Source organism: Tachypleus tridentatus, chromosome 2 (assembly GCF_004210375.1).
Source record: "Tachypleus tridentatus isolate NWPU-2018 chromosome 2, ASM421037v1, whole genome shotgun sequence".
NCBI lineage: Eukaryota > Metazoa > Arthropoda > Merostomata > Xiphosura > Limulidae > Tachypleus > Tachypleus tridentatus.
In genome coordinates, this window is record NC_134826.1 from 12,356,857 (window position 1) to 12,497,558 (window position 140,702).

General features: G+C 32.1%; 1 protein-coding gene, 1 long non-coding RNA gene and 1 pseudogene across 2 annotated transcripts; 1 reads left to right on the forward strand and 2 right to left on the reverse strand.

Annotated features, from left to right (window-relative positions):
• Window positions 1-21,943: 21,943 nt before the first annotated feature.
• Window positions 21,944-26,550, reverse strand: LOC143238302 (uncharacterized). Its single transcript, XR_013020510.1, has 2 exons — window positions 25,983-26,550; window positions 21,944-23,661 (listed from the first exon to the last, which is right to left on the reverse strand). It is a non-coding gene; the product is annotated as an uncharacterized LOC143238302 (long non-coding RNA).
• LOC143238299 (uncharacterized) lies at window positions 23,137-97,778 on the forward strand. The gene is made up of 3 exons (XM_076478390.1): window positions 23,137-23,641; window positions 38,929-39,090; window positions 97,294-97,778. The coding sequence occupies exons 1-3, from the start codon at window positions 23,218-23,220 to the stop codon at window positions 97,674-97,676; spliced, it is 969 nt and encodes a 322-aa protein (XP_076334505.1). The 5' UTR covers window positions 23,137-23,217; the 3' UTR covers window positions 97,677-97,778.
• Window positions 97,779-120,441: 22,663 nt separating this feature from the next.
• LOC143242418 (uncharacterized) lies at window positions 120,442-121,326 on the reverse strand (annotated as a pseudogene).
• Window positions 121,327-140,702: the final 19,376 nt, after the last annotated feature.

The following is a 140,702-nucleotide window of genomic DNA, read 5'->3' on the forward strand; positions in this document are numbered from 1 at the left end:
AAACTAAATCTCACTTAAACATACGTAGAGAGAGTATTATAACACTGAAAACTAAATCTCACTTAAACATACGTAGAGAGAGTATTATAACACTGAAAACTAAATCTCACTTAAACATACATAGAGAGAGAGTATTATAACACTGAAAACTAAATCTCACTTAAACATACGTAGAGAGAGTATTATAACACTGAAAACTAAATCTCACTTAAACATACATAGACAGAGTATTATAACACTGAAAACTAAATGTCACTTAAACATACATAGAGAGAGTATTATAACACTGAAAACTAAATCTCACTTAAACATACGTAGAGAGAGTATTATAACACTGAAAACTAAATCTCACTTAAACATACGTAGAGAGAGTATTATAACACTGAAAACTAAATCTCACTTAAACATACATAGAGAGAGTATTATAACACTGAAAACTAAATCTCACTTAAACATACGTAGAGAGAGTATTATAACACTGAAAACTAAATCTCACTTAAACATACGTAGAGAGAGTATTATAACACTGAAAACTAAATCTCACTTAAACATACATAGAGAGAGTATTATAACACTGAAAACTAAATCTCACTTAAACATACGTAGAGAGAGTATTATAACACTGAAAACTAAATCTCACTTAAACATACGTAGAGAGAGTATTATAACACTGAAAACTAAATCTCACTTAAACATACGTAGAGAGAGTATTATAACACTGAAAACTAAATCTCACTTAAACATACGTAGAGAGAGTATTATAACACTGAAAACTAAATCTCACTTAAACATACGTAGAGAGAGTATTATAACACTGAAAACTAAATCTCACTTAAACATACGTAGAGAGAGTATTATAACACTGAAAACTAAATCTCACTTAAACATACGTAGAGAGAGTATTATAACACTGAAAACTAAATCTCACTTAAACATACATAGAGAGAGTATTATAACACTGAAAACTAAATCTCACTTAAACATACATAGAGAGAGTATTATAACACTGAAAACTAAATCTCACTTAAACATACGTAGAGAGAGTATTATAACACTGAAAACTAAATCTCACTTAAACATACGTAGAGAGAGTATTATAACACTGAAAACTAAATCTCACTTAAACATACGTAGAGAGAGTATTATAACACTGAAAACTAAATCTCACTTAAACATACGTAGAGAGAGTATTATAACACTGAAAACTAAATCTCACTTAAAACATATCTCACTTAGAGAGAGTATTATAACACTGAAAACTAAATGTCACTTAAACATACGTAGAGAGAGTATTATAACACTGAAAACTAAATCTCACTTAAACATACACTTAAACACTGAAAACTAAATGTCACTTAAACATACATAGAGAGAGTATTATAACACTGAAAACTAAATCTCACTTAAACATACGTAGAGAGAGTATTATAACACTGAAAACTAAATCTCACTTAAACATACGTAGAGAGAGTATTATAACACTGAAAACTAAATCTCACTTAAACATACATAGAGAGAGTATTATAACACTGAAAACTAAATCTCACTTAAACATACGTAGAGAGAGTATTATAACACTGAAAACTAAATCTCACTTAAACATACGTAGAGAGAGTATTATAACACTGAAAACTAAATCTCACTTAAACATACGTAGAGAGAGTATTATAACACTGAAAACTAAATCTCACTTAAACATACATAGAGAGAGTATTATAACACTGAAAACTAAATCTCACTTAAACATACGTAGAGAGAGTATTATAACACTGAAAACTAAATCTCACTTAAACATACGTAGAGAGAGTATTATAACACTGAAAACTAAATCTCACTTAAACATACATAGAGAGAGTATTATAACACTGAAAACTAAATCTCACTTAAACATACGTAGAGAGAGTATTATAACACTGAAAACTAAATCTCACTTAAACATACATAGAGAGAGTATTATAACACTGAAAACTAAATCTCACTTAAACATACATAGAGAGAGTATTATAACACTGAAAACTAAATCTCACTTAAACATACGTAGAGAGAGTATTATAACACTGAAAACTAAATCTCACTTAAACATACGTAGAGAGAGTATTATAACACTGAAAACTAAATCTCACTTAAACATACATAGACAGAGTATTATAACACTGAAAACTAAATCTCACTTAAACATACATAGAGAGAGTATTATAACACTGAAAACTAAATCTCACTTAAACATACGTAGAGAGAGTATTATAACACTGAAAACTAAATCTCACTTAAACATACATAGAGAGAGTATTATAACACTGAAAACTAAATCTCACTTAAACATACGTAGAGAGAGTATTATAACACTGAAAACTAAATCTCACTTAAACATACGTAGAGAGAGTATTATAACACTGAAAACTAAATCTCACTTAAACATACGTAGAGAGAGTATTATAACACTGAAAACTAAATCTCACTTAAACATACGTAGAGAGAGTATTATAACACTGAAAACTAAATGTCACTTAAACATACGTAGAGAGAGTATTATAACACTGAAAACTAAATCTCACTTAAACATACGTAGAGAGAGTATTATAACACTGAAAACTAAATCTCACTTAAACATACGTAGAGAGAGTATTATAACACTGAAAACTAAATCTCACTTAAACATACGTAGAGAGAGTATTATAACACTGAAAACTAAATCTCACTTAAACATACGTAGAGAGAGTATTATAACACTGAAAACTAAATCTCACTTAAACATACGTAGAGAGAGTATTATAACACTGAAAACTAAATCTCACTTAAACATACGTAGAGAGAGTATTATAACACTGAAAACTAAATCTCACTTAAACATACGTAGAGAGAGTATTATAACACTGAAAACTAAATCTCACTTAAACATACATAGAGAGAGTATTATAACACTGAAAACTAAATCTCACTTAAACATACGTAGAGAGAGTATTATAACACTGAAAACTAAATCTCACTTAAACATACGTAGAGAGAGTATTATAACACTGAAAACTAAATCTCACTTAAACATACGTAGAGAGAGTATTATAACACTGAAAACTAAATCTCACTTAAACATACGTAGAGAGAGTATTATAACACTGAAAACTAAATCTCACTTAAACATACGTAGAGAGAGTATTATAACACTGAAAACTAAATCTCACTTAAACATACGTAGAGAGAGTATTATAACACTGAAAACTAAATCTCACTTAAACATACGTAGAGAGAGTATTATAACACTGAAAACTAAATGTCACTTAAACATACGTAGAGAGAGTATTATAACACTGAAAACTAAATCTCACTTAAACATACATAGAGAGAGTATTATAACACTGAAAACTAAATCTCACTTAAACATATATAGACAGAGTATTATAACACTGAAAACTAAATGTCACTTAAACATACGTAGAGAGAGTATTATAACACTGAAAACTAAATCTCACTTAAACATACGTAGAGAGAGTATTATAACACTGAAAACTAAATCTCACTTAAACATACGTAGAGAGAGTATTATAACACTGAAAACTAAATCTCACTTAAACATACATAGACAGAGTATTATAACACTGAAAACTAAATCTCACTTAAACATACGTAGAGAGAGTATTATAACACTGAAAACTAAATGTCACTTAAAGATACGTAGAGAGAGTATTATAACACTGAAAACTAAATCTCACTTAAACATACATAGAACAGAGTATTATAACACTGAAAACTAAATCTCACTTAAACATACGTAGAGAGAGTATTATAACACTGAAAACTAAATCTCACTTAAACATACACTGAGAGTATTATAACACTGAAAACTAAATCTCACTTAAACATACGTAGAGAGAGTATTATAACACTGAAAACTAAATGTCACTTAAACATACATAGAGAGAGTATTATAACACTGAAAACTAAATCTCACTTAAACATACGTAGAGAGAGTATTATAACACTGAAAACTAAATCTCACTTAAACATACGTAGAGAGAGTATTATAACACTGAAAACTAAATCTCACTTAAACATACGTAGAGAGAGTATTATAACACTGAAAACTAAATCTCACTTAAACATACGTAGAGAGAGTATTATAACACTGAAAACTAAATCTCACTTAAACATACATAGAGAGAGTATTATAACACTGAAAACTAAATCTCACTTAAACATACATAGAGAGAGTATTATAACACTGAAAACTAAATCTCACTTAAACATACGTAGAGAGAGTATTATAACACTGAAAACTAAATCTCACTTAAACATACATAGAGAGAGTATTATAACACTGAAAACTAAATCTCACTTAAACATACGTAGAGAGAGTATTATAACACTGAAAACTAAATCTCACTTAAACATACGTAGAGAGAGTATTATAACACTGAAAACTAAATCTCACTTAAACATACGTAGAGAGAGTATTATAACACTGAAAACTAAATCTCACTTAAACATACGTAGAGAGAGTATTATAACACTGAAAACTAAATCTCACTTAAACATACGTAGAGAGAGTATTATAACACTGAAAACTAAATCTCACTTAAACATACGTAGAGAGAGTATTATAACACTGAAAACTAAATCTCACTTAAACATACGTAGAGAGAGTATTATAACACTGAAAACTAAATCTCACTTAAACATACGTAGAGAGAGTATTATAACACTGAAAACTAAATCTCACTTAAACATACGTAGAGAGAGTATTATAACACTGAAAACTAAATCTCACTTAAACATACAGAGTATTATAACACTGAAAACTAAATCTCACTTAAACATACGAGAGAGTATTATAACACTGAAAACTAAATCTCACTTAAACATACGTAGAGAGAGTATTATAACACTGAAAACTAAATCTCACTGAAACATACGTAGAGAGAGTATTATAACACTGAAAACTAAATCTCACTTAAACATACGTAGAGAGAGTATTATAACACTGAAAACTAAATCTCACTTAAACATACGTAGAGAGAGTATTATAACACTGAAAACTAAATCTCACTTAAACATACGTAGAGAGAGTATTATAACACTGAAAACTAAATCTCACTTAAACATACATAGAGAGAGTATTATAACACTGAAAACTAAATGTCACTTAAACATACGTAGAGAGAGTATTATAACACTGAAAACTAAATCTCACTTAAACATACGTAGAGAGAGTATTATAACACTGAAAACTAAATCTCACTTAAACATACGTAGAGAGAGTATTATAACACTGAAAACTAAATCTCACTTAAACATACATAGAGAGAGTATTATAACACTGAAAACTAAATCTCACTTAAACATACATAGAGAGAGTATTATAACACTGAAAACTAAATCTCACTTAAATATACGTAGAGAGAGTATTATGACACTGAAAACTAAATCTCACTTAAACATACATAGAGAGAGTATTATAACACTGAAAACTAAATCTCACTTAAACATACGTAGAGAGAGTATTATAACACTGAAAACTAAATCTCACTTAAACATACGTAGAGAGAGTATTATAACACTGAAAACTAAATCTCACTTAAACATACGTAGAGAGAGTATTATAACACTGAAAACTAAATCTCACTTAAACATACATAGAGAGAGTATTATAACACTGAAAACTAAATCTCACTTAAACATACGTAGAGAGAGTATTATAACACTGAAAACTAAATCTCACTTAAACATACGTAGAGAGAGTATTATAACACTGAAAACTAAATGTCACTTAAACATACATAGAGAGAGTATTATAACACTGAAAACTAAATCTCACTTAAACATACGTAGAGAGAGTATTATAACACTGAAAACTAAATCTCACTTAAACATACGTAGAGAGAGTATTATAACACTGAAAACTAAATCTCACTTAAACATACATAGACAGAGTATTATAACACTGAAAACTAAATCTCACTTAAACATACGTAGAGAGAGTATTATAACACTGAAAACTAAATCTCACTTAAACATACGTAGAGAGAGTATTATAACACTGAAAACTAAATGTCACTTAAACATACATAGAGAGAGTATTATAACACTGAAAACTAAATGTCACTTAAACATACGTAGAGAGAGTATTATAACACTGAAAACTAAATCTCACTTAAACATACGTAGAGAGAGTATTATAACACTGAAAACTAAATCTCACTTAAACATACGTAGAGAGAGTATTATAACACTGAAAACTAAATCTCACTTAAACATACGTAGAGAGAGTATTATAACACTGAAAACTAAATCTCACTTAAACATACGTAGAGAGAGTATTATAACACTGAAAACTAAATCTCACTTAAACATACGTAGAGAGAGTATTATAACACTGAAAACTAAATCTCACTTAAACATACGTAGAGAGAGTATTATAACACTGAAAACTAAATCTCACTTAAACATACGTAGAGAGAGTATTATAACACTGAAAACTAAATCTCACTTAAACATACGTAGAGAGAGTATTATAACACTGAAAACTAAATCTCACTTAAACATACGTAGAGAGAGTATTATAACACTGAAAACTAAATCTCACTTAAACATACGTAGAGAGAGTATTATAACACTGAAAACTAAATCTCACTTAAACATACGTAGAGAGAGTATTATAACACTGAAAACTAAATCTCACTTAAACATACGTAGAGAGAGTATTATAACACTGAAAACTAAATCTCACTTAAACATACATAGAGAGAGTATTATAACACTGAAAATTAAATCTCACTTAAACATACATAGAGAGAGTATTATAACACTGAAAACTAAATATCACTTAAACATACGTAGAGAGAGTATTATAACACTGAAAACTAAATGTCACTTAAACATACGTAGAGAGAGTATTATAACACTGAAAACTAAATCTCACTTAAACATACATAGAGAGAGTATTATAACACTGAAAACTAAATCTCACTTAAACATACGTAGAGAGAGTATTATAACACTGAAAACTAAATGTCACTTAAACATACATAGAGAGACTATTATAACACTGAAAACTAAATCTCACTTAAACACACGTAGAGAGAGTATTATAACACTGAAAACTAAATCTCATTTAAACATAGGTAGAGAGTATTATAACACTGAAAACTAAATCTCACTTAAACATACGTAGAGAGAGTATTATAACACTGAAAACTAAATCTCACTTAAACATACGTAGAGAGAGTATTATAACACTGAAAACTAAATCTCACTTAAACATACATAGAGAGAGTATTATAACACTGAAAACTAAATCTCACTTAAACATACGTAGAGAGAGTATTATAACACTGAAAACTAAATCTCACTTAAACATACGTAGAGAGAGTATTATAACACTGAAAACTAAATCTCACTTAAACATACGTAGAGAGAGTATTATAACACTGAAAACTAAATCTCACTTAAACATACGTAGAGAGAGTATTATAACACTGAAAACTAAATCTCACTTAAACATACGTAGAGAGAGTATTATAACACTGAAAACTAAATCTCACTTAAACATACGTAGAGAGAGTATTATAACACTGAAAACTAAATCTCACTTAAACATACGTAGAGAGAGTATTATAACACTGAAAACTAAATCTCACTTAAACATACGTAGAGAGAGTATTATAACACTGAAAACTAAATCTCACTTAAACATACGTAGAGAGAGTATTATAACACTGAAAACTAAATGTCACTTAAACATACGTAGAGAGAGTATTATAACACTGAAAACTAAATCTCACTTAAACATACGTAGAGAGAGTATTATAACACTGAAAACTAAATCTCACTTAAACATACGTAGAGAGAGTATTATAACACTGAAAACTAAATCTCACTTAAACATACGTAGAGAGAGTATTATAACACTGAAAACTAAATCTCACTTAAACATACATAGAGAGAGTATTATGACACTGAAAACTAAATCTCACTTAAACATACGTAGAGAGAGTATTATAACACTGAAAACTAAATGTCACTTAAACATACGTAGAGAGAGTATTATAACACTGAAAACTAAATCTCACTTAAACATACGTAGAGAGAGTATTATAACACTGAAAACTAAATGTCACTTAAACACTCGTAGAGAGTATTATAACACTGAAGACTAAATGTCACGTAAACATACGTAGAGAGAGTATTATAACACTGAAAACTAAATCTCACTTAAACATACGTAGAGAAAGTATTATAACACTTAAAAGTAAATCTCACTTGAACATACGTAGAGAGAGTATTATAACACTGAAAACTAAATCTCACTTAAACATACGTAGAGAGAGTATTATAACACTGAAAACTAAATCTCACTTAAACATACATAGAGAGAGTATTATAACACTGAAAACTAAATCTCACTTAAACATACGTAGAGAGAGTATTATAACACTGAAAACTAAATCTCACTTAAACATACGTAGAGAGAGTATTATAACACTGAAAACTAAATCTCACTTAAACATACGTAGAGAGAGTATTATAACACTGAAAACTAAATCTCACTTAAACATACGTAGAGAGAGTATTATAACACTGAAAACTAAATCTCACTTAAACATACGTAGAGAGAGTATTATAACACTGAAAACTAAATCTCACTTAAACATACATAGAAAGAGTATTATAACACTGAAAACTAAATCTCACTTAAACATACGTAGAGAGAGTATTATAACACTGAAAACTAAATCTCACTTAAACATACGTAGAGAGAGTATTATAACACTGAAAACTAAATCTCACTTAAACATACATAGAGAGAGTATTATAACACTGAAAACTAAATCTCACTTAAACATACGTAGAGAGAGTATTATAACACTGAAAACTAAATCTCACTTAAACATACGTAGAGAGAGTATTATAACACTGAAAACTAAATCTCACTTAAACATACGTAGAGAGAGTATTATAACACTGAAAACTAAATGTCACTTAAACATACGTAGAGAGAGTATTATAACACTGAAAACTAAATCTCACTTAAACATACGTAGAGAGAGTATTATAACACTGAAAACTAAATCTCACTTAAACATACGTAGAGAGAGTATTATAACACTGAAAACTAAATCTCACTTAAACATACGTAGAGAGAGTATTATAACACTGAAAACTAAATGTCACTTAAACATACGTAGAGAGAGTATTATAACACTGAAAACTAAATCACTTAAACATACGTAGAGAGAGTATTATAACACTGAAAACTAAATCTCACTTAAACATACGTAGAGAGAGTATTATAACACTGAAAACTAAATGTCACTTAAACATACGTAGAGAGAGTATTATAACACTGAAAACTAAATGTCACTTAAACATACGTAGAGAGAGTATTATAACACTGAAAACTAAATCTCACTTAAACATACGTAGAGAGAGTATTATAACACTGAAAACTAAATCTCACTTAAACATACGTAGAGAGAGTATTATAACACTGAAAACTAAATGTCACTTAAACATACGTAGAGAGAGTATTATAACACTGAAAACTAAATCTCACTTAAACATACGTAGAGAGAGTATTATAACACTGAAAACTAAATCTCACTTAAACATACGTAGAGAGAGTATTATAACACTGAAAACTAAATGTCACTTAAACATACGTAGAGAGAGTATTATAACACTGAAAACTAAATCTCACTTAAACATACGTAGAGAGAGTATTATAACACTGAAAACTAAATCTCACTTAAACATACGTAGAGAGAGTATTATAACACTGAAAACTAAATGTCACTTAAACATACGTAGAGAGAGTATTATAACACTGAAAACTAAATCTCACTTAAACATACGTAGAGAGAGTATTATAACACTGAAAACTAAATGTCACTTAAACATACGTAGAGAGAGTATTATAACACTGAAAACTAAATGTCACTTAAACATACGTAGAGAGAGTATTATAACACTGAAAACTAAATCTCACTTAAACATACGTAGAGAGAGTATTATAACACTGAAAACTAAATCTCACTTAAACATACGTAGAGAGAGTATTATAACACTGAAAACTAAATCTCACTTAAACATACGTAGAGAGAGTATTATAACACTGAAAACTAAATGTCACTTAAACATACGTAGAGAGAGTATTATAACACTGAAAACTAAATCTCACTTAAACATACGTAGAGAGAGTATTATAACACTGAAAACTAAATCTCACTTAAACATACATAGAGAGAGTATTATAACACTGAAAACTAAATCTCACTTAAACATACGTAGAGAGATTATAACACTGAAAACTAAATCTCACTTAAACATACATAGAGAGAGTATTATAACACTGAAAACTAAATCTCACTTAAACATACGTAGAGAGAGTATTATAACACTGAAAACTAAATCTCACTTAAACATACGTAGAGAGAGTATTATAACACTGAAAACTAAATCTCACTTAAACATACGTAGAGAGAGTATTATAACACTGAAAACTAAATCTCACTTAAACATACGTAGAGAGAGTATTATAACACTGAAAACTAAATCTCACTTAAACACCCGAAGAGAGAGTATTATAACACTGAAAACTAAATGTCACTAAATCTCACTTAAACACTCGTAGAGAGTATTATAACACTGAAAACTAAATCTCACTTAAACATACATAGACAGAGTATTATAACACTGAAAACTAAATGTCACTTAAACATACGTAGAGAGAGTATTATAACACTGAAAACTAAATGTCACTTAAACATACATAGAGAGAGTATTATAACACTGAAAACTAAATGTCACTTAAACATACGTAGAGAGAGTATTATAACACTGAAAACTAAATCTCACTTAAAAATACATAGAGAGAGTATTATAACACTGAAAACTAAATCTCACTTAAACATACGTAGAGAGAGTATTATAACACTGAAAACTAAATCTCACTTAAATATACATAGAGAGAGTATTATAACACTGAAAACTAAATCTCACTTAAACATACGTAGAGAGAGTATTATAACACTGAAAACTAAATCTCACTTAAACATACGTAGAGAGTATTATAACACTGAAAACTAAATGTCACTTAAACATACGTAGAGAGAGTATTATAACACTGAAAACTAAATCTCACTTAAACATACGTAGAGAGAGTATTATAACACTGAAAACTAAATCTCACTTAAACATACGTAGAGAGAGTATTATAACACTGAAAACTAAATCTCACTTAAACATACGTAGAGAGAGTATTATAACACTGAAAACTAAATCTCACTTAAACATACGTAGAGAGAGTATTATAACACTGAAAACTAAATCTCACTTAAACATACGTAGAGAGAGTATTATAACACTGAAAACTAAATCTCACTTAAACATACGTAGAGAGAGTATTATAACACTGAAAACTAAATCTCACTTAAACATACGTAGAGAGAGTATTATAACACTGAAAACTAAATCTCACTTAAACATACGTAGAGAGAGTATTATAACACTGAAAACTAAATGTCACTTAAACATACGTAGAGAGAGTATTATAACACTGAAAACTAAATCTCACTTAAACATACGTAGAGAGAGTATTATAACACTGAAAACTAAATCTCACTTAAACATACGTAGAGAGAGTATTATAACACTGAAAACTAAATCTCACTTAAACATACGTAGAGAGAGTATTATAACACTGAAAACTAAATCTCACTTAAACATACGTAGAGAGAGTATTATAACACTGAAAACTAAATCTCACTTAAACATACGTAGAGAGAGTATTATAACACTGAAAACTAAATCTCACTTAAACATACGTAGAGAGAGTATTATAACACTGAAAACTAAATGTCACTTAAACATACATAGAGAGAGTATTATAACACTGAAAACTAAATGTCACTTAAACATACGTAGAGAGAGTATTATAACACTGAAAACTAAATCTCACTTAAACATACGTAGAGAGAGTATTATAACACTGAAAACTAAATGTCACTTAAACATACGTAGAGAGAGTATTATAACACTGAAAACTAAATGTCACTTAAACATACGTAGAGAGAGTATTATAACACTGAAAACTAAATGTCACTTAAACATACGTAGAGAGAGTATTATAACACTGAAAACTAAATCTCACTTAAACATACGTAGAGAGAGTATTATAACACTGAAAACTAAATCTCACTTAAACATACGTAGAGAGAGTATTATAACACTGAAAACTAAATGTCACTTAAACATACGTAGAGAGAGTATTATAACACTGAAAACTAAATCTCACTTAAACATACATAGAGAGAGTATTATAACACTGAAAACTAAATCTCACTTAAACATACGTAGAGAGAGTATTATAACACTGAAAACTAAATCTCACTTAAACATACGTAGAGAGAGTATTATAACACTGAAAACTAAATGTCACTTAAACATACATAGAGAGAGTATTATAACACTGAAAACTAAATGTCACTTAAACATACGTAGAGAGAGTATTATAACACTGAAAACTAAATCTCACTTAAACATACGTAGAGAGAGTATTATAACACTGAAAACTAAATCTCACTTAAACATACGTAGAGAGAGTATTATAACACTGAAAACTAAATCTCACTTAAACATACGTAGAGAGAGTATTATAACACTGAAAACTAAATCTCACTTAAACATACATAGAGAGAGTATTATAACACTGAAAACTAAATCTCACTTAAACATACGTAGAGAGAGTATTATAACACTGAAAACTAAATCTCACTTAAACATACGTAGAGAGAGTATTATAACACTGAAAACTAAATCTCACTTAAACATACGTAGAGAGAGTATTATAACACTGAAAACTAAATCTCACTTAAACATACGTAGAGAGAGTATTATAACACTGAAAACTAAATCTCACTTAAACATACATAGACAGAGTATTATAACACTGAAAACTAAATGTCACTTAAACATACATAGAGAGAGTATTATAACACTGAAAACTAAATCTCACTTAAACATACGTAGAGAGAGTATTATAACACTGAAAACTAAATCTCACTTAAACATACGTAGAGAGAGTATTATAACACTGAAAACTAAATCTCACTTAAACATACGTAGAGAGAGTATTATAACACTGAAAACTAAATCTCACTTAAACATACGTAGAGAGAGTATTATAACACTGAAAACTAAATCTCACTTAAACATACGTAGAGAGAGTATTATAACACTGAAAACTAAATCTCACTTAAACATACGTAGAGAGAGTATTATAACACTGAAAACTAAATCTCACTTAAACATACGTAGAGAGAGTATTATAACACTGAAAACTAAATGTCACTTAAACATACGTAGAGAGAGTATTATAACACTGAAAACTAAATGTCACTTAAACATACGTAGAGAGAGTATTATAACACTGAAAACTAAATCTCACTTAAACATACGTAGAGAGAGTATTATAACACTGAAAACTAAATCTCACTTAAACATACGTAGAGAGAGTATTATAACACTGAAAACTAAATCTCACTTAAACATACGTAGAGAGAGTATTATAACACTGAAAACTAAATGTCACTTAAACATACGTAGAGAGAGTATTATAACACTGAAAACTAAATCTCACTTAAACATACATAGAGAGAGTATTATAACACTGAAAACTAAATCTCACTTAAACATACGTAGAGAGAGTATTATAACACTGAAAACTAAATCTCACTTAAACATACGTAGAGAGAGTATTATAACACTGAAAACTAAATCTCACTTAAACATACGTAGAGAGAGTATTATAACACTGAAAACTAAATCTCACTTAAACATACATAGAGAGAGTATTATAACACTGAAAACTAAATCTCACTTAAACATACGTAGAGAGAGTATTATAACACTGAAAACTAAATCTCACTTAAACATACGTAGAGAGAGTATTATAACACTGAAAACTAAATCTCACTTAAACATACGTAGAGAGAGTATTATAACACTGAAAACTAAATCTCACTTAAACATACGTAGAGAGAGTATTATAACACTGAAAACTAAATCTCACTTAAACATACGTAGAGAGAGTATTATAACACTGAAAACTAAATCTCACTTAAACATACATAGAGAGAGTATTATAACACTGAAAACTAAATCTCACTTAAACATACATAGAGAGAGTATTATAACACTGAAAACTAAATCTCACTTAAACATACGTAGAGAGAGTATTATAACACTGAAAACTAAATCTCACTTAAACATACGTAGAGAGAGTATTATAACACTGAAAACTAAATCTCACTTAAACATACATAGAGAGAGTATTATAACACTGAAAACTAAATCTCACTTAAACATACGTAGAGAGAGTATTATAACACTGAAAACTAAATCTCACTTAAACATACGTAGAGAGAGTATTATAACACTGAAAACTAAATCTCACTTAAACATACGTAGAGAGAGTATTATAACACTGAAAACTAAATCTCACTTAAACATACGTAGAGAGAGTATTATAACACTGAAAACTAAATGTCACTTAAACATACATAGAGAGAGTATTATAACACTGAAAACTAAATCTCACTTAAACATACGTAGAGAGAGTATTATAACACTGAAAACTAAATCTCACTTAAACATACGTAGAGAGAGTATTATAACACTGAAAACTAAATCTCACTTAAACATACGTAGAGAGAGTATTATAACACTGAAAACTAAATCTCACTTAAACATACATAGAGAGAGTATTATAACACTGAAAACTAAATCTCACTTAAACATACGTAGAGAGAGTATTATAACACTGAAAACTAAATCTCACTTAAACATACGTAGAGAGAGTATTATAACACTGAAAACTAAATCTCACTTAAACATACGTAGAGAGAGTATTATAACACTGAAAACTAAATCTCACTTAAACATACGTAGAGAGAGTATTATAACACTGAAAACTAAATCTCACTTAAACATACGTAGAGAGAGTATTATAACACTGAAAACTAAATGTCACTTAAACATACGTAGAGAGAGTATTATAACACTGAAAACTAAATCTCACTTAAACATACATAGAGAGAGTATTATAACACTGAAAACTAAATCTCACTTAAACATACGTAGAGAGAGTATTATAACACTGAAAACTAAATCTCACTTAAACATACGTAGAGAGAGTATTATAACACTGAAAACTAAATCTCACTTAAACATACATAGACAGAGTATTATAACACTGAAAACTAAATCTCACTTAAACATACGTAGAGAGAGTATTATAACACTGAAAACTAAATCTCACTTAAACATACGTAGAGAGAGTATTATAACACTGAAAACTAAATCTCACTTAAACATACGTAGAGAGAGTATTATAACACTGAAAACTAAATCTCACTTAAACATACGTAGAGAGAGTATTATAACACTGAAAACTAAATCTCACTTAAACATACGTAGAGAGAGTATTATAACACTGAAAACTAAATCTCACTTAAACATACGTAGAGAGAGTATTATAACACTGAAAACTAAATGTCACTTAAACATACGTAGAGAGAGTATTATAACACTGAAAATTAAATCTCACTTAAACATACATAGAGAGAGTATTATAACACTGAAAACTAAATCTCACTTAAACATACGTAGAGAGAGTATTATAACACTGAAAACTAAATCTCACTTAAACATACGTAGAGAGAGTATTATAACACTGAAAACTAAATCTCACTTAAACATACGTAGAGAGAGTATTATAACACTGAAAACTAAATGTCACTTAAACATACGTAGAGAGAGTATTATAACACTGAAAACTAAATCTCACTTAAACATACGTAGAGAGAGTATTATAACACTGAAAACTAAATCTCACTTAAACATACGTAGAGAGAGTATTATAACACTGAAAACTAAATCTCACTTAAACATACATAGAGAGAGTATTATAACACTGAAAACTAAATCTCACTTAAACATACATAGAGAGAGTATTATAACACTGAAAACTAAATGTCACTTAAACATACGTAGAGAGAGTATTATAACACTGAAAACTAAATGTCACTTAAACATACATAGAGAGAGTATTATAACACTGAAAACTAAATCTCACTTAAACATACGTAGAGAGAGTATTATAACACTGAAAACTAAATCTCACTTAAACATACGTAGAGAGAGTATTATAACACTGAAAACTAAATCTCACTTAAACATACATAGACAGAGTATTATAACACTGAAAACTAAATCTCACTTAAACATACGTAGAGAGAGTATTATAACACTGAAAACTAAATCTCACTTAAACATACATAGACAGAGTATTATAACACTGAAAACTAAATGTCACTTAAACATACATAGAGAGACTATTATAACACTGAAAACTAAATGTCACTTAAACATACATAGAGAGAGTATTATAACACTGAAAACTAAATCTCACTTAAACATACGTAGAGAGAGTATTATAACACTGAAAACTAAATCTCATTTAAACATACATAGAGAGAGTATTATAACACTGAAAACTAAATCTCACTTAAACATACGAAGAGAGAGTATTATAACACTGAAAATTAAATATCACTTAAATATACATAGACAGAGTATTATAACACTGAAAACTAAATCTCACTTAAACATACATAGAGAGAGTATTATAACACTGAAAACTAAATCTCACTTAAACATACGTAGAAAGAGTATTATAACACTGAAAACTAAATCTGACTTAAACACTCGTAGAGATAGTATTATAGCACTGAAAATTAAATCTCACTTAAACATACATAGACAGAGTATTATAACACTGAAAACTAAATCTCACTTAAACATACGTAGAGAGAGTATTATAACACTGAAAACTAAATCTCACTTAACATACGTAGAGTATTATAACACTGAAAACTAAATCTCACTTAAACATACGTAGAGAGAGTATTATAACACTGAAAACTAAATCTCACTTAAACATACGTAGAGAGAGTATTATAACACTGAAAACTAAATCTCACTTAAACACACATTGAGAGAGTATTATAACACTGAACACTAAATCTTACTTAAACATACATGGAGAGAGTATTATAACACTGAACACTAAATCTTACTTAAACATACATGGAGAGAGTATTATAACACTGAAAACTAAATGTCACTTAAACATAAATGGAAAGAGTATTATAATAGTGAAATCTAAATCTTACCTATATATATATATATATGTACTTAATTAATACAGAAATATAAATTTTATATAAACATGTATACACTACATTAATAATATGATTGTTTTTTTAGCATACCTCCATTTTATAGACGCTGAAATGTAAATATTACCGAAAGATATATACATTACATTATTGTGAAATATAAAATTTACTTAAAGATTTATAGGTTGCATTAACACTGAAGTTGAAATGTTACCCAAACATATATACAATACATTGATACTTAAATGCAAATCGTGTGTAAACATATATACACAGCATTAACACTGAAAATTATATCTTATCAAAAGATATACGTATATCCTGGATTAGCACTGAAATCTAAACTCATACACAGTGTGCTAATACATAAATATAATTCATACCCAAAGATATACACACTGTATTAGTAGTGAAATTTAAATCTTACCCAAGCATATATACATACACTGTTTGAAAATAAATTATATTAAGCCTACTATATATCAAATGAATATATACAATTATTATAACAACACTTATACTTTTTGAAAAGCCAACTCATCTGGAAAGAATCAACTACAAGTGCTTCAGTGCACCAGCTGCACACTGTCGGTGTACGACAGCGACACATGATAATACAGTAGCCTTTCCAATGTACCACAGCGACACATGATAATACAGTAGCCTTTCCAGTGTACCACAGCGACACACGATAATACAGTAGCCTTTCAAGTTTGTGTCAGTACCTTTTGGTCTTTACGCATCTATTCTCCAATGTCGACTTTAGCAATACCTTTTGGTTCTCCAGTGTCGACTTTAGCAGATGGTAAAAAACGGAGGTCTTCATCTTGTTGGCCGTTTGAACTTTGCAATGATGCTTTTACAACATTATTTGTTGAAGTGTGACGAACTTTTTTTTATCTTGGTTAGAGGATTTAAGTTTATTGGCAGTTTTTTTAATAAATCAATTTTTGCAACAAGGTAGGCTACTAACGTAATTGTGAATTTGCTCTTACCAATATTCTCAGAGAAGTGTTTCTACTCTAACTAACTCTACGGACGTGGTGATAGTAAAGTCAGTATATGTGACAGAAGGAAATCTCTTTTCGCCTGACTGGTTTTTAGCTCCTACTCAGATACATCATCTTAAAACAGGGCGTTTTATCAGTTTCTTTGAACTTTTTTTCGCTTTTTCGACTCTTTTGTCCACTGTCTGCTTCTTTACATCTGCAGAAGCAATCTCTGTGAAGGCTGTAGGCAGCTAGCACTCTTGATGTCGTGGGCTTGTTTGAAATTGGGAGTTTAAACATACGTAAATAGGGAGAGTAAACAAGGTAAGACAGCATGAAGTCAAAATAGAGAGTTGTAGCTTCAGTGAATAATGCATACAGTTTAAACGTATTCTTCAGTTTACATGAAGATGACCTAAGAAGTTCGAAACGTTGTTCTCTACTTTATTTTAATTAAAGTTTTAATACCCACACCAGTCATTTTGAGAATACACTTTGACTTCAAGCGGGTTTCTCGTCATCACGAATGTCTGCAGTATGTCCACGTATCTCTGCTTACGTTATGCGCTATCCCTTACTGACCGTTCTCAAGTTCTTAATTATTTACCGTATGTCTCAAAACGTAAGCTTGATTTTACCGGCTATATTTTCACTCTAACTTAGCTGTCTTGTTTCTCTATTTTCTACTGTTTTAAATTAAGAGTTTTAATAATCTTGTTTATATCCATCTGTTTAATTGTTGTACTGTCATATTTTAAAGTGTTTAGCTCAATGAGTATTTCGTTGGAGTATGTGGTTCTCTCGAGAAACTTACAACTTATTGATTGACTTTAGACTGATTCAATGGTTTATACTTCTAATAACATTGATACATGGTTGTCATTCATAATACTACTGTGTGTCTGATCACTACGATGTATGGTGTTCAACACACTGTATGTTAAGTATACGTTTGTAAAATATATATAGCCACTGTATTTAAACACTGTAGTTATATAGGGAGTGTGTAAACACTGGATTGGAAGAACTACTGAACAATACTGAAATGTTGGATGGACTAGACTTTGTTATATGCATCCATGCATTGCATGTTGGCTAGTATTTACATCTATCTATGTTTATACATATAACCTTTATAATTTAAATAAAGCTGTGTATGTAGATATCCATATAAATGTTTCAAGTTAGAGATGCATGCATATATACATATATCTGGATTGAATATGTGTATATGGATGCTAATACTTTGTTATAGTTGTTATATTTTTCCCTTCCCTACATTGGCCATATAAATGCTGCTCATGGTTTTGGTGTAACTGACCACATTTCCTATTAGAAAAGCATTCTGCCCATTATAAACAGTTGAAACATGTTAACTAACAATTATGAGTTAATTATATTAATATACCTTTCAACCCCCTTCCTGATGGAGTTTGAGTCATGACACACGACTCTCTTACAGTGTGATGACCCAAGTCTCTAGTAGGTCATCGCTGTTGCATACTTTATCTGAAACGAATTGTTTTCTAGGTAAAACACGTAGCTTCAAAATGTCTCCCTCAATTTCATCTAAAATTACCATATCCAGCTTGTACTATTTTTAACACTTTATATAGTCAGTTTTGATTATGGCTACCCTATCTGCAGTACCTATAAAATTCACAAAGAGGCAGCCTGGTTTATAATCCGACACATAGGATCGGTAATCACTGTCTTCACAATCAGGCAGCCTGGTTTATAATCCGACACACAGGATCGGTAATCACTGTCTTCACAATCAGGCAGCCTGGTTTATAATCCGACACATAGGATCGGTAATCACTGTCTTCACAATCAGGCAGCCTGGTTTATAATCCGACACACAGGATCGGTAATCACTGTCTTCACAATCAGGCAGCCTGGTTTATAATCCGACACACAGGATCGGTAATCACTGTCATTGCCGATTCATGCTCAAAACAGTGTGATGCTGTATTTTAAACTACGGCTTAAATATATCTGTTGTGTGAGACTAGCTTATATGATTCATGGAGATCTAGTGTAGCTATTGACTGTTTAATCGCATTAGTTCAAGATTCAGATATTTAAGCTACAGCTGCAGATAATCATGGAGATTTGTTTAAGAATATAAAGAACATTTATAGTTTGGTTTAACTAATATATATATATATATATTTAAAGCATGAGGAAATATGCGTTTAGAATAAAACACATCCCCCATTAACCACAAAATAAACCATAGGAAAAGACTTGCCTGATAAACCATAAATGTCTAAAACATCGTTTGAAATACATATGTAGAAAACACTGATTATACAAAACATTGAGTATTCTACCTATTTCATTCACCTATTACTGGCTCATAATTTCTATTTTAATCTATATTTACGCTTCTTAAAGAAACATCCCATGTTTGTAAGAAAAATGACTTCAAAGATGAATATAAACATTTGTAACAGAATTATTATTTCTTTAGGTTTTGAAAAATACAAAAAGAACTTATAAAGTACCCTACGCAGTGCGCAATGATCCGTTTAGTATTATTGTCCAGGTTTGCCTGTTAATATTCACGCCCGTTTTTTGCTGTAAGCTGACGTAATAATAATAACAATAGATGAACGATCCCTCTTCTGTTCACAAAGAAAAACACCTTCTACGGATTTTCTCTTATTTTAGAAAGTAGGTTGGAAACGTCATCATTGGATGTTTAAATGTTTCCAAGTTTAAAGACTTACAACTTTTTGTTTGTTTTGGAATTTCGCACAAAGCAACGCGAGGGCTATCTGTGGTAGCCGTCTCTAATTTAACAGTGTAAGACTAGAGGGAAGGCAGCTAGTCATCACCACCCACCGCCAACTCTTGAGCTACTCTTTTACCAACGAATAGTGGGATTAACCGTAACATTATAACGCCCCCACGGCTGGGAGGGCGAGCATGTTTGGCGCGACTCGGGCGCGAACCCGTGACCCTCAGATTACGAAGCGCACGCCTTAACGCGCTAGGCCATGCCGGGCCATTACAACTTTAAAAACCTATAGTTTGTTTACCCGTGCAAGACAGAGCACGGATACCCTTTTGTATAACTTTGTGCTAACAACAGCAAACAAAATTAAAAACATGACTGAAATAGATTTAAGCTTCAGCGAAATAAAGCATGGGAAAATTTTGTTGGTGAATCTGAAAAATACGTCAATTGCCTTTATGGATTATATGAATTGGTAAATTCCTTGTTGTTAATAACGAATAGGAGAAAAGCTTTTTAAATCTCTAAAATAGTGACTCATAAGTTATTCACAGTTCTTTTTTTAAACTTTACAATTCATTGAGTAATATTATAATGAATCAAGTACTTTACAGATAACGTTTTATCAAACAGCTCTGTTTCGAAATTTATTAAAGAAACTTATAAAATAATGACGTAGTGAAAATGCATCAAACTAGGAAAGTTACTGTCAGGAAAATTAGGAGAATTTTAAACCAGAACTTTCACTTTACTTCCTAAAACTCTGTAGATTAGCTTATCCTTGAAGTGGCAGCAGTTTGTGATTGCAAACTTCCACGTGAATTTAATTTTGGCGCTCAGGTAAGTTCAAGGAGCCCCCCGCTAGTATAGCGGTATGTGTACGGATTTACAACGTTAAAATCAGCGATTCGATTCACCTCGGTGGGCTTAGCAGATAGCTCGATGTGGTTTTGCTATAATAAGTTACACAAGTTGAAGGATTATTTCAAAACTTTTATTAAAAATTAAAATTTCATCATAGTTTCATTGAAGCATTATAGAGGGCATTAGTTACAATACATATACAGCGCTAACTACTGTAATATTTCTAGACAGAATACAGATACATACTATAAAAAAGGCTTAAAAAGACCGTTAACAATGCCACTATACAGTAGTTATTTATCTCAAATGAAATATTTTATATCTTGTTATTACGTTGTTCAAGTTATTAAATTTCATTTTCCTTGGTAATTAAAGAGAAACCTAATATTTACTCTACGCATTTGAATAATACTTGTAAATATTGTTCCTCGAAATGTTTAAAACTTAACTTTTTTTTTCAAAATATAAATTGTACCTAATCAAAAATCATTAATATACATAAATTAGTAAATATATTTTACAGACGTTATATATTACAAACACTAAGAAACATTTTACTGACCGTATATACAATAATAATTATTAATATAGTTTAATCCACATTTTGAAAATGCTGTATTTCTTATGCAATATCATATAAGATAAAAAATAACATTAGATAAAAAATTAGCAATTTATGCAACATAACTTACAATTAACACTGAATGTTTAAGTTACTATACACATTCACATCTACATGTACGTAAACTGATACATAGCCACACACCGAACGATGTGATTTACGATATTTCTACACCTGTGCAAACCTGTTTTTATGTAATAAATAATAACAATTCAAAGATTCAGTTTGAAAAATTGTATAAACGTATATGTCTTAATGAGACAGTGAATAAAAGGTAGAACTCGAAGACTGTTAAAGATGAAACGGTAATGTTAACGTATATATGTTATATCGTTAGTTTATGAGAAGTATAGATACTAAAGGTTTGGAAAAAGAAATAAGTTAGTTTCCATGATTTTCTAATTTCTTGTTAAATACTTTATACATTTAACTTTATTAATAGATACATTTGAAACAAGGTAGAAAAACATTACTGTAATATTTCAAATAACGAAATGAAATATTCGAGTTAGAATGTGTACTTATTCAATCAAAAAGTAATGTGCTGCCATCTAATGGGAGTAAATGACAAATCATGTAACATGTTGAATACTTTTCATTTTCTCACTCACGTTAAAAACGTACAATGTTGTCATGTGACTATCCACGCAAAGTTAAAGGATGAAGGCGGGAGTCTCGGTACAGTATCTCGAGCCGATCACGTTCTTGTAGACATTAAGTGAAAACTGGAAGGGTTTCGAGGTGTAAAGTCTTCAGCGAGTCCTTCAAATGGACAGTTCATTAACAACTGATAAAGAAAATGACGGGTTTCTCCCAGATACTTGCGATAAATCTACCGAGGTTACTTATGGCCAAGAGGAACCAGCATCTCTTTCGGGAATTCGGAATCCCAAGTGTGCTAGATGCCGCAACCACGGTAGAAATGTAGCCGTGAAGGGACATAAAAGGTTTTGTCCTCATCGAACATGTATATGTGCAAAATGCAAGCTGATAGCCGAAAGGCAAAGAGTTATGGCAATGCAGGTTGCCTTAAGAAGGGCCCAAGCTCAGGATGAAGCTATGGGCCGTACAAGTATCACAGATTCCACAGAACCTGCCACATTGTCCACTAATTCATCACCGCCAGTCAACAGTGGTTCATCATCTAACCCATCCTCCTCCGGTTTTTCTTCTGCTTTCACAACCACGAACGGTGAGTCACGAAGTTTTCTGCTATGAAATTGAAGATTTTAAGAATTATTTTCAATTTTAATTTTCGCCAACATAACATTAATACACAATTATAACTCTTGCTTCTTGATGACTTGTCTAAACTTGTAGTTTTTACTGATATTTAACCATTAGCATTCTTTGAGATATTGGCTTACTTTGCGAAATGTGTAACTTGCCCGATTATTTTCTCCAAACGATTTGAGAGTTATAAATTCTCACTTATAACTAACTGATCACTACATTTACCTTGGTTATTGTATACAACAACCGCGAGCAGAAAAACATATTAGGCCTACGTTTTATTTGATACTTTGTAATAAGTAGTTCTTAATATTCATAACTTACGTACTTAAATTACATACCAGTAACGGAATTAATACCATTAATAATATTCGGCCTTGACAGCAAATAATCACACTAACTTGAATAAATTATCACATTTTACCAATATTGTATTGATTAAGCCTACACATTTCTGGGTAGGGATAATTTTACTGGATGCTTGCATACGAAAACATAGATACCACTCTCTCGTGAAAGATTATAAAAGACAGAAATAAATAATTAAAATAAAATGTACGAAACCAAACCACAGCTCGTACTTACTGAAAACGCTTTAATATTCTTGTAGGATATGGTACTTTTTTTCACATTTTAATACTTTTATAATATAATACACTTCATACAAGGGTGATAAATACAAAGTAAAAATACTTAGCTGTAATGGTATTCTGTGTTCCTCGTTGATTAAGGTGAGTTTATTTTGCGTGATTAAATAATTTACTGTGCAAATATGTTTTTTAGTAACGTAGCTGGTGCTCCATAAAGGGTAATTATCATGCTGAAATCATTTCCAGAGCGAGACAACCGAATCTTCAGATTTCAAAATTGTGCACGGCTGTATCAAAAACTTCAAAAGTCATTAACTTTTAGCGGGTAACAGTCTCTCATGTGGTGACTAAATGGCTATAAGGCTTCAGATAGTAGCTGCTAGGGAAGTAATCGGGGTCGCCAATAAATATATAAAGTAAAATGGCTGTGGTCAAACTGCAGACTGTGTTGGCCACACGTCACCTCATTCAGTGATGATAATGGACAAAGGGCCAGTGAGATCAGAATGGGTGTTTATGCTTGTTTCCTGTTGTAAGAGGAGCCATTGGTTCCATCATTTTGAGCAGTACATTGCGTGGGTGTGGCCCATCTTATTTCTGAAAAGCTATAAGTAATACCTAGTCAGGGATTTTTGCAGGCCAGCATTTATCCGTGATTATATGTCATTAGGTGGTTTCAGGACAGCACCTATTAAGATCAGCCTGATCTTCAGACCTCTTGTGGAGGTTCATGAAGTCAGACGTCGCAGCTAATTTGTATTCCTCTGACCAGAGCCGGCGACATTACCAGTATCACGTATACCCACACAGAATTTTCTCGATACGTGGAATAAACGTAGTTTTAACTGTTTCTGTATATTAAGTACTATTTGTTACGTGTTTTTGATTATAAATCAAACATACGTGCCGCATTTTGTATCTAGGATGCATGAAAACACAGTGTTACTTATGAGTAATATAATGCATCAAAAGTACAGAAAGTGTGGTATTCTGGAGTACACTTCGTGTTTACTTCAGATGTTAACTTATAACGTGGACAGTATATATATCTTTATATGTTAAAATAAGGGTCATATGTAATCTTATAATTCACCCCTTATGAATGTGTTCACTTATTTTACGTGAGACAGATGTTGAAACTAACTTATCTTTAAATCTGATAACGGCGAACTATAAAGTCGTCGACACGGTTAAAGAAGACTGCTGAACAGATACACATATTTCTGTGTCTCGTAAACACCCGGGACATACACTGTTAACATCTGACAGATGTTCTTAAATATTTTTTTTAAATATAAGTCATAGACTGTATGTTCAGATGAACGTTTAATATACTTATTTGTTGTTCATTCTCTTAATTAGAAATTTGAAATTTATCAAAGAGAAATATATAAACATTAAAAATAGTTTCTTTGATAATTTATTTTAGAATCTCTATTTTCTTGCTTGTTTTGTCTTGATAGAATAAAATAAATAATATTATAAAGATTGCAATTTTAAACCTGATAAAATTTACTAAGGTTCCTGTTAAAGTCAAAGGAATAGAGGTGTATTTTAGCAATAACAATTAATTTAATACACGAAGTTTAAACAACGTACTGATAAGATGTATTACGACATAAACTTTCATAGGTTTGGCCACATCAGAAGTTGAGTTATAGTTTCAAAAACGCTCCATTGCGAAAATTCAAACCGTAATCAGATACTAACCTTCACACGTAAGTGACGCTACGCATTCTGTTTCATATTCATAAATACGTTGCAGACCATGTCTCGGAATCGTTTTGAAAATGATCAATGATCTTTAACATGGAATGCTAGGAACTGTTCATACGCGTTTTCTGTCCTGATTTCACGAACATATCACACACAGAAGAACCAAGATGATTACTGTGGGCTGCAACTTGCTTTCCTCTTCAACAAACTGAAGATACATTACAGTAATAAATCTTCCACATTGAAAACCACCAGCTTCTGTAAAACTTAGTAATTAAACAAAAACAAATATAGAGAATTAGGCAGCAAATAAAACAGTGAGAAATACGTCTCGCTTAAAAACGATAGTGAAACTGAAATATTGAAACGATGCAACCTAACTTCTAAACATTGTATCAATCTTTGCTAACTGAGTAGCACACGGAAACTGGTAAGTTGTGAGAGTGTCACGTGGTTTATGCACTAATGCTGTTGGTCCGTCTTACGGCGTGTTTGTAAGAATTTTCAGTTGACTTTTCTGCTGCTTTGAAAACGTTGAATCAAATGTGTTTGTAATAAGTGGTCAGACATATGTCCTAACTTAGCGTAATCTTAACCAGCACATAAATAAGTATATTTATTTGTTTGTTAACATTTACGGAATATATACACATTTTTTTTTTTTTTTGTCCTTTACTGAATACACAAATATTATAAATACACTTTTTGTTTCTTGACCTTTATGGAATAAACAAATATTACGAATATGTTTTTTGGCCCTTCCAAAATGTACAAATGTTTTAAGTATATTTCTTGGCCTTTATTACATACGTCAGTTTCGCCCCCAAGTGGCACAGCGGTATATCTGTAGACTTACAACGCTAGAAACCAGGTTTCGATACCCGTGGTGGACAGACCCAGGCAGCCTATTGTGTAGCTTTGTGCTTCACTTCAAACAAACAATACACCAATTACACAGTTGACACGCATTTAGCATAATTTAATGACGAAGACATTATTGTCAACCCAATAAATAAGGTTGAAGAAAATACGAATTAATAGGTATTTAACAAAAAACTCAGTGCTTTGTGATAACGGTTAACAATAACTTACTGTCGACTCTAGAGATAACAATTTCGTCTTTCCCTCTCAATCTATGATTGTGTAGATCACCGATCGTCCTTAAGTGTTGATAATCTAAGTCAAGTGTAATATCTTTATCGGTGTTTAGGTTAATGATTTCTTCTCCCCTCCTGCTAAGTTGTTTAAGTTCGCAATATTTCATCTGATACTGTAAAACGTTAATTTTGTCAATGCATTAGTTGTCCGAAGTAACAATTGTCTTAGCTGATCGAGCAGTAACCCTACAGTGTACTCGATATCAGTAAACGTTAAATTATGTGGTTTTCCTGGTCTTTAATAATCAGGTGAGGATTACACAAAGCACTAAGCATCATCTGATAGCTTGTTATGCAAGTTCCTTTCAAATTTCAAACTCGAACTAATGATAGTCTTAGTTTTGATGAGAGAGTAGCAGCCATACACTGTCATGCACATAAGGTACATTATTACTTGTTGCACAGGGAGCAAATGGGTTAATAACCATTTTGGACAGAAGTTTTTCAAGTACCTGTCTGTCCTACCTTTGATGATGTAATGACTGTCTTAGCTATGAATATAAAACCAATTTATACTGATAAGAGGCTGTCATTGGACGGTACAAGTAGTATCTTCCAGTTCCAGTGATCCCTCACTTGGTTTGTCAGAGACTGACAAATTAGATCTCGCAGCTTCCTCCCGCGGGTCCAGATGATCTGAGGCGGTGTCCTCATCATCTCCTGATTCACCTGTTTCTTCTTCAGTCTCCTAGTGAAACGTGCGTGCCAAGGGCTGGTGTGTGATACATGATGCAGCTTACTGACATGTTCCACATGCTCTTATGCATCTTGTATCCGATGTGGCATATCTGTAAGAGAACCACCTTGTCAGAGAATCAAGTATGGACAAATAGAGGCAGCTTTAAGTTACTTTCTCGCATCTTGTGTTTACTGTTGTTTATATGTTAGAGAACCACCTTGTTAGAGAATCAAATATGGACAAATAGAGACAGCTTTAAGTTACTTTCACACATCTTGAATCCATTGTTGTTTATATGTTAGAGAACCACCTTGTTAGAGAATAAAGTATGGACAAATAGAGGCAGCTTTAAGTTACTTTCACGCATCTTGTATCCATTGTTGTTTATATGTTAGAGAACCACCTTGTTAGAGAATCAAGTATGGACAAATAGAGGCAGCTTTAAGTTACTTTCTCGCATCTTGTGTTTACTGTTGTTTATATGTCAGAGAACCACCTTGTTAGAGAATCAAATATGGACAAATAGAGACAGCTTTAAGTTACTTTCACACATCTTGAATCCATTGTTGTTTATATGTTAGAGAACCACCTTGTTAGAGAATAAAGTATGGACAAATAGAGGCAGCTTTAAGTTACTTTCTCGCATCTTGTGTTTACTGTTGTTTATATGTTAGAGAACCACCTTGTTAGAGAATCAAGTATGGACAAATAGAGGCAGCTTTAAGTTACTTTCTCGCATCTTGTGTTTACTGTTGTTTATATGTCAGAGAACCACCTTGTTAGAGAATAAAGTATGGACAAATAGAGACAGCTTTAAGTTACTTTCTCGCATCTTGTGTCCACTGTTGTTTATATGTTAGTGAACCACCTTGTTAGAGAATCAAGTATGGACAAATAGAGGCAGCTTTAAGTTACTTTCACGCATCTTGTATCCATTGTTTATGTGTCAGAGAACCACCTTGTTAGAGAATCAAATATGGACAAATAGAGACAGCTTTAAGTTACTTTCACACATCTTGAATCCATTGTTGTTTATATGTTAGTGAACCACCTTGTTAGAGAATAAAGTATGGACAAATAGAGGCAGCTTTAAGTTACTTTCACGCATCTTGTATCCATTGTTGTTTATATGTTAGAGAACCACCTTGTTAGAGAATCAAATATGGACAAATAGAGACAGCTTTAAGTTACTTTCACGCATCTTGTATCCATTGTTGTTTATATGTTAGAGAACCACTTTGTTAGAGAAACAAATATGAACAAATAGAGGGAGCTATAAGTTACTTTCACGCATCTTGTATCCATTGTTGTTTATATGTTAGTGAACCACCTTGTTAGAGAATCAAATATGGACAAATAGAGGCAGCTTTAAGTTACTTTCACGCATCTTGTATCCATTGTTGTTTATGTGTCAGAGAACCACCTTGTTAGTGAATTAGGTATGGACAAATAGAGGGAGCTATAAGTTACTTTCACGCATCTTGTATCCATTGTTGTTTATATGTCAGAGAACCACCTTGTTAGAGAATCAAATATGGACAAATAGAGACAGCTTTAAGTTACTTTCTCGCATCTTGTGTCCACTGTTGTTTATATGTTAGTGAACCACCTTGTTAGAGAATCAAATATGGACAAATAGAGACAGCTTTAAGTTACTTTCACACATCTTGAATCCATTGTTGTTTATATGTTAGAGAACCACCTTGTTAGAGAATAAAGTATGGACAAATAGAGGCAGCTTTAAGTTACTTTCACGCATCTTGTATCCATTGTTGTTTATATGTTAGAGAACCACCTTGTTAGAGAATCAAGTATGGACAAATAGAGGCAGCATAAAGTTACTTTCTCGCATCTTGTGTTTACTGTTGTTTATATGTCAGAGAACCACCTTGTTAGAGAATCAAATATGGACAAATAGAGACAGCTTTAAGTTACTTTCACACATCTTGAATCCATTGTTGTTTATATGTTAGAGAACCACCTTGTTAGAGAATCAAATATGGACAAATAGAGACACCTTTAAGTTACTTTCACGCATCTTGTATCCATTGTTTATGTGTTAGAGAACCACCTTGTTAGAGAATAAAGTATGGACAAATAGAGGCAGCTTTAAGTTACTTTCACGCATCTTGTATCCATTGTTTATGTGTTAGAGAACCACCTTGTTAGTGAATTAAGTATGGACAAATAGAGGGAGCTATAAGTTACTTTCACGCATCTTGTATCCATTGTTGTTTATATGTTACAGAACCACCTTGTTAGAGAATCAAGTATGGACAAATAGAGGTAGCTTTAAGTTACTTTCACGCATCTTGTATCCACTGTTGTTTATATGTTAGTGAACCACCTTGTTAGAGAATCAAGTATGGACAAATAGAGACAGCTTTAAGTTACTTTCACGCATCTTTTATCCACTGTTGTTTATATGTTAGAGAACCATCCTGTTAGAGAATCAAGTATGGACAAATAGAGGCAGCTATAAGTTATCATGTATCAAGTAAGATGTATTATTTACTGGAGGACGATATACATAAATGTTGAGTGAAGAAGTAGCAGTGAATATGTTGACAGTAGTTAGTGATGTATCATTTACTGGAGGACGATATACAGAAACGTTGAGTTAAGAAGTAGCTGTGAATATGTTGACAGTAGTTAGTGATGTATCATTTGCTGGAGGACGATATACAGAAATGTTGAGTTAAGAAGTAGCAGTGAATATGTTGACAGTAGTTAGTGATGTATCATTTACTGGAGGACGATATACAGAAATGTTGAGTGAAGAAGTAGCAGTAAATATGTTGACAGTAGTTAGTGATGTATCATTTACTGGAGGTCGATATACAGAAATGTTGAACTAAGAAGTAGCAGTGAATATGTTGACAGTAGTTAGTGATGTATCATTTACTGGAGGACGATATAGAGAAATGTTGAGTTAAGAAGTAGCAGTGAATATGTTGACAGTAGTTAGTGATGTATCATTTACTGGAGGACGATATACAGAAATGTTGAGTGAAGAAGTAGCAGTAAATATGTTGACAGTAGTTAGTGATGTATCATTTGCTGGAGGATGATATACAGAAATGTTGAGTGAAGAAGTAGCAGTGAATATGTTGACAGTAGTTAGTGATGTATCATTTACTGGAGGACGATATAGAGAAATGTTGAGTTAAGAAGTAGTAGTGAATATGTTGACAGTAGTTAGTTATGTATCATTTACTGGAGGACGATATACAGAAATGTTGAGTGAAGAAGTAGCAGTGAATATGTTGACAGTAGTTAGTGATGTATCATTTACTGGAGGACGATATACAGAAATGTTGAGTTAAGAAGTAGCAGTGAATATGTTGACAGTAGTTAGTGATGTATCATTTACTGGAGGACGATATACAGAAATGTTGAGTTAAGAAGTAGCTGTGAATATGTTGACAGTAGTTAGTGATGTATCACTTACTGGATGATATACAGAAATGTTGAGTTAAGAAGTAGTAGTGAATATGTTGACAGTAGTTAGTGATATATCATTTACTGGAGGACGATATACAGAAATATTGAGTTAAGAAGTAGCTGTGAATATGTTGACAGTAGTTAGTGATGTATCATTTGCTGGAGGATGATATACAGAAATGTTGAGTTAAGAAGTAGCAGTGAATATGTTGACAGTAGTTAGTGATGTATCATTTACTGGAGGACGATATAGAGAAATGTTGAGTTAAGAAGTAGCTGTGAATATGTTGACAGTAGTTAGTGATGTATCATTTACTGGAGGACGATATACAGAAATGTTGAGTTAAGAAGTAGCAGTGAATATGTTGACAGTAGTTAGTGATGTATCATTTACTGGAGGACGATATACAGAAATATTGAGTTAAGAAGTAGCTGTGAATATGTTGACAGTAGTTAGTGATGTATCATTTGCTGGAGGATGATATACAGAAATGTTGAGTTAAGAAGTAGCAGTGAATATGTTGACAGTAGTTAGTGATGTATCATTTACTGGAGGACGATATAGAGAAATGTTGAGTTAAGAAGTAGCTGTGAATATGTTGACAGTAGTTAGTGATGTATCATTTACTGGAGGACGATATAGAGAAATGTTGAGTTAAGAAGTAGCAGTGAATATGTTGACAGTAGTTAGTGATGTATCATTTACTGGAGGACGATATACAGAAATGTTGAGTTAAGAAGTAGTTGTGAATATGTTGACAGTAGTTAGTGATGTATCATTTACTGGAGGACGATATACAGAAATGTTGAGTTAAGAAGTAGTAGTGAATATGTTTACAGTAGTTAGTGATGTATCATTTACTGGAGGACGATATACAGAAATGTTGAGTTAAGAAGTAGTAGTGAATATTTTGACAGTAGTTAGTGATGTATCATTTACTGGACGATATACAGAAATGTTGAGTTAAGAAGTAGCTGTGAATATGTTGACAGTAGTTAGTGATGTATCATTTACTGGAGGACGATATACAGAAACGTTGAGTTAAGAAGTAGCTGTGAATATGTTGACAGTAGTTAGTGATGTATCATTTACTGGACGATATACAGAAATGTTGAGTTCAGAAGTAGTAGTGAATATGTTGACAGTAGTTAGTGGTGTATCATTTACTTGAGGACGATATACAGAAATGTTGAGTTAAGAAGTAGCTGTGAATATGTTGACAGTAGTTAGTGATGTATCATTTACTTGAGGACGATATACAGAAATGTTGAGTTAAGAAGTAGTAGTGAATATGTTGACAGTAGTTAGTGGTGTATCATTTACTTGAGGACGATATAGAGAAATGTTGAGTTAAGAAGTAGTAGTGAATATGTTGACAGTAGTTAGTGGTGTATCATTTACTTGAGGACGATATAGAGAAATGTTGAGTTAAGAAGTAGCAGTGAATATGTTGACAGTAGTTAGTGATGTATCATTTACTGGAGGACGATATACAGAAATGTTGAGTTAAGAAGTAGTAGTGAATATTTTGACAGTAGTTAGTGATGTATCATTTACTGGACGATATACAGAAATGTTGAGTTCAGAAGTAGTAGTGAATATTTTGACAGTAGTTAGTGATGTATCATTTACTGGAAGACGATATACAGAAATGTTGAGTTAAGAAGTAGTAGTGAATATGTTTACAGTAGTTAGTGATGTATCATTTACTGGAGGACGATATACAGAAATGTTGAGTTAAGAAGTAGCTGTGAATATGTTGACAGTAGTTAGTGATGTATCATTTACTGGAGGACGATATACAGAAATGTTGAGTTAAGAAGTAGCTGTGAATATGTTGACAGTAGTTAGTGATGTATCATTTGCTGGAGGATGATATACAGAAATGTTGAGTTAAGAAGTAGCAGTGAATATGTTGACAGTAGTTAGTGATGTATCATTTACTGGAGGACGATATAGAGAAATGTTGAGTTAAGAAGTAGCTGTGAATATGTTGACAGTAGTTAGTGATGTATCATTTACTGGAGGACGATATACAGAAATGTTGAGTGAAGAAGTAGCAGTGAATATGTTGACAGTAGTTAGTGATGTATCATTTACTGGAGGACGATATACAGAAATATTGAGTTAAGACGTAGCAGTGAATATGTCACAGAAATTGATGTGAACATATAAACACTAAACACTACGTACTTTAGTAAACACTAACACTAACTATCGACTTTAGTCAACACTAAACACTAACTAACTACTTTAGTAAACACTAAACACTAACTAACGACTTTAGTCAACACTAACTAACTACTTTTGTGAACACAAAACACTCACTACTTTAGTAAACACTAAACCCTAACTAGCTACTTTAGTAAACACTAACTAACGACTTTAGTGAACACAAAACACTCACTACGTTAGTAAACACTAAACACTAACTAACTACTTTAGTAAACACTAAACACTAACTAACGACTTTAGTCAACACTAAATACTAACTACTTTAGTAAACACTAAACACTAACTAACGACTTTAGTCAACACTAAACACTGACTACTTTAATTAACACTAAACACTAACTGTCTACTTTAGTAAACACAAAACACTCACTATTTTAGTAAACACAAAACACTCATTATTTTAGTAAACACAAAACACTAACGACTTTGGTAAACACTAAACTTCAGCAAAATCTCTAAACAATAACTACTTTAGTAAACACTGAACAGCGGACTAAATGACTACTTTAGGACAAACATTAGACCCGTATCAATCAAGAGAAGAAATCTGAGTAGTTAGTACTTTTGTAGCAATATTTATGTCTGTCTGAAAGTGTGAGCTAGGCTTCATTCTAACTGTTCTAGACACTATTTACGTCTGTCTAAAAGTGTAAGCTAGATTCCCCTCTAACACCTCTAGACGCTATTACGTCTGCCTTAACTCACAAATATCTTTTATAGACATAAACCTAAGTTATTAGCTAGTCCTCTTTAGTTGGTTTCTGACCTCAGATTGTGAATGGGCAATTTCTTTGATAGGAATGCTAAAACAGATTTAAATGTACCATTACGTCACATTTCCAAGTTCATGATGAAGTACATTCGACTTGTGGGGGACCTAAACTTTCCATGGTCGTTCAAGTAAGTTAACAACGTTTTCTTAGTATAGTTTTGTTCACAGCAGGGACAAGTAGGTCTCTAACTTACATTTAATGACTTTTGAAAATATGATAATTAGATATTAATGAGAAATTCAGGCGACAGTTAAGTTTAAAACAAATCTCAACTGCATTTTCCTTCCCGAAGGACAGCGATAAGTTCAAGGATTTACAACGCGAATATTCGGGTTTCAGACCCTACGATGGACACAGCAGATATTGTAGTATGGTTTATCGAGTAAACAAATATTTTTGTACATATATTCTACAAAGTAGATTTACTAAATTATTTCTAATGATCCAAGTATATTTAACCATGTATGCTGTAATTAACAGCAGAATATTTCAGAAAGTAAATAATCCACTTTGCTAAATAATTACAAAGTATTCTGTCAGTGGCATGCATGGAAATCCATTTTCACATAAGAATAATCCGATGTCACTAAACTCTTCACAAAGTTTTATAGACAGTGTGAATGAAACTGTATTTCAACCACTTTTTCTTTGAGAACATGTGGTATAAAACTTGCAGAACTAAAACGCAAGCCAGTATATGTGTTTTGACATTGAAAGTGAACACTGTTCGAAATACTATCAATACTTATGTTTTAGATTCCTCTGTTTATTATTCAAGTGCACAAACAGTTGAACAACTTTCGTTAGAGCTGACAAACGTGTCGTGCAGTGGTATTACAGTGGTTCAAACGATTTTCTCACAATTGTTGTTCATACTAACGAAAAATACATTGGATAAAGAGGATGATGGCCTATAACTTATAGCGAAACAATCAATTTGATCTTTAGATCAGGGTTCAGAATGAAATGAAAGTTTTTGGTAGTAAAGTTTAATGAATTCAGTGTTTTCAGTGAAACAATTATCTAATACCCCTGGCTTAGCCAGGTGGTTCAGGCACTCGACTCGTAATCCGAGGGTCGCGGGTTCGAATCCCCGGTATACCAAACATGCTCGCCGTGTCAATCGAATTATTTGTTGGTAAAAGAGTAGCCTGAGAGTTGGCGGTTGGCGGTGATGACTAGCTACCTTACCTCTAGTCTTACAATGTTAAATTAGAGAAGGCTAGCGCAGATAGCCCTCGTGTAGCTTTGTACGAAATCAAAAACAAAAAAACACTCACCTAACTGTATAGTTTATCCTGTGTGAAGAGGTTGATTATTAAAGTCAACTCAATGAACATCTTTATTAAACTTTAACTGTTCTGTATGACAAGAAAATTCTAACCTGTTTTTGAACGTTTGTTCATTACTATTTAATTTGTAATGTTCTTTGGTCAGTAAACATATGGAGTCTTGTACGTTATTATTTAATTTGTAATGTTTTTTTGGTCAGTAAGCATATGCAGTCTTGTACCTTATTTAATTTGCAATGTTTCTTTGGTCAGTAAACATATGCAGCCTTGTATCTAATTTGCAATGGAGTCTTGTACGTTATATTTTGATTTGTAATGTTTTTTTGGTCAGTAAAATATGCAGCCTTGTACCTAATTATTTAATTTGCAATGTTTCTTTGGTCAGTAAGCATATGCAGTCTTGTACCTAATTATTTAATTTGTAATGTTTCTTTGGTCAGTAAACATATGCAGTCTTGTACGTTATTATTTAATTTGTAATATTTCTTTGGTCAGTAAGCATATGCAGTCTTGGACATTATTATTTAATTTGTAACGTTTCTTTGGTCAGTAAACATATGCAGTCTTGTACGTTATTATTTAATTTGCAATGTTTCTTTGGTCAGTAAACATATACAGTCTTGTACGTTATTATTTAATTTGTAACGTTTTTTTGGTCAGTAAGCATATCAGTCTTGTATTGATTGTTAAAAGTATTTTATAGCACGAAACCATCATTGGTTTGTTTTTCAATTTCGCCCAAAGCTATAAGAAGGCTATGTGCTCTAGCCGTCCCTAATTTAGCAGTGTAAGACTATAGGAAAATAGATAGTCATCACCACCCACCGCCAACTCTTAGGCTACTCTTTTATCAATGAATAGTGGGATTGACCCATACATTATAACGCCCCATGGCTGAAATGGCGAGTATGTTTGGTGTGACAGGAATTTGAACCCGCGCCCCCTCAAGTTACGAGTCAAGCGCCCCTAACCAGTTGGCCTCACCGAGCCGATGAAAGCATTGTTATAAAAATTATTAACTGATTTTATTTTTATTATAAATTTACTTTTTTTCTGGATATGCTACAAACAGAATTATCTAGCGGTTTCTCACTTCGCTTACGGCTCATTTAAGACTTTTCTTTTTAGAACACAGTTGAATATCACTGTTTTTAGATACTAACGTGAATATATAGTTAGTTACCTTGATTGTAGCGTAAAAACTTGAGACGTGAACAATCCTACACAAAAGGCGAACTCCAGAATAACCCTAATAGCCTAAACACTAGAAATAAGACTCATCATCCATTTCCTGATTCATTAATACTTCATTTCTTCATTGTATAAGCTTCTTCTCGAATTTACTGCATTTGTTCACATATTCGTTCTTATTTATCATTTTCCTTTTTAAGAATTTACTTTTGCTAGTCATATTCTATGGCAGTGCCATCTATTGTTTTAAGAAATTATTACAAAGAATATTTAAATGATATGAGAGAAACTTTGTAACACAGTAAATCATATAACTGATATAATATGGTTTGAGATATTCTGGATTCTTCAAAAGCTGATTTAAATATGATGGTAAAAAAGAGTACTGACGATAGTTAAAATAATCGATATGTAGTAATTATGAAAACAAGACAACTCATTTTTGATTAATATTCTTTAGAGTTAATAAATTTTACGTATGACTTCATTTACTGCTAATATTATTGTGAAATAGTAAAACTTTTAAGATGTTTCGTAAATAACCAAAAATGCTCAGAAACGTTAGAATTTGTACTATGCAATCAGCACGATTGTTAGTAGTATGAATGGACTGTAATGCTTTCGAACTTCTGATCATTTTTACCTCTTTCCTATGATGTTCTCATTGCCATGTGAATAACTCTGATTTTTTGTTTTATAAGTTTATTTACATCTCTCTTATAAACAGTTTACACAAGGACTTTATGCTGATCTATGTATCACATAGGTCGGAGTGTGCTTAATGTCAAAATAGTGGCAAGTGATAACAATGAACCGCTCAGTTGGTATCTGTAAGCTAGATAAGGATATGCTAGATATGCAAAATTTAATACAACTTTAATTTGCCCTTGAAGATTTTCATATTTTGATGATCTGGTTATGTGCAGCCATATTGCAGAAGTAGCAATTTTGATGTACAATAATGACTAATGCTAATGGCTCTTTAGGCTGAGACAAGTCTTATAGAAACTAGTGAAAAAAGCGAGTTCCCAATTGGGACCTCAGAAAATAGAAAGTGATAATTTTCGTAAAAGTCGTTGACAGTTAACCAAACAGTTATATCAGTAGACAGTTAAAACCGTGATATATTTACAGAGAAAACGGTGGATTGTTGTTAAGAACGACGTTTATCGGGAAACTTAAAATATTCGTTAAGAAAGACAACATAATAAACTTAAAAACTAACCCTGCATGCCACGAAAATTATTATTGATTTGGAAAACCCAACAATGTGTATCATGAAAAATTACTCTTAATTTATAAAATCGAACAGTGTGTATCATGAAAGTGCCCGACATGGCCAAGCGTGTTAAGGCGCGCGACTCGTAATCTGAAGGTCGCGGGTTCGCATCCCCGTCGCGCCAAACATGCTCGCCCTTTCAGCCGTGGGGGCGTTATAATGTTTCGGTCAATCCTACTATTCGTTGGTAAAAGAGTAGCCCAAGAGTTGGCGGTGGGTGGTGATGACTAGCTGCCTTCCCTCTAGTCTTACACTCCTAAATTAGGGACGGCTAGCACAGATAGCCCTCGAGTAGCTTTGTGCGAAATTCTAAAACAAAAAAACAAACAAACAAGTATCATGAAAGATGGTTATTGATATGTGAAACTCGACACAGTGTATCATGAAAGATATTGTTTACTTTATATCTCTATGTTATGTATGCTATATTTCTATATGTTATTGATGCTATATTTCTATATGCTATTAATGTAATATTTTATGTTATATATGTTATATTTCTATGCCTTTTATGTTATATTTCTATGTGCCATTTATGTTATATTTCTATATGTTATTTATGTTATATTGCTATATGCTATTTATGCTATATTCTATGTTATTTATGTTATATTGCTATATGTTATTTATATATTTAATGAACGTTTTCTATATAAAAGAAGAATGCATAAATTCGCAATTTATAAAAGTTACTTCGGAAATTTCAAAGATTATTCTTGTTAGGATTTGTACAGTTTACTAAAAATTCAAAGCATGAATTTAAGTGTTTTGAAGTTCGCCTAAATTCTCAAAATAGGTGGTATCAAGTAAACCACTTTTTGCTTTGTGTGTATAACTATTATTACATATAAACATGACGTATAGTATTATGTTCCTTCTGATCATCCAGCCATCTTCTCTCAAGTTGATCGTCACCACCTAAGAGATTCCTTACAAACATTAAAGTCCATGTTCCACCTTCTTGGAGAGGGAGCCAGCTCCATCTTTCTCTATGCCATCCTGAGAGAGTCTAAATTCAATGTGAACACAGCCTACAACAAAATTGTTGAAGGTAAGATATGAGACCATCAAGTTCACTTAATGTTTTCGTGGTTTATGAAGCCATCAGTAATACTTAATTGTCATACTTAGTTATACCAGTTCGTTTGGTACACTTAACTTTCAGAGTAAGATATTTTCTTAGGTCATTAGTTAATACTTATCTTTGAAAGTAAAACATTGCAAACTTTGAACCTAGTGCTAGTACCTTCACTAAAAAACGTTTAACTTAGTGCTACTATTGCTATTAAACAAAATTAAAGTTTGGGCGAGTATCTTCACTAAACAACTTTTAACTTATTGCTAGTATCTTTACTAAACAACTTTTAATTAACCTGATGTAACATAGTTACTATACAACTTTGAATCTAGAGCTAGAATCGTTATTTTAAACAACTTTTAATTTAGAATGAGATTTTTCATTTTCAGTAACTTTGAAACAAGGTCTAGGATTGTTATTTTAAAAGAACTTTTAATATACAGAGAGATTTATTATTTTCAATAACATTAAATCTAGACCTAGCATTGAAATTTCAAACAACTTTTAATCTACAGAGAGAGATTCTTTATGTTTCATAGCTTTGATTATACAGCTAGTATAGTTTTTTTAAACAACTTTTAATATTGGGTGAGATTTGCTATTTTCAATAACTTTAAACTAGAGTTGGTATTGTTATTTTAAAACAGCTTTTAATATAGAGTGGGATTTGCTATTTTCAATAACTGAATATAGAGCTAGTATAGTTATTTTATACAACTTTTAATTGGAGTGAGATTGGTTATTTTCAGAGGCTTTGAATCTTGACCTGGTATTGTAGTTTTTAATCTAGACCTGATATTGTAGTTTTTAATATAGACCTGATATTGTAGTTTTTAATATAGACCTGGTATTATAGTTTTTAAAGAACTTTTAATCTAGACTGGTATTTATCATTTTTAACAACTTTGAACAAAGAGGTGGTATAGTTATTTAGAAAAATTTATATAGAGTGAGATTTGTCATCTAGACCAAGAATTGTTATTTTAAAAGAACTTTTAATCTACAGTGAGAATTGTTACTTTTAATAACTTTGTTATTTTGTTTGTTATTTTTTTAATTAATTTGTTATTAATTTGTTATTTCAAACAAGTCTTAATGTAGAGTGAGATTTGTAATTTTCAAGAACTACGAATCTGGAGCTAGTATTGTTATTTTAAAGACATTTCATCTTGAGTGGCATTTGTTTTTTAATATTTAATTTAAATGACTTTTAATCTTTTGGAGATTTGTTTGTAAATAACTTTGAACATAGAAATGAAATCATCATTTTAAACAAATTTTAATCTGAAAGAGATTCTTATTTTTAAGTAACTCTAAATATAGATCTAGTATTATTATATTAAACAAATTTTAATCTGAAATAGATTGTTAGTTTTTAACTAACTCTAAATATAGATCTAGTATTGTTATTTTAAACAACTTTTAATGTAGGGTGAGATTTGTTATTTGCTATAATTTTGATGTTACAGCTGGTATTGTCATTTTAAACAAGGTTTAATGTAGAGTGAGATTTGTTATTTTGAATAACTTTGAATGTAGAGTGTAATTTGTTATTTTCAATAACTTTGAATCTGGAGTTAGTGTTGTTATTATAAACAAATTTTAATGTAGAGTGTGATTCCTTTTCAATATCTTTGTATCTAGATATAGTATTGCTATTTTAAACAACTTTCAATCCAGAATAACTTTGAATATACAGCTTGTATAGTTATTTTATATAGTTTTTAATGTGGAGTGAGATTTGTTGTTTTCAATAACTTTGAATCTGGAGCTATTTTTTGTTATTTTAAAGACTTTTCACCTGCAGTGACATTGTTTATAATAACTTTGAATATACAGCTTGTTTAGCTATTTTATATAATTTTAATGTGGAGTGAGATTTGTTATTTTGAATCTAAACCTAGTATTGTTATTTTAAAACAACTTTACAGTGGATAATGTAAAGCTAGTATTGTTATTTTAAAACAACTTACAGTGAATAATGTAAAGCTAGTATTGTTATTTTAAAACAACTTACAGTGAGTAATGTAAAGCTAGTATTGTTATTTTAAAACAACTTACAGTGAGTAATGTAAAGCTAGTATTGTTATTTTAAAACAACTTACAGTGAGTAATGTAAAGCTAGTATTGTTATTTTAAAACAACTTTACAGTGAGTAATGTAAAGCTAGTATTGTTATTTTAAAACAACTTACAGTGAGTAATGTAAAGCTAGTATTGTTATTTTAAAACAACTTACAGTGAATAATGTAAAGCTAGTATTTTTATTTTAAAACAACTTTACAGTGAGTAATGTAAAGCTAGTATTGTTATTTTAAAACAACTTACAGTGAGTAATGTAAAGCTAGTATTGTTATTTTAAAACAACTTACAGTGAGTAATGTAAAGCTAGTATTGTTATTTTAAAACAACTTACAGTGAATAATGTAAAGCTAGTATTTTTATTTTAAAACAACTTTACAGTGAGTAATGTAAAGCTAGTATTGTTATTTTAAAACAACTTACAGTGAGTAATGTAAAGCTAGTATTTTTATTTTAAAACAACTTACAGTGAATAATGTAAAGCTAGTATTGTTATTTTAAAACAACTTACAGTGAGTAATGTAAAGCTAGTATTTTTATTTTAAAACAACTTTACAGTGAGTAATGTAAAGCTAGTATTGTTATTTTAAAACAACTTACAGTGAGTAATGTAAAGCTAGTATTGTTATTTTAAAACAACTTACAGTGAATAATGTAAAGCTAGTATTTTTATTTTAAAACAACTTTACAGTGAGTAATGTAAAGCTAGTATTGTTATTTTAAAACAACTTACAGTGAGTAATGTAAAGCTAGTATTTTTATTTTAAAACAACTTTACAGTGAGTAATCTAAACCTAGTATTGTTATTTTAAAACAACTTACAGTGAATAATGTAAAGCTAGTATTTTTATTTTAAAACAACTTTACAGTGAGTAATGTAAAGCTAGTATTGTTATTTTAAAACAACTTACAGTGAGTAATGTAAAGCTAGTATTGTTATTTTAAAACAACTTTACAGTGAGTAATGTAAAGCTAGTATTGTTATTTTAAAACAACTTACAGTGAGTAATGTAAAGCTAGTATTGTTATTTTAAAACAACTTACAGTGAGTAATGTAAAGCTAGTATTGTTATTTTAAAACAACTTACAGTGAGTAATGTAAAGCTAGTATTGTTATTTTAAAACAACTTACAGTGAGTAATGTAAAGCTAGTATTGTTATTTTAAAACAACTTTACAGTGAGTAATGTAAAGCTAGTATTGTTATTTTAAAACAACTTACAGTGAATAATGTAAAGCTAGTATTGTTATTTTAAAACAACTTTACAGTGAGTAATGTAAAGCTAGTATTGTTATTTTAAAACAACTTACAGTGAGTAATGTAAAGCTAGTATTGTTATTTTAAAACAACTTACAGTGAGTAATGTAAAGCTAGTATTGTTATTTTAAAACAACTTACAGTGAGTAATGTAAAGCTAGTATTGTTATTTTAAAACAACTTACAGTGAGTAATGTAAAGCTAGTATTGTTATTTTAAAACAACTTACAGTGAGTAATGTAAAGCTAGTATTGTTATTTTAAAACAACTTACAGTGAGTAATGTAAAGCTAGTATTGTTATTTTAAAACAACTTACAGTGAGTAATGTAAAGCTAGTATTGTTATTTTAAAACAACTTACAGTGAGTAATGTAAAGCTAGTATTGTTATTTTAAAACAACTTACAGTGAGTAATGTAAAGCTAGTATTGTTATTTTAAAACAACTTACAGTGAGTAATGTAAAGCTAGTATTGTTATTTTAAAACAACTTTACAGTGAGTAATGTAAAGCTAGTATTGTTATTTTAAAACAACTTACAGTGAATAATGTAAAGCTAGTATTGTTATTTTAAAACAACTTACAGTGAGTAATGTAAAGCTAGTATTGTTATTTTAAAACAACTTACAGTGAGTAATGTAAAGCTAGTATTGTTATTTTAAAACAACTTACAGTGAGTAATGTAAAGCTAGTATTGTTATTTTAAAACAACTTTACAGTGAGTAATGTAAAGCTAGTATATTTAAATTAATCACCTTTTAATATTTTGTGAACTTTGTTTTTTCAATAACTGTGAATATAGGTCTGAAATTATAATTGTAAAGAACTTTCAATCTAGATGTAGTATTATTATTTTAAACAAGTTTTAATGTAGAGTGAGATTTGTTATTTTAAATAACTTTAAATGTATACCTAATATTGCTTATTTAAACAACTTTTAATCTAGGGTGAGATTTGTTTTGTGAATAACTTTTAATGTAGAGCTAAAGTCGATTTTTAAATAACTTTTAATTTAGAATAAGATTTTTTATTCTCAATAACTTTGAATCTAGATGTAGTATTATTATTTTAAAAAACTTTTAATGTAGAGTGTAATTTGTTATTATCAATAACTTTAAATCTAGAGCTAGTGTTATTATTTTAAAAGCTTAATGTGAAGTGAGATTTGTTATTGTAAAAGAACTTTTAATGTAGCGAGAGATTTGCAATTTTTGATTCCTTTGAATTGGTATGTGGTAACGTTATTTTAAAAGATCTTTCAATCTACAGTAACATTTTTCCTTTTTAATAGCTTTGAAGAGGGAGTTAGCATATTTATTGAAAAAAGATAATACAGAGTGAGATTTGTAATTTTTCAATAACTTTGTATCTAGATCTACAGCTTTTGTTTTAAAAAACTTTTAATATAGGGTGAGATTGTTATTTTCAATAACTTTGAATTTAGATCTAGTATTGTTATTTTGAACAAGTTTTAATGTTGACAGAGTTTTGTTGTTTTGAATAACTATGAATGCAGAACTAGTATTTTTATTTTAAACAAGTTTTAATGTAGAATGAGATTTGTTCCTTTCAATAACTTTGTATCTAGACCTACAGCTCTTGTTTTTTTAAAAACTTGTAATTAAAGTTCAGATTGTTATTTTTAATAATTTTATATTTAGAGCTATCATTGCTATTATAAAGACTTTTAATCTTGAGTAACATTTGTTTTTAATAACTTTGAATGTAGAACTAGTATATTTAATTTAATCAACTTTTAATATTTTCTTAGATTTGTTTTCAATAACTTTGAATACAGAGGTAAAATTGTTATTTTAAACAAGTTTTAATCTGAGAGAGATTTGTTATTTTCAATAACTTTGAACATAGACCTAGTATTTTTATTTTAAACAAGTTTTAATGTAGAGTGAGATTTGTTCTAGTAACTTTGTATCTATATCTAGTATTGTTATTTTAAACACCATGTAATCTAAAGTGTGATTTATTATTTTAAATAACTTTTAATTTAGAGCTAGAATTGTTATTTTAAAAACCTTTGATATGGAGTTAGATTTGTCATTTTGAATAACTTTAAATCGAGACCTAGTTTTGTTATTGTAAAAGAAATTTTAATGTAGGATGAAATTTCTAATTTTCAAAAACTTTAAATCTGGACATGGTGGTGTTACTTTAAAAGAACTTTTAATCTGGAGTTGTATTTGTTATTTTTAATAACTTTGAATATAATGCTAATATAGTCATTTCAGAAAATTAATATATAGTGAAATTTGTTATTATCAATAACTTTGAATCTAGATCTAGTATTGTTATTCTAAATATCTTTTAATGGAGAGTGAGATTTGTTATTTTCTATAAACTTGATGCTACTGCTCGTGTTGTTATTTTAAACAAATTTTAATGTTGAGAGGGTTCTGTTATTTTGAATAACTTTTAATGCAGAAGTAGTATTTTTATTTTAAACAACATTTAATGTAGAGTGAGATTTGTCCCTTTCAAAATCTTTGTATCTAGATCTACACCTCTTGTTTTTATAACTTTTAATATAGGGTGAGATATGTTACTTTCAATAACTTTGAATCTGGAGCTATCATTGTTATTTTAAAGACTTTTAATCTTGAGTAACATTTGTTTTTAATAACTTTGAAAGTAGAACTAGTATATTTAATTTAATTAACTTTTAATCTTTTCTGAGATTTGTTTTTGAAAAACTTTGAATATAGAGGTGAAAATTATTATTTTAAACAACTTTTAGTGTGAGAAAGACTTCTTATTTTCAATAACTTTGAATATAGACCTAGTGTTTTTATTTTAACAACTTTTAATGTAGAGTGAGATTTGTTCTTTTCAATAACTTTGTATCAGTATCTAGTATTGTTATTTTAAAAAACCTTTAATGTGGAGTGAGATTTGCTATTTTGAATAAATTTGAATTGAGACCTAGTTTTGTTATTCTAAAAGAAATATTAATGTAGGGTGAGATTTGCAATTTTTAATAACTTTAAAACTTGGATGTGGTACTGTTACTTTGAAAGAACTTTTAATCTTGAGTGACATTTGTTTTTAATAACTTTAAATGTAGAACTGGTATATTTAATTTAATTAATTCTTAATCTTTTCTGAGATTTCTGTTTGAATAACTTTGAATATAGAAGTAAAATGGTTATTTTAAACAGCATTTTATCTGAGAGAGATTTGTTACTTTTAGTAACTTTGAATACAGACCTAGTATTGTTAGTTTAGAAAAACTTTTAACCTACAGTGAGAATTGTTATGTCAAAGAACTTTTAATGTAGAGTGAGATTTGTTCTTTTCAGTAACGTTGTATCTATAGCTGGTATTGTTATTTTAAAGAACTTGTAATCTTGATTGTGATTTGTCATTTTCAATAACTTTGCATCTAGATCTAGAATTGTTATTTTAAAAAAAACTTTTAATGTGGAGTGAGATTTTTGTTTTTAATAGACTGATACCTAGTTTTGTTGTTGTAAAAGAAAGGTTAAGGTTGTGTGAGATTTGCAGTTTTCAATAACTTTTAATCTAGAGCTATTATTGTTATTTTAAACAACTTTTAATCTCAGAGACATTTGTTATTTTCAGTAATTTCGAATATAGGCCTAGTATTTTTATTTTAAAATAACTTTTAACCTACAGTGAGAATTGTTATTTTGAACAACTTTTTATGTGGAGTGAGATTTATAATTTTTAGTATCTTTGAATCTGGAGCTGTCATTGCTATTTTAAAGAATTTTGATCTTGAATGACATTTGTTTGTTAATAACTTTGAATGTAGAGCTGCTATATTTAATTTAATCAACTTTTAATCTTTTGTGAGATTTATTTCTCAATAATTTTGAATATAGAGCTGAAATCGTTATTTTAAACAACTTTTAATGTGAGAGAGATTTGTTATTTTCAAGAACCTTTTATCTATATCGAGTATTGTTATTTTAAACAACTTTAAATATAGGGTGAGAATTGTTAATTTTATTAACTTTTAATCTTAAGGTAGTATTGTTATTTTAAACAACTTTTAATGTAGAGTGATATTTATAATTTTTAATATTTTTGAATGTAGAGCTAGTATACTTAATTAACTTTTAGTCTTCTCTGAGATTTGGTTTTCATAACTTTGAATATAGAGCTAAAATCGTTATTTTCAACAACTTTTAGTTTGAGAGATATTTGTTATTTTCAATAACTCTGAATGTAGACTTAGTATTTTTATTTTAAAAACTTATAATGTAGAGTGAGATTTGTTATTTTCAATAATTTGTATTTAGATCTGGTATTGCTCTTTAAACAACTTGTAATCTAGAGTGTGATTTGTTATTTTCAATAACTTTGAATCTAGAGCTAGTATTGTTATTTTCAAAGAACTTTTAACCTACAGTGAGAATTGTTATTTTCAATAAGTTTTACTGTAGAGTGAGATTTGTTGTTTTCAGTGAATTTGAATCTGGAGGTAGTATTATTATTTTAAAAGAAAGTTTAATGTAGAGTGAGATTTGTAATTTTCAATAACTTTTAAAATATACTAGTAACATTATATAAAAATAAATAAAATTTCACGGTTGTATGTATGACTACTGGAAATAAATTTTAATCTAGTTCGAGGATCTTTAATTTTGTTTCAACGTTCCATTTTGTTGGACAGTTTTCTTCTGAATGGGAAGTCATTGTGTTTTAATAATAAGAAAGTTTTAATAACGCAGTTGTTTTATGTAAGTAATTTTAGGCGTAAACGCTCAAATAAACAACACTCCAGAAACAAACAAAAACAACAGCGTACTAACTAGCTAAGTTAGACGACAAACTTACTACTTATTACACTAAGTAATCACTAACTTAGTTTCGGAAATCTGTCGTTAACTCTAGGTTAACTCAATCTTGCTATTTGGCTAATAGAAAATATTTCACGTGAAGCTTCGCAGTTATCACGTGTCTTTTTTCTGTACAACCAAAATACAAATTTTTGAAATCAAATATAGCTTACAACTGTGCCCCATGAATAGTAAGTTTGATAAAAGTAACAGAGGAACTTGGATAACAAACACAAGTGAAAGTGGAGTACCTTTTGATTGGTGTCACTATTAATTATTCAGACGTTAACTTATCAGTTAGGTATGTTTGATTAATTAAACAGGATCTTGTTTATTTACTCATCTTATGCTCCTGAACTGTCCCGTCATTAGATTCTGGCGGCTTTCGTATCATCACGTACTGTCTTGTCACTGGGCTCAATCTCTAGTGGTACTGTGGAAATGAGCTCACAGACTTCTCAACAATGAGCCCACTGACTAGTAGTCAGATTTCTTTAGCATTATATTTCAACTGGAGGTATTTGAAGAATTCTCATCTTATTTACTTTACTTTGTTTTTTGTCTAAAGTTGCTGGCAATGTGTTCTGTATAGTTAAAATTGAAACATATCCGGTCATGTGGCTTACTTTTTCCATTCTAAGTAAACAGCTAACTGACCTTTTAATTTCTCCTCTATCAAAGAAACTTGATGATTATCTGATAATTACAAGATGGTGCCTCTAGTTGCGAATAAGCAACTTTAATTAATCAATTTTCATTGTTAACTGTATAGCACTTAAAGACATATGAGTAGTTTTTTTTAGCATAATTTGAATATTTTGTGTCATTATATGAACTGATTAGCGAATCCTTCATTTCATACATACGATCTGTATAAACAAACAACTGGTCCAGTCTCTCCACGTGTTTGCAACTTTGGCTGAGGTCTCGTCTTTCCTTCTTACTCTATTCCTAAACTTTGCTGCTAAAGATATCTGGTAGCTGTTTTAACTCTCTCTAAGGAGGTTGCTAAATGTTGCAAAAACCAGTCTTTTTAAAGTCAGCAACACGAATACCTTGTTGTTCCTGTAACATCTGTCCATCCACTTTGGAAGTTATTTTATTAGATGCTTCTTATCGAGGTTTTCTACTACAAGTAACTTGATTCCTTGATTTCACAATGATGTTGGTCTGTCTACTATATATAGTCTGTAACCTGATGAGGTAATGGTAGACATTACTTACAGTTGTACGAGTATTAATAAACGTCCATCGTGCATGCCTGTTCTACATGGCATAGTTATTGATGTTTGAAGTAATTCGTAAGTATAGTTTGAGCCACACATTTACCTGAACAACATTGAGAGGTTTAATCTGGCACTTATGTTTATTTATGCTATCATTATAATTCGATGTACTTCATTAGTATCGTTTTTTATTTCGATGTCGTTGTTTATTAATTTCTTCTTTGACCTCCTGGATCTTGTCTTGTCTAATAGTAAAAAAGTAGAGTGAGGTATACAAGTTCAAACCACTGTAACAATACGTTAAGAAAATAGAATTCATTGCAACATATATGGATTTCTTAGGTCTCTTCTCTCTATTTCTTTAATATCAAAACTGATGGAAAACTATTCCAATCAATGTTTATTTCGTGTATTGAATACACTAATCAACAAATCGCTTATTGTGGGACAGACAAAATAATAGTACGTGTTTCTTGTATACTAGGTAACTGAATTTACAATATTGTCATGTAATCACCTATATTATGTATATCATTCTCACGTTCTAACCAGCCATATCACGTGCTCATGTCGTGTTGAACAGGTGATGATGAATAGTATTATATACCATAACATGAGAGACGATCTAATTACAAATATGACCTATTAATACTGTCATAAGAGATATCCTGAGGATGCAAACCTACGAGAGCAGAAGTCATTATTGGAGTTTAAGCCATAGAATATTATTCTTGTGGTTGAAGTGTAACAGGAAACAACTACTGGCGTTTGGAAACAGTTACATCGCGAGAGTATCATGTAAACAAGCGACAGTCCAGGTCTCAAATTATATTGAATCTTCCCAGTGCATCTCCCACCTTTCACTTTGTGTATGGAAAATACGCAACAAACGTGTTACAGAGAAACGTCTTTAACTTTTCCTGTAATTTTAAAATCGGTCACGTGCTAAACCTTGTTCGAGGCCTATGGTACAACTACAACATTTCTTTATGACTAGGGTTTTTTGTTATTAACAATATCGTTAACAATGACAACTCTCCATGCCAGTTTAATGTATGTTCCATAATTTTATTGTCCTTATTAGATTTTTTACCTTATATTTTCTGTTGTGCCTATTATTGTTATATTCTTATTCCGTATAATGACCTACGTAAAGAATGGAAGCGTTGAGCGAGAACTTTTGTATATGTGAGTATCTAATGTAGTAAACACGTAAATATATAGCAAGTAGAAATTATAACACTAATTTCTCTGTGAAGTGTATCATAATAACACAAATACAGAAATGTATTCACATAGTAAAACAAATACAGTCATGTATTTAAAATTTACATAATAAAACACATACAGACATGCATTTCAACATAACGTGTGAAAACACTCACAGGAATATACAGGGTGTTTGGAAAGTCACTGTGCAGTTTTGTAATCATATTTTATTCAGTCTATTTCAAACCAGCAACTGATAGCGGTGTTTACAAACAAAAGAAGGATCCAGGCCTGTATTGATGCCGACGGGGGTGACTTTCAACATTGTTTATAATTGTCATTCATATTTACCTCCTGTATTCTATATTGAAACATGTCTGATAATAAATATATAAGTGCACAGTGATTTTCCGAACACCCTGTATTTCAACATTACGTAAGAAAACACGGATATATATTTCAACATTATGTGTGAAAACACTAACAGATATTTATTTCAACATTACGTAAGAAAACAAACATTTATTTCAACTGCACATAAAACATTTACAGGCATGTATGTAACCTTCACATTATGAAACTTACAGACATGTCTTTCAACTTTACATAATAAAACAATTACAGGCATGAATTTCAACTTTACATAATAAAACACTTATAGACATACATTTCAACATTACGTAATTAAACAATTACAAGCAGGAATTTCAACTTTACATAATAAAACATTTACAGACATGCATTGCAACATTACATAATAAAACATTTACAGACATGCATTGCAACATTACATAATAAAACATTTACAGACATGCATTGCAACATTACGTAATAAAACAATTACAGGGATGCGTTTCCACTTTACAGAAAAAAACTCTTATAGGCATGTGTTTATTTATATTACGTAAGAAGATATTTACAGATATGTATTTCAACATTACGTAATAACACGTGCAGCTACAGCTAGCTCAATTTCATTTTTTGAATCTAAACCCTAACAATATCTGAGTTTTATACCCTTTAAAACGAATCCGGTTTGATTATGATTGGGGAACGTCCCGGAACCCAATCACACACATGATTATCCCTATAGGCAAATAGTTCTCTCACGCACAGTACTTGAATATATGAAAATTGATACTGAGATAACGCATGCACTTGTATATTTGAGTGTTTTGTTCATTGCCTTTATACATGTTATATGTCTTCACAACTTTGTTACTTTACAATTATGCCATCATAGTCAACCAAGCGCGTAAGAATACCTATAAATATATCCACTCTGAGGTCAGTGTGGTCACAACCACGTGGGCAACATTGAAACGTGGGATTCGTCACGACTTGTGGTAACTGAGACGCTCTTCAGATACATAAAAGTAGGAACTGTATCAGTGTGACCATTATGTCGATTCACACGAATCCTACTCGAGCGACAGATGTACAAGAACCAAGATGACTCCACGTAGAGCCCACAGTGGATGTGATGGAGGAGACAGAACAAGTTACAGAAAATCGAGAAAAGACTGTTGAATATGTGGAAAAGACATCACAACACTCTAGCCAGAGGTATCAAGCATTATCAAGAGATATCACAACCCAACCTTGAAAATGAGAGGACTCGGAGAACAAATGCACACAAAGAAGTTTTGGAAGCTACATGACAAGTCTGTAAAGCTGTGAAAAGAATGTGAACCTAAGCTGGAAAGTGTGTTTTCTCAATCAGCCGTTTTTACATATATATATATTTCTCTACAAGTGGGTTTTCTCTTCATCACTGATTACACTGGAAACAGAGTTTTGAAAGTTGAAAAATATCTATGACCATGTTGGAAAATTGATTGACTGATAACCTAGATCCCAATCTTAGAAGAAATTTTGATTGACTGATAACCTAGATCCCAATCTTAGAAGAAATTTTGATTGACTGATAACCTAGATCCCAATCTTAGAAGAAGTTTTGATTGACTGATAACCTAGATCCCAATCTTAGAAGAAGTTTTGATTGGCTGATAACCTAGATCCCAATCTTAGAAGAAGTTTTGATTGGCTGATAACCTAGATCCCAATCTTAGAAGAAGTTTAGATTGACTGATAACCTAGATCCCAATCTTAGAAGAAGTTTTGATTGACTGATAACCTAGATCCCAATCTTAGAAGAAGTTTTGATTGACTGATAACCTAGATCCCAATCTTAGAAGAAGTTTTGATTGACTGATAACCTAAATCCCCATCTTAGAAGAAGTTTTGATTGGCTGATAACCTAGATCCCAATCTTAGAAGAAGTTTTGATTGACTGATAACCTAGATCCCAATCTTAGAAGAAGTTTTGATTGACTGATAAATCCCAATCTTAGAAGAAGTTTTGATTGGCTGATAACCTAGATCCCAATCTTAGAAGAAGTTTTGATTGGCTGATAACCTAGATCCCAATCTTAGAAGAAGTTTTGATTGACTGATAACCTAAATCCCAATCTTAGAAGAAGTTTTGATTGACTGATAACCTAGATCCCAATCTTAGAAGAAGTTTTGACCAATTGCAAGCTGATAGAGATCTCCTACATGGAATAATCCTTAGGAGACTCTCCTCTCATAATGACTAGCGCCCCAAAACTCCCCGCTCTCGGAACTAATTTCATCCACATTATGAAGGAGCTCGACAAGAATCTCAATCACCATGAAGAAAATGGCTGCAGCAGCCAATGCGGCTGCCCACAGAACAGAGCTGGAGGCGAGAGAGATCAAGATTGGGGAAGAAGATGAATTGAAAGCACTGAAGCTCGAGAAACAAAGAGAAGAGCTTAAACAGAATCCCATATGAAAAGGAAAAGACAGGCATTGGAACAATGAAAGATCCAAAAATTACTGCACATGGAAGACACCAGATATCAGGTGTATGTGGAAAACTGAAGGAATCCGAGAGTAATTCCAAATTGTTTGCAACACAGGTGAGCCATCAACATTCTTCTTACAAACACTGCATCGAAAATAGTTGTACGTGTCATCCCTCTTGATTCAGCAAGTCAAAATATTGAACACAATAACAAAGAAAAAAAACCAAAAATCGCGTCTGCACACACCTCACAATCCTGCCTTGAACAGACAGACATCATGAAACCAGCTGAGGTATTGGCTACAACAGTCAGCATCAGTCGCCTCCCACCTCATGAACCCTCAGTATTCATGGGTGACCCATTCACCTATCATGACTGGAATATGACATTCAAGTTCCTCATCGAAACAAAGAAGGTGAACAATGCAAAGAAAATGCATTACCTCAAGAGATATGTTGTCGGAGCAGCAAGGGATGCGATCAGTGGTTATCTCATGCTCAGCTCAGAGAATGCCTTCCAGCAAGCTAAGGCAGTCCTGGAAGATTGATATGGCAATCCATTTGTTGTAACTGAGGCATTCAGGAACAAGCTAGACAAATGGCCAAAGATTGCATGAAGAGATTGAGAAGGACTCGGGAAGTTCTCAGATTTCTTGAATCAGTGCAAAGCAGCCATTGCTAAAATGAAAGGTCTGGACATCCTGAATAACAGCAGAGAGAACCAGAAGCTTCTCAGAAAATACTGGATTGGGTCGTGACAAGATGGCCAAAGGTTGTGTATACAAAAACCACCGATCGAAAATACCCATCATTTCACCAGTTTGCGAAATTGATAATGAGTGAAGCAGAAATGGCCTGTGATCCCATAACCTCACTAGGATCTTTAAGGACCAATGGAGATCGGTTATCAAACCAAAGAGGGAACAGACTATGGCTGCCAAGTCTTTGCATCAACAACTCACACACCCAAAAAGACAATGCAGAATGAAACCTCCCTCTACTCTGAAAGTAAAGGCAAGACTTTCTCCAACAAAGCCTTGTCCGAAAAAGAGGACTACATTAAAAAATAGCCTATGCTATGGATGCCTCACTGCGGGACACCTCGGTCGGAGACACACGAGACACTGGCAGAAGCTAAGTTAGAGAAGGAACTCAGAATGCAGTGTGTCGTAAAGTTTTTGATGTCCAGGAATGAACCTGTCATCTGCTCAAGGATTGTGCCTGTCTTTGTTGCTAGTGCACATGATCCAACCAGGGAACATCTTGTTTATGTACTCCTAGACACGCAGTCTGATACCACCTTTATTCTGAAAGACACAGCAGACAGACTTGGAGCCCAAGCAGAATTAACAACTTTGAGACTAACAACAACAATGACGTCTAAGGAACAAAGGGTCAGCTGCCTCCAAGCCAAGAACCTGATGGTATGCTGTTTGCACTCTTCCACAAAAGTGTCTTTGCCAACTGACTACTCCAAGAACTACATCCCTGTCGACGTGTGACCTATTCCGACCCTGAAACAACTTATCTTGGCCCCATCTTCGTGGAATAGTGCACAAAATTGCACTGCTGCAAGATTGCGAGATTGGCCTTCTGATTGGGTACAACTGTTCAAAAGCTTTGACCCTGAAGAACTATTACTGGTGAGGACAACCAGCCATTTGCCATAGAGAATGAATAGGGATGGAGCATTGGGGGGCACATAGACCTTGCACAGGACTCAGGGGATGTGATAGGAGTTTCTCACAAAATACTTGTGAGAAAAAGTCCTAGAGCCATTCCAAGTGGCAAATGGAGGGAGTACCAAATGTGAAATCCACTGCGTGTACAAGTCATCCATACGGGAAGAAATGTGCACCCCTCTAGAAATCAACTAGATCCTTGAGTTAGGTTTCATTGATATCCATGAAGAAAGAGAACAACTATTCTCACAGGACGACTTGAAATTCAAGAAGATCATAGGTCAGTCCATCCATCAAAATGAAGAATGGTATTATGAAATGTCATTACCCTTCAAGAAGAGGCCTAAACTTCTGAACAATAGAGCAATGGCTCTGAATCGCCTAAACCTTCCTCAGAGGAGGTTTTCAAAGGACTCGAGGTACCTCTCAGACTGCTTAATTCATGAACAACATGATCCAAGGCGGGGATGCAGAGAGAGTTCCAGACCCAGAAATTCCTGAAAAAAAAATGGCTTGGTACATTCCACATCATGGAGTGTACCACCCCAAAAAGCCAAGCAAGATTCAGGTCGTCTTCGACTGTGCAGCGAAGTTAACACTTGCTGAACAGCCATCTTCTCAAGGGTCCAGATGTGATGAACAGCTTGGTGGAAGTGCTCTGTCGATTTTGAGAAGAAACAGTAGCCTTCACCTGTGACATTGAGAAAATGTTCCACCAGTTCTGGGCTCAGAAAGAAGGCAGAGATTTTTTGAGGTTCCTGTGGATTGAAGACTCATCCAGGGATGTGGTGGACTACCAAATGAAGGTGCACCTCTTTAGAGCAGTGTCGTCATTTGCCGGCACCATCTCAGGCAGCTGGCATATGACAACACGATAGAGAGCTTCCAAGCTGCTTGCTTCATTCAAGAAGGCTTTTATGTAGACAATGACCAAAAGAACGTGAAAACTGTCAGCAAAGCCATCCATCTCATAAAGGAGACCCAAACAATCTGCACAAAGGAAAACATCCATCTGCACAAGTTCTTATCTAACAAACAAGAAGTTCTGGACTCAATTTCCCTAACAGACAGGGCACCAAAAACGGAAAACCTTGATATGCCAGATGAGAGGACCACCATTGGAGAGAGTGTTGGACATACACTAGTGTGTAGAATCTGATCTACTTCAATTCCGAATAACCCTTATGGATCGATTCTTGACACGACGGGCATCCTCTTTACAGTGGCCTCTGTATATGACCCACTGGAGTTTCTCACCCCATTAATTTTGATTGGGAACGAGATCATGCAGCAAATGTGCTGAGATGCTGCTAGATGGAACATCTCTCTCAGCGACGAATTGCATCCAAGGTGGGAGCAGTGGGGATTTGAACTCCATCTTCTAACCCAGGTTAAAATAGACCACTGCTACAAGCCAGAAAACTGGTAAAGCTCACAATCTAGCACCAGATGTCCCCACATTGAGAAAGGGTATAGTGCTCTTCTCTTCAGCCCATGCTTTGAGAGGTTCTCTATATGGTCAAAATTGGTAGTGGCAGTATTAGCACTCCTGAAAGTCATCCACTGGAAAGAGACTGCCTCAACAGTAGAAACTTCCACTAGGAAGCAAACAGCAGAGCATGAGATACTGTGTATGGTACAAGAAGATTATTTCTAGGAGTAGCTGGGAACCCTGCAGCACCCCAAAGGGACACTCAAAAGGAACAATTCCCTCCACAAACTTGATCCATTTATTGCTCAAGATGGATTAATTCGGATTGGGGGCTGCCTCGACAGGGCAAATCTTGACTTTGGAATGAAACATCCAATCATCCTCCCTAGATGCAGTCATATAACAGAGGTCATAAACTAACACCACCACGAGAGAATTGGTTATCAGGGTCAAGGATTCACAGTGAATGATTCATTGAGTATTGGATTGTAGGCTGTACAGCTACCATCTCCTCCATGATATATAAATGCGTGAACTGCCGTCGCTTACCGGGAGAGTACCAAATGGAGAAGATGGCAGACCTTCCAGAAAAAGAACAGGATCAACTCCTCCATTTTATTACACTGGGTATGGCTGCTTCAGCCCATTCACTGTGAAGGTAGGTCGTAAACAATTAAAAAAGTATGGTCTGATCTTCACATGCATGGCATTACATGCTGTCCACGTGGAGATGCTGGACTACATGAGCACCAACGCATTCATCAATAATTTGCAGTGCTTTATTGCATTGAGGGGGAAAGTGCATCGACTGTGCTCCGACCGAGGAAGCAACTTCACTGGAGTCCATAGAGAATTTGTCAAACTATTGAAGGAATGCAAGGAAGGCGGACTGAAGAACTTTATGATCAACCACGGATGTGAATTTGTCCAGCATGTTTCCCAATCCAGCCACATAGATGGCATTTGGGAGAGACAGATCCAATCGATTCAAAGCGTTCTTATAGGTCTTCATAATGCCATTGGAAGACTTGACAACTAATCAATGTGAAATTTATCTACGACGCGATGACCATTGTAAACAGTCGCCCTCCCCCATCCAAATCTCAGGCATTGGATCTTTATATCCCAGCCAAGGTAATATTCTTGCCGGGCCCCGATTTGTGCCGTTTGAGTTGATGTCTCGTTGTCTTTATGGACTACGGGCTCCAGCCTGCCCCGCTTCCCTTGTGCCTCCCATTATTTTCATAATACCCCATCTCACTTCATCACCTTAAACAAGTCAAGTCAAATTACAAGAAAATTACCACAGAAAAGTAAATAATCTTCCATGAGTGGGGACGAACCACAACGTTCCTGAACACCCCTGGTAGGGGACAAAGAGGAACCACAACGTTCCTGACCACCCCTGTTAGGGAGACAATTCCTCAGACTTTTCTCTATCTAAACTAAACCCCTGCCAAGTTCGTTTAGTTTAGTGTGGTTACAACAACGTGGGAGGTCTTACAATAGACACTCGATTCTTTGGACTTTGAATTAGGGACTCCCCATGTATCTGCTGGCTGAACGAGGCATTGGTTTGTTTATCTTTTAGAAACTTTCCAAGATTATCTTGGTTTTGATAACGTAATAGTGGAAATGTATAAGATATTCAGTATATGTATTAATTCATTGTTTCTACCTTGCCATAATCTCGTGTTGAATTGACATGTCTGTTAAGCAGTAATTTCGTGCTCGTTCCAGTAACAACATGGCTTTTGTGTGCAATTGTCTCCTATTTCAACTTTACATAATAAAACACTTACAGGCATGTATTTCAACTTTACATAATAAAGCACTTACAGGAATATATTTAAACATTACATAATAAAACACAGACATGTATTTCAACTTCACATAATAAAACAATTACAGGCATGTATTTCAACTTCACATAATAAAACAATTACAAGCATGTGTTTCAACTTTACATAATAAAACAATTACAAGCATGTGTTTCAACTTTACATAATAAAACAATTACAAGCATGTGTTTCAACTTTACATAATAAAACAATTACAAGCATGTGTTTCAACTTTACATAATAAAACAATTACAAGCATGTGTTTCAGCTTTACATAATAAAACACTTAGAGGCATGTATTTCAACTTTACATAATAAAACAATAACAAGCATGTGTTTCAACTTTACATAATAAAACAATTACAAGCATGTGTTTCAACTTTACATAATAAAACAATTACAAGCATGTGTTTCAACTTTACATAATAAAACAATTACAAGCATGTGTTTCAACTTTACATAATAAAACAATTACAAGCATGTGTTTCAACTTTACATAATAAAACAATTACAAGCATGTGTTTCAACTTCACATAATAAAACATTTACAGGCCTGTATTTCAACTTTACATAAAACACTTAGAGGCATGTATTTCAACTTTACATAATAAAACAATTACAAGCATGTGTTTCAACTTCACATAATAAAACAATTACAAGCATGTGTTTCAACTTTACATAATAAAACAATTACAAGCATGTGTTTCAACTTTACATAATAAAACAATTACAAGCATGTGTTTCAACTTCACATAATAAAACATTTACAGGCCTGTATTTCAACTTTACATAATAAAACACTTAGAGGCATGTATTTCAACTTTACATAATAAAACAATTACAAGCATGTGTTTCAACTTTACATAATAAAACAATAACAAGCATGTGTTTCAACTTTACATAATAAAACAATTACAAGCATGTGTTTCAACTTCACATAATAAAACATTTACAGGCCTGTATTTCAACTTTACATAATAAAACAATTACAAACATGTGTTTCAACTTTACATAATAAAACAATTACAAGCATGTGTTTCAACTTCACATAATAAAACATTTACAGGCCTGTATTTCAACTTTACATAATAAAACAATTACAAACATGTGTTTCAACTTTACATAATAAAACAATTACAAGCATGTGTTTCAACTTCACATAATAAAACATTTACAGGCCTGTATTTCAACTTTACATAATAAAATAATTACAAGCATGTGTTTCAACTTTACATAATAAAACAATTACAAGCATGTGTTTCAACTTTACATAATAAAACAATCACAAGCATGTGTTTCAACTTCACATAATAAAAGAATTACAGGCATGTATTTCAACTTTACATAATAAAACAATTACAAGAATGTGTTTCAACTTTACATAATAAAACAATTACAAGCATGTATTTCAACTTTACATACTAAAACATTTACAGGCCTGTATTTCAACTTTACATAATAAAACATTCATAGGTTATGTATTTCAACTTTACAGAGTAAAACACAGGCATGTGTTTGAACTTTACATGATAAAACAATTAATACTCTGTATTTAAACATTACTTAAGAAAACACAGACGTGTATTGCAACATAACGTAAGAAAAAATAATTAGAGGCATGCATTTCATCATTACATAAAAACAATTACAGGCATATGTTTCAACTTTACGTAATAAAACCCCCACATGCATATATTTAAACGTTACGTAATAGTACAATTATAGGCATGTTTTTAACTTTAAGTATTAAAACACTTATAGACATGTATTTCAATATTACATATTAAAACACTTGTAGGCATGTATTTCAATATTACATAATAAAACACTTATAGGCATACATTTCAATATTACATAATAAAACACTTATAGGCATGCATTTCAACTTTTCATAATAAAACATTTAGTGGCATGCACAGGGTGTTCGGAAAGTCACTGTGCACTTGTATATTTATTAACAGACATGTTTCAATATAGAATACAGGAAGTAAATATGAATGACAATTATAAACGATGTTGAAAGTCACCCCCGTTGGCATCAATACAGGCCTGGATCCTTCTTATTTTGTTTGTAAACACTGCTATCAGTTGCTGGCTTGAAATAGACTGAATGAATGCTGTTATCGCTGCTTTCAAGTCATCCAGCGTGCGTGGACGATCTCGATACACTGCAGATTTTACTGCTCCTCATAGATAAAAGTCTGGTGGATTAAGATCTGGATTCCACACGTCTTTGGAAATAATGCGATCTCCAAAACATTCCTTTAATAACCACATAGATCTGTGAGATGTGTGGTCAGTAGCACCATTCTGTTGAAACCATGAGTAATTGATTTCATCACTTGTCATCTGACCGATGAAGGTGTGAAGAATCTCCGAACAATAGCACTCGCTGTTTATTGTGTTCATAAAGAAAATAGGGCCAACAATTTGACGTCTGGAAATCACAACCCACACACCAACCTTGAAATCATGTAGGGGTGTTACGTGCAAACTGTGAGGACACAAACCACACACCAACCTTGAAATCATGTAGGGGTGTTTCGTGCAAACTGTGAGGACACAACCCACACACCAACCTTGAAATAATGTAGGGGTGTTACGTGCAAACTGTGAGGATACAACCCACACACCAACTTTGAAATAATTTAGGGGTGTTTCGTGCAAACTATGAGGACACAACCCACACACCAACCTTGAAATCATGTAGGGGTGTTTCGTGCAAACTGTGAGGACACAACCCACACACCAACCTTGAAATCATGTAGGGGTGTTTCGTGCAAACTGTGAGGACACAACCCACACACCAACCTTGAAATCATGTAGGGGTGTTTCGTGCAAACTGTGAGGATTATCGGATGACCACAATCGTGAATTTTGTGAATTAACTTAACCCGAGAGATGGAACCATGCTTTGTTGGTGAAAAAGGTCACATCCAACACATTCGCTGTATTCTCTTCGATAAATCGGTTAAACCATCTGCAATAGCGTATTCGTTTTTCATTATCAGTTGCTTCCAGTTCTTGTACCGACATTATTTTGTATGGGAAGAGCTTTAATTTCTTTCTGACGGCCTTATGAGCAGTTCCAAAACCAATATCATGCTGCTGAGTTAACTTTCGTAATGATTTTGATGGACTCTGCATCACACTGTCAGAAATATCCAACAGTTTCTCCTCCGATAGCTTTGCTGGCCTTCCACAGCGTTTGGCATCATCCACTGATTCTGTTTCCCGAAACTTATCAACAAGGTTACGAACTGCATTGTGATGTGGAACAGGTGTATCTGGGAATTTTTCAGCAAATCGCTGTCGCACAATATCTGTGTATCTACCACCTTCTCTGAATACGTGTTCAACGAGCCATACACGTTGTTCAATTGTTAAAACCATATTGGGATCAAAATCTGAAATATAATAACATATGATTACAAAATTGCACAGTGACTTCCCGAACACCCAGTATAATAATAATGTAATAACATATGATTACAAAACTGCACAGTGACTTCCCGAACACCCTGTATTTCAACAACGTATTGGTTACATCACAGATAAAAAATCGGACTCTTGTGAGCTGAAACTTGAATATGTTGTGTATTGGGTATATCACAGACAAAGATATTGTACTCTTGTGAACTGAAACACTTGAATATGTTGTGTATTGGGTATATCACAGACAAAGATATTGTACTCTTGTGAACTGAAACACTTGAATATGTTGTGTATTGGGTATATCACAGACAAAGATATTGTACTCTTGTGAACTGAAACACTTGAATATGTTGTGTATTGTGTATATTACAGACAAAGATATTGTACTCTTGTGAGCTGAAACACTTGAATATGTTGTGTATTGGGTACATCACAGACAAAGATATGGTACTCTTGTGAACTGAAACACTTGAATATGTTGTGTATTGGGTATATCACAGACAAAGATATTGTACTCTTGTGAACTGAAACACTTGAATATGTTGTGTATTGGGTATATCACAGACAAAGGTATTGTACTCTTGTGAGCTGAAACACTTGAATATGTTGTGTATTGGGTACATCACAGACAAAGATATTGTACTCTTGTGAACTGAAACACTTGAATATGTTGTGTATTGGGTATATCACAGACAAAGATATTGTACTCTTGTGAACTGAAACACTTGAATATGTTGTGTATTGGGTACATCACAGACAAAGGTATTGTACTCTTGTGAGCTGAAACACTTGAATATGTTGTGTATTGGGTATATCACAGACAAAGATATTGTACTCTTGTGAACTGAAACACTTGAATATGTTGTGTATTGGGTATATCACAGACAAAGATATTGTACTCTTGTGAACTGAAACACTTGAATATGTTGTGTATTGGGTATATCACAGACAAAGGTATTGTACTCTTGTGAGCTGAAACACTTGAATATGTTGTGTATTGGGTATATCACAGACAAAGATATTGTACTCTTGTGAGCTGAAACACTTGAATATGTTGTGTATTGTGTATATCACAGACAAAGATATTGTACTCTTGTGAACTGAAACACTTGAATATGTTGTGTATTGGGTACATCACAGACAAAGATATTGTACTCTTGTGAGCTGAAACACTTGAATATGTTGTGTATTGGGTACATCACAGACAAAGATATTGTACTCTTGTGAGCTGAAACACTTGAATATGTTGTGTATTGGGTACATCACAGACAAAGATATTGTACTCTTGTGAGCTGAAACACTTGAATATGTTGTGTATTGGGTACATCACAGACAAAGATATTGTACTCTTGTGAACTGAAACACTTGAATATGTTGTGTATTGTGTATATTACAGACAAAGATATTGTACTCTTGTGAGCTGAAACACTTGAATATGTTGTGTATTGTGTATATTACAGACAAAGATATTGTACTCTTGTGAGCTGAAACACTTGAATATGTTGTGTATTGGGTATATCACAGACAAAGATATTGTACTCTTGTGAGCTGAAACACTTGAATACGTTCAGTGATGTCGAGAAACCCACTTGTTGAGAAATTTATATGCAAAAACGGCTCGTTTTGGGTTGAGAAAATATTTTACATAGAAGAGCGAACAACGTTTCGACCTTCTTAGGTCATCGTCAGGTTCACAAAGAAAGAGGTAACTGACCGGAAGCTGACCACATGTTTGAAAGGGGTTGTGTAACTGTGTGTCGAAATGTAGAGGGCGGTATTAGATGTTTGAATATATAATTTTATTTATTTTATTATATTAATATAGGTATAAAGGCGTTCCTTTATATTGGTTTATTTTGGGTTTAAGTTGTTGTATAAGTAAGGCTTCTTTAATTTTGCGTTTGTTTATGTTTGTTTCTTTATTTAGTATTTGAGTGTTTTCTATGGTTATGTTGTGTTTATTTGACTTGCAGTGTTCGAAAACGTGTGAAGGTGACTTTTTATGTTCTTTGAATCTGGTTTCCATTTTCCTACTTGTTTCTCCAATATAGAAGTCGTGGCAGTTATCACATTGTATTCTATAAATAATGTTAGTGTTGTGTTTGTCAGTGTAGTTTTTACATAGTATAGACCTCAGTTTTGTGCCTGGTTTTTGAATAAATTTGGTATTAACTGGAATGTCATATTTTGTTACTAATTTTTGCCAAATGTTGGTTATTTGTTTGCTGATGTCAGGAATATATGGTATACAGCAGTATATGGTTTCGTGGTTTTTTGATTCGTGAGCTGTATTTACTTTAGTTGGTGGTTGATTTTGCTTTTGTCTAGGTGTGTGCGTATAATGTTTTCTACGGTTTGTGGAGGAAACTTATTGATGTTGATGAAGTATTGTTTTATTTTGTCTAATTCATCGTTAATTTTATCTGGTGAGCATAGTTTTATGGCTGTGTTTATTTGGTTTCTTAGTATGTTGAGTTTTTGTTTTGTTCATTGGCTGAGTCCCAAGGAATGTATAGTCCAGTATGGGTGATTTTTCGGTGGATTTCTGTTTTGAATTGTGTCAGTTCTTGTAATTTTGAGATTAAGAAATGATATTTGATTGCTTTCTTCCTGTTCACATGTGAAGTTAATGTTGGGATGTATAGAGTTAATGTGATTGAAAAAATTAAGTATGTGTTCTGTAGATTTGAATCCCGTAACCGTGTCATCTACATATCTGTACCAGTATAGTGGTGGATGTAATGCTGTGTTAATTGCTTGTGTTTCAACTTGTGTCATAAAAATATTGGCTAGAACTGGTGATACTGGGTTGCCCATGCTTAGGCCATTTGTTTGTATATAGTTTTGGTTGTTGAACATGAAGTTGGTCTTTATCGTGGTGAATTCTATGAGGGTTGCTAACTGGTTACTGGGAATTTCTATAGTTGGGTTAGGGTCTCGGATATAGAGTTCTAAGGCTATCTTGCAGGCTTCAGTGGTTGGAACTTCTGTAAAGAGGGATATAACATCGAAACTGGCCATTAAGGCTTTATGATTAAGTTGATTTAGATTAGACTTGAAATTAAAAGAGTCTTTGATGAATGAGCTGGCTGATGTTACATATTTAGAGAATGCCCATGCTATGTATTTACCAAGATTGTAATTAAACGATTCATATGTGGACATTATTGGTCGTAATGGACAATCTGGTTTATGAGGTTTGGGGATGCCGTATATTTGCGGTGTGCGTGAGTCGGTTTTACGTAGGTAGGAATAAAGTGTTTGTGAAATTGTGTTGGCTTTTTCATTTGTAGTAGTAATTTGTTCAGTTGCGTCTCGTGTGTCTTTGTTGGATTTGTGTGTATTGGTTTAAATTTGTTCGTGTCTGATAAGATGTTATTCATTTTGAATGTATTCATTCATGTTCATTATGACTATAGCGTTACCTTTATCTGCTTTTAGAATTTTTATGTTTTTGTCTTCTTTTAGGTTTTTAATGGAATTAATGTCTCTTTTTGTAAGGTTGTTTTTTAGTTTTCTGTTTTGTGAAATTATGTTGATGGTTTTGTGAGAAAATTCTTTGAAAAAATCGTTTAAGATGTTGTTTTTAGGTGTTTCTGGAAAACATAAATTTGTAATTTTACCTGGGAAGTTTGGCTGTTGGATGTCAATAAAATTATCTAAGTTGTCTTCTTTCTGTTGGTTGTGTTTGGTTGTTTCCTTGTTTTTCTTCTCTGTAGAAAGTATCACAAGTCTCCTGGCTAAGTCTTCTAAACATATTTTGATTTCTATGGTTGGAATGTACCTAGGTGCTATTGCGAAGTTGAGTCCTTTGTTAAGGAATACGTTGTGTATTGGGTACATCACAGACAAAGATATTGTACTCTTGTGAACTGAAACACTTGAATATGTTGTGTATTGGGTATATCACAGACAAAGATATTGTACTCTTGTGAACTGAAACACTTGAATATGTTGTGTATTGGGTATATCACAGACAAAGATATTGTACTCTTGTGAACTGAAACACTTGAATATGTTGTGTATTGGGTATATCACAGACAAAGATATTGTACTCTTGTGAACTGAAACACTTGAATATGTTGTGTATTGGGTATATCACAGACAAAGATATTGTACTCTTGTGAACTGAAACACTTGAATATGTTGTGTATTGGTACATCACAGACAAAGATATTGTACTCTTGTGAGCTGAAACACTTGAATATGTTGTGTATTGTGTATATTACAGAAAAAAGTTTACTTTTAATGACCTGAAAAGACTTGAATATGTTGTGTATGTGATATATCATAGAATGAAAGTTGTACCCTTTTGACCTTAAACACTTGAATATGTAATGTATTGGGTACATCACAGACACGAAGTTGTATCCTTGTGACCTAAAAGATTGAATATGTTATGTATTGGGTATATCAGTGACAAAAAATTGAACCTTTGTGATCTGAAACACTTGAATATGTTGTGTATTGGGTATATCAGTGACATAAAGTTGTGCTCTGTTAGGTGAAAGACCTGAATATGTTATATATTGGATATATCACAGAAGAAAGTTATGTCGTTGCAAATTGAAACAGTTGAATATCTTATGTCTTGGATATATTATTTTTGAGTTTTGAACAGTTGAATATCTTATATGCTGGATATATCACTAAACAAAGTTGTTTCTTTCTTATGTGAATGAATTGAATAAATTGCAGTGTTACGAATATGTGCCGATTTATTAAAAAAAACCTACTTATTGTAGTGAATAAATATATATATATATAAAACAATAAGATATATTATGCTGTATATACATATATACATGCATATATTTTAATGTGTAAAAGTAAAAGAGAAATTGTGTGTATATAACAGTGAAACATTGTGCAGTATAAATCACATAAAGCAGTAAGACATATTGCGCTGTATTTGTATGTGACAGTAAGAGACGCTGTGCAGTGTGGATATATATACTTATATATAAAACAGGAAGACATATTATGCAGTTCGTATATAAAACAGAAAAGCTAATGATTTGCATTACTATATCTTAAAGTGTAAAGATATCAGATTTTAGTATAAATATATTTTTAGATTAAAATATTAGAATTTTTTTTAATTATTTACCAGAACAGCGTGTGTGTGTGGAGAACTGGAGCATCCAAAAAACTTTAGTGTTTTAAGAAGTTTCTATCGGGAAACCAGAGTATTTACTTTAACTGCATCATATCTTTTGGAAAAGGAAGTTTGTTGACGCTAAGGAAACAATTAATATAATTTATAAGATTACGCATACTAATAACAGGATCGCATACTAATAACAGGATATCTTAAATTCGACTTTCAACAGGAAGGACTCATCATTTCACTTCTAGAACCGAAAAGTGTGTAAACTTTTCAGTGGAAGAAAGGTCTTGAATCCTACAAATTTACTCTGTAGCTTTAACTAGCGACGTTTTGTTATCATGTGATGTCATTTCGGGTAATTGGCAGATATTTAATGTTAACGATGGAAACAAACTACACATTTAGAATAAAGCATTAGCAGGAAGACTAGGAAACTAGTTTCGAGAGGTAAAGCGTCTTCATCAGTTTTTAGAGAAAGAAACAGCCACTGGAGTTGTCACTCATTTACACTGTACTCTAACGTCCCTTATCTATAATATATCACTCATTTACACTCTACTCTAACGTCCCTTATATATAATATATCACTCATTTACACTCTAACGTCCATTATATATAATATATCACTCATTTACACTCTACTCTAACGTCCCTTATCTATAATATATCACTCATTTACACTCTAACGTCCATTATATATAATATGTCACTCATTTACACTGTACTCTAACGTCCCTTATCTATAATATATCACTCATTTACACTCTAACGTCCATTATCTATAATATATCACTCATTTACACTCTACTCTAACGTCCATTATATATAATATATCACTCATTTACACTCTACTCTAACGTCCATTATATATATATATATCACACTCATTTACACTCTAACGTCCATTATATATAATATATCACTCATTTACACTCTACTCTAACGTCCATTATATATAATATATCACTCATTTACACTCTACTCTAACGTCCATTATATATAATATATCACTCATTTACACTCTACTCTAACGTCCATTATATATAATATATCACTCATTTACACTCTACTCTAACGTCCATTATATATAATATATCACTCGTTTACACTCTAGCGTCCATTATCTATATATATCACTCACTTACATTCATTACATTCTACTGTAACGTCCATTATATATAATATATCACTCATTTACACTCTACTCTAACGTCCATTATATATAATATATCACTCATTTACACTCTACTCTAACGTCCATTATATATAATATATCACTCATTTACACTCTAACGTCCATTATCTATAATATATCACTCATTTACATTCTACTGTAACGTCCATTATATATAATATATCACTCATTTACACTCTACTCTAACGTCCATTATATATAATATATCATTCATTTACACTCTACTCTAACGTCCATTATATATAATATATCACTCATTTACACTCTAACGTCCATTATCTATAATATATCACTCATTTACATTCTACTGTAACGTCCATTATATATAATATATCATTCATTTACACTCTACTCTAACGTCCATTATCGATACTATATCACTCATTTACATTCTACGCTAATCGTGTGTTAACTCTAAGATATCTCTCATTCACACTTTGTTCTAACGTGCATTAGCTATAAGACATCACTCTCTCCTGTTCTGTTCTGACCGTGTGTTAAGTGCTATATATCTCTAATCACAGTATATTTTCCATCTGAGGTATTACTTTCTTCAACTCTGCTCTAACTACAGGTTTCATACATGTGCGTCTTAAAACTCAGGTTTCCTACACGTACTTCTTAGAACACAGGTTTCCTACATGTACAACTCAGAACATAATTTTCCTAAGAATTTAATTCTGTTTTGTTCTAAAAAGTGTGATGTTTGTATTTTTTTAACTAATAGCAAAATATATGAATTATAAAAAAACACGTATTTATTGTACAACCACTTCCGCCCCCCGCTAGTACAGCGGTATGTCTGCGGATTTACAACGCAAAATCAGGGTTGTGATTCCCCTCAGTGTGCTCAGCTGGTAGTCCAATGTGGCTTTGCTATAACAAAACACACAAACAACTACTTCTATGAAAATAAGAAGTGAAAATTTAAATGCTTTTAAATTGTGTTTTTTTCAGGAAATAATGGTTTCATTCTTAAAATTATTTGTAGATCAGACCTTCATAGCTGCTTATTCCATAAGTCATGATAGATAAATAAAAGTTTAAATAACTGGAGAGTTGTCTACCATTTCTAAGTTTTAATATCTTGAAATTTCAACACAAACAAAGAAAGACTTTTAGTATATTCGTCTATAGTAAACTTCAATAAGTCACTTCTTACCCTTCCTTTCTCAACAGTAAATAAGTTTAAAGATCTTAAGCTATCTATGTAACATCATTATTTCATCCTTGGAATAATGTTACTATTTTTCCTCCGGACTGTTTTCGCTTTTTCTCCCACAAGGTGGCCTGACTAGTATTGTTCGAGGTCGGAACTGTCTGGTTATTTCTATGGAGGAAATTATAACATTTGATTTGTAATCAGTAAGTATGTCCTAAAATTGTACTAACTTCACTAAGTCACGGTTTGAACGATATTACAGCAACATTATTTTTCTTCGGGTACATTCTCTTTCTCTTTTGTTGCTACATAAATAAACAACAACATTATTTGTGGGAACTGTTTGTTCGTCAAGCGACAGTGCAGGCTGTGGACACACAAAGTACAGTTACATTGTGCACGGACTTCACATCCCTTACGTCAAGTGACATTGTAGGCTCTGGATATGCAAAGTACAGTTACACGTGTACAAAGATGTCGTATTCAGTTATATGGAGTATTTTGAACAGTAAGATAATTGATTACAATACAAAACAAAACTAGATCTATTCAGATGCGACGTGGAGTCTGTGGTTTTATTGAAACAATGTTCATAACTCTTCGCACCAAATTTCTTTGTTTTCTGTTTGAGCGCCAAAGAATATGCCGCAATCATACGCTTTTGGCTGACGATCAAGTGAAAATCGTCTCTATAGTTGGGATAGCCATTGCATGAGTCACTCCTACGTACGGACAATTTCAAGACAAAACATAAAGTTGTTAAATTCTACCGAGTCTGATTTTTATAATCTATAATGTCTTTTCATGACGGAGAAGAAAGGTCATTGAAGAAAACCTTGGAATAATTTATAATGCCACATTATAACTAAATCTTCTATCTTTCACTTACATATTTTAGAACATTTATTTTAGCTACTTTACCATCTTTATTTCACTATTTTTTCTTTTCATATGACGAAGATATTTTCTACATAATTTACTATATTTCTGTACTTATAGTGTCCTGCTTAATATTGCACCAAGGAAATAGCCGTATACAATTAATTCCTTACTTGTTATTTGTGTAAGTTACTGAATTAGTGTGGTTCCAATAAGTATATATGTCTGTGGGACTGATGTCATGTGGAAACACACAGTGTATACATCAGTAGTGTTCCAAAAACGAAATGTCTGTGGGACTAATGTCATGTACAAAGAGACAGTGTATAACTCAGTAATGTTTCAGTAACAATATATTTATAAGAGTTTAATGCCAGGTACAAACAGACACTGCATAACTCAGAACTGTTCCAATAACTATATATGTCTGAGGGATTAATGTCATCTACAAATAGAGAAAATTCAGAAGTGTTCCAGTAAGTATACACACTGCTGGCCAAAATCTTAAGGCTAATGAACAGAAGAAAAATACGCATTTTGCTTTGTTAGACCCAACCACTTATTTGAGTAGAGCTTCGAAAGATGAAAATAAGAAAAGGGAAAATAAAAATATAAAACCTTTTTAGCATTTAATAGGAAAAATGTGAACACTATGAAATTAGCCTAAATACTATCTGGTCAAAGGTTTAAGACCATACCAAAAAGAAGTCTTAAACAGGGTAGGAAATGTCCAACAAAAGGCTTCAGTAGTGAGTTGCACAGCCGTCATTGCGAATAACTTCAACAATTCGCTTTGGCATAGTCGATATAAGTGTTTGCAGAAGGCTGGCTGGAATGTTATTCCTAGTGGTGAAGATGGCTTCCCGAAGATCATGCACTCTTTGGAATTGACGTTTATTTCTATAGACTTCCCTTGCCATCCACACCCAATCATTTTCAATGGGGTTCAGTTCGGGCGAACACGCTGGATAGTCCAAAAAATCACATTATTCGCCATGTAAAACTCCTTTGTCCTGTGGGCATTGTGGATTGCAGCGTTGTCCTGCTAACAGATCCAGTCATTTTCTACACAAGCGAGGGCCTTCAGTCAATAAGGATGCTCTCTCCAACATGCCAATGTGCCCAGCTGCTGTTTGACGCCCATGTATAACCTGAAGCTTCATTGTTCCATGGAAGGAGAAAGCACCTCAGTTCATGATGGAACCTCCTCCACTGTGTTGTGTAGAAAATGTCTCTGGTGGGATATCCTCATCGTGCCAGTAACGTCGGAAGCCATCTGGATCATCCAGGGTAAATTTTTTTCTCATCATAGAACAAAACCTTCTTCCACTTTTCTACGTCCCATTCTACGTCAACAAAGTTTAACCGAGCTGTTTTATAGTGAGGAAGGAGGCGAGGCCTTTGAAGATGTTTACGGTTTTTAAAGCCTTTCTCTCGTAGATGCCGTGTTATTATTCTTGAGCTGCATTCTGCGTCCGTAAGGGTCTTAATTTGGTTCGACGATCGGCTGGTGTCTTGCCGGACAACCCGTCGAATCCTCCTGCTCAACGCCGGCGAAATTTTCTTAGGCCGACCACTTGAAATTCTCGTTCCGTATCCCTCAGGGTCTTTTAAGAAATTTTCAATAGTAGTTTTACTACTCCCAATCTCACCAGCGATGGCACGTTGAGAGAGACCTCGCTTTTGCAGCTCGACAATTCTACCACGTTCAAACTCTGTCAACTTTTTAGACTTTGCCATGTTTTTACCCAATGTAACACAGGAGATGTCAGTGGGAGATGTTGCTAACACTAATGCTTGAACACAAATGACTAAATTTCGTTACGTTTTTACCGATTAACGCTTCGTTTCATTATAGTCTTAAACTTTTGACCAGCTAGTATTTAGGCTAATTTCATAGTGTTCACATTTTCCCTATTAAATGCTTAAAAAGTTTTCATTTTTATTTTCCATTTTCTTATTTTCATCTTTCGAAGCTCTATTTAAATAAGTGGTTGAATCTAACAACGCAAAGTTCATATTTTTTCTTTATGTTGAATGGCCTTAAGATTTTGGCCAGCAGTGTATGTATATGGGATTAATGTCATGTAGAAACAGACAGGGTATAACTCAGCAGTGTTCCAAAGAGTATATTTGTCTGTGGGATTAATGCCATGTACAAACAGAGAGTGTATAACTCAGTAGTGTGCCAGTTACTTTGTATGTGTGTGGGATTAATGCCATGTACAAACAGAGAGTGTATAACTCAGTAGTGTTCCAGTTACTTTGTATGTGTGTGGGATTAATGTTATGTACAAACATACAGTGTATAACTCAGTATTGTACCAGTAAGTATATATGTGGGATTAATGTTGTGTACATACATACAGTGTATAACTCAGTATTGTACCAGTAAGTATATATGTGTGTGGGATTAATGTTGTGTACAAACATACAGTGTATAACTCAGTATTGTACCAGTAAGTATATATGTGTGTGGGATTAATGTTGTGTACATACATACAGTGTATAACTCAGTATTGTACCAGTAAGTATATATGTGTGTGGGATTAATGTTGTGTACATACATACAGTGTATAACTCAGTATTGCACCAGTAAGTATATATGTGTGTGGGATTAATGTTGTGTACATACATACAGTGTATAACTCAGTATTGTACCAGTAAGTATATATGTGTGTGGGATTAATGTTATGTACAAACATACAGTGTATAACTCAGTATTGTACCAGTAAGTATATATGTGTGTGGATTAATGTTGTGTACATACATACAGTGTATAACTCAGTATTGTACCAGTAAGTATATATGTGTGTGGGATTAATGTTGTGTACATACATACAGTGTATAACTCAGTATTGTACCAGTAAGTATATATGTGTGTGGGATTAATGTTATGTACAAACATACAGTGTATAACTCAGTATTGTACCAGTAAGTATATATGTGTGTGGGATTAATGTTGTGTACATACATACAGTGTATAACTAAGTATTGTACCAGTAAGTATATATGTGTGTGGGATTAATGTTGTGTACATACATACAGTGTATAACTCAGTATTGTACCAGTAAGTATATATGTGTGTGGGATTAATGTTGTGTACATACATACAGTGTATAACTCAGTATTGTATCAGTAAGTATATATGTGTGTGGGATTAATGTTGTGTACATACATACAGTGTATAACTAAGTATTGTATCAGTAAGTATATATGTGTGTGGGATTAATGTTGTGTACATACATACAGTGTATAACTAAGTATTGTACCAGTAAGTATATATGTGTGTGGGATTAATGTTGTGTACATACATACAGTGTATAACTAAGTATTGTATCAGTAAGTATATATGTGTGTGGGATTAATGTTGTGTACATACATACAGTGTATAACTCAGTATTGTACCAGTAAGTATATATGTGTGTGGGATTAATGTTATGTACAAACATACAGTGTATAACTCAGTATTGTACCAGTAAGTATATATGTGTGTGGGATTAATGTTGTGTACATACATACAGTGTATAACTAAGTAGGGTTACAATAACTATATTTGTTTCTGCTATTAATGTCATGAATAAACAGAGAGTGTACTACTAAGTATTGTTCCAGTAACTGTATTTTTGTGAGGTTAATGCCATGTATAAAAAAGAGAATGTATAACTCAATAGTCTTCCAGTTACTTTATATTTCAGTGGGATTATTGTCAGTTACAAATAGACAAAGTATAACTCAGTATTGTACCAGTAAGTATACATGTCTGTGGCATTAATGTCATGTACAAACAGACAGTGTAAAACTCAGTATTGTTCCAGTAACTACATGTGTTTGTGGGATTAATGCATTGTACATAGGCAGATAGGCAGTAGTGCTCCAGTTACATTATATGTCACTGGGATTAATGCCAGGGATAAATAGACAAAGCATAACTCAGTATTGTACCAGTAACTATGTATGTCTGTGGTATTAATGTCGTGAACATACAGAGAGAGTACAACTCAGTAGTTTTCCTATAACAAATTTTTTTATGGGACTAATCTCATGTCCGAAGAGAAAGTGTATCACTCAGTGTTGTTCCAGTAACTGTGTATGTTTCTGGGATTAATACCACGTAGAAAGAGATAGAGTATATGTCAGTAGTGCTCTAATAACTATATTTGTTCGTGGGATTATTGTTATGTACGAAGATAAAGTGTATAATTCAGTATTGTTCCAGTAACTGTGTATGTTTCTGGAAGATTTATATTATGTACAAAGAGACAGTGTATAAGTCAGTAGTTTTACAATAACTAAATTTGTCTGTGGGATTAATGTTATGTTGAAATAGAAATAGTACAACTGAGTAGTGATCTCGCACCTATATTAACCTCAGGTACAAAGAGACAGTGTATAACTTAGTAGTGTTCCAGTTACTTTATATGTCAGTGGGTTTAATGTTATGGACAAACAGAAAGTGTATAACTAAACACTGACCATCGCCTAGGTAATTCTTAAGACAGTCAACTGGCTGTATATTGCAGTTGTTGTGTTTAGTTATGTATTGGAAAATATGACTAATGTAACATTTATCAGTATGCACACCATTCATCTATGAGCCAACTAGTGTAAAAAGTAAACATAGATATTAAACTGTCTTTGGTTAATATATTGTGGATGTAGCTGTTTATAAAGATAATTATAAAACTGTTCCTTTCTCTTATCTTTATCAATTTTGTAAATTTAAATGTTTCTGTATTTTGTTGTTGTTTATCATAAAAGGATCTGTTTTACCTGACCTTTAAGCATTAACACTCCTACGAAAAGACGTTTCTAGTCCTGATTTCTTCAAGCCCGTTCCCCTGGCTGTGGTTTCGCTAGATAGTAGATAGGGACAGTGGGAATCTCGTTAATCCATTCATTAATGGATTTAAATGTCAATTTCATTTAAATACAAAATTATTAGCCTAATATTAATAACCTTGCAAGTTGCTCTGGGGCCTATTAGGCCCCACTTTTCGTAGGAGTGTTAAACATGTGTTGGATACTGACAGCAAATTCTAAAACATATTCGAGGTTCTTGGAAGTTGAAAACTAGGAATTATGGCACGTGAATCTCACGATGTTAAATATCGGCGTTTTAAATTTTAAATTGTTTTAAATTTTAAAACTTATACTTATCACTTTCATAGGGAACTCGTGTTTTTTCTTCGTCAAAGTGAATATTCTACAAAAAATCATAGAAGCTTTGATGTCCGGTCGGATCCAGTGACAAACGTTAGTAAAATAAGTTACGGTGATATAATCTTACATACTGAACCGAAATCATTTGGCCCACAAGTCTTTTGGACTTAATGTTATGCACAAAGACAAGTCTTATAAACAAGACTTTTCATTTTCGTTATATTTTATGACGTCATCGACTTGCAACTGTGACACATCTAGCGTCATTTGTTTGTTTGTTTTGAATTTCGCACAAAGCTACTCGAGGGCTATCTGTGCTAGCCGTCCCTAATTTAGCAGTGTAAGACTAGAGGGAAGGCAGCTAGTCATCACCACCCACCGCCAACTCTTGGGCTATTCTTTTACCAACGAATAGTGGGATTGACCATCACATTATAACGCCCCCACGGCTTAAAGGGCGAGCATCTTTGGCGCGACGGGGATGCGAACCCGCGACCCTCAGATTACGAGTCGCACGCCTTAACACACTTGGCCGTGTCGGGCCGGCGTCATTTGAAAAGAGCTGGTGCATTACGATAATTTCATGAATTTTATACTCGGACACGTAAATCGAAATTATTTACCGAGTAACGTAGAAGTTGTGAAGCTGTATTTGTTGCTATGGTAAAACGTAAAATAGGTTATTGTTTCTATTTATATTGTTAAATTTATTTAGGTTACTGTTTCTATTTATATTGTTAAATTTATATAACACAAGATCTCAAGTTTGTATAAGTGATTTTTTTTTCTGTTCGGTTAGTCATTCGTTACAATATTTAGTTGGAGAAAGATATTTCATATACAGCTTAATTACTAGAGCGTAAAATTACGTGTAATAACGAAAACAAGACCATAAAGTCTACAATAAGTTGAATATTATTTAATACTGTGTGATGATGAGAAATACCACTTGTAGAGAAAATTATATTTCTAAAAACGGCTGAACATGAACCGAAGAGAATCGAAACGTTGTTCGCTCCTCTACACAGTGCTTTCTCTATCCATACCAGCCGTTTTTAAATATATATTTACTACTCTTTTGTTCGTTCGGATATGAAAATGTTTAGGGTTTGTATATTTAAAGTTAATATTAATACGAAAAACTGTCCTTTTATTTGTAAGATAATCTAATGCGTGTATTGTCATATGTTCTGACTATAAATCCAAGTATTTAGTTGATGTAAAACATATAAATATTCGTTATAATTATAAAGCAAAACGAAATTGTTCGTTAAATGATTACTCAAAATTTAATTTATGAGATAAGATAAGATTTAGAATATTTTTATGTTGGCATGGAAACGTGTCTATTGCAGTTGATTTAATAAATGTGAAAACGATATATTATAAAAAAATAAAAAGCTACTTAACTCGAGTTCCTGTAATGTGTCACGAAATTTGAACATAACACACAAGGTGACGTGCGATTTACTTTCAGAAAACAGTTTGATAAGGATAATATTAGTGTTAGTATATTTACTTTGAACAAAATTATTTGGTATGCAATTTGATAACCATAAGTTAAAGCTGTGTATGTATATAAATATTTTAACGGCTTAACATTCCTTTTCAGGAGGTAGTATGAACATTCGCGAAATGTTCTATACAACTTGTCAAACTATAACAAAATATAGCAGTAGTTTTAATTACTCAACTCCTTAGTTTTTTATTACAAACACACATTGGTCACATTTTGAGTTTTTAAACACTACTATTAATAGATCTTAACTGAAACTGATAGATGTGTAATTATAATGTGCATAGCGACATTGAAATATTCGAATCATTAATTCTACTTATTCAGATCGAAAACAAAGCTTTGTATGGCATCAATATAATCATACTGTTTATTTTACTGTTTCGATAAAATGTAATACTTTTAGTTATTTATATGATTCTGTCAATGATGGGTTTAAATGTTATTGTGCCACGAAAACAGTTTCTTGACCAGATTATATAATAACATAGTGTCTGCAGAAATCAGGAAATATGTTATAGAAAAATTTACGTCGTAAAGTATAAATTTAACACATATTTTATTGAAGTGGAACAAAAAATTGGACCCAAAGTTTAAGCCAGAACTATATTGATTTTAATTTTCTAAAACACGAAAGCAATCAACAAAATCTCTGGTGGATTACTCGCGAACCAAACAAAAGATCTGTCTGCTTTCCCAAGACAAGCCCACACCAGTGGTATGACTGAGGATTTATACTACTAAAAACCTGGTTTCAATACCCGTGGTAGGTAAAGCACAGATAGCTGTTTGTGTAGCTTTGTGCATAACAATAAAATAAACCCACCTCAGTGACACACCATAGAACTATCCGCCCCTGACGCCACTTTGAAGAATTATTACGTCACATGACCTCACGGTCTTATTGGAAATCCCAAGTCCTGTTTGATTTTCATGTCGACATCTTTATATCATTAGAGGCAGACTTACTATGTACTTATATATACTATAATAATTAAACTTGAACCTGAAGGAACTTAATTAACAAGTATGTTATGTTATACAATAAACTTCAACTGAAATAATGTACACTTGCAAGACGTGTTATGGTATACATTGAACCAGGACTAAAATAGTGTAGGCAGGCAAGACATGTTATGTTATACATTAAACTTAGACGAAAATAGTGTTTACATGTATGTATTATGTTATACGTTAAAATTCGACTAGGACAGTGTTTACGTCTATGGTGTATTATGTTATACAACAAACTAGTACTAGGATAGTGTAGACGTGGAAAATGTGGTATGAAAGTTGACGAAACCTTGCTAACTACACGACTATCAATACTAAATAGCATACGTTATGTTTTTGGGTGTCATTCGTGTAGATGAAAAGGTTTTGTTGATACATTTTGTTTGTTAGCATTTTGAACCGAAGTTTAAATAGCAAGTAACGAGCAACTATATCTAAACACCTGCTGCTGAATTAGTCTATGTCTATGGAAAAGGATCAGAATAAACATGGTTCATTACGAGAGATACAGAAGTCAAGTGACTGAACTAGTGACGCTGTGAACATTTTGGCACCAAGCTGCGGCGATGTGATACTAGCTGTCTCAAGCACTTTAACTTTATGATACTAGAAACAGAGATAGAAAATAAATACACCATTTGACGCTTACCTCGTGCTATTTGCATACAGATGTGCTGTTTAACAGCGTCTGGCTCCAAGTAACATCATTACCTTTTCACAGCAATTTCTTTCATCTAAAGAAGTTGACCATGTAGGTTTGTCTACCAGGGTTCTTTACTGTAAATATTATAACATTTGATCTTTGTAATTACAGTTTTTGCAGAAAACTATGACACAGGGCTGAAATGAACTCAATAATGTAAACGAATATTGCAAATACGATATAAAGAAACAATAGAATGCCACGGATATAAAGGAAACAATGAGAAGTCCTTTAAAAATGCTGTTTGAGTAATTTCCTTTTACGAAGAGTGTAAAAGTGTCTCGCACTTCATGTAAACCACCAGGTACGTTAACTTGAGAACTCCTGATGAAATGTATAACCTGTTATTTTTAACGTGGCTGAAAAGCTTTGTTTGTTTGTTTGTTTTGAATTTCAGCCGGGCCGTGGCTGAAAAGCAAAGAGTGAACCTCGGAATATTTCTGTATCGAATGAACTGATGATTGTAGAGTGGAATACTAAAATACTAATTCTAAACTATTTAACTACTAATTCTAAAGTACTTAAATACTAACTGTAAAATACTAAAACACTATTTGTAAAATACTAAAATAGTAATTGTAAAACACTAAAATACTAATTGTAATGTACTTTAATAATTGTAAAATACTAGAACACTAAAATACTAATTTAATGTACTAAAACACTATTTGTGAAATACTAAAATAATAATTGTAAAAATGTTTAAATACTAATAGTAAAATATTGAAACAATAATTGTAAAATACTAATATAATAATTTGAAATACTTAAATCCTAATTGTATTCTAAACTCTATTGTAGCTATGCCCTTTAGTTTACATCTTGTCATTCACTGCCCAGTTTTCTGGTTTGGTCTTTTTAAATTTCGCGCAAAGCTACTCGAGGGCTATCTGCGCTAACCGTCCCTAATTTAGCAGTGTAAGACTAGAGGGAAGGCAGCTAGTCATCACCACCCACCGCCAACTCTTGGGCTACTCTTTTACCAACGAATAGTGGGATTGACCGTGAAATTATAACGCCCGCACGGCTGAAAGGGCGAGCATGTTTGGCGCGAACCCGCAACCCTCAGATTACGAGGCGCATGCCTTAACACGCTTGGCCATGCCGGGCCTTCCACAGTTTTCATTGTAAACATTATTGGAGCTACGATCTTTAGTTTACATCTGATCATTCTCTGTCTTCAGTTTTTATTGTAAACATTATTGAAGTTATGCCCTTAGTTTACATCTTGTCATTCACTGCCCATAGTTTTCATTCTAAACATTATTGGAGCTATGTTCTTTAGTTTACATCTGGTCATTCACTGCCCACGGTTTTTATTTCAAACATTATTGGAGCTATGTTCTTTAGTTTACATCTGGTCATTCACTGCCCACGGTTTTTATTTCAAACATTATTGGAGCTATGTTCTTTAGTTTACATCTGGTCATTCACTGCCCACGGTTTTTATTTCAAACATTATTGGAGCTATGTTCTTTAGTTTACATCTGGTCATTCACTGCCCACGGTTTTTATTTCAAACATTATTGGAGCTATGTTCTTTAGTTTACATCTGGTCATTCACTGCCCACGGTTTTATTTCAAACATTATTGGAGCTATGTTCTTTAGTTTACATCTGGTCATTCACTGCCCACGGTTTTATTTCAAACATTATTGGAGCTATGTTCTTTAGTTTACATCTGGTCATTCACTGCCCACGGTTTTATTTCAAACATTATTGGAGCTATGTTCTTTAGTTTACATCTGGTCATTCACTGCCCACGGTTTTTATTTCAAACATTATTGGAGCTATGTTCTTTAGTTTACATCTTGTCATTCACTTCCCACGGTATTTATTTCAAACATTATTGGAGCTATGTTCTTTAGTTTACATCTGGTCATTCACTGCTCACGGTTTTTATTTCAAACATTATTGGAGCTATGTTCTTTAGTTTACATCTGGTCATTCACTGCTCACGGTTTTTATTTCAAACATTATTGGAGCTATGTTCTTTAGTTTACATCTGGTCATTCACTGCCCACGGTATTTATTTCAAACATTATTGGAGCTATGTTCTTTAGTTTACATCTGGTCATTCACTGCTCACGGTTTTTAAATACTGTTGAATCTGTGTTCTCCAGTTGACATCTGATTATTAAATATTTTATAACAGGAGGTATAAAATTAATGTATAAGCTAGAGTAATACTTAGGCTAGAGTACTAGATAAATTATATCGGTATAAAGATAGAGGTAATTTTTATAAACACATATTCATAAATAATTCCGTTTTCGAAATGCTCAACCTCGTGTAATTCAGTATAAGATCAGTAGTTTTCTTCCAACACTGAATATCTTGGAATTATGAGGGCGTCTTTAACACTTACTAGTGACAACAATATATTAACTACCATTTATTCAATGTTGAAAAAAAATTACCACACTTGTTCTGCAGAAATTGAACTATACTTAAACTGTACCTGAATTGTACTTGAAATGTACTTGAACTCAGCTGGAACTCTACGTGAACCATACTTGAACTGTACCTGAATTGTACTTGAAATGTACTTGAACTCTGCTGGAACTCTACGTGAACCATACTTGAACACTACGTGAACCATACTTGAACTCTACGTGAACCATACTTGAACTCCACGTGAACCATACTTGAATGTAATTTCCGTTTTACACAAGTGAATTAAACAGTGTTGGTCCACACTTCTTTTGTACTATGATCATCACCTAATTCTTAATAACAACAGTTCAACCTAATAGGCAGACCCTTTAACCACAATATTCTCTGTCCAGTGATGTTTTGTAATATGATCATCACCTAATTCTTAATAACAACAGTTCAACCTAATAGGCAGACCCTTTAATCACAATCTTCTCTGTCCAGTGATGTTTTGTATTACAATTATTCGATGGTCTGTAAGAAAGTGATCCTTTTTGAATATGGGTAAAGATTTGATGACATAATCAATCTCTATTTTAGGGACACTATCTTTTGCCCAGCTATGCTCATACTCTGAAACTAACTTTAATGGGTTGACTCTTAGAGGTAGATATTGTTGTGGTTCCTGCGCTCCATGGTGGAATGTACATCATTCAAGCTAAAGATGTAGTTACAGTGTTCAGGTTGTGAATCTCTCTTCCATTTACAGTCATGTGAAAAAGTTAGGACATCCTATAAAAGCCTGTGTATTTTTGTAACATTTTTGGATATATAGATATTTAATCTCTATTTCAACAATACTGAGAGATTATAGGAATATAACTAAACAATTATAACTGAAGAAAAGACTTTTCAAGATCTTCTGTAAATTTAATTCTACAAAAATACATATTCTAACTGAGGAAAAAGTTAGGACACCTTACCCCCTAATAGCTAGTGTTACCCCCTTTGGCTGAAATAACTGCAGTAAGATGCTTCTTGTAGCCATCTACCAGTCTCTGACATCGGTCTGAAGAAAGTTTGCCCCACACATCAATGCAGAATTCTGTCAGCTGTGAGATGTTTGAGGGGTTTCTTGCATGTACATCCCGTTTCAAGTCACCCACAGCATCTCAATGGGATTAAGATGTGGACTTTGACTCGGCCATTCCAGGACTCTCCATTTCTTAGTTTTCAGCCAGTCCTTGGTGGATTTACTGGTATCTTTTGGGTTATTGTCACGTTGCAGGGTCCAATTCCGCTTCAGCTTTAATTTTCTTACAGATGGTCTCACATGATCCTCAAGCACCCTCTAATACACAGTAGAATTCATGGTGGATTCTATGATTGTGAGCTGTCCAGGTCCTGCTGCAGCGAAGCAGCCCCAAACCATGACACTTCCACCTCCATGCTTCACAGTTGGTATGAGGTTCTTTTCCTGGAATGCTGTGTTTGGTTTACACCAAACATATTCTCTGTTCTGGTGTCCAATTAATTCATTTTTGGACTCATCTATCCAAAGAACATTATTCCAGAAGTCCTGGTCTTTGTCTACAATCTCTCTTGCAAACTTCAATCTGGCCTTGATGTTTCTCTTAGAGAGCAAAGGTTTCCTCCTTGTACACCTCCCATGCAAGTTAAACTTGTGCAGTCTCTTTCTGATTGTAGAGACATGCACTTTCACATCAACAGAGCCTGCTGTAGGTCCTGTAATGACATGTTAGGGTGTTTGGAGACCTCTTTTAGCATTTTGCGGTCTGCTCTCGGGGTTTAAAATTATAACCTCAGTGACTATACTAGGGAGAACAGTATTTAAATCTTTGTGGTTTCACTGACCAGTCATGTGTGGTAAATAATCGATCTAAATTATGTCGGCCGATCTACCTTAAGGTTGCACACGACTACAATCAGTTTAGTTAACACTCGAACCGATCTTCAACTACTGTCTATATTAGCCACTGTCTGAGACATGATACGAACTGCTAAAACTGTAATATTAAAACTATAATAAAAAGTGTACTTTTAACGACATTTCAACTCACAGTTACTGTAATGTCAATAACGACTAGATTATACATCTCTAACCACAAAGTACTAACGCTGAGCTGTGTCTGTAACTGAACAAGCAACAATTCTTTATGTAACAAACTCTTTATTAGAGACTGAAACATATAATTATTAATTCCAGGTTTTTGTTAACTATACAGTGTACTGTATACCAATAAACACGTGGGTACACCGATAACTTAGTAGTTTTTAACTATACAGTGTACTGTATACCAATAAACACGTGGGTACACCGATAACTTAGTAGTTTTTAACTGTACAGTAAATTCGAACTCATGAACACAATATTTAGTATATACACTGTGTTAAGGTGCATGTAATTCACCATACTACATTTACTAGATCCTATCTTTAGTATATACACTGTGTTAAGGTGTACGTAATTCACCATACTACATTTACTAGATCCTATCTTTAGTATATACACTGTGTTAAGGTGTACGTAATTCACCATACTACATTTACTAGATCCTATCTTTAGTATAAACACTGTGTTAAGATGCATGTAATTCACCATACTACATTTACTAGATCCTATCTTTGGTATGAACAGTGTGTTGAGGTGTATGTAATTCGCCATACTACATTTACTAGATCCTGTCTTTAGTAGAAACACTGTGTTGAGGTGCATGTAATTCACCATACAATATTTACTAGATCCTGTCTTTGGTATGAACAGTGTGTTGAGGTGTATGTAATTCGCCATACTACATTTACTAGATCCTGTATTTAGTAGAAACACTGTGTTGAGGTGCATGTAATTCACCATACAATATTTACTAGATCCTGTCTTTGGTATGAACAGTGTGCTGAGGTGCATATAATTTACCATACTTCATTTACTAGATCCTATCTTTAGTAGAAACACTGTGTTGAGGTGCATGTAATTCACCATACAATATTTATTAGATCCTGTCTTTAGTAGAAACACTGTGTTGAGGTGCATGTAATTCACCATACAATATTTACTAGATCCTATCTTCGGTATAAACACTGTGTTGAGGTTCATGTAATTCATCATACTTCATTTACTAGATCCCTTCTTTAGTATAAACAGTGTGTTGAGGTTCATGTAATTCATCATACTTCACTTACTAGATCCCTTCTTTAGTATAAACACTGTGTTGAGGTTCATGTAATTCATCATACTTCACTTACTAGATCCCTTCTTTAGTATAAACAGTGTGTTGAGGTTCATGTAATTCATCATACTTCACTTACTAGATCCCTTCTTTAGTATAAACACTGTGTTGAGGTTCATGTAATTCATCATACTTCACTTACTAGATCCCTTCTTTAGTATAAACAGTGTGTTGAGGTTCATGTAATTCATCATACTTCACTTACTAGATCCTATCTTCGGTATAAACAGTGTGTTGAGGTTCATGTAATTCATCATACTTCACTTACTAGATCCTATCTTTAGTTTAATCACTGTGTTAAAGTAATTTTAATTGAGCATTTGAAGTTCTGTAAAAAAGTGTGAATGTTCTATGGTTGAATTATAGTCACATTAATGCAAGATCTAAAGTGAAGGATTGTTTAATAGGTATTGTAATGTTAAATTAATTAATTATATATACTTTCACACAGCCTCCATACCTAAGGGTGAAACAATGTGGTATTGAAAAATGAATTGTATTTAACTATACAAAACTTTTGTACCAATAGCTTAATCTATATGGTATATACAATTAATTATTCAACTCCTTGTAGATTCAACTAATGATATAGAGGTTGTGTGAGAGTATATATAATTAATAATTCGACACCATATAGATTTATTTTTTTATATAGAGGTTGTGTGATGGTATATATAATTATTCAATACCATGTATATTCAGCCTATGGCACAGAGGCAGTGTGAAGATATATATAATTAATTATTCAACACCACGTAGATTCAGCTTTTGGTATACAGGTTGTGTGAATGTAAACATAACTAATTGTTCAACAGCACGTAGATTCAGCTTTGGGTATACAGGTTGTGTGAATGTAAACATAACTAATTGTTCAACAGCACATAGATTCAGCCTGTGGTATACAGGTTGTGTGAATGTAAACATAACTAATTGTTCAACAGCACATAGATTCAGCCTGTGGTATACAGGTTGTGTGAATGTAAACATAACTAATTGTTCAACAGCACGTAGATTCAGCTTTGGGTATACAGGTTGTGTGAATGTAAACATAACTAATTGTTCAACAGCATATAAGGAGTTTGTAATTTAGACATAACATTATATTAAGTTTAATGTTTGGTTTTTCCTTCTAAGTAAGCACAAAGCAAAACAATGGGCTATTTGTGTTACTCCCACCATACGTATTGAAACCTGGTTTCTAAGTCTGCACAGTACCACTGGTACAAGAGGTGAATGTGATTCACGTGATGTATGGTACATCAAGTATTTTTATATAGGCTGTGTTGAGATGAATGTAATATAATATTTTAGTGTAAACGTTCACTAAGTTCAAAGTAATTCAGTTATACCAAATAAAATAATTTAACTCTTCAGTGTATTTATTATATCAAGGTAAATGTAATTCAGAGATTCTATACTGGTACTTCCATCCTCTAATGTAAAGGTTCTGTTAAGATGAATGGATTTCACCATTCAACACCGTATAGATTCAACAATGGATTTCACCATTCAACACCGTATAGATTCAATAATGGATTTCACCATTCAACACCGTATAGATTCAACCTTTCGTTTAGACATTTTATTTTGGTGAATGGAATTAAGTCATACAATATCTGGTACTCTAGTGTTTCGTGTAGATTTGTTAAGATGAATACAGTTGAACCATAGGTAAAGGCAGTTGCAGGACAAAATTAAGACTACTGTGTCTACATAAAGTTATAGAACCTAAAGTAAAACTTCTATGTATACTAACAATTGTAGAACCTAAATTATTACTACTGTGTCTACATAAAGTTATAGAACCTAAAGTATTACTGAAGTGTCTACATAAAGTTGTAGAACCTAAAGTATTACTAAAGTGTCTTCATAAAGTTATAGAACCTAAAGTGTTACTGATGTGTCTACATAACGTTATAGAACCTAAAGTGTTACTGCTGTGTCTACATAAGTTATAGAACCTAAAGTGTTACTGCTGTGTCTACATAAAGTTATAGAACCTAAAGTGTTACTGCTGCGTATACAAACAGTTGTAAACCAAAAATATTACTACAGTGTCTACATAAAGTTGTAGAACCTAAAGTATTACTAAAGTGTCTACATAAAGTTATAGAACCTAAAGTATTACTAAAGTGTCTACATAAAGTTGTAGAACCTAAAGTATTACTGAAGTGTCTTAATAAAGTTGTAGAACCTAAAGTATTACTACTGTGTCTACATAAAGTTATAGAACCTAGTGTTACTGCTGTGTCTACATAAGTTATAGAACCTAAAGTGTTACTGCTGTGTCTACATAAAGTTATAGAACCTAAAGTGTTACTGCTGCGTATACAAACAGTTGTAAACCAAAAATATTACTACAGTGTCTACATACAGTTGTAGAATCTAAAGTAAGACAACTACGTATACAAACAGTTGTAAACCTAAAGTATTATTACAGTGTTTACATACAGTTGTAGAACCTAAAGTAGGACTGCTGTTTCTACTCACAGTTGAAGGCCTAAAGTTCGAATACTGTTTCAACATATAGTTGCAGGCCTAAGGTAAGAGTACTGTGTTTACGTACAGTTGCAGAGCTAAATTAAAACTATTGTGTCTGCTGCAGTCCTAAAGTAAGACTTCCATGTTTACGTACAGTTGCAGAGCTAAATTAAAACTATTGTGTCTGCTGCAGTTCTAAAGTAAGACTTCCATGTTTACGTACAGTTGCAGAGCTAAATTAAAACTATTGTGTCTGCTGCAGTCCTAAAGTAAGACTTCCATGTTTACGTACAGTTGCAGACCTAAATTAAAACTATTGTGTCTGCTGCAGTCCTAAAGTAAGACTTCCATGTTTACGTACAGTTGCAGACCTAAATTAAAACTATTGTGTCTGCTGCAGTCCTAAAGTAAGACTTCCATGTCTATGTACAGTTGTAGATACAAAGGAAGACTTCTGTGTTTACTTACAATTTCAGATATATATTACCAGCTTGCTTTACCCCATATTAGTTACACAATTGTTTTGCTTTAAATTAGTTATTTAGTTACTTTACCCAACATTAATTACAAGGTTCGTTTATCCAGATTAGCTACTGGGTTTCTTTATTCCATATTATTTACCAAGTTGCTTTATCCCATATTATATACTTGGTTGCTTTAGGCAACATTAGTTACCGTTTTGCTCTAACTCGGATTGTTCAGTAGTTTGACTTTTATATTAGTTACTGGTCACAATATACGATATTTATATAAAGTTCCTTTAAAATGCATTTGAAGCTCTACCACTTCGTGATGAAATCACCAAGTTTAACCTTCTTGCATATAAGTCGCGTGTATTTAATCGTAAAACAAAACATAAACAGTCGTATGTTTAGAATTGCTCAATTCTCTTTTGGAAAGTTTGTTTGTTTCACAAAAGCTCGTTTGATAGTTATATCTAGAGAAATTTAAAAGGTTTCGGAGAAGTGCTTTGAACTGACATACGTGCATGAATTGTGAAGATTTATCAATTTCACTTAATAAAATGGCAGGTATACATTTGTTAATGTTTTGCAAATTATCAAAAATAAGTATATATTTCAATTATGTGAATTCGAATGGAAACCGTATTACTGACATAGTTGCATTTGTCTCAGTCAAGGTTTCTTTGTAAGTGTAACATTAAATATATTCTACTGATGAAATTTAGACGAAATGTCACACTTCTTATCAAATTATTCTGTTTACTTATAGTGGAACAACCCACCGAAATTTAATTGTAATTATCCGACCACTTTATTTATATCTAAATACAATTTCAGTATCTTTTTCTCGAATGACAGCCATAGTATTACCCATAAAGAATTTTTTTCTAACGTTCAGTTACCGATATTTTATATAATTAATGGAGCGAGGTAAGCTGTTCATATCCTGAAATTGTGGTGGTCAGAAGAAATGTGTAGAGACCTGGAAGTTTCCATCAGGGTAGCACCTAATTAGAAGTTATGTTGAGATATGCCGTATACACTGTGTAATTCTAACACAGTAAATAACCTAAGAATACTAAAGTAATAATACTAAAGTAATAATACTAAAGTAATAATACTAAAGTGATAATACTAAAGTGATAATACTAAAGTAATAATACTAAAGTGGTAATACTAAAGTGGTAATACTAAAGTAATAATACTAAAGTGATAATACTAAAGTGATAATACTAAAGAGATAATACTAAAGTGATAATACTAAAGTGATAATACTAAAGTGATAATACTAAAGTGATAATACTAAAGTAATAATACTAAAGTGATAATACTAAAGAGATAATACTAAAGTAATAATACTAAAGTGATAATACTAAAGAGATAATACTAAAGTGATAATACTAAAGTGATAATACTAAAGAGATAATACTAAAGTAATAATACTAAAGTAATAATACTAAAGTGATAATACTAAAGTAATAATACTAAAGTGATAATACTAAAGTAATAATACTAAAGTAATAATACTAAAGTGATAATACTAAAGTAATAATACTAAAGTGATAATACTAAAGTAATAATACTAAAGTGATAATACTAAAGTACTAATACCAAAGTGATAATACGAAAGTGATAATACTCAAGTGATAATACTAAAGTAATAATACTAAAGAGATAATACTAAAGTGATAATACTAAAGTAATAATACTAAATAAATAATACTAAAGTAATAGTACTAAAGTAATAATACTAAAGTGATAATACGAAAGTGATAATACTAAAGTAATAATACTGAAGTAATAATACTAAAGTGATAATACTAAAGTGATAATACTAAAGAGATAATACTAAAGAAATAATACTAAAGTAATAATACTAAAGTAATAATACTAAAGAAATAATACCAAAGTAATAATACTAAAGTGATAATACTGAAGTGATAATACTAAAGTGATAATATTAAGTAAATAATACTGAAGTGATAATACTAAAGTGATAATACTAAATAAATAATACTAAAATGATAATACTAAAATACTAAAGTAATAATACTAAAGTGATAATACTAAATAAATAATACTAAAGTGATAATACTAAATAAATAATACTGAAGTGATAATACTAAAGAATAATACTAAAGAGATAATACTAAATTGAGAAAATGTTATTATTGTGTGTGAAATACACTATTATTTATGCTTTCATGGATACAAATCTTGTGACGTAATTTTCGTATTGGAAGTTGTTGACATGATAATGGTTGCTTTCATAATATTCCGATGATTTCTATACATGCAGAAAAACCTTCAAATAATGGAATTGACCGTCACATTATAACGCCCCACGACTTAAAGGGTGAGCATGTTTGGCGCTACAGGGATGCGAACCCGTGACCCTCAGATTACGAGTCGAATACCTTAACACACTTGCCCATGCCGGGCCTCAGTGCTTGATATACCGTGTTTCATTTATTGTATTGTTCGGAAGGGTGTGGATTATCATGCGATGAATGTTCCTGTAAGGTGATTTATTATATCTTTATATGTTTGACCATCTTGTCTAACAAACTTTGTCATTAGGTGTTCGCGACCATAATTCTTACTCCTATTTTATGCACCTTTTCTCTTTGCTGATAAACTTTGATTAACCTATTCACAAAACTGTGACGCTCACCCTGTGTCATGCCTCTTGGACAAAACGTCTTTACTGTGGTCCTCACCCTGGGTCATGCCTCTTGGACAAAACGTCTTTACTGTGGCGGTCACCCTGTGTCATGCCTCTTGGACAAAACGTCTTTACTGTGGCGCTCACCCTGTGTCATGCCTCTTGGACAAAACGTCTTTACTGTGGCGGTCACCCTGTGTCATGTCTCTTGGACAAAACGTCTTTACTGTGGCGGTCACCCTGTGTCATGCCTCTTGGACAAAACGTCTTTACTGTGGCGCTCACCCTGTATCATGATCCCTGAACTGAGAACAGATTAGATTTATAGTTCTTCAGGTACCACTTGACACATCATACCTTCAGCTAATATCATTGATTCACATAAAGTACGTATATTTAACCTCTTACGAGAAATATTTATATTATTCAACATATTCAAGGGTTCTCCGTACATCATAAGAGAATCCCCTCCTGATGCCGATCTTCCAACATATTCTTGACATCAGACCATCAACTATAATCAAGGTTTGCTTCAGCTGCCAACGATCTCCATCGTTCAAAAGTAGAACCATCAAGAATAAAATCTATCTGTTTATTTGAAATGATAGAAACGTATCGAGCATTTTAGGTACATGAAACAAAATTGTTGTTATACAAAGTACTTTGATTTCCTACTTTAACATTTTCATGCCGAGAGTTTGTATCAGCAGAATGTTTTCTTATGTGTTAGACTTGTTTCTGAGCTGGTTTCGTCTGTGAGAGCGTGACTACAAGCTGCAACTAGATAAATCGGTGAAGTTCGGAAGATATCCGAGTTTCCATCAGCACACAAATAAACAAAAGATATGAACGCGGAGTTCCGGATTAGAGATCATAGCTATTAAAATAAATTCGCTTCATTTTTCCTTTATAATTTGTGAGAAAAATAATTTAAAAGTTTACAGTTCAGTGCAGGAAGTGGAGGAACGATATGTTTAAAGTATTTCTACCAGTTAGAAATTTTCTCAAGTTGATTAAGAACAGCATATTTTAAAGAAACTTCCGGTAATGCTAAGCCTGAAAAGTTGTATCTTGTTTGAGATCTCCTTCGTAAACACATATGCTTAAAAATCTAACACCGGTGTGTAAATAGTCCGGTATTCTTTTTGAAAGGATTTGCTTTATTTGGCTTGTAAAACATTAATAACTTTCAAACTCGTCGATTTTCACATAAACACTGAATAACACATTGGCGGCGATATATAATATTGAAGAAAGCCAATTTGGAGTACACAAAACAATTACCTTTCACCATGATGACGCGAAACAGACTCGAAGTACAAATGAATTCTAAAGACGTATTAAACCTTTAAGTAAAGACGAAATGTTCCGTATTTTGTGTATCAATTTTCTACATCAGCTGATTGTTAGTTAAATGTAGTGTATAAATGTTCTTCCTGTTCTGTGTCAACTATTTTCTACATCAGCTGATTGTTAGTTAAGTGTCGTGTATAAATGTTTTTCCTGTTCTGTGTTAACTATTTTCTACATCAGCTGATTGTTATTTAAATGTAGTATATAAATGTTCTTCCTGTTCTGTGTTAACTATTTTCTACATCAGCTGATTATTCGTTGAGTGTAGTGTATAAATGTTCTTCCTGTTCTGTGTCAACTATTTTCTACATCAGCTGATTATTAGTTGAGTGTAGTGTATAAATGTTCTTCCTGTTCTGTGTCAACTACTTTCTGCATCAGCTAATTGTTAGTTAAGTGTAGTGTATAAATGTTCGTCCTGTTCTGTGTCAACTACTTTCTACATCAGCTGATTGTTAGTTAAGTGTAGTGTATAAATGTTCTTCCTGTTCTGTGTCAACTATTTCCTACATCAGCTGATTGTAGTTAAATGTAGTGTATAAATGTTCTTCCTGTTCTGTGTCAACTATTTTCTACATCAGCTGATTGTTAGTTAAGTGTAGGGTATAAATGTTCTTCCTGTTGTATGTTAACTATTTTCTACATCAGCTGATTGTAGTTGAGTGTAGTGTATAAACGGTGTTCCTCTTCTCTATTAAATATTTTCTGTATTAACTGATTGTTAGTTAAGGGTAGTGTACAAACGGTGCTCCAGTTTTATATTAACTATTTTCTATATTGGCTGACTGGTAGTTAAGTATAGTGTATAAACGTTTTTATTTCTTTTTAATGTTAGCTATTTTCTGCATTAAAGACTTATTGCTGTATAAGTGTAGTGTATAAACGGTGTTCCTGTTCTTTATTAAATATTTGATATATTAGCTGGTTGTTAGTTAAATGTTGTGTATAAACTGTTTTTAGTGCTAACTATTTTATACATCAATTAATTATTAGTCAGGTCTAGTATATAAGCAGTGTTTCTTTTTAGTATGAAATATTTCACTAACAGGTGATTGGTAGTTAAGTGTACTGTATTAACGGTGTTCCTGTTCTGTACTAATAAATTTTCTGTATTAGTTGATTGTTAGTTAAGTGTAGTGTATAAATGGTCTTCCTGTTCTGTATCAACTATTTTCAATATTACCTAATGGTATGTTAAGTGGAGTGTATAAACCATGTTTGTTTCTTGTATTAACCATTTTCTATGTCAGGAGATTGTTAGTTAAGAGTAGCGTATAAGTGGTGTTCTGTATTATGTTCTCTGTGTTACCTGATTGTTAGTTAAGTGTAGTGTGTCAACTGTATTCCTGTTCTGTATTTACTATTTTCTACATTAGCCGATTGTTAAGTGTAAGTGTAAAATGATATTCCTGTTTTGTATTAACTAATTCATACATCAACTAATTGTTAGATAATTGTAGTGTATAAACGGTGTTCTTGTTCTCTATTAACTATTTTCTTTATTAGCTGATTGTTAGCTACGTGTAGTGTATAAACTGTATTTCTTTTTAGTCTTAACTGATTTATACATCAGCTGATTATTAGTTAAATGTAGTGTATAAACTGTATTTCTTTTTAGTCTTAACTGATTTTGACACATCAGCTGATTGTTAGTATAAATCAAGTGTATAAATGTTCTTCCTGTTCTGTGTCAACTATTTTCTACATCAGCTGATTGTTAGATAAGTGTAGTGTATAAATGTTCGTCCTGTTCTGTGTCAACTACTTTTCTACATCAGCTGATTGTTAGAGTGTAAAAATGTAGTGTATAAATGTTCTTCCTGTTCTGTGTCAACTATTTTCTACATCAGCTGATTGTTAGTTAAATGTAGTGTATAAATGTTCTTCCTGTTGTATGTTAACTATTTTCTACATCAGCTGATTGTAGTTGAGTGTAGTGTATAAACGGTGTTCCTCTTCTCTATTAAATATTTTCTGTATTAACTGATTGTTAGTTAAGGGTAGTGTACAAACGGTGCTCCAGTTCTATATTAACTATTTTCTATATTGGCTGACTGGTAGTTAAGTATAGTGTATAAACGTTTTTATTTCTTTTTAATGTTAGCTATTTTCTACATTAAAGACTTATTGCTGTATAAGTGTAGTGTATAAACGGTGTTCCTGTTCTTTATTAAATATTTGATATATTAGCTGGTTGTTAGTTAAATGTTGTGTATAAACTGTTTTTAGTGCTAACTATTTTATACATCAATTAATTATTAGTCAGGTCTAGTATATAAGCAGTGTTTCTTTTTAGTATGAAATATTTCACTAACAGGTGATTGGTAGTTAAGTGTACTGTATTAACGGTGTTCCTGTTCTGTACTAATAAATTTTCTGTATTAGTTGATTGTTAGTTAAGTGTAGTGTATAAATGGTCTTCCTGTTCTGTATCAACTATTTTCAATATTACCTAATGGTATGTTAAGTGGAGTGTATAAACCATGTTTGTTTCTTGTATTAACCAGTTTCTATGTCAGGAGATTGTTAGTTAAGAGTAGCGTATAAGTGGTGTTCTGTATTATGTTCTCTGTGTTACCTGATTGTTAGTTAAGTGTAGTGTGTCAACTGTATTCCTGTTCTGTATTTACTATTTTCTACATTAGCCGATTGTTACTTAAGTGTGTAAATGATATTCCTGTTTTGTATTAACTAATTCATACATCAACTAATTGTTAGATAATTGTAGTGTATAAACGGTGTTCTTGTTCTCTATTAACTATTTTCTTTATTAGCTGATTGTTAGCTACGTGTAGTGTATAAACTGTATTTCTTTTTAGTCTTAACTGATTTATACATCAGCCGATTATTAGTTAAATGTAGTGTATAAACTGTATTTCTTTTTAGTCTTAACTGATTTACACATCAGCTGATTGTTAGATAAATCAAGTGTATAAATGTTCTTCCTGTTCTGTGTCAACTATTTTCTACATCAGCTGATTGTTAGATAAGTGTAGTGTATAAATGTTCGTCCTGTTCTGTGTCAACTACTTTCTACATCAGCTGATTAGTTGAGTGTAGTGTATAAATGTTCTTCCTGTTCTGTGTTAACTATTTTCTACATCAGCTGATTGTTAGTTAAATGTAGTGTATAAATGTTCTTCCTGTTGTATGTTAACTATTTTCTACATCAGCTGATTGTAGTTGAGTGTAGTGTATAAACGGTGTTCCTCTTCTCTATTAAATATTTTCTGTATTAACTGATTGTTAGTTAAGGGTAGTGTACAAACGGTGCTCCAGTTCTATATTAACTATTTTCTATATTGGCTGACTGGTAGTTAAGTATAGTGTATAAACGTTTTTATTTCTTTTTAATGTTAGCTATTTTCTGCATTAAAGACTTATTGCTGTATAAGTGTAGTGTATAAACGGTGTTCCTGTTCTTTATTAAATATTTGATATATTAGCTGGTTGTTAGTTAAGTGTTGTGTATAAACTGTTTTTAGTGCTAACTATTTTATACATCAATTAATTATTAGTCAGGTCTAGTATATAAGCAGTGTTTCTTTTTAGTATGAAATATTTCACTAACAGGTGATTGGTAGTTAAGTGTACTGTATTAACGGTGTTCCTGTTCTGTACTAATAAATTTTCTGTATTAGTTGATTGTTAGTTAAGTGTAGTGTATAAATGGTCTTCCTGTTCTGTATCAACTATTTTCAATATTACCTAATGGTATGTTAAGTGGAGTGTATAAACCATGTTTGTTTCTTGTATTAACCATTTTCTATGTCAGGAGATTGTTAGTTAAGAGTAGCGTATAAGTGGTGTTCTGTATTATGTTCTCTGTGTTACCTGATTGTTAGTTAAGTGTAGTGTGTCAACTGTATTCCTGTTCTGTATTTACTATTTTCTACATTAGCCGATTGTTACTTAAGTGTGTAAATGATATTCCTGTTTTGTATTAACTAATTCATACATCAACTAATTGTTAGATAATTGTAGTGTATAAACGGTGTTCTTGTTCTCTATTAACTATTTTCTTTATTAGCTGATTGTTAGCTACGTGTAGTGTATAAACTGTATTTCTTTTTAGTCTTAACTGATTTATACATCAGCCGATTATTAGTTAAATGTAGTGTATAAACTGTATTTCTTTTTAGTCTTAACTGATTTACACATCAGCTGATTGTTAGTTAAGTGTAGTGTATAAACTGTATTTCTTTTTAGTCTTAACTGATTTACACATCAGCTGATTGTTAGTTAAGTGTAGTGTATAAACTGTATTTCTTTTTAGTCTTAACTGATTTACACATCAGCTGATTGTTAGATAAATCAAGTGTATAAATGTTCTTCCTGTTCTGTGTCAGCTATTTTCTACATCAGCTGATTGTTAGATAAATGTAGTGTATAAATGTTCGTCCTGTTCTGTGTCAACTACTTTCTACATCAGCTGATTGTTAGTTAAGTGTAGTGTATAAATGTTCGTCCTGTTCTGTGTCAACTACTTTCTACATCAGCTGATTGTTAGTTAAGTGTAGTGTATAAATGTTCGTCCTGTTCTGTGTCAACTACTTTCTACATCAGCTGATTGTTAGTTAAGTGTAGTGTATAAATGTTCGTTCTGTTCTTTGTCAACTACTTTCTACATCAGCTGATTATTAGTTAAGTGTAGTGTATAAATGTTCGTCCTGTTCTGTGTCAACTATTTTCTACATCAGCTGATTGTTAGTTCAGTGTAGTGTATAAATGTTCTTCCTGTTCTGTGTCAACTATTTTCTACATCAGCTGATTGTAGTTAAGTGTAGTGTATAAATGTTCTTCCTGTTCTGTGTCAACTATTTTTTGCATCAGCTGATTGTTAGTTAAGTGTAGGGTATAAATGTTCTTCCTGTTGTATGTTAACTATTTTCTACATCAGCTGATTGTAGTTGAGTGTAGTGTATAAACGGTGTTCCTCTTCTCTATTAACTATTTTCTGTATTAACTGATTGTTAGTTAAGGGTAGTGTACAAACGGTGCTTCAGTTCTATATTAACTATTTTCTATATTGGCTGACTGGTAGTTAAGTATAGTGTATAAACGTTTTTTTTTTCTTTTAATGTTAGCTATTTTCTGCATTAAAGACTTATTGCTGTATAAGTGTAGTGTATAAACGGTGTTCCTGTTCTTTATTAAATATTTGATATATTAGCTGATTGTTAGTTAAGTGTTGTGTATAAACTGATTTTAGTGCTAACTATTTTATACATCAATTAATTATTAGTCAGGTCTAGTGTATAAGCAGTGTTTCTTTTTAGTATGAAATATTTCACTAACAGGTGATTGGTAGTTAAGTGTAGTGTATTAACGGTGTTCCTGTTCTGTACTAATAAATTTTCTGTATTAGTTGATTGTTAGTTAAGTGTAGTGTATAAATGGTCTTCCTGTTCTGTATCAACTATTTTCAATATTATCTAATGGTATGTTAAGTGGAGTGTATAAACCATGTTTGTTTCTTGTATTAACCATTTTCTATGTCAGCTGATTGTTAGTTAAGAGTAGCGTATAAGTGGTGTTCTGTATTATGTTCTCTGTGTTACCTGATTGTTAGTTAAGTGTAGTGTGTCAACGGTATTCCTGTTCTGTATTTACTATTTTCTACATTAGCTGATTGTTACTTAAGTGTGTTAATGATATTCCTGTTTTGTATTAACTAATTCATACATCAACTAATTGTAAGATAATTGTAGTGTATAAACGGTGTTCTTGTTCTCTATTAACTATTTTCTTTATTAGCTGATTGTTAGCTACGTGTAGTGTATAAACTGTATTTCTTTTTAGTCTTAACTGATTTATATATCAGCCGATTGTTAGTTAAGTTAGTGTATAAACTGTATTTCTTTTTAGTCTTAACTGATTTACACATCAGCTGATTGTTAGTTAAGTGTAGTGTATAAACTGTATTTGTTTTTAGTCTTAACTGATTTACACATCAGCTGATTGTTAGTTAAGTGTAGTGTATAAACTGTATTTCTTTTTAGTCTTAACTGATTTACACATCAGCTGATTGTTAGTTGAGTGTAGTGTATAAACTATATTTCTTTTTAGTCTTAACTGATTTACACATCAGCTGATTGTTAGTTAAGTGTAGTTTATAAACTGTATTTCTTTTTAGTCTTAACTGATTTACACATCAGCTGATTGTTAGTTAAGTGTAGTGTATAAACGGTGTTCTTGTTTTGTATTATCTATTTTCTACCTTATTTACTCTTTTGGTTATGTGTAATGTATAAATGGTATTTCTGTTCTGTATTAGCTATTTCCTACCTTACCTTGTATTAGTTAAGTGTGGTGTATATACGGTGTTCCTGTTCTGTATTATCTATTCACTACGTTAGTTAAGTGTAGAATATAAACAGTGTTACTTTTTTGTATTATCTATTTTTTATATAATTTGGCATTTTTATTTTGTGTAATGGTGTCTGGGATTTGTTCTCGTGGTGTGTGATGATCAGTTCATCTCGTACACCACCATGTAGCAATAGAACCAGCTTATGCTTATGTGGTTCTTAAAGTTAATTTTTTTATATTTTTAGTCTGAGACCTCACTATCATATCCATTAATTGAAATGTGTTTTGTGTATTTATTGTAAAGAGTATTTTTGAAATGTTGAACGTCGTGCTTGAAATTTCTAATCTCTGCGTTTCAAGATGTTTAAAATATTCAAGTTTCAGCTCACAATACGTGATCAAGTGTTGTGAACTAATGAAGAAAGCGTGCCTGAATCAGAGTTCCATCTTATTTAATTATATTGCAGAACAGAAATGAGCTTTACGTGGTGCCACCAATTAAAGTATTAAGCTCTCAACTGTGTAAGTCTTCCGTTATTGAGGCTGTTACTTGGTTTCAAGAACTACAGTTAGGCGACTACGTGCTCTAAATTTACACATGAGGCTTTGTAAATGTAAAGCAGTTAATAAAGGAAATAAAATCATGATAGTCGGATCAACTGTTACACTGTTTTGATTGTGATTTAACTGAAACCACAAGAAATCTTGTTTTCTCTTCATTGCAGCTCAGACTGAAATGATAACTTATGATCTTCAAGATGCTGACGTCACGCCTAACCCCACTTTTTATTGGAGCTCCTCGTTGCTTCCCCATAACGTTTCTCCTATGTATTCAGGCTTAGGTTGCTTCTCCCACTACTACAGAGGCTGTAATCTTTCCAACTCCTCTTCTGCGTCACTTTCCACACCTTCCCAAACATCCTTCTATCCTTATGGAACAGTACCTGCATTAGGGTGGGCTTCTCATGCACCAGGAAATGTGGGTCTGCACAGTGGAAGCACAAACCACGAAAACAGCAGTCCACTAGATGGAGCTTCTATTTCGAACAGAAGCACCTTTACAGAAGGAAATGTCTTGGAGAGAGCCGCGAAGATGAGAAACGAGTGATAACTGAACAAAAGAGTGAGAAATTTATACATTAAAATAAATAGAACAGTTTATATAAGCTGTAAAAAGTGGAGAATTCTAAATAAAACTAACTCAGAAATATATGATCTTTTCCAGACATGTAAAAGTAAAATATGTAATTTTTGATATATTATACAAAGAAAATATTAAGAATACATAAAGAATTCTAGCAAAGAAGCAGGTTGGACTACACATTAATAAAACTATAAAATAAAACCAATCATTCCACGTAAAAGGAATGTGACCAAGACAGACCATCCATATGTCGAAATTCAAAAAGAAACGGTGGACGTTCAAAAGAACGTAGATGTTAGAAATATAAAAGTACAGATACTTGGCAAATATACAACATATTTATATATGTATACAAAAAAAAAGATAAATTTTAAAATGTGCAAAGAAACAGAGGAACGAGGTACATCTTCCACATATAAAAATAAAATAAGATATATACATTGTGTGTTAATAACAACATAAAGGTAATGTGAATTTTCAGTTTATAAACAACTTAGAAAAAACATTCGTTGCATAAAGTGCAATGTTGAGTTAAGTTAAATGTGTGGACAGAATTATATAAATGAAGTAGACTGTCTACATATATATATTCAGGAATTATAAAAAAAATATATTTACTTTGCAAGTAGAGAACTGTAAGACCAAAGCGGGCCTTGGATTCGTAGAAATAAAAAACACGTGGAAGTTATGTTCAGAAAATCATACAAAACACACAGGCCATCTGTATGTAGAGATTTACTCAAATAACTAAGACTATCTGTATACAGAGATTTACTCAAATAACTAAGACCATCTGTGTATAGAGATTTACACAAATATCGTAAGCTGTGTGTGTGTATACATACATATATATATTTTAGTTTGTTATAACTTAAAAGAACAAGCCGAAACAAAAATAAATTAAACAAAAACGCTGCACTAATTGAAAAGGTCCCAGGATACAAGCTATAATGTGGGATTATAAGATGTATCCTAGGTTTTGGAGGTGACATGAATAAGTAGGACCCACATTGTGGTGGGGATACACCGTCTATCAGCCTTAACCTCCATTTGCTAGTCTCACATAGGGAATAAAGGTGTAGCAATAGACATAGAAATGAAATAAAAATTAGGAGGGCGAGATGTGGGTACTCAAGCCCACAACGTCCCACATCTATGTCACCCTTCATTACCTGCAGATAGTTGTGGGAAGGTGACTGCTCTCCAAGGTAAAGAAGAAAAATAATTGAAAAATAAATAATAAGAAAACGAAAAATAAGGTACTACCATTTGTGGATAAGGGAGATAAAACTTACCTCTTGAAGGTAGCATTCCAGCTCTCAGTATGGTAGAAAGGCACTAATTGATAGCACAATAGACAAATTATGCTAGTATGAAGCGTCCCATCCAATTATTTAAATAAACCAGTATAGCTCCCAACCACCACCCATTTATTAATAAGTATATTGTGACTATCGTGCTCCAAACAATATTTTATATGAGGCAAGGTGTACATCCACATAAAGTGGTGCCAAGTTGTTAAATGACCTTATTCTTCGGCAAGGTGTACATTTACATAAAGTAGTGCTAAATTGTTAAGTGACCTTATTCTTCGGCAAGGTGTACATTCACATAAAATAGTGCCAAGTTGTTAAATGACCTTATTCTTCGATAAGGTGTATATCTACATAAAGTAGTGCCAAGTTGTTAAATGACCTTATTTTTCGATAAGGTGTACATCCATATAAAATAGTGCCAAGTTGTTAAATGACCTTATTTTTCGATAAGGTGTATATCTACATAAAGTAGTGCTTAGTTGTTAAATGACCTTATTTTTCGATAAGGTGTACATCCATATAAAATAGTGCCAAGTTGCTAAATGACCTTATTCATAACGAAAAACAGTTATTAGAAATTTTAAGCAAAATTTCTCTAATTTTTATTTTTGGTAAAAGAAAATATTTTACCTTTCCAATTTATGGTTTACCCTATTTCGATAGTAATGTCCCATACCCTTCTGTTATAAACATTATAACTTTGATATCAGTAAGATATGATAAAATTTGTAATAAATTACAATATTTGATCAGTAATGTTGATATACTGATACAAATATTGATAGTTGATGGATTTAATAAAGAAACTTTAAATAATATTATTAAGCTATATTGTAACAAATATAAGAATGTTATAAATGAATACTTAATATATATATGTACAAAACTAACGTAGACTGTCTTATGTTGCCTAAATGGAATTGCAAAAACTTTGCTTTATGTAAAAAGAAAACAAGGTGTGCTTTGTCTTTATGGAATTACAGAAACAAGGTATGCTTTGTTTTAATGGAATTACAGAAACTAGGTATGCTTTGTTTTAATGGAATTACAGAAACAAGGTACGCTTTGTCTTTATGGAATTACAGAAACAAGGTATGCTTTGTTTTAATGGAGTTACAGAAACAAGGTATGCTTTGTTTTAATGGAGTTACAGAAACAAGGTATGCTTTGTTTTAATGGAATTACAGAAACAAGGTATGCTTTGTTTTAATGGAGTTACAGAAACAAGGTATGCTTTGTTTTAATGGAATTACAGAAACAAGGTATGATTTGTTTTAATGGAATTACAGAAACAAGGTATGCTTTGTTTTAATGGAATTACAGAAACAAGGTATGATTTGTTTTAATGGAATTACAGAAACAAGGTATGATTTGTTTTAATGGAATTACAGAAACAAGGTATGCTTTGTTTTAATGGAGTTACAGAAAGAAACGAGTTAGCCTCTGCTTATAGGTACGGAGAAAACGTGTTATGACGTGTTTGAAAACATTCTTCAAACTCAAAATAAAGTAAACACATATTGTTCCAGAACGTTTGTTTATAATTATTTCACTTAAATTGAACATTTTGTTCAAAGTAAGAGAACTAGATTACGTGTAGTAACCCAAGCGTTTCAGATAATTACGTTTGAAGATAATATTCATGTTTGAAAATATATTATCTGAATTAAACTGAAAAGTTTCATGTCATTAAAATTTAAAAACACCCAATATCTACATTATTACAGGGCGTTTCATACCAATATGTTATAAGATATTTGTCACAAGTTAATTATATATCTCCAGAACGTTTCATGTCATTAAGTCTGAAAATATTTTTCAAACTTTGGAACACACGTTGAGTTTAATACTGTGGTTTAATATTTCACAGGAGTAGAATATTATTTTAATCTTATATGTGTTTCTCTGTAGTAAACACTTCACAAATTACAAACAATGACACACGATGTTTTTTTGAAGACCAAGTCTTTAATGTTATTATTCTGTTGCATTGTTTGTTTCATGTCAAATATTTAGTGTCAATATCCTTTGTCTTGTTAGAAGTCAAATCTTTGATATTACGTCAGTTGTTGTTTCGAATGGTTTTGTTGAAGGTCAAATCTTTAGTGATAATATTTTTTTTTCTGTAGGACAAATGTCCAATGCTAACATTCTGGTATGTTTCTTTTAAAATCAACTCCTTAATGTTAATATCGTGTTGTGTTTTTTGTTGAAGGTCAAATCTGTAGTGTTAATACTTTTATTTTAGTTTGTTTGCTGCAGATCAAATTTTTAATGTTAATATTCTGTTTTAAAATTATTTGTTGAAGCCCAATTTTTCATATTTATACTTTGTTATAATTTATTTTGTTAAAGGCCGAATTTTTAGTGTTAACATTCTGTTGTAATTTTTTTTTCTGTAGATGAGCTTTCTAGCGTTAATGTTCTGTTATGGCTTTTGTTAAACGTAAAATATGTATTGTTAATGTTCTGTTATGGCTTTTGTTAAAGGGAAAATATGTGTTGTTAATATCCTGTTTTGGTTTGCTTTATTGTATTGCAGATCTTTAGAATTAATATTCTGTTAGTATTTTTGTTAAAGATTAAATATTTAGTGTTAATGCTGTTTATTTGTTGTTTTTTTTTGGTTTATTTTATTATAAGTCATATTTTTAGTGTTAATAATCTGTCAGAATTTATTTATTAAGGTGAAATTTTTAACGTTGGTTTCCTGTTTTGGTTTAGTTTTTGAAGGTTAAATCTATATGGTTAATACTCTGTTTTGTTATAAGTCATGATTTTAGTGTTAATATTCTATTAAAGTTTTTTAAAGGTGAAATTTTATTCTTAATTTTGTTTTAGGGTTTTTAAAAGTAAAATATTTATTGTTAATATTTTGTTTCAGTTTGTTTTATTGAATGTCAAATCCAATGTGTAATTAGGTTGTCCAGAAATATATGTCGGAATTCTCACGATAACATTACGAAGCTCAGTATTGAATAACTTTTCGTTGGTCTGGTTGGTTTAATCCAACGATTGTTGCTTACAAGACGACTTAATTGCCTGCTGTTTCAACTCCACTTAGAGTGAGTTTCGCAACTTCCAAGGCAGCATGGATAAGAACGACTTTCATCTGGTTTTCCTCTACGACTTCAAATTTGGACAAAAAGCTTCTGAAACTACACGGTACATCAACCAGGTATTTGGCCATGGATCTGTTACTGAGCGTACAGTAGACTATGTTAGACTATGAAGGTCGTGGAAGGAAACTATTCTTAGCTTAAAACACATTAAGGGAAGCAGTTGAGACAGACCATTGCATAAAAGTGCGTGACCTTGCAGAAAAGCTAGGCACAAGCAAGCCAATCATTGTCAACCACCTGAGTGCGATTGGAAAGATGAAAAAGTTGGATAAGTGGATTCCGCATAAGCTGACTGAAGATCAACAAAATCGGCGTTATGAGACCTGTCAAGGATGATGCTCCAAAATTTGAACGAATTGGGAATCTGCCTCACTCACCTTATTCTCCAGATCTTTCCCTGCAAATTTTCATTTTTTTCAAGTATTTTAACAACTTTTTGAACAATAAACGCTTTCAAATCCAGGCAGCTGCAGAAGTAGCTTTCAAGGAGTCCATTGACCATAAAAACTCTGATTTCTACAACAGGGGCATAAAAGATTAAAGGCAGCTAGTCCTCACCACCCACCGCCAACTCTTGGGCTACTCTTTTAATAACGAATAATGGGATTGACCGCGCATTATAACGCCCACACGGCTGAAAACAGAATTGTTACACGTTGGCAAAAGTGTGTTGAAGCAAATGGTGCTTACTTTGATTAAAACATGTTTAAAAACTGGTTTATACTTTTACAGACTTCGCAGTTCAAAAACGACATTTATTTCTGGACAACCTAATTATACTATGTTTTGGTCTATTTTCTTTAGCCTTTATATTCTATTGTAGTTTCTTTTTTTCTTAAGTCAAATTTTTAGCGCTAATATTCTGATATGGTTTTTGTTAAAGATAAAATTTGTATTGTTTAATTTGGTTTGTTTTGTTTATGGTCAAACCTTAAGTCCTAATATACTGTTAGTTTTTTTTTAATGTAGTATATTTAGCGTTAATACTGTGTTTTGGTTTGTTTCGTTGAAGGTAAACCCTTAGTGTTAATATTCATTGATGATTTTTGTTGCAAGTGAAATCTTTTAGTGTTAATATTCTGTTTTGAATTGTTTTTTAGGTCAAATATTTAGCGCTAATATTCTGTTGCGGTTTGTTTTGTCTAAGGTCAAACCTTTTGTGTTAATGTTTTCTTTTTACGGTTTTTGCTGAAGTTGAAATCGTTAGTGGCAATACTCTATTATGGTTTATGTTGTAGGTCAAACTTATTGTGTTAATAAACTATTTTGATTTGGTTTGTTTATTGTTAATATTCTATGATGCTTTTGTCAAATCTAGTGTTAATATTTTCTTATCGTTTCTTTTGTTTAAGGTCAAACCTTTAATGTGAATATTCAGTTTTGTATTTTTTCATGGCTAATCGCCCCCCAGTGGCTCAGCGGTATGTCTGCGGACTTACACGCTAAAATCCGGGTTTCGATACCCGTGGTGGGCAGAGCACAGATAGCCCATTATGTAGCTTTGTACTAAATTCAAAAACAAAAAACATCATGGCTAATTATTTAGCGTTAATATTATATCACGATTTCTTTTCTTTAGTTGTTTGTTATGTGCCAAATCTTTAATTTTAATGTTGTGTTATCATTTGTTTTTAATGTCAAATCCTTGTTGTTAATGCTTTGTTTTATTTATTGGCTGAAGGTCAAATTTCTAATGTTAATACTCCGTTATGATTTGTTTTCGAAGATCAAATCCTTATTCTTAACATTCTGTTTTGGTTTCTTTTGTTGAACGTTTAATCTTCAACGTTTATAGTCTGTTATAATTTGTTTTATTAAAGGCTAAATATTTAGTGTTAATATTATGTTGTGGTTTATTTTTTGAGGTCAGTTCCTTAGCACTACTATTCTGTAATGTTTTCTTAATGTAAAATTTTATTGTTAAAATTCTGTTTTGTTGAAGGTAAAATCTGTTGTGTTAATACTCTGGCTTAATTTGTTTTTTAGCCTTAATAATCTGTTAGTTTTGTTGAAGCTCAGATATTTAGCAATAATCTGTTATGGTTTTTGAAGAAGTTCAATCCCTTAAAGCTAATTTTGTCTCTTAGTTTGTTTCTTGATGTCAAATCATTAGCGCTGTTATTCTGTCACGATTTCTTTTTCTGAAGGTCAAACCCTTGGTGCTAATATTCCGCTATAGGTTTTTGCTGAAGGTCAAATCCATATTGTTAATACTTTGTTTTGTTGATGGTCAAATATTTAGCGTTAATAATCTGTTAGAGTTTGTTGGAGGTCAAAATCTATAATGTTTATATATTGTTATGCTTTCTTTTATTGAGAGTCAAATATATTCTGTTTTATTTGTTAAGTAGACGTATAACAATACTGAATTAATTTTCTTTATTTCAAAATCCAACAATGTTTTATTCTTAATAAGCAAAAGTACAGCAGATAACTTTGTTTTATTTATTGTAATATTCTATAATGGCTCAATCAAAACAAAAAATCTACCAGCAATGTCAGTTAAAATATCTTTTGCACGCATGATTTCAATACAGCTTCATCTAGCTACACACGAACCTTTTAAATTCAAAGGCCAACACGTTTGCTAGGTTTGAGAACTTTATACTTTGAATTTTGTACCTCTCTATATTTGAATCTTTTAAAAACGATCTGTGCACAGTAACAACAGCTCTAAACAAGGTGACGGAATTTATGTATGATGAAGTAAGTGTTAAGGTTAATGTTTTGTTATTTAGCGGATTCAGAGCTCTGTATATTGTTTTATTCAGTTCCACATTTATATAAGAAACAGTATATTTACAAACACATTAAATAATATTTATATTGTGTCATACAAACGTAAAATCCACGTCATACAATCTTTACAACAATGTAATATAACAATGACAAAACTTTAAATGACTGCTACAACAATGAATAATAAAATACACGAAAAACTGTCAAAGTACTATTACTGTACTGTAGATGATTACCATTATAACAATAAAAACAAAATAATTTGTTGAAAAATGTACAAGCACTGTACTATAATAGGTTATTGCCAGTATATTAATAGAAATAAATTAATATATTGAAGAATGTACCAGCAGTGAAATGTAGAATATTACCAGTATAATAATATAAACAACATAATTTATTCAACAGTGTTCCAGCACTGTGCAATAGAGGATTACCAGTAAGATAATCGAAACAAAAATAATTTGTTTAACAATATATCAGCAACGTAAAATAGATAATTGTCACTATAACAATACAAACAAAATAATTTGTTCAACAATATATCAGCACTGTATTATTACAAATTATTACAAATATGATAATAGAAACAAAATCATTTTTGGAACAATGTATCAGTACTATAGCAGTATAATTACCAGTATAATAAAAGAAAATAATTTATTTAACAATGCCAACAGTAACAATAGATGATTACCAGTATAAAAAAAAATATTTAACAATGCCAACACTAACAATAGATGATTACCAGTATAATAATGGAAACAAAATAATTTGTTGAACTGTGCACCAGACTATACTTTAGATAATTTCCAGTATAATAAAAGAAAAAAATTGTTTGTCGAAAAATTTGTACCAGCACTGTATTGTAGAGGATTACCAATACAATAAGAAAAACAAAATAATGTACCAGCAATGTACTGTAGTTGATAATGAATACCAAAATAGAAAACACCTACAACATCAAAATAACTTTTACCAACAAAATATTAAAAATAGAAATTATATTACGACCAATGTAAAAACAGCAAGAAGAAATTGTAATACGGCATTGTGCCATGGATTGTAACTGAGCGTAATAATATTACAATACATGTTAAATAATTTGGAACACTTTACGGTAGACTATAATTAGGGTGCATAATAATACAGTGCACGTTAAATTGCTGTAGAACTGTGTATAATAATAATAATTATCCTGTGTGCATGTAGATTTTTAAATGGGGTCATGATTTTCCTGTTTCGCTTCGTTTTCCGTCACAGAGAATTTTATTTTTCTCCATTCGAATGTACAGAAAAAAAATTGGGCAGCTGAATTTTCCGTGCGTAGTGGAACAAAACTAAGGTGAAGTGGTTACATGCAGATTTGACGTTTACAGAGTTATAAAGCGATGAATAGCGTTAGAAACAGTTCCGTGTTATCAGTTTTTCAAGTATCTGCCGAGTATTCAAGTGAAAAACTGTCATTTGTGGCAAGAAATTAAGAAAAACTTAGAAACATGTTCTCGAAGCGGTGCTATTTGTTTACAAACAGGCAATGTGCATATATGATTTGTGCCACGGGTAATCGGCTAGACTATATAAACATAATAGTATTGTCGTTGTATGTCCATGTATCTACTCAGGGGAGTAGCCGGGGGGGGGTTGGTTGTTGCCATGGGCCCAAACGTTTTAAACAAGTTCGGTTGCCACCTGTGAAGTTTCATAAAGAGCCATGATTGCGTAGCAGATAATTTCACACACAACAAATAGTCAAATGTAAATTTTTGATTGAACACTCTTTTAATACAACAAGTTTTTTCAGAACTAGAGAAATACAATCGAATATTTATGAAAGGATCAAACGCCTGTTCGTTCTCGCCAGGACATCTACAACACAGTTTGGTTCAACTTTAATATCACGGTGAATGTATAATGAAGCCTACTTTGCTGAGCCTGATAAATTTAAGTTGTATATTATATATATAGGCCTATATATTTATTTATGATTAAAAAAATAAGACAAATACCTCAGTGTGTCCATCCGAAATTTGTCAAAAAGGTGGTCTCAGAATGCATAATTCAGGCTTTTCTTTTATGTTTTTATTTAAAAAAATTTACGGGGGAGCATGCCCCCGGACCCCCTAGCATGGCTTCACTCCTGCGGCGCTTGCATCAAGCACTCAAACTAAAAACAAAAAAAAACCAATGGCCATTTCTGGCTACGCCCCTTTATCTACTTATCTATTTAAATATAATAATACTGTTCGTTGTATGTTGATATAAGTAATTTGAGTTATATAAATGTAATAGTATTGCCTGTTGAATGTCTAATTAATTAACTGAATCCATATAAGCAAAGTAGTTCCGTGTGTCGTATGTTCATAAAACACCTTCTCAGGGTGTGAATGGATCTTCACCAAATGTAGTATGGAGGCTCATTGAGGTCTTTGAAGTTGTAAATTAAAAATTTTCAGTTTTAAGGGTATTAATGATTTAAGCCTAGTTTCTGTACTATTTTAACATGTTAGTATCTTCACTGTTGTTTTGATATCACTTATGTAACTAACCCGAGCTTTAAATGTGTTTTCTTTGTTTGTTGCTCTAGTTCAACAGAACATAATTTTTGTTGTCTGTCAAAATGTCTTATTATTTTTGTGTATAAATTCTGGTGGATAAACATTTATCATTAAAACAGTAGAATTATTTTGAATTGTTTAAAGAAAGTTACTTATGAAACTAGTGAATAATTTTAAATCGTATGACAGTCGAATCCTTGATATCTACGAGCGTTTAAAATATCATAAATCTGAGATCCAGATCATCCGACAAAATATATCGTGGGCCTTAGATAAACTGTTATAACCCTAAGTCCCTACTGATGTCAACAGCACATATTTTTTGAAAAGTTCCATAATGACTGACATCTACTTATTGGTAATTCTGTTCTGTTTACGATGAACGTCGTTCAATGATATAATAGTAACACAATTGATAAACCGACAGCATGTATTATGAATACAAAAAGACAAAACAAGGATGACTTAAAACTTGTAAGTATTTTAAATGTTTGGTTAGAACGAGTTCTGATGTTTCTGTTAAATAATGAGTGTGTAATATTTAACGGAAAATTTACAAACTGTAGCAAATAGGGTAATAATAGTCTTAGCTATAATAGCTAATTCAAATATATATCTGTATATATATAAACAGGAGGGAATATAGTCCATCAAGCTGGTTCAGATATACAGTCAAGTGAAAAAGTTAGGACACTTTATGAAAGCCTGTGTATTTGTGTAACATTTTTGGATATATAGATATTTAATCTCAATTTTAACAATACTGGGAGATTATAGGAATATAACTAAACAATTAAAACTGAAGAAACGACTTTTCAAGATCTTCTGTAAATATAATTCAACAAAAATGCATATTCGAACTGAGGAAAAAGTTAGGACACCCTACCCCATAATAGCTAGTGTTACCCCCTTTGACTGAAATAACTGCAGTGAGACGCTTCTTGTAGCCATCTACCAGTCTCTGACATCGGTCTGAAGAAAGTTTGCCCCACACATCAATGCAGAATTCTGTCAGCTGTGAGATGTTTGAGAGGTTTCTTGCATGTACAGCCCGTTTCAAGTCACTCCACAGCATCTCAATGGGATTAAGAAGTGGACTTTGACTCGGCCATTCCAGGACTCTCCATTTCTTAGTTTTCAGCCAGTCCTTGGTGGATTTACTGGTATGTTTTGGGTCATTGTCGTGTTGCAGGGTTCAGTTCCGTTTCAGCTTTAATTTTCTTACAGATGGTCTCACATGATCCTCAAGCACCCTCTGATACACAGTAAAATTCATGGTGGATTCTATGATCGTGAGCTGTCCAGGTCCTGCTGCAGCAAAGCAGCCTCAAAGCATGTCACTTCCACCTCTATGCTTCACAGTTGGTATGAGGTTCTTTTCCTGGAATGCTGTATCTGATTTACGCCAAACATGTCCTCTATTTGGTGTCTAAATAATTCAATTTTGGACTCATCTGTCCAAAGAACGTTATTCCAGAAGTTCTAGTCTTTGTCTACATTCTCTCTGGCAAACTTCAGTTCGGCCTTAATGTTTCTTTAGAGATGAAATGTTTCCTCCTTGCACACCTCCCATGCAAGTTAAACTTGTGCAGTCTCTTTCTGATTGTAGAGGCATGCACTTTTACATCAACAGAGCCTGTTGTAGGTCCCGTGATGACATGTTGGGGTGTTTGGAGACCTCTTTTAGCATCTTGCGATCTGCTCTCGGTGTGAACTTGCTTGGACGACCAGACCTGGGCATGTTGGCAGTTGTTTTGAAAGCCCTCCACTTGTTGACTATTTTCCGGACAGTGGAATGGCTGATTTCAAAATCTTTTTTGGATCTTTTTAAATCCCTTACCAGACTCATAAGGTGCTACAATTTTCTTTCTGAAGGCCTCAGACAGCTCTTTTACTCTCAACATGGTGCTCACTCTCATTTCAACAGTCAGGGGCACACCAAACTAAATGTCTGAGGTTTAAATAGGACAAGCCTCATTCACAATGCTGCGTAACGATCTTCTAATCACGTGCACCTGGTGTGATACACCTGTGTGTGAGTTGAGCCATTTTAAGTGGGAATAAATGTGGTGGTGTCCTAACTTTTTCCTCGGTTAGAATATGCATTTTTGTAGAATTACATTTACAGAAGATCTTGAAAAGTCTTTTCTTCAGTTTTAATTGTTTAGTTATATTCCTATAGTCTCTCAGTATTGTTGAAATTGAGATTAAATATCTATATATCCAAAAATGTTACAAAAATACACAGGCTTTCATAGGGCGTCCTAACTTTTTCACATGACTGTATATATATAAACAGGAGGTAATATAGATCCATCAAACTGGTTCAGAGATATATATATATAAACAGGAGGTAATATAGGTCCATCAAGCAGGTTCAGATATATGTATAAACAGGGGGGAATATAAGCCCAACAACGTGTTCTAGAGTCATAGTTTATATCTTGTGTCTGTAGTATGGTAAAACCTAGCCTCTATAACGTGTTCTACAGTTATAGTTTATATCTTTTGTCTGTAGCATGGTACAACCTTGCTTCTGTAAAGTGTTCTACAGTTATTCTGTTGTTATTATTCCTGTAGTATGGTCGTACCGTAGGCCTTAAGAAGCGTTCTCCACATGTTACTGTTTTTGTGGTATGATGGTACCGTAGGCCTTAAGAAGGGTTCTTCACATGTTACTGTTTTTGTGGTATGATGGTACCGTAGGCCTTAAGAAGGGTTCTCCACATGTTACTGTTTTTGTGGTATGATGGTACCGTAGGCCTTAAGAAGGGTTCTTCACATGTTACTGTTTTTGTGGTATGATGGTACCGTAGGCCTTAAGAAGGGTTCTCCACATGTTACTGTTTTTGTGGTATGATGGTACTGTAGGCCTTAAGAAGGGTTCTCCACATGTTACTGTTTTTGTGGTATGATGGTACCGTAGGCCTTAAGAATGGTTCTCCACATGTTACTGTTTTTGTGGTATGATGGTACCGTAGGCCTTAAGAAGCGTTCTCCACATGTTACTGTTTTTGTGGTATGATGGTACCGTAGGCCTTAAGAAGGGTTCTCCACATGTTACTGTTTTTGTGGTATGATGGTACCGTAGGCCTTAAGAAGGGTTCTCCACATGTTACTGTTTTTGTGGTAGTACCGTAGGCCTTAAGAAGCGTTCTCCACATGTTACTGTTTTTGTGGTATGATGGTACCGTAGGCCTTAAGAAGCGTTCTCCACATGTTACTGTTTTTGTGGTATGGTGGTACCGTAGGCCTTAAGAAGGGTTCTCCACATGTTACTGTTTTTGTGGTACCGTATCTTCCAGAATTTTCCTCATATACAGTGTATTTTAAAATATTTTATAGAACGTGGAGAATAATGAACATTGAACTTTCTTTGACAGGACCGATATGCGCTGATGATCGTGGCCAAGTTTCATCAGTAAAAGAATGTTCCTGTTTCCCAGTTTCTGTATTGGGAACCGCTTTTTCAATATGGTTGTATACATTTAGCAAATTGAAAGTCCTTTATGAAACATAAACCAGAATATTACAGTTGTTTCCTAACTTTTCTCCTCTACTTTGTGATTTTGTCGTACATATGATAGCGATCTCTGAGGTGAGTAAAAAGACGCTGATCTATAATTTAAATATTTTTTTAAATGTATTTGCCTTTGCGTCATCAGTTTGCTTATACGTATTAGTATCTTTTAACAAGAATATATTAACCTCAATATTCGCTTACAGTCGTAGATATTTCCAGGTATTTGTGCAATCCTAAGATATAATGCACATGTATACCATTCGCTTTGAAATCTTTTTTTTTTTTTTTAATTTCGCTCAAAGCTACGCGAGGACTATCTGCGATAGCCGTCCCTAATTTAGCAGTGTAAGACTAGAGGGAAGGCAGCTAGTTATCAACACCCATCGCCAACTCTTGAAATACTCTTTTACCAACGAATAGTGGGATTGACCGTCACATTATAATGCCCCCACAGCTGAAAGGGTGAGCATGTTTGGTGAGACGGAGATATTAATCCGTGACTTTCAGATTAGGAGTCGAACGCCTTAACCCACCTGGCCATGCCGGGCCTTTAAAATCGTTCATTTTGTTGTTGTCTTCTAAGACGTATTTATATTTCTCCCTAACAAAAAAGAAAAAAAAACAATATTCCTCTCAGTTATCTTGTAATGTTTTTAATGAACAGTAATAAAACAAATTAATTATATTGTCTGTAAGTTTCTTTACTTCCTCTAATTAACTGGAAACATATTTTTAAGAATAAGACAAATTTATATAAATATCACATACACGTATGTGATAATAGCCATAGACGTTATTTCTCTGTCATGTTAAATAGTTAACATTAACATAAAATGACTCTTAAAGTGTTACTTTTAACACCAAGTGATTTCTTTGTCACGTTACATAATTTATTCCGGTACAGAATGACTTTTTAAACTGATAAGTTACTAATTTTTACATGAAGTGACTTCGCTGTTACATAGTTAGTAACGCACAGCGTGACGTTTTCTAACATGTTAGTTTTAGTCAGGAAAATAAACTTTGATGACAGCAGCGTGATGTTATTAACATGTTACATTATGCTAGAATGAACTTTGATGACCGCACTATGTGACTTTTCTAATGTGTTACTTTATGTCAGGTTGAACACAATCAATCAATATTCATTGACTTCACTAACTGAACACTCATATTTATAAATAATATACCTTGTCTAGATGTTAGATAAATGTTCTTCATATGTTAAATTATCTTGGCTAACAATTAAATAATAATGTTGAAAATATAATATGTAACCTACAGATAAGAACCCATCTGGTCTTTGAAAGTTACCTTTGAACTTTCTATCGTTGATTAAAGTAAAAAATTAATATTAACCTCTATTAATATTAACCTCTATTTTTCAGGAAATCATTGACCTCCAAAACTTAAGTTCCAGAGTGGACAGTCAATCATTTCATAAGTTACTAACTTATTAGACAAAATTGTCTTCACTATTGATTTAATTTAACCCTTTGTACAGGACTACGTTAGACGTTTTATCTTTCTGTTCGTTTGGATAATCTATTAAATAACCACCAACAAGATCATCATCTTTAAATCTTTCTTTCTCAACAGAAAATAAAATGTGATCTTAACCAATCCTCTTCAATTCTTCTAATCAACATACACATTGTACTCATTTATATACAAAATACCCTTTAAAAATGAAACTTATAAACGTAAAAAAAACTTTAACATTGAATGTCTGCTCTCATTGGTCTCTGGTAACTTTTAAAATACTGCATTACTTCGAATTTTAGACGCACCTTTTTACACATTTTTCCGAACTGACAGTTAGGGGGCGTCTTAAATTAGAGGTATTATTTTTCACTTTTCGAAAGTCTCGAAAACGTTAAAACATTATTTTCCTCGAACAACAAAGATTTTCCAAAACTCCTGCATCAACAAACAGATTGGACAATAATTTAAAAAAAACACGTGCAAAATGTCAAATTTGCTTATGACAGCTCCTCTAGCGGTAGAGTTGGATAGCAATCAGCGTTATCAGTCTTTGTCTGACTTTCCTGTTGTTCAGACGCTATTTTATTGTGTTGTTTATTTTTATTGCGTTTTTTACCCATGGAAAAACGTTTTACATACGATGCCGAATATAAAAGTTATTTTATACACCAAACACATTGAGAATTGTGAGCCAGTATGTAGTTAATGAGGCAAATGTATGTTACTGGCGTGGTGTGAAATCCAAGTTGTTTTCTTGCAAGAAAAAAAGACATCTTGAAATTGATATTGCCATTTTAGAATACACTGCTGGCCAAAATTTTAGGGCCAATGAACATAAAGAAAAAATATGCATTTTGCATTGCTAGATTCAACCACTTATTTTAGTAGAGCTTTGAAAGATGACAATAAGAAAAGGGAAAATAAAAATATAAAATCTTTTTAGCATTTAATAGGGAAAATGTGAACACTATGAAATTAGCCTAAATACTAGCTGGTCAGAAGTTTAAGACCATACCAAAAAGAAGTCTTAAACAGAGTAGGAAATGGTCAACAAGAGGTCTCAGTAGTGAGTTGCACAGCCGTCATTGCGAATAACTTCAACAATTCGCTTTGGCATAGTCGATATAAGTGTTTGCAGCAGGCTTGCTGGAATGTTATTCCTAGTGGTGAAGATGGCTTCCCGAAGATCATGCACTCTTTGGAATTGACGTTTATTTCTATAGACTTCCCTTGCCATCCAGACCCAAACATTTTCAATGGGGTTCAGTTCGGGCGAACACGCTGGATAGTCCAAAAGAATCACATTATTTGCCATGAAAAACTCCTTTGTCCTGTGGGCATTGTGGATTGCAGCATTGTCCTGCTAACAGTTTCAGTTATTTTCACACAAGCGAAGGCCTTCAGTCAATAAGGGTGCTCTCTCCAACATGCCGATGTAGCCAGCTGCTGTTTGACGCCCCTGTATATCCTGAAGCTTCATTGTTCCATGGAAGGAGAAAGCACCTCAGTTCATGATGGAACCTCCTCCACTGTGTCGTGTAGAAAATATCTCTGATGGGATATCCTTATCGTGCCAGTAACGTCGGAAGCCATCTGGACCATCCAGGGTAATTTTTTCTCATCATAGAACAAAACTTTCTTCCACTTTTCTACGTCCCATGTTTGGTGCTTGTCAACAAAGTTTAACCGAGCTGTTTCATAGTGTGGTAGGAGGCGTGGACTTTGAAAATGTTTACGGTTTTTAAAACTTTTTCTCTCGCAGATGCCGTTTTACAGTTCCTGAGCTGCATTCTGCGTTCGTAAGGGCCTTAATTTGGTTCGACGATCGGCTGGTGTCTTGCCGGACAACCCGTCGAATTCTCTTGCTCAACGCCGGCGAAATTTTCTTTGGCCGACCAATTGAAATTCTCGTTCCGTATTCCTCAGAGTCTTTTAAGAAATTTGCAACAGCAGTTTTACTACGCCCAATCTCACAAGCGATGACACGTTGAGACCTTGCTTTTGCAACTCGACAATTCTACCACGTTCAATCTCTGTCAACTTTTTAGCCCTTGCCATGTTTTTACCCAATGTAACACAGGAGATGTCAGTGGGAGATGTTGACAACGCTAATGCTTGAACACAAATGACTAGATTTCATTACGTGTTTACTGATTAACGCTTCGTTTTATTATAGTCTTAAACTTTCGACCAGCTAGCACTTAGGCTAATTTCAAAGTGTTCACATTTTCCCTATTAAATGGTAAAAAAGTTTTAATTTTTATTTTCCCTTTTCTTATTGTCATCTTTTGAAGCTCTACTCCAATGGGGTAGCGGTTTAGTCTAACGACACAAAATGCATATTTTTTCTTTATGTTCAATGACCTTAAGATTTTGGCCAGCAGTGTATTTCATAGAGTTACGAAATAAAGGACTGCCTGTAACGAGATAAAATTTTAAAAGCAAAAGAACGTACAGGAAATAGTGATATTTCTTTCAAGGCTAGTTGCGATTGGTGTGAGAAATTTATGAAAAGAGAAGGTTTATCATTATGGCGAAGAAATACAATTATTCAAAATTGCCGTCATATTTTGAAACAAAACTTAATATCAGCGTTATGTTATTGGTCTACGCTAGAGGTAACAATATTCCCTAAACCAAATCGGTAACACTGATGAAACGGCAGTATTTTTCGACATGCTGCTTAACTACATTGTAAATGCCATAGAAGATAAACATGTGAAAATCAAAACTACTGGTTATGAAAAAATAAGAGTTGGTTTCATGTTATGTGTAACTGCAAATGGAAATAAATTACCACCGTATGTCATATTAAACAGAAAAAAACATTGCCAAAGGCAAATGTTTGTAAAGATGTAATAGTTTGCACACAAAAAAGTGCATGGATGATATTACAGTTGATGTAAGAGTGGTTTGTATGTGTACCCAACGTCAACGGAGCATGCTGGTAATGGATGCATTTCATAGCCATCGTGATAAAATCAAGAGTAGGTTAAGGAATATAATCAGCGATCTGGTGGTAATTTCTGACAGAGTAACAGGTCAGTTACAACCTCTTTATGTCCATTAATAAGTCATTCAAAGATTGTACCCATGAGAATTATGATGCTTGGCTGAATAAAGACAATCATGCTTTGACACCGAGTGGTATAATAAAAAGTGTATCAGCATCAAAAATAGTGGAGTGGATTTCAAAAGCTTGGAAAGAAGTGTCAGATGGTATTATTAGAAAACTGTTTTTAAAATGTTGTTTATCCAATGTGTAAGATGGAACACAAGATGACATTCTTTGGGACAGTAGTGAATCAAGTGATGAAGATATTTTAATTTCAGAATATAACAGTGAGTTAGAAGAAACATAAGAGTAACATTCTGATTAAGTGAATAAAGCAGGAAGAAACGTTATTGTGATGGAATTTTTCATTTTCTGTATATATGTTTTTATTATATATCATTTTAAATACATGATTAACATTTTTAATTTGTTAATAGACTTACAAAACATATTTAGTCTTTCCTAATTATCATCCAAATTCTATTCCCTGAAAATCTCTTTTTAACACTCCTACGAAAAGTGGGGCCTAATAGGCCCCAGAGCAACTTGAAAGGTTATTAATATTAGGCTAATAATTTTGTATTTAAATGAAATTGCTATTTAAATCCATTAATGAATGGATTAACGAGATTCCCACTGTACCTATCTACTATCTAGCGAAACCACAGCCAGGGGAACGGGCTTGGAGAAATCAGGACTAGAAACGTCTTTTCGTAGGAGTGTTAAAAGTGGGGTACGTCTTAAATTCAAAGTATTATGGTAAATATAATAGAAACTAATGAATTACATACATAATGATGTAATGAAAATATAATACAAAGAAAGTGCTTGCTTTATATAAATTGAAACTTAAACAGTCAAAATCTTCAAGAAATGCTTTCATAAAAGTATATTAGTGTAACCAAATTTACAATTAATGACATCAAATAGTCTTAAAATAAAACACAAATATAAAAACAATCCATATTTACAACAGAATGTTATATGAAAACACTGACAAAACTGACCAGAATTAAATAAATAAAAATAGTAATTCATACAACACAAATTGGGAAATAACATTTAGCTTTCTGAGTGGGCACTTATGACTTTCCTGACATCAATAGAACATGTATTTGAAGTACAGCATTTGTTTCACTGGCTTCAAGTGACAGCCATCAACTGGACTGCTTGGGCCAATATCTTCAGCAACAAGGATTGGAAACGTTAGCTAATTCAAGAATACAGCAGCCAAAGCATTCAGAATTTGAACCTTTATACAAAAGTTCATCCAGTTCATAGGTTAAGGTGGGTAATAATGCAAGGTTAACCCATAAACTTTGACTAAACCTACTAATAAAATGACCTATCTATAGGCTTCATGTGTAAGCAAGCAATTTATTCTAATAAAATATATAAGTCACCAGTCTTATGCACGTCTCCAATTGACCAATTACTTGTTTTACTTTCTCATATTCCTGCCAAACAATTAGGGCACAGACTTGCTTCATACCATATGATTGAAATGTAGACAACACCCACTTCCAGTATGAAGAAACAAGGGTTTATACAAAAAGTTTCAAAGTTATGTAAAAAGTTTCACAGTATACATATTACTGCCTATGTTTTCCTAGTACACACCCAGTCTACATTTTCATGCTGCAATAGAGTAAATTTAATGAAACAATGTAAAGAAAATAATCAACAAAATTACTTTCTTATTAAAAATATTTCAATCTGCATGACTGATTCTTATTAATGACCAAATGAACCACTGACTATAATGTTTATGTACTTTTTATTTTATGACAACCAAATGAAACACTGACTATAATGTTTACATACTTTTTATTTTATGATAACCAAATGAACCACTGACTACAATGTTTACATACTTTTTACCTTATGATAACCAAATGAAACACTGACTACAATGTTTACATACTTTTTACCTTATGATAACCAAATGAACCACTGACTACAATGTTTATGTACTTTTTATAGCACCTAAATCAACATTTGAATTTCATGTACTTTTGATAATTTCACCTGCTTATGAATACTTCAACTTAATCCATTGAAAATATTTTCTGAAAAACGCCACATAAAAAATATAATCAAAACCACCATAAAATCTCTTTTCTCGAGAAGTCATAGAGGCTGTCATCTTTACCTTGATTTGTTCTTTTAATATTTAAAGACTAGCATTATCTAACAGACATTTTCCAGTAACAGTGTTTAGGTCAGTTATCACAGTTACATTGTTACTTTTGAGTTCTTCATAATGTTAAGATTAATTTGTCTCCTTGTTCTTCTTACTTTTCATGGCTGTAATCTTTGTGTAATTGATTAATTTGTTATACAATACTACTCAATAAACTGATGTGATCTTTATACACATGTATTGAAATCTACGTACATGTCCATTACAAGTACTCTTGTAGTACACACAGTTCACACATGGCCAATGCATGACATAACGTTTCAGATATGTTTAGTAGTGACTGTAGCGTCATCTGTGGTCATTAAACTCAATGCTACCAAACTGAGAAAGTGGGACATTTTTTTCTAATAGAAGTAATACTCTAAAACCGTACACAATGAGTGCTTGCTAGTATCAAAATATAAACCAGAATAAGAAACTGAGACATTTTTTTCTCAATAGAAATAACAATGTAAAAACCACACACAAATGTGTGCTTGTTTGCATCATAATACATATTTTAGACTGAAATGCACTCAATTTGTATAAAGATTCACTATTCTTATACGGAATAATATAAAAATAGAAACTAACAAGTACATGTATCAAATAAAGGCATAGTACATAAAAATGCACTGAAATTGCACTTAAATATAAACTTGTGAAATATCCTGATACATGTATCAAATAAAGGCATAGTACATAAAAATGCATTGAAATTGCTCTTAAATATACACTTGTAAAATATCCATCTAATGTTTGAAGTAGAAAGAAAGTGGAACAATTTAAATCTTCTGTCACAACAACAAACAACAGTGCTCCTATTTTAAACAAGTTGGCAACAGTCATTGGTAACATGTCACAAAACTTCAAGAAACAGCTGGTTTCTTGTCTAGTTGAAGCCAGTCGTTCATTAAAACCATCTCTCTCCATAATATGACCAATAAACTCAACTTCTGTTCACTTGTTGAAGCCAATCCTTCATTACAACCATCTCTCTTCATAACATGACCAATAAACTCAACTTCTGTTTACTTGTTGAAGCCAATCATTCCTTACAACCATCTCTTCATAACGACTGATAAACTCTTAACTTCTGTTTACTTCAGCCAATGTTTTCCAGGTTTCATTTTCAAACCCAATTTTTTTACTTACTGTAACTCATTAACTTCCCAACCACAAACCCCATTGTGTAATAAAACTTCTTATACAGACCAGAAATCTTTCTTAATCCTGTTCTTTCAGTTTAAGCTTCTCAAAAGTGGCATTAGTATCACATAGACTAAATGGCATAACATAGAATTTGTGTGAGCCACCTAGTGTGCTAAAAGTGGTTTCACGCTTGCAACCATACAGGTCATTTTGCCAGAATCTGGATGTTTGTGGTAAAGGAAAGATGTCAATGCGAGACAGTGTTCACCCTTCAAAATTTCACAAAGAACCTTTTACATTTTTGTTCTTTCTAAAAATCATTATTGGAAACAACCTAGAACTCTATGAAGGTCTTATTAAAACATCCTTCAACATCAACTGTGTTTTGGAGCTTGTAGTATCTATAATGCTCCAGGAAGGCTGGCATAATGGTTATTGCATATATCACCACTAACAACAGTACTAAACCTGTATTCAATTTCTTTTAAACCACTGATAATAGTAAAAATATATTTTGCATCTTTTTAATTACAGGGAATTAAAGTTCAGAGGTGTCTATGTTGTGTAAACAAAAATCTTAAACTATTCAGTTTGATAGAAAAAGTATATATATGTAAAAATATTGGTGTTTTTGGTAAAGAACTTAACACTAGCAGATATGTGACTAAAATTATACAAAAACATATAAGAAACACTTTAACAACAAATAGTTGCACATTCTATTTTTAATAATCAACTCTCAAATTAACAGTTGTTTATACACCATTTATTACTAATGCAGTCAAAATACAAAATATCTTATATTTCTGACTGTCACAACACTCACACTGTGTAAAATCATTATTTTCTATGTAAAATAATAGAAAACCCTCAACAATAAGTAGCATTTGTGTTTTAGGTTTGTTTTAATGTGACACATGTATATGTGAGTTAGTAAAGTTATAGATTCACAAGCAGTTGGATAGATAAATAATTTGTTTGTATTTTAGCTCAAAGCTATACAATGGACTACCTCTGCTGTGCTCACCAACGGTATCAAATCCCAATTATTAGTTATAAACCAAAAGACTTATTGCTGTGCCACCAAAGCAATGAACAGTTTAGAAAAATGTGATTAAAATATTATAGGAGTCTATACAGACCCCATCAGAACATCAACAATTAATTACACTACTCATATGAATAATATCCAATATCTCAATGTGTGTGTATTTACAGAACAGTTCTCTTTAACTCAGTAGAAATTACATCTGTCTGTAGCAGCTTTCCCTTACTTACATTCTTCTGATGGAGAGCAATCTTTCCTAACAATATTCAGAGTCAGTTCATCTATCTCAAATGGACTATGATCCACATATGATGACAAAGCAATTCCAAGCAAAACCCTTTCCTGATACAATAAATTCAGTTATTTCACATGCTTCCAGTTTATTTATTCCACTTGTGGATTACTTAACTTGCTGTCTGACATGGAATCACAATGTGTAATTATGTATGCTGTTTCAAGAAACACTTGGGTAAAGAGTATTTCTAACATTTCTTTTCTGACTTTTAAGCACATCAGTCCATTTATTTTTTGAATAAATCAAATTTATATCTACATTTCAGGTAAATGTAAACAATCAGCACAGTTGGCTCCTAGTTGAGTTTCAGCAATAGTTTTTGCAAGGCAGTACCTGTATATAGTCAACAGTGATACATCACCTTTAGGTCCAGTTCACGTATCTGGAAGAAAACTCAACTGTTCACTCAGTTCTCCTCATGGTTCAGAAATTCTTTTGACTAGTCTTGCTTCTTGTGTTTTCAATATTAAAGCTTCAAGTGAACTTCCCAAGTTTTTCTGATGACTGGCGTTCACAAGTATGTCTTTTTCAAATGGATTACTCCCATGAACATGAAGTGCTTTTGTTACATTGGCAACGGGTCTTCCAAAGTCGAGTCATCTAAAAGGTGAACAAACACCCAACCACAACTAACTTCTTTTTCTTATCCGGCACCAAGCCTCTTAAATTTTAAGCAGGATTGAAAAATAATTTCAACTGTTGTTGAAGTATTTGATGTTTCATACAAAACATTGGCTTTCTTCTTCACCAGATGCACCTTGTGAGAGTTTAGAGCTGAAAGATCATTGTTCTGGGTTTTTAGGATCTAGTTTTGTTCTAACTGTGTGAATATTGCTCAAAACTTTAACACTATCATGAGGACACAAATACACATGATGGTTAAAACTTCAGTTCTTGCACCAGGCAGTGCCAGCTTTCTGTAACAACAATAGTTATCAAACGTTTATGTGACATTGCTTTACAGTTTCTTTGACAGGATCCCAGAATAAATTATAAAATGACAAGCCTAGGTTGCTGAGTTTTGGAACTAAATATGAAAGAGTAGAGCAGTTATCATTTCTGTATTCCATGCCATTCAATTGATATCTTCTGGGGCATGTTACTATCATTTATGTTTGGTTCACCATTTTTATTACACATCTTCATGTGAGTAGATGAATAAAGTCTTTACAACCTTCTGCTTCCAACTATCCATCATCTCGAACACTAAGTACAATTAGCAAGTCACTCGATTTAAAACTGAGATCACCTTCTTCCTCACCTGTAAAATCACATGACCAGCAATTATAAAAAAATATATTATAAGCATATTGTTCTTCACCTGGATTACGAGACCAGTGCCTTAATTACCTGGCCATGCCTTGTCCCACCTAAGAGAAATGTTTGTAGATTTTGGTTTATGTGCCTAGACAATACATGGGGAGTCTGTTTATTGTATTCCATAATGAATACAATTTTCTGTAATTTATAAATAACTAAAATTTATAAAACTTAAACTGATATATTCCCACCCTCTCCAAATATAGATGCCTTAACATTCTGGTCCGTCTCTGCCCCTTATTGGAAATAAGGGGATCTTTTTCACAAACTCACCCTTTTCCATTCAGTTTCCCATGGTTTTTAAAACCAATTCCGTAGGATAACCATAGATAAAATCTTTTGTTTTACATTATTCTAATGTTGAGTATGTTCTTTTAAATTACTTATTGAAAATAATTCGGAGACTAGTCCATGCAACGATAAAAAGTAAGGAATTTTGTTTCTTAACGTTTCCTACAGGATGCTTTCACTTCAACACAGCTGTAAACCTAACTTTACAAATGATGCAAAATACTTTACTAACGGTACTATAACTAAGGTATCAATAAACTTTCTTTTATAATTTTCATGACTAATCGATCGAATAATTGAATATATGTACGACCAATAGCACCGATCAAAATACTAAAACTTAAATACTTTACTTAAAGAAACTGACTTTCTCAAAACTACTCTATGTTTCCTTCATTCACACCTCTCTGATTCACGTATTTATAAATAATCATTGTTCTGATATTTCATAAAATGTCTCGATCACCACATTATCATTACAATCAAGTTTAACATTAAACTTATATTTTATAACACTAGTATCTCCAGGGCTTCTGTGATAGAAGGTTACATGTGCATTACACTTTGTTTATTAAATGAAATGCTGTTTTACTTTAGTCTGTATTATACAACTTTTAATTTGCAGCATCTCACCCCTATTATATGAGAACCCAGTTAAGTGAAAATGTTATCCATAATCAGTGGCGCAGCAGATACCATAATGCCAGGGAAAGGGAGAGAGCTCAATGGGTTCACAAAAAGTTAGACAACATAGCAAATGAGGTTTATATCAGGGTTTGTCAGCTCGTGTTATACTACCACTTATTAAAGGTACTGACTATTCACGGATACGTAGCAGTGATGATAATTTACAAGATAATACTAATGACACTTTGAGAATCTCAGCATACTCAAAACTGAGAGGAAGAGTCTGCTTGGAGAAATAAATAGTTGAATGGGGATTTCCAAATGTAGATGAAGTCCTTTCTTGGGCTGTAAAGGTCCAGGGCTTAAGTCAACCTGCAGTTACTGAGTCAGGGAGATCTTGCTTGTATCTGGTGAATCCAGACTACTCAAGCAAACTGATCTGGGTGGAAGAGAAGTGTATACAAATGAGTTTTACTAGAATGGAGAGATTGAAACCACACATGGAGTCTCTATTAAACTCTGAGGCCATCAGAGTATAGCAGTCAAGATCAAAGTGTATAGAAACTGAATGTATTGATAATGAATAAGTTCTCCTGACAGATGAGGTGATGGGAACTCATAGGTGTAAATAAACTTACGTGACGGTACCACAGTGTGGCACGACTGGTATTCACAAGTTGTGAGAGATGTATTTTTCAAAGAATTCATTTCTTTTCTTGTTTGGCAGTTATTGCATTATTTTTAAAACTCTCAAAAATAACAAGGTGGCTTACAAAAGTAAAGAAAGATTTTTGAAAAAAGAAATAGTGAAACATAAACTGAATTAGGGTTGGAGATAAAACATGTGGTTTAAAGATCTTCAGCAACTTAATGGTTGAAGAAACAAGAGTTTAATTCCTTATTCTCTGATACCTGAGGGAATATTATAGTGAATATAGCTGATACCTGAGGGTAAGTTAAAGTGAACATAGCTGATACCTCAGGGTATATTAGAGTGAACATAGCTGATACCTGAGGGTGTCAGAGTGAACAGAGCTGATACCTGAGGGTATACTAGAGTGAACATAGCTGATATCTGAGTGAATATTACAGTGAATATAGCTGATACCTGAGGGTATATTAGAGTGAACATAGCTGATACCTGAGGGTGTCAGAGTGAACAGAGCTGATACCTGAGGGTATACTAGAGTGAACATAGCTGATATCTGAGTGAATATTACAGTGAATATAGCTGATACCTGAGGGTATATTAGAGTGAACAGAGCTGATACTTGAGGATGTATTAGAGTGAACATAGCTGATACCTGAGGGTATATTAGAGTGAAGATAGCTGATACCTGAGGGTATGTTAGAGTGAACAGAGCTGATACCTGAGGGTATATTAAAGTGAACATAGCTGATACCTGAGAATATATTGGAGTGAACATAGCTGATACCTGAGGATATATTGGAGTGAACATAGCTGATACCTGAGGGTATATTGGAGTGAGAAGAGCTGATACCTGAAGGTATATTAGAGTGAACACAGCTGATACCTGAGGATATATTAGAGTGAACATAGCTGATACCTGAGGGTATATTAGAGTGAACAGAGCTTAAAACAAAGACAGAAAGAGTCAATTAGATATAGAAGGCTTTAGTACTTTACTTAACTTTTATGCATGTGAATAAAACAGAGATGCCATTCTACCATCTTTATTAAAGTTTTCAGAAGTAAAATTCCTCATCACATGAGCCTAAATGGTGACTACTTTTCTCTCAACAGGTACGTGCAATCCATTAATATTCTCAAACCAAGAAAAGGTGAAATTAAAGATACAAGAAATTGTCTGAAATGTTCATGGCCCAATCTACAAAAACCAAACTGTAATGTATAACTTTCTGATAAATATTAATTTTGAACCCTTTTTATGAGTAAAGAACAGCTATAATTTGTGCTTATTTTGTGTGTTGCATGTTTTGAAGAACATAGAAAGATTGAATTTAATGATGTGATCAAATATTTTGTTAAAACGAAAATGATACGAAATCCACGATGTGGAATATTGGGAGAGGGTTCTCTGGTGTTTTTGGCAAAGAAAAAAATGATGAACTGACTTAAAGCATGATAGACAGCTGTGTGAAGATAAACAGAGATCAGGTCGACCCTCAACATCGAATATAACAGAAATTGTAGACAAAGTTCACTATTTAGTTACATGTTACAGATGAACTACTATTATGAAGTTATTGGAGCAAGTGGGAATCAATACTTAATCAACAATCTGCATTAAGGAATTCAATACTTAATCAACAAACTGCATTAAGGAATACAATACTTAATCAACAATCTGCATTGAGGAATTCAATACTTAATCAACAATCTGCATTAAGGAATACAATACTTAATCAACAATCTGCATTAAGGAATTCAATACTAATCAACAATCTGCATTAAGGAATTCAATACTTAATCAACAATATGCATTAGGGAATACAAACAGAAATAGAAATTAATTTCACAAAATGATTTACTGTTGATAATGGCCCAGCTCGGAAACCATGTGTTGTTTTGAACAATTAGAATTACTCAGTTACTCCAAGTGACGTTTTTCTTTTCATTAACCTTAAAACTTTTTGAAAGAACAAGGATTTCACAGTATTGAGATCTCATACGTACAATCCAGTTAAGAATTGAGGAAAACAAGAAAAGTTATTTCAAAAGGGCATAAAGGCCTTAGAGGACTGCTGACATAAGTCTATAAACTCAGGAAGAGATTATATTGAAAACAAGTCATGACTTCATCAATAACTGTTTTTTTTTATAAGTCAGGTCACAAACTTTGAAGACAAATCTCACAGAAGAACAGGAGCACAGTTACGTTAAAAGAACATCAAAAAGAAAGGGGAACTTAATTTTGTCCTAAATTTGCAATGAAAAATGTTTCTCTACTTCTATCCAGTCTTGTCTATTATACACACATTTTTCCAGCTAACAGTTCTTAACTTTTTACTGATTCTTAACAATTTTAGCGGCTCCAGGTATTTGTGTTATATACATGGCATTTATGGAATATACTGACAAGCTCCAACAACAATTTACGTGGCTTAAATGCAGAATCTAGACGAAAAAGCAAGTACATTACGTAGCTGAAACACAGAATCTGAATATAAAGTAAGTACAGTACATGGTTTAAACACATAACCTGGATACAAAGTAAGTACAGTACATTGTTTAAACACATAATATAGATACACAGTAAGTACAGTGCATGGTTTACACACATAACATAGATACACAGTAAGTATAGTACATGGTTTAAACACATAATCTGGATACAAAGTAAGTACAGTAAATGGTTTAAACACATAATGATTATAAAACTTACAACACAACCAAATTACGATGTATGTTGACTGTACTTTAACTTAATGAAAAAAGGAAAGTAGGTCACTTAATAATAACAATAACTAATAATAATAATAACTATAAACTAATAATAATAATAACTGATAATAACTAATAACAATAATAACTATAAACTAATAATAATAATAACTGATAATAACAAATAATAATAATAACTGATAATAATAATAATAATAATAACTAATAATAATAATAACTGATAATAACAATAATAACTAAAAACGAATATATATATATTTTTACCTTGCACAAGACAGTAGAAATTAGAAACCTAAATATATATTCCTGAAATTCTCCTTCAGAATTTAGGCTTAACAAAAAGTAATTTATGTTTAACTTTTTACTTTGTTTTTCATCTAGAACAATTGTGTACATGTTTTAAAGTACAAGTGTGCAAGTCATTCATATCTAAAGAATGTGAACCTTCTTCCTCTTAAGATTTTACTTGTATATACAGTATTAGTGATATTTCTATAGTAGTACAGACGTTATTATCTTTTTTGTCACTGATACAGTAATGCAGGATTAAGAAATGAAGATTTTTAAAATAAGTTAGGCTTATCCCAATTGTTTTCACTTCATTACGTAATTTGAGAAAGTTGTCGGTGAGCACAGACTGAAGTTCTATCAAAATGAAACTTGAAAGAATAAACAGTGGCCGACACCCTCCTATGTGAAACAACGGCTTTACAGATTATGGTAAAGCTTGTCTGCAGTATTCTCCTCCTTAGCCACAACCCCGGAAAAGAGGCCAAAGGAAATTAAAAAGTATACAAGTATTATGATAGTTTATAAAGTATTCTCTCCAACAGTAGTGTTACTATAGTTTATAAAATATTCTATCCAACAGTAGAGTGTCATCATAGTTTATAAAATATTTTATCCAACAGTAGAGTGTCATCACAGTTTATAAAATATTCTATCAAACAGTAGAGTGTCATCACAGTTTATAAAATATTCTCTCCAACAGCAAAGTGTTACTATAGTTTATAAAGTATTCTCTCCAACAGCAAAGTGTTACTACAGTTTATAAAGTATTCTCTTCAACAGTAAAGTGTTATCATATTTTATAAAGTATTCTTTCCAACAGAAGAGTGTTATAGTAATTTATGAAGTTTCTCTCCAAACTTAAAGTGTTATCATAGCTGATAAAGTATTCTCTCCAACAATCAAGTGTTATCATAGTTTACAAAGTATTCTCTGCAACAGAATAGTGTTATCACACTTTATAAACTATTCTCAAATACAGAAGAGTGCCATCACAGTTTGTAAAATATTCTATCCAACAGTAGAGTGTCATCACAGTTTATAAAATATTCTCTCCAACAGCAAAGTGTTACTATAGTTTATAAAGTATTCTCTCCAACAGCAAAGTGTTACTACAGTTTATAAAGTATTCTCTTCAACAGTAAAGTGTTATCATATTTTATAAAGTATTCTTTCCAACAGAAGAGTGTTATAGTAATTTATGAAGTTTCTCTCCAAACTTAAAGTGTTATCATAGCTGATAAAGTATTCTCTCCAACAATCAAGTGTTATCATAGTTTACAAAGTATTCTCTGCAACAGAATAGTGTTATCACACTTTATAAACTATTCTCAAATACAGAAGAGTGCCATCACAGTTTGTAAAATATTCTATCCAACAGTAGAGTGTCATCACAGTTTATAAAATATTCTCTCCAACATTAAAGTGTTAATATACTTTATAAAGTATTCTCTCACACAGTAAAATGTTATCACACTTTATAAAGTATTTTCTCCAACAGTAAGGTGTTATAATAGTTTATGAAGTATTCTTTCCAACAACAAAGTGTTATCAGAGTTTATAAAGTATTCTTTCAAACAGTAAAGTGTTATCATACTCTACAAAGTATTCTCTACAAAGGAAGAGTGTTATCACACTCTCTAAAGTATTCTCTCCAATAGTAAAGTGTTATCATAGTTTATGAAGAATTCTATCCAACAGTAGAGTGTTATAGTAATTTATGAAATTTCTCTCCAAACTTAAAGTGTTATCATAGCTGATAAAGTATTCTCTCCAACAATCAAGTGTTATCATAGTTTACAAAGTATTCTCTGCAACAGAATAGTGTTATCACACTTTATAAACTATTCTCAAATACAGAAGAGTGTCATCAGAGTTTATAAAATATTCTCTCCAACAGAATAGTGTAATCATAGTTTGTAAAGTATTCTCTACAGAAGTAAAATTTTATAACAGTTTATAAAGTATTCACTCTAACAGTAGAGAGTTAACACAGTTTATAAAGTATTCTCTCCAACAGTATAGTGTTATAATAGCTAATAAAGAATTCACTTTATAAATAGAGTGTTATCACAGTTTATAAAGAATTCTCTCCAACAATTGTTATCATAGTTTGTAAAGTATTCTTTCCAACAGAACAGTGTTATCAAAATTTATAAAATATTTTCTCCAACAGTAAAGTGTTATCATAGATTATGAAATATTATCTCCAACATAAGAGTGTAATCACAGTTTAAAAAGTATTTGCTTCTACAGTAAATTGTTATCACAGTTATAAAATATTTTCACTAACAGTAAAGTGTTATCATAGTCTTCAAAGGAATTTTTCCTCAATAGAAGAGTGTAATCACAGTTTATAAAGAATACTCCCACAGTAAAGTATTATCATAATTTATAAAGTATTCTCTCCAACAGTAAAGTGTTATCATAGTCTATAAAGTATTCTTTCCAACAAAAAGGTGGTATCACAGTTTATAAAGTATTCTCTCAAACAGTAAAGTGTTATCATAGTTTGTAAAGTATCCTCTCCAGCAGTAAAGTGTTATCACAGTTTGTAAAGTATCCTCTCCAGCAGTAAAGTGTTATCATAGTTTGTAAAGTATCCTCTCCAGCAGTAAAGTGTTATCACAGTTTGTAAAGTATCCTCTCCAGCAGTAAAGTGTTATCATAGTTTGTAAAGTATCCTCTACAACAAAAAGATTTATCATACTTTATAAAATGTTATCTCCAACAGTAAATTGTTATCATAGTTTATAAAATATTCTCTCCAAGGGAAGAGTGTTAAAACAATTTATAAAGAATTATCTTCAGCAGAACAGTATTATCAATGTTTATAATGTATTCTCTCCAAAAGTAAGGTGTTAATATAGTTTATAAAGTATTCTACCACACAGTAAAGTGTTATGATACTTAATAAAGTATTCTGTACAACAGAAATATAATCTCAGTTTATAAAGTATTCCCTTGTATGGAAGAGTGTTATCACAGTTTATAAAGTATCTATCAAAATGAAGTGTGTTATTACAGTTTATAAAATATTCTCTCCAACAGTAAATTGTTATAAAAGTCACAGATAATACCTGATATGTACGGTAAGATGTTCAGAGTTGGTCACAGATAATACCTGATGTTTATGAGAAGTTCTTTAATGCTAGTCACGGATAGTACCTGCTGTATTGGAAGATATATTTGATGCTAGTCACATATAATACCTGCTGTATAGAAGTTGTTCAGTGCTAGTCACAGATGGTACCTATTGAATACGAGAAGTTGTTTTTTGCTAGTCACAGATAATACCTGATGTGTACAAGAAGTTCTTTAATACTAGTCACAGGTTATACCTGCTGTATACGGAAAGTTGTTTAATACTAGTCACAGGTTATACCTGCTGTATACGGAAAGTTGTTTATTGCTAGTCACACATAATAACTGTTGTATACAAGAAGTGTTTTAATAACAATAACAGATAATACCTGATGGGTACAGGAAGATGTTCAGTGCTAGTGACAGATAATACCTGATGGGTACAGGAATTTCTTTAGTGCTAGTCACATGTAATACTATCCCCCAGTGGCTCAGCGGTATGTCTGCGGACTTACAAAGCTAAACACTGGGTTTCGATACCCGTGGTGGACAGAGTACAGATAGCTCATTGTGTAGCTTTGTACTTAATTCAAAACAACAACAATATGTAATACCTGCTCTGTATGGGAAATTGTTTAATGCTAGTATCTAAAAATTCCTGTTTTATAAGAAAGGTTGTTTTGAGCTAGTCACAGGTAATACTTGATGTGTACGGGAAGTTGTCCACTTCTAGTCACAGATAATACCACATGTTTACAAAAATGTCGTTTAATGTTAGTCAAAGATAATACCTGACGTATACAAGAAGTTGTTTGATGGTAGTCTCAAATAAACCTCAAGTTTACGGGAAGTTATATAGTGCTAGGCACAGATAATACCTGATGGTTAGGGAAGTTGTTTAGTTCTAATCACAGATAATATCTACTGAGTACAGGAAGCTGTTTAATGCTAGTCACAGATAATACCTGTGTGTAGGGAAATTGTTTAGTGATAGTCACAAATATTACCTTATGGATACATAAACCTGTTTAGTGCTAGTCACTCTGGGCAAATGGAAGTTTTTATCAACTAATGAAAAAAGTGTAGAAAAAATTTTGTAGTTATTGTGATCAAATTAATCATGCTTTCAAAGTTACATTTTGTATATTTTAATAAAGATGGTGCCTTTCAGTTTGTCTCTAGTGTCTACTGTTGTTTATATAACGTAAGTTATTAAAAGATTTAGTATTACTTACTGATCAACATACTAATTCACTCTCTTGTTATAATGTTAACCTGTCCAATGTATTTCATAGTAATCAACATACTGATTCAATCACTTGTTATAATGTTAACCTGTCCAATGTAGTTCATAGTAATCAACATACTGATTCACTCTCTTGTTATGTTAACCTGTCCAATGTATTTCATAGTAATCAACATACTGATTCACTCTCTTGTTATAATGTTAACCTGTCCAATGTATTTCATAGTAATCAACATACTGATTCACTCTCTTGTTATAATGTTAACCTGTCCAATGTAGTTCATAGTAATCAACATACTGATTCACTCTCTTGTTATAATGTTAACCTGTCCAATGTATTTCATAGTAATCAACGTACTGATTCAATCACTTGTTATAATGTTAACCTGTCCAATGTAGTTCATAGTAATCAACATACTGATTCACTCTCTTGTTATAATGTTAAACTGTCCAATGTATTTCATAGTAATCAACATACTGATTCACTCTCTTGTTATAATGTTAACCTGTCCAATGTATTTCATAGTAATCAACATACTGATTCACTCTCTTGTTATAATGTTAACCTGTCCAATGTATTTCATAGTAATCAACATACTGATTCACTCTCTTGTTATAATGTTAACCTGTCCAATGTATTTCATAGTAATCAACATACTGATTCAATCACTTGTTATAATGTGAACCTGTCCAATGTAGTTCATAGTAATCAACATACTGATTCAATCACTTGTTATAATGTTAACCTGTCCAATGTAGTTCATAGTAATCAACATACTGATTCAATCACTTGTTATAATGTTAACCTGTCCATTGTAGTTCATAGTAATCAATATACTGATTCAATCTCTTGTTATAATGTTAACCTGTCCAATGTATTTCATAGTAATCAACATACTGATTCAATCACTTGTTATAATGTTAACCTGTCCAATGAAATTCATAGTAATCAACATACTGATTCACTCTCTTGTTATAATGTTAACCTGTCCAATGTATTTCATAGTAATCAACATACTGATCCACTCTCTAGTTATAATGTTAACCTGTCCAATGTATTTCATAGTAATCAACATACTGATTCAATCACTTGTTATAATGTTAACCTGTCCAATGTATTTCATAGTAATCAACATACTGATTCAATCACTTGTTATAATGTTAACCTGTCCAATGTATTTCATAGTAATCAACATACTGATTCACTCTCTTGTTATAATGTTAACCTGTCCAATATATTTCATAGTAATCAACATACTGATTCAATCACTTGTTATAATGTTAACCTGTCCAATGTATTTCATAGTAATCAACATACTGATTCAATCACTTGTTATAATGTTAACCTGTCCAATGTATTTCATAGTAATCAACATACTGATTCAATCACTTGTTATAATGTTAACCTGTCCAATGTATTTCATAGTAATCAACATACTGATTCAATCACTTGTTATAATGTTAACCTGTCCAATGTAGTTCATAGTAATCAACATACTGATTCAATCACTTGTTATAATGTTAACCTGTCCAATGTATTTCATAGTAATCAACATACTGATTCACTCTCTTGTTATAATGTTAACCTGTCCAATGTAGTTCATAGTAATCAACATACTGATTCAATCACTTGTTATAATGTTAACCTGTCCAATGTATTTCATAGTAATCAACATACTGATTCACTCTCTTGTTATAATGTTAACCTGTCCAATGTATTACATAGTAATCAACATACTGATTCACTCTCTTGTTATAATGTTAACCTCTCCAATGTATTTTATAGTAATCAACATACTGATTCAATCACTTGTTATAATGTTAACCTGTCCATTGTAGTTCATAGTAATCAATATACTGATTCAATCTCTTGTTATAATGTTAACCTGTCCAATGTATTTCATAGTAATCAACATACTGATTCAATCACTTGTTATAATGTTAACCTGTCCAATGTATTTCATAGTAATCAACATACTGATTCACTCTCTTGTTATAATGTTAACCTGTCCAATGTATTTCATAGTAATCAACATACTGATTCACTCTCTTGTTATAATGTTAACCTGTCCAATGTATTTCATAGTAATCAACATACTGATTCAATCACTTGTTATAATGTTAACCTGTCCAATGTATTTCATAGTAATCAACATACTGATTCAATCACTTGTTATAATGTTAACCTGTCCAATGTATTTCATAGTAATCAACATACTGATTCAATCTCTTGTTATAATGTTAACCTGTCCAATGTATTTCATAGTAATCAACATACTGATTCAATCACTTGTTATAATGTTAACCTGTCCAATGTATTTCATAGTAATCAACATACTGATTCAATCACTTGTTATAATGTTAACCTGTCCAATGTATTTCATAGTAATCAACATACTGATTCAATCACTTGTTATAATGTTAACCTGTCCAATGTATTTCATAGTAATCAACATACTGATTCAATCACTTGTTATAATGTTAACCTGTCCAATGTAGTTCATAGTAATCAACATACTGATTCAATCACTTGTTATAATGTTAACCTGTCCAATGTATTTCATAGTAATCAACATACTGATTCACTCTCTTGTTATAATGTTAACCTGTCCAATGTAGTTCATAGTAATCAACATACTGATTCAATCACTTGTTATAATGTTAACCTGTCCAATGTATTTCATAGTAATCAACATACTGATTCAATCTCTTGTTATAATGTTAACCTGTCCAATGTATTTCATAGTAATCAACATACTGATTCAATCTCTTGTTATAATGTTAACCTGTCCAATGTATTTCATAGTAATCAACATACTGATTCAATCACTTGTTATAATGTTAACCTGTCCAATGTATTTCATAGTAATCAACATACTGATTCAATCACTTGTTATAATGTTAACCTGTCCAATGTATTTCATAGTAATCAACATACTGATTCAATCTCTTGTTATAATGTTAACCTGTCCAATGTAGTTCATAGTAATCAACATACTGATTCAATCACTTGTTATAATGTTAACCTGTCCAATGTAGTTCATAGTAATCAACATACTGATTCAATCTCTTGTTATAATGTTAACCTGTCCAATGTATTTCATAGTAATCAACATACTGATTCAATCACTTGTTATAATGTTAACCTGTCCAATGTATTTCATAGTAATCAACATACTGATTCAATCACTTGTTATAATGTTAACCTGTCCAATGTATTTCATAGTAATCAACATACTGATTCACTCTCTTGTTATAATGTTAACCTGTCCAATGTAGTTCATAGTAATCAACATACTGATTCAATCACTTGTTATAATGTTAACCTGTCCAATGTAGTTCATAGTAATCAATATACTGATTCAATCACTTGTTATAATGTTAACCTGTCCAATGTAGTTCATAGTAATCAACATACTGATTCAATCACTTGTTATAATGTTAACCTGTCCATTGTAGTTCATAGTAATCAATATACTGATTCAATCTCTTGTTATAATGTTAACCTGTCCAATGTATTTCATAGTAATCAACATACTGATTCAATCACTTGTTATAATGTTAACCTGTCCAATGTAGTTCATAGTAATCAACATACTGATTCAATCACTTGTTATAATGTTAACCTGTCCAATGTAGTTCATAGTAATCAACATACTGATTCACTCTCTTGTTATAATGTTAACCTGTCCAATGTATTTCATAGTAATCAACATACTGATTCAATCTCTTGTTATAATGTTAACCTGTCCAATGTATTTCATAGTAATCAACATACTGATTCAATCACTTGTTATAATGTTAACCTGTCCAATGTATTTCATAGTAATCAACATACTGATTCAATCACTTGTTATAATGTTAACCTGTCCAATGTAGTTCATAGTAATCAACATACTGATTCAATCTCTTGTTATAATGTTAACCTGTCCAATGTATTTCATAGTAATCAACATACTGATTCAATCACTTGTTATAATGTTAACCTGTCCAATGTAGTTCATAGTAATCAACATACTGATTCACTCTCTTGTTATAATGTTAACCTGTCCAATGTAGTTCATAGTAATCAATATACTGATTCAATCACTTGTTATAATGTTAACCTGTCCATTGTAGTTCATAGTAATCAATATACTGATTCAATCTCTTGTTATAATGTTAACCTGTCCAATGTAGTTCATAGTAATCAACATACTGATTCAATCACTTGTTATAATGTTAACCTGTCCAATGTATTTCATAGTAATCAACATACTGATTCAATCACTTGTTATAATGTTAACCTGTCCAATGTATTTCATAGTAATCAACATACTGATTCAATCTCTTGTTATAATGTTAACCTGTCCAATGTAGTTCATAGTAATCAACATACTGATTCAATCACTTGTTATAATGTTAACCTGTCCAATGTAGTTCATAGTAATCAACATACTGATTCAATCACTTGTTATAATGTTAACCTGTCCAATGTAGTTCATAGTAATCAACATACTGATTCAATCACTTGTTATAATGTTAACCTGTCCAATGTAGTTCATAGTAATCAATATACTGATTCAATCTCTTGTTATAATGTTAACCTGTCCAATGTAGTTCATAGTAATCAACATACTGATTCAATCACTTGTTATAATGTTAACCTGTCCAATGTAGTTCATAGTAATCAACATACTGATTCAATCACTTGTTATAATGTTAACCTGTCCAATGTAGTTCATAGTAATCAACATACTGATTCAATCTCTTGTTATAATGTTAACCTGTCCAATGTATTTCATAGTAATCAACATACTGATTCAATCTCTTGTTATAATGTTAACCTGTCCAATGTATTTCATAGTAATCAACATACTGATTCAATCACTTGTTATAATGTTAACCTGTCCAATGTATTTCATAGTAATCAACATACTGATTCAATCACTTGTTATAATGTTAACCTGTCCAATGTATTTCATAGTAATCAACATACTGATTCAATCACTTGTTATAATGTTAACCTGTCCAATGTAGTTCATAGTAATCAACATACTGATTCAATCTCTTGTTATAATGTTAACCTGTCCAATGTATTTCATAGTAATCAACATACTGATTCAATCACTTGTTATAATGTTAACCTGTCCAATGTAGTTCATAGTAATCAACATACTGATTCACTCTCTTGTTATAATGTTAACCTGTCCAATGTAGTTCATAGTAATCAACATACTGATTCAATCACTTGTTATAATGTTAACCTGTCCAATGTAGTTCATAGTAATCAACATACTGATTCAATCTCTTGTTATAATGTTAACCTGTCCAATGTAGTTCATAGTAATCAACATACTGATTCAATCACTTGTTATAATGTTAACCTGTCCAATGTATTTCATAGTAATCAACATACTGATTCAATCACTTGTTATAATGTTAACCTGTCCAATGTATTTCATAGTAATCAACATACTGATTCAATCTCTTGTTATAATGTTAACCTGTCCAATGTATTTCATAGTAATCAACATACTGATTCAATCACTTGTTATAATGTTAACCTGTCCAATGTATTTCATAGTAATCAACATACTGATTCAATCACTTGTTATAATGTTAACCTGTCCAATGTATTTCATAGTAATCAACATACTGATTCAATCACTTGTTATAATGTTAACCTGTCCAATGTATTTCATAGTAATCAACATACTGATTCACTCTCTTGTTATAATGTTAACCTGTCCAATGTATTTCATAGTAATCAACATACTGATTCACTCTCTTGTTATAATGTTAACCTGTCCAATGTATTTCATAGTAATCAACATACTGATTCAATCTCTTGTTATAATGTTAACCTGTCCAATGTATTTCATAGTAATCAACATACTGATTCAATCACTTGTTATAATGTTAACCTGTCCAATGTATTTCATAGTAATCAACATACTGATTCAATCACTTGTTATAATGTTAACCTGTCCAATGTATTTCATAGTAATCAACATACTGATTCAATCACTTGTTATAATGTTAACCTGTCCAATGTATTTCATAGTAATCAACATACTGATTCAATCACTTGTTATAATGTTAACCTGTCCAATGTATTTCATAGTAATCAACATACTGATTCAATCTCTTGTTATAATGTTAACCTGTCCAATGTAGTTCATAGTAATCAACATACTGATTCAATCACTTGTTATAATGTTAACCTGTCCAATGTAGTTCATAGTAATCAACATACTGATTCAATCACTTGTTATAATGTTAACCTGTCCAATGTATTTCATAGTAATCAACATACTGATTCAATCACTTGTTATAATGTTAACCTGTCCAATGTAGTTCATAGTAATCAACATACTGATTCAATCACTTGTTATAATGTTAACCTGTCCAATGTAGTTCATAGTAATCAACATACTGATTCACTCTCTTGTTATAATGTTAACCTGTCCAATGTAGTTCATAGTAATCAACATACTGATTCAATCTCTTGTTATAATGTTAACCTGTCCAATGTAGTTCATAGTAATCAACATACTGATTCAATCACTTGTTATAATGTTAACCTGTCCAATGTAGTTCATAGTAATCAACATACTGATTCAATCACTTGTTATAATGTTAACCTGTCCAATGTAGTTCATAGTAATCAACATACTGATTCACTCTCTTGTTATAATGTTAACCTGTCCAATGTATTTCATAGTAATCAACATACTGATTCAATCACTTGTTATAATGTTAACCTGTCCAATGTAGTTCATAGTAATCAACATACTGATTCAATCACTTGTTATAATGTTAACCTGTCCAATGTATTTCATAGTAATCAACATACTGATTCAATCACTTGTTATAATGTTAACCTGTCCAATGTAGTTCATAGTAATCAACATACTGATTCAATCACTTGTTATAATGTTAACCTGTCCAATGTAGTTCATAGTAATCAATATACTGATTCAATCACTTGTTATAATGTTAACCTGTCCAATGTAGTTCATAGTAATCAACATACTGATTCAATCACTTGTTATAATGTTAACCTGTCCATTGTAGTTCATAGTAATCAATATACTGATTCAATCTCTTGTTATAATGTTAACCTGTCCAATGTATTTCATAGTAATCAACATACTGATTCAATCACTTGTTATAATGTTAACCTGTCCAATGTAGTTCATAGTAATCAACATACTGATTCAATCACTTGTTATAATGTTAACCTGTCCAATGTAGTTCATAGTAATCAACATACTGATTCACTCTCTTGTTATAATGTTAACCTGTCCAATGTATTTCATAGTAATCAACATACTGATTCAATCTCTTGTTATAATGTTAACCTGTCCAATGTAGTTCATAGTAATCAACATACTGATTCAATCACTTGTTATAATGTTAACCTGTCCAATGTATTTCATAGTAATCAACATACTGATTCAATCACTTGTTATAATGTTAACCTGTCCAATGTATTTCATAGTAATCAACATACTGATTCAATCTCTTGTTATAATGTTAACCTGTCCAATGTAGTTCATAGTAATCAACATACTGATTCAATCACTTGTTATAATGTTAACCTGTCCAATGTAGTTCATAGTAATCAACATACTGATTCAATCACTTGTTATAATGTTAACCTGTCCAATGTAGTTCATAGTAATCAACATACTGATTCAATCACTTGTTATAATGTTAACCTGTCCAATGTAGTTCATAGTAATCAACATACTGATTCAATCTCTTGTTATAATGTTAACCTGTCCAATGTATTTCATAGTAATCAACATACTGATTCAATCACTTGTTATAATGTTAACCTGTCCAATGTAGTTCATAGTAATCAACATACTGATTCAATCACTTGTTATAATGTTAACCTGTCCAATGTAGTTCATAGTAATCAACATACTGATTCAATCTCTTGTTATAATGTTAACCTGTCCAATGTATTTCATAGTAATCAACATACTGATTCAATCTCTTGTTATAATGTTAACCTGTCCAATGTATTTCATAGTAATCAACATACTGATTCAATCACTTGTTATAATGTTAACCTGTCCAATGTATTTCATAGTAATCAACATACTGATTCAATCACTTGTTATAATGTTAACCTGTCCAATGTATTTCATAGTAATCAACATACTGATTCAATCACTTGTTATAATGTTAACCTGTCCAATGTAGTTCATAGTAATCAACATACTGATTCAATCTCTTGTTATAATGTTAACCTGTCCAATGTATTTCATAGTAATCAACATACTGATTCAATCACTTGTTATAATGTTAACCTGTCCAATGTAGTTCATAGTAATCAACATACTGATTCACTCTCTTGTTATAATGTTAACCTGTCCAATGTAGTTCATAGTAATCAACATACTGATTCAATCACTTGTTATAATGTTAACCTGTCCAATGTAGTTCATAGTAATCAACATACTGATTCAATCTCTTGTTATAATGTTAACCTGTCCAATGTAGTTCATAGTAATCAACATACTGATTCAATCACTTGTTATAATGTTAACCTGTCCAATGTATTTCATAGTAATCAACATACTGATTCAATCACTTGTTATAATGTTAACCTGTCCAATGTATTTCATAGTAATCAACATACTGATTCAATCTCTTGTTATAATGTTAACCTGTCCAATGTATTTCATAGTAATCAACATACTGATTCAATCACTTGTTATAATGTTAACCTGTCCAATGTATTTCATAGTAATCAACATACTGATTCAATCACTTGTTATAATGTTAACCTGTCCAATGTATTTCATAGTAATCAACATACTGATTCAATCACTTGTTATAATGTTAACCTGTCCAATGTATTTCATAGTAATCAACATACTGATTCAATCTCTTGTTATAATGTTAACCTGTCCAATGTATTTCATAGTAATCAACATACTGATTCAATCTCTTGTTATAATGTTAACCTGTCCAATGTATTTCATAGTAATCAACATACTGATTCACTCTCTTGTTATAATGTTAACCTGTCCAATGTATTTCATAGTAATCAACATACTGATTCAATCACTTGTTATAATGTTAACCTGTCCAATGTATTTCATAGTAATCAACATACTGATTCAATCACTTGTTATAATGTTAACCTGTCCAATGTATTTCATAGTAATCAACATACTGATTCAATCACTTGTTATAATGTTAACCTGTCCAATGTATTTCATAGTAATCAACATACTGATTCAATCACTTGTTATAATGTTAACCTGTCCAATGTATTTCATAGTAATCAACATACTGATTCACTCTCTTGTTATAATGTTAACCTGTCCAATGTAGTTCATAGTAATCAATATACTGATTCAATCACTTGTTATAATGTTAACCTGTCCAATGTAGTTCATAGTAATCAACATACTGATTCAATCACTTGTTATAATGTTAACCTGTCCAATGTATTTCATAGTAATCAACATACTGATTCAATCACTTGTTATAATGTTAACCTGTCCAATGTAGTTCATAGTAATCAACATACTGATTCAATCACTTGTTATAATGTTAACCTGTCCAATGTAGTTCATAGTAATCAACATACTGATTCAATCTCTTGTTATAATGTTAACCTGTCCAATGTAGTTCATAGTAATCAACATACTGATTCAATCTCTTGTTATAATGTTAACCTGTCCAATGTAGTTCATAGTAATCAACATACTGATTCAATCACTTGTTATAATGTTAACCTGTCCAATGTAGTTCATAGTAATCAACATACTGATTCAATCACTTGTTATAATGTTAACCTGTCCAATGTAGTTCATAGTAATCAACATACTGATTCAATCTCTTGTTATAATGTTAACCTGTCCAATGTATTTCATAGTAATCAACATACTGATTCAATCACTTGTTATAATGTTAACCTGTCCAATGTAGTTCATAGTAATCAACATACTGATTCAATCACTTGTTATAATGTTAACCTGTCCAATGTATTTCATAGTAATCAACATACTGATTCAATCACTTGTTATAATGTTAACCTGTCCAATGTAGTTCATAGTAATCAACATACTGATTCAATCACTTGTTATAATGTTAACCTGTCCAATGTAGTTCATAGTAATCAACATACTGATTCAATCACTTGTTATAATGTTAACCTGTCCAATGTAGTTCATAGTAATCAACATACTGATTCAATCACTTGTTATAATGTTAACCTGTCCAATGTAGTTCATAGTAATCAACATACTGATTCAATCTCT

Excerpts from the sequence above, each read along its gene's own strand:
- LOC143238299 (XM_076478390.1), top strand. The coding sequence starts at position 23,218 with ATGGACAGTTCATTAACAACTGATAAAGAAAATGACGGGTTTCTCCCA. Across the intron at positions 23,642-38,928 it reads TGCTTTCACAACCACGAACG|CCATCTTCTCTCAAGTTGAT; the intron begins GTGAGTCACGAA and ends CTGATCATCCAG. Across the intron at positions 39,091-97,293 it reads CTACAACAAAATTGTTGAAG|CTCAGACTGAAATGATAACT; the intron begins GTAAGATATGAG and ends TCTTCATTGCAG.